Here is a 141,493-nt window from a genome sequence, read left to right as displayed (position 1 = left end):
CAGCTCTGAGACTCTCAGTTCAGAAAGAAACAAATGTAGTCTTTAGTTTGACCAATTCAGAAATGTGTTAATCTCAGTGGGAAAGTAAAGACTCAAGACACTTTGTGTGTGTGAGAAGCTAAAATTCTGTAGTGAGAAGCCAGAGGTGGAAGCAACACTATTTGGTCACTAAGTTTTGAAAATTAGCTCACCTGGAGTGCCGGCCTGGAGGCAGCATGGTGGGGGGTGGAATTCGGACTGAATCCCTGAGACTCTAGCTCCAGGCCTAAGGAGAAATGGGAGGGTGTCTTTGGTGCCCTCTGGCTCTGAAAGCCAAGGCTGAGCACCCCAGCGTCATCAGAGCTGAGGGTGGGAGGTCTGGCTAGAGCTTATGGGAGGGAGCTGCTGGGGCCATTTCATTAATAAAAACCATCCTGTGAAGTTCCTGGGTTTAAATGAGGTGTCACTTGATGGTAGAGGGGTTGGGAAAGACAGGGAAGGGTCAGGGCTGGGCAGGAGTCAAGATAGATGGGGAGTGACAGGGTCGACTGCCCAGGTGGGTCTTCCCCGGGCGGGGAGGAGATGCCACACACCACCAGGCCCAGGCTGGCTGGTTCAAGAGAACCTTCCCTGGGCTCACCAAGTTTGACTCAGTGGATCTGGAGTGGAATGGAGGAAGGAGGGAGAGAAGAGGCTGCCTGGGGGCGCTGGCTGGTTGGGGGAGCCAAAGCCATAAGTAGCAGGGCCAGAGGTGCAGGTGTGGGCACTGGGTGTAATTCCTGGGGGATGTGGGTGTTGGAGGAGGGGCTGCAGTGAGGGGAAGAAAGTGTATGTTGGAGATGGGGACGCGGGGAAGTCACGTGCAAGGGGCACGGGGCTCCCCTTGGACAGACTCCTGGCATCAGCCCAAAGCTCCCTTTCTCTTTAGTTCCAACACACCTTAAAAGGCCATGGCCCACTCACCTCAGTGTACCTTTTCCTCCCCTCAGCTAGGATCCTAGGAGGGGGTGCGGCTGGGTTGGAAGTGCCTGGGGGCTTGGGGGCGAAGGCCTCTGAGAGGTGGACAGCTCACAGCAGTTTCCAGAGATGGATTCAAACCTCAGAGAGCGACACTGCCAACCCCTCACTCGACCCCGAAGCCCCCCGTGCCCTGAACTGTCTCAGAAGAAAGACCACCATTCAGAACCCACGGATCTGGATCCTGTGTGGCCTCGGGCAGGTCAGCTACCCATCCTGAGCCTGGGTCTTCTCTTTGGAAACCTGGGTTTTGTCTTGTGGTCAAGCATGTGGCCTCCGGTGCCCTACTCCCAATCCCAGCGTGGGGACAACACGGGCGCTGGGTGGGGAGGGGCCCTGCCTGTGGGACGTGCCACCGCGCAGCCCCCCTGAGCCCAGGGCTTTAGCCAAAGTCAGTGCACTTGGCTGGAGGGAGGGAACCCGGAGCCTCTGAGAAGCTTCGCCTCTGATGGAATCAAAAGGCCCCCACTCCATCGGAGGAAGGAAAGGTACCAGCATAGAGAAATATACCCCCATCTCTCACGAGGCGTCCATCCCTTGCCTGGCCCTGACTTGGCTCATGTAACAGCGACGTGAGCCTTAATCCATCACTGAGGTCCTGCCTGGCCCAGTGTGAGGACTTCTGTTATTTCCCTGTCCTTCCTCCCCCAGCCCACCCCTCTTGCCTGTCTCCAGAGGGAGCTGCCCTGCTCTGCTCCGCCGCCTCCCTCCACCCGGCTCTGAATCCCACTCTGCCCTCCTGCTCGGGCCATAGCTCCCTCTGTCTTCTCCGTTTTTCCCCAGGTGTCTCCTTAATGCCACCCATCATCTCACACATGCATACTGTCCCTTGACCCCCATCCAGATGCTCTGTTTCTCTGCTCTACTTTACAGCAAAACTTGAAAGCACTCCCAGCCCTTGCCGGCTCTGCTTGCTCACTTCTGGTTCCCTCCAACCTCCCCGGCAGGGCCTTCACCCCCATCCCCGTGACCTCTCAGGAGCTGGACCAGCAACTCCCCTCCTCCCCGAAACCTTCTACCTGGGCTCCTGACATCACACCCCGCATCTTCTTATGCCCCCGGCTCCCTTCCTCCTCCTGTTCTCTGTATGTGGGAGGGTCCAGGACTCCCACACCCGCCCCAACCCTGACTTCCCTCAGAGACCCAGGTTCATATATCCAGCTGTGATAGGCTCCCCCGCCTCTTGGAGGTTAAATAGGCACCTTAAATGTGACCTGAAAATCCAAATTGTGACCTGAAAACCTGAATTCTTGGTCTCCTCCCAACTGGCTCCTAGTCTTCTACGTCTTAGTAACTGGCGCTTAACTGGCATCAAAACCCTGGGGCTCATCCTTGATTCCCCCCTTTCTGTCACTTCCTATATCTGGTTCACCAGCTTGTTTTAACCGTCCTCACCTCTAAATATATCCTCCATTCGGCCATCTTTCACTATCGTGCTTCTGCAGCTTTAGCCCAGGTCCCCATCACCTGTCTCCTAACTGGTCTCTGGCCCCATCAAACCACAACAGGTCTCTTTGCTTCTCTTCCTGTCCCTTCCAGTACATTTCATACACAGAATAATCTCATTAAAAATCAAATCCTCAAAAAATCCCATCAGTTGTGTGCTATTGCAGCAAGAATAAACCTTCTCACCCTGGCCTCCAAAGCCCCAGCAGCCTCAGACAGCACCCCAGTCACACTGGCTTTCCCGTGAACGCATCAAGCTCTTTCCTGTCACAGGGCCTTTGCACAAGCTGCCCCCTCTACCTGGGAAGCTTGTTCGTCTCCCTCCTCTGCCTGTTTCCCCTTATTCAGGTCTCAGGGCAGAGAAGCACTCCCTCACTACTCTCTGTCTCAGGAAATCTTGTTTCTACTCCTTCCTATTTTATTCCTTATCTTTGTAGCTATCACCCTCTGAAATTCTGACTCATTATTTTGGCTTACCTGTTTATTGTTTATCTTCCCTGCTAAAATGAAAGCTCCGCAAGAGCAGGGACTTTTCCCTGTTTCTGCAGGATCCCCGCGGCCCAGACCAGGTCTGGTACATAAACGTTCTGTAGTTATTATAATCACTATTATCACTAACATGTGTTGAGTGCTCAGTATGTACCAGAAATCATTCTGTACTAACATCTCCACAACCCACTCTGTGCCAGGTACTATTATCCCATTTTACAGATGGGATACATACTCTGTCATGGTCACAGGGCGCATAGTGGCAACATCCGAATTTCAAAAACTGTCTGCGCACTCAAGGCTGCAGGTTGCAGCCTGAGTTACCTGCCCCCACTTTGCCTCTCACATGTCTTGGGCTGGTCCCCTAGGGTCTCTGTGGCAGCTCCCCACTCCCTCCTCAAGGGTCTGGGTGTGCAGCCCCTCACCCTTCCCTGCTTAGTCCTGGCTCCTTCTCCACCCACCACCCCAGGGGACTGCCTCTTTGGAGTCGGGGGCATGCAGGAGCTGGAAGCCAGGGCATAGGGGTACCTCAGTGAGAGATCTCCTATTTTATAGTTCCAACTGTGCGCAGACACTCCCACTGGTACCTCCTCCCCAAGAGAGGCTACCCTGGCTCAGATTTGGTTGCCCTCCTCCCTAATTTTCTGTTTCAGCCCCTTATTTCCATTGTGGTTCTTATCACAATTGGTAATCGTTTTATTTACTCATTTATTGTGTCTCCCTCACTAAAATGGAGATCCAGGAGGGCAGAAACAGACTCTGTCTTGTCCTCTACTGCAGCGGTCCCCAACATTTTTGGCACCAGGGACTGTTTTCGTGGAAGACAATTTTTCCAAGGACCGGGGAGGGGGGATGGTTTCAGTATGACTCAAGCGCATTACATTTATTGTGTACTTTATTTCTATTATTATTACATCAGCTCCACCTCAGATCGTCAGGCATTAGATCCCAGGGGGTTGGGGGACACCTGCCCTAGAGAGTGGACCATGGGTTTTTAAAAAAAAATTAATATAACGTGACCCTTTTTCTTCTGCAGCCTAACATTATACTAATTGCACCAAATTTTTAAATAACCAAAAAAGGGAAAAAGCAAAAAAATCACTCATCATCTTACATCCCAGAGATAATTGCTGTTGGAATTTGTTTCACTATTTTTCTCTTGCATTAGATACATACACAGTTTACTAATTTAAAATTGTATTACTCATTAACATACTGTTTTGTAATAATTACTAGCATTTTTTGAGAGCTCACTGTGTACCAGATATTATTTTTCTGTCAACATTTTATTGTGAACATTTCCCCACATCACTAAATATTATTTGAAAACATCATTTTTAAAGGCTGCGTACTATTCCACCTGCTAGATGTACCATAATTTATTTAATCCATCCTCTGTTTGGGCATTTAGATTGTTTTCTTGTCTTTTATTTGGAGGGTGCTAAATATTACCAAACTATGTTGGAGTGAGCATTCTATCGTGTTCCTTCACTAATCAGCATACTTTTACATGTATTTTTGTAAAACAAAAAACACAGCATAGTTAGGAGAAAAGCAGCAGAGTGTGATGGGAGGGGTGCGGTGCGCTCGGGTATCCGCAGCTTGGCTGGGTCGGGGGTTGGGGGGTCCCCGGTGTTGCCTGACGAACCGGACACAACTGGCAGCTTTTCCTCTAGCAGGTCCCACACGCCTCCCCGCACAGCCTGGGTACTTCGGAGAGGGGGTGGGCCTCTGCCCCGCACGCATGCGCGCACTGCCTTCCATGCCTGCCGGCCGCCCTACTTTCCTCGCTGCGGCTTCCTTGAGAGCAGGGAGGTCCCTCCCTACCTGGGTGGGGCTTGCGCCCCGGGGTGCGGGGAGGTGGGGGAGGTAGTGGAGGTGGGCCTCTTCACCTGCTGGGATGCCCCAGGTCCCCCTATGACGGAGACAAATTCCTGTCTGCAAGGGGCACGCAGTCTAGTGGGATCATGTTCAGCCTTGTGCCCATAGCTGGCCATTTTCTAGCATAAACGTTTTTTTGTTTTTTTGCCCACCCCTAGTCCCCCGCATGTGGGATCTTAGTTCCCTGACCAGGGATGGAACCTGCGCCCCCTGCATTGGGAGCGTGGAATGTTAACCACTGGACCGCCAGGGAGGTCCCTCTAGCATTAAACAGTTTGAAGTGCAATTTCAGCTGAAAGGGCTCGCGTGCTATGTCAGTAAACTGGCCCCAGAAAGATCGCGCGCTCCCATCTGCAGTGAGTGAGGGTGCACGAGGGCCGGCCCTCTGAGTTTGTGTGACAGGTGCAGCAGCAGCTGGAGAAAGGGCAGAGGCGTTAGGGGCTCACCTTTCCTGGGGGCGCTTGGGGCTGTCTCCACGCAGTTCTCCGAGGAAGCACTCTTGGATGCCGCCGCGTGTGGTGATGGGGACGGGGACTCGGGTGGTGGCCAGTGACAGGAGCATAGTGTTTAGGGCCCCTAGAGGATCTGGGTTGCAACCCTGGCCCTAGGAAGGTTATTTCATGCTCTGAGCCTCGGCCACTTAGGAAAATAGGGGCAATCACGGGTTATTGTGAAAATTACAGGTGATACTGTTGTGTAAATGCTCAGCACAGGGCTGGGCTGGCCTATACAGGAGCACAGTAAATGCTGTATATACGAGTCGTGTGTGTGTGTGTGTGTGTGTGTGAAGGGGGAGGGTCCAGGAATGGACACAGTTTGGGATGTGCACAGGTTGCCCTGGTCCACAGCCTCCTCCCAGGGAAGACTGAGGCTGTGAATCCTTAGATTGCGGTGCACTTTCCCCCATGTTAGTCCTCAGCGCTTGGGTTTCTAGGTTAACTGAGTCAGAGGAGGGGGCCTTGATGACTCCTGGGTGTGCAGCCCGAGGGGAATCAGCTGTGGTGGGATCTCTCCCTGGCAGTGGAGAGGACGTGTGTGTTGGGGTGCGGGGGTTAGGGGGTGCCGCTCTCCCTGTCCTAGCTGCCATGGAGCAGAGTTCTGATCGTGCTGGGGACCGGGGCAGGAGGTGGGTCCTACTGGCAGGTGCTCACCTGTTTTGAGTGTGGATGAGGTGTCACTAGGTTCCCAGAAGGAGCAGGTCTCCTGATATGGGCCAGCTTTCACCGTCCCCCACCTGAATCAAATTGGTGACTAAAGAGAGGGGGTCGTTGTCCTTGAGGGCCGGGCTTTGAGGTTGCTGTGCCTAGACAGGCCGATGGCCTCACTCCCTGCAGCTCTGGGGAGCCAGGGACCCCTGAACGCGCCTGGAGACAGTCCAGTCAGCCTCCACACACCTAGTTGAGTAAGGCCTATGGAAAGAGGGCTGGACTCGGGGTCCAAGACCATCCCTTATTGGTTCTGACTCTCCAAATAGTGGGCAGTCACTGACCTGAGCTGTGGTTTATTCATCCAAAAAATGGGTTAATGTTCTGCTTTAACCAGGTCCTCAGAGAGTGGCTGTGGAGAGCCCTCGGGAGCGATGGTTATTGAGACCCCCAGTCAACCTGCCCCACCTAAGGGCTGGCTTCCCCTAGAGCGCAAGGCCAGAGACCTGGGACCTATCTCTCTCCATCTCCCTCTCTCCCTCTCTCACAGTACATGTTTTTATCCAATTACTCAAGTCATACTTGTTGTCCACTGAATTAAAAACATTAGAAATTAAAGAAAGGCACAAAGGAGAAAATAAAAATATCATGTGGTAGTTACATGGGTGTATATTTTTGTCAAAACTCATTTAGCTGTACTCTTAAATACAGTGCAGTTTATTGTATGTAAATTATACCTCAATAAAGTTTTTATTTTTAAGACTCCCACCATTATTGACATTTTAGTATATTTACTTCTAGATTTTTATTTATATATAGTATATATTCTATTGTATATACATATGTAAATGTGTGTATATGTATAAACCTATGTACATAAACTCTAAACAACCCTCAAATTCTAAATGTATGTGTGTGTGTGTATATATATATATATATGTATATATATTTGTCTTTTAAATAAAAATGGACCATGACGTGTGTGCCCTTCGTGAAGAAAGGCTTTCCGTGCAGGTGGCCGGCGGCTGGCGTTCTCCACCTTCAGGAGGTCTTGCCCACTCCGTGGAACTGGGCTGTGCACGCTGGGCCCCCATCCAGGCCACGGTGCCGCCTGAAGCAGTTAGCCGGGGTGGGGAGCCCGAGACCAGCACTCCCAGGCCTCTCTCATCCGCATTTCCAGAAGGGCCTCTCAGGCCCTGTGAACCCCGGGCGGACGAGGTACCAGGCCTGTGTATGAGCCTAGGGAAGGAGGCAACACTGACCAGAGGACTTTGAAGTGAGAACGTCCAGGAACTTGGGGATGGCCTGGGCAGGGAGGGAGGCCCACTTGAGAGGGTAAGGGATGGCAGTGGGGTAGGCTAGGTCACAAAAAGAAACAGAATCCTGTCTGACTGACAGAAGGGGGCTTGGCAGAGCTTGGACTAGGTGTGAAGGGTGGAGGGTTGGGAGGCAAAATGCATGGACTGACGTGGGGTTTAGGAGAGAGGCAGGGCCCCAAGAACTGCTATCCAGATTTCTGTATGGCTGGAGCCCACACTGGGAAGGTCTGATAGGTGTTCTGGATCTCCAGGTCTGGCTGTGTGGAACACATCAGCTAGTCCAAAGGGCAGAGAGAGTGGACAGATCAAACAGTGGGGCAGAGCTACAGGGGCTGTCTTTATTTCCAACAGGAAGATGTGGCCGGCTGTCACCATGAGAGAAACTTTCTGATCAGCTCATCCTCCACCCCTTGAACTTCATGTGATGACTCATACTGCCTTCCTCATGGTGACATATTACAGAACCATGTGCTTAACAAAAAGGAAACAGACCCTTTCGGTTAGGAAGGATGCGGGGTTGATTATTCACAGCGTTGAACAGACCTCAAGACCTGCCCCAAGGCTTGGTGCCTCTGCTCTCTCTTTTTGTCTCTCTCTTTTGCTTTCTCTCTCCTAGCTCTCTCGAGCTCTCTCCACTTCTATCATTTGTTTTTGTTTGGCTCTGTCTGGCTTCCCTCTGTAAACAGACTGATTCCAGATGGGGGAAAGATGGCCACTGACAGCCCTAAATTTACATGCTCTTAGCTGACAGTCCCAGTGGTATTCTTCTGATAGCCTTATATCTAGCTCAGGGAAGAATTCTGATTGGTTCTGCTTAATCCTGTACCATCTCATTACTGGGTACAGTCACTGTGTCCAAGGAAGCTGGGTACCTTGATTGGCCAAGTCGGAGTGATATGGCTGAAGGGTAGTGGGGCGGGGGAGGTAGCCCCCCTGCTTCCAGAAGGACATGGAGTTGAAAGGGGCTGATCAACCCAAAACAATAGCAACCAGATGCCATCACACATGGTTTCCAGGATGAAGAAGGCAGAGGGTCTACATCACAGAACACACAGTCTACTCAGGGAGACAGGAAGGCAAGAGAGGTCAGTAAAAGATACTCATGGCTGGTGGCCCTCAGACCACTGGGAGACTGCTCAGCTTCTGGAAAAATTAGAACAGAAACACTGACACCCCTATCCTGCAACTGACTGACTCACATTTCCAAGGCCATAGAAGCTTGAGGAATCAAATCTAGAACTATGGATCTTAAAAATGGTAAGGATTCGGTGCAGCAAAGCAGCAAAGGCAGACAGACCAGAGTCAGAATCCCAGCTCTTTACCAGCTGTGTGACAATCAGCTCAACCTCTTCAAAGACTCCATTTCCTCACCTGTAACATGGGAACAATTGATAGCCTCCTTCCCAGGGCTGTTGTGAGTATTAAGACGTGTACGTCAGGTGTTCAACAGAGCACGTGTATGCGTACTCAGTCAACGAGATCTAACATTATGGTATTAGTCTTTGACCTATGCTGCCACCAGTGAAATTGCTGGAATCCCAGCTCCCTCCCTCTTTTCTGGGGGATCCTTGCTTCCCAGAAGTCACCCCAGATGCCTTCCTCGGGCAGAAGTAAGGCATCCCAGCCCTAGAAGGCAGGTGGGACCTCCTTGGATGGGGGCAGGTGCTCTGAGGACCTGCTCTGGGCTGCTCCGTCCCACCTTCCCTGTGAGCCTGCTGCAGGGCAACCGGTTTGGCTAGCTGCAAGCCCCCTAAGCTACTTAACATCAAGGGGGGCCTGGGATCAGCAGTCAGGCACTTCAGGACACCCAGCTTCAGGAAGCAGAGTAAGGAGGGACACCCAGACAGTGGCCCTCTCCAGCATTCCTTCCCTGGGGCCATGTGCACGCGGCCTGTGGCCCTTCCTTGTCTGTTTCCTTCCCTTGCCTCTGCCGCGGCCCCTCTAAAGGGCTGGTGTCCCAGCCTTCCTAATCTTCCGTCCAGGCACCATGCCTGGTTGACCCAGTCTCTCACTCCACACCAGGTTTCTGGGACAGAATCTGATCGCCCGGCTTGGATGGGGGTCACTGCTAATCCAATAAGCTGGGATGGAGAACGGCTCATGTGGTGCTGAAGCCTTTCTTTGTTTTAGCAAGGGGTGTGGCTGGCTGTCTCAGAGGCCCTGAGAGAGGGCTCAGTGGAGAGGCACGGTCTTTGGGGGAAAGGCCAGACAGCCCTCGTCCCAGGCTGTTACCTGCCTGCTTGTGTCTGTGCCAGATCCCGAGGCTGCCTTGTGTTCTAGCTTGACTAATGATACCTGGAGAAGAAGTATTTGGTGACATGTGAACACTATATGAAATTCAAATTTCAGCTCTCTATGAGTTTCCTAGGCCTGCCATAAGAAAGTACCAGAAACTGCATGGCTTAAAACAACAGAAACTTACTGTCCCACAGTTCTGGAGGCTTAGAAGTCCAAGGTGTTGGCAGTGCCAGTCTCCCTCTGAAGCCTTAGGGAGGATCCTTCCTTGCCTCTTGAGCTTCTGGTAGCCCCAGGTGTTCCTTAGCTTGTGATAGCATCACTCCATCTTTACATGGCCATCTTCTCTCTGTGTCTTCAAATGGTGTTCTCTGTGGGTGTGTCCATATCAAAAACGTCCCTCTTCTTATAAGGACACCAGTCACACTGGATTAGGGCCCACCCTAATGACCTCATCTTAACTTGATGATATCTGCAAAGACCCTATCTCTAAATAAGGTCATACTCACAGGTACTGGGGAGTTAGGACTTCAACCTATCTTTTGGGGGACACAGTTCAACCCATAACGTGTCCATAAATAAATGTGGCTAGTGGTGACAGAGACCACATGCGAAGTGTGGAATACTTACTATCTGATCCTTTACAGAAGATATTTGCTGTCCCCTCCTTAAAGGATCAGGGGTGGGGGGAATCCACAGGAGGAGAAGGCCAGGGCTGTGGGGCGTCCTGGGCTGAGGGGACAGAAAGGCTAACCGCGATGAAAGTCAGGATGTCTGAGGAGCTGTGAGCCTGGAGCTGTCACAGAAAAGGCATTTGAAGGAGCCGGAGTTAAAACACAAAGTATCTCCTTTTTTTTTTTTTAATTTTTATTTATTTATTTTTGGCCGTGTTGGGTCTTCGTTTCTGTGTGAGGGCTTTCTCTAGTTGTGGCAAGCGGGGGCCACTCTTCATCGCGGTGCGCGGGCCTCTCACTATCGCGGCCTCTCTTGTTGCAGAGCACAGGCTCCAGACGCGCAGGCTCAGTAGCTGTGGCTCACGGGCTTAGTTGCTCCGCGGCATGTGGGATCTTCCCAGACCAGGGCTCGAACCCGTGTCCCCTGCATTGGCGGGCAGATTCTCAACCACTGTGCCACCAGGGAAGCCCCAAAGCATCTCCTTTTGAAACACCTTCAGAAACGCGCCTTCGGTTCTTCTCCCCAGTGGATAGGGTGTGGGACCCCTTCAGCACAAAGCAGCACAGGGCACGTCTGGACACCTTAGGGACCCCACTGGGGAGAAAGCCCAAGTCAGGCGACTTTCTCAGGAGCATCGGAGGAGGCCAGCGGGCACTGTTTCATGAGCTCCTTTCCTATCAGGCCCCGTCTTCCTCCAGCTGCCCCACGGGAGTTGCTCTTGAGCCTGACAGTCCAATTCTACAGACAGGGCCTCTTCAGCGGCAAATATTTGGGAAGCCCTTCAGCACGTCGTCTGCCTGCTGGAGAGATGGAGGGTGGCGAGATCTCCCTTTTTGGTAGCAGCTGGGCTGTGAGTGGTAAGAAGCCTGCGGGAGCTACCCTTGCCACCCCGTCCCAGGCTCATCTTCTGGCTGGGCTGGCGAACTGACTGTGCTCAGGGCCTGGATGACATTGCCTGAGTTCAGCAAAAACAACCTCACGGCAGCCCTGTTAGAGAGCGAGGGCCTGGGGAATGTGCCCCACTCGGCTGCTGACAACTGCAGCTCCAGGGATGTTGCTTGATTTGCCCAAGATCACAGAGCTAGGCCAGGCCTGGCCAGGCGGGCATCTCAGCCTCCTGCAGCCCTGGCCCAGGCCCCCCTCTTCTCTCGACCTGCCTTTGCTGTCCACGCCTTCCTCTTCTTTTAATTGATAACATAGCAACATTAATGAGAAACGTTGAAAAGAAAATCTCTCAAATCCCACCACCTTCACACAGTTCCACACATGGACACGTTCTTTAAAAAAAACATTCCAATGTGCTAAAATTGTACAGAATACACACACACACAGACAGGAGTATAATAAAATTGGGGAAATCTGCCTGAGGTCAGTGGATTATATCACTGTCAATATCCTTGTTTTGCAAGATGTTACCAATGGGGGAAACTGTAAAAGTGGGAGCTTTTTGTATTATTTCTTACAACTGCACGTGAATCTACAATTATCCAAATAAAACGTCAATTAAAAACAAAGTACTTCTAAGGAGCTGAGATCCATGAGTATGTAGCATTTCATGTTACACTATTTTACACTAAGATGATATTGTAAACATTTCCTGTGTTTCTACAAACCTGGCAATAATCACCTACTAGCTATGTCATCTTGAGGGTGTAAAATCGTTTTCTTAACCATTCATCTTACTAGATCTTGTTTCCAATTTTTAGGCACTGTCAATAATGCCGTAATGAACATTGCTATGCATATAGCACTTTTATTCTTTTGAACTATTTCATTAGAATAAGTTCCCAGGGAGTGGGAGCACTGAGTATAAGGACGGTTGGAGCTTTGTGGCTGTATTGTGTTTTATTAATTTAATGTTATGATACCTTTATTATTGTCTTTTCCAACCTACAGATTGGCTTTCTCCCAACTAAGTGAAAATTCTCTGCTGTGCCTTTCGGCATTCAGATTCGTAGGAAAAAACCAAGGACACCTCCACCTTTTTCTACCTACTAAACTTCACCTGGGATGTGAGTGGCAGAATGCAGGGGCAGCAAAGTTCAGCGAGAGGAGCTGTCACCGGCGTCGCCTCCCACGGGGCCTTGGCGGGCGTCCTAGGACCTCGCCAACCCGGCTGGCGCCCACCGCCTTCTCCCCAGCGAGACAAAGCAGCAGAGGCGAGGCGGAGCCTGCGACTTTCCGGAAAACGGAGCGGCATTTGCTCCCTCTTCGGGCCTTTCTTTCTGAGCGGCAGAAAGCCATTTCTAGAACACACTGGATTAGGTTAAAAAGCGGTTGAGAAACCGCCGCGTCCTTCGGATGCCGGTTGGGGGGGAGTCCTGAGTGACAGGCCCCCACTTCTCCGGGGCGATCGCCGCCTGGGAGGCGCAGCAGGGCAAGCCCTGGGCAGCGGCTCTTCCAGAGCTTTCTGCGGGCCCTGCGTCACCCTCCGGAGTGAGCTGCCGCCGCGGGGGGGGGGCGCCGCAGGTGAGCGCTTCCAGGGCAGGGCGGGCGGCCCGGGAGACGCCAAGGCCACCGGCTAGACAGCCTGCGGGGCGCCAGGGGCCAACCTTCGCCCGCTGGGGGTGTGTTATTTTATATTACTTTATCTTTATCTTATTTTATTAATTTATTTTATTATTCAAAAATTTGTTATTTTATATTAAAAATTTTTGCATTATATTTTATGTTATTTTAAAAATAATTTTATCACTTCACTTTCTTTTTTATATTGTACTTTATTATTATTTGTTTTGTTTTATTTTATTCTTAATTTAATTTTAGATTTTCTTAATTTAATTTGATTGGGGGGGCAGTTAAGATGGCCAGATAAAATACAGGATGCCCAGTTAAATTTGAATTTCAGATAAGCAACAGATAGTTTTTCAGTGTCAGTATATCCTGTTTAGTATGCCCTGTTTAGTATATGTATGTCCCAAATATTCTGTCTTGTATTTTTATGTAAATCTGGCAACCCTATTTGCAGTAGAACGCCTTTCTTTGGAGGGAATCTGACTGAGAGCCCCAATAACTCACACAGAGAAAGTGACACAGTTCGTGTGAACTTGGGGTGGGCAGGAGGCAGGAGTGTGTGTCACCCAGAGCCTCTGTGGCCGGCCTGAGGAGCCCCACTGGACAGAACTGATGTACCCAAGCTCTCTGTAGGGGCCGGAAAGCAAGAGAGCAGGAATCACAGCAGGAACCCAGTACCAGCCTCTGCGGTCACTGTTTCTGTCCCCTCAGATTTTATTTATTATTTTTAAATTAATTAATTTATTTTTGGCTGTGTTGGGTCTTCGTTGCTGCGCATGGACTTTCTCTAATTGCAGCGAGCAGAGGCTACTCTTCACTGCGGTGCACGGGCTTCTCACTGCGGTGGCTTTTCTCATTGCAGAGCATGGGTTCTAGGCGCGTGGGCTTCAGTAGTGGTGGCTTGCCGGCTCCAGAGCACAGGCTCAGCAGTTGTGGCTCACGGGCCCAGTTGCTCCGCGGCATGTGGGATCCTCCCAGACCAGGGCTCAAACCCGCGTCCCCTGCATTGGCAGGTGGACCCGTAACCACTGCACCACCAGGGAAGTCCCCCCCTCAGATTTTAGAAGGGACTAAGTGGCACTGCAGAGGGAGTACATTGGATTTTCCCAAACACAGCCTCTGAAAATGTCCCTCGGGCTCATGTCCTGTGAGCCTCAAGCTCTGAGGGTGGGGCCCAGGTTGGTGACTGTGGGATCTGGGCAAGAGACAGACACCTCAGTTTCTCCATCTGTGAAATGGGGCTATGGCCGGGATTACACGAGATGAGTGATGGGAAGGTGCCCGGTGAACTGCAAAGCACAGGTACTCTGCTGTTCGCTTATACTTTCTCCTGTCAGCTTTACTGTGGTGTAATTCACAAACAGTAACATTCACCAATTTTAGGCATACAGTCCGCTGAGTTTTGACCTATGTTTATAGTTGTGTGATCACCACAATTGCAAATATCCCTTCGTTTTAGGTCATCAAACATTTGTTGTGCATCTATGCCCTAGGGCGTGCGAGGTACTCTGGACAGAGATGACAGTCCTTTCTGGAGGAACTCAGAGTCTGGTAGAGAAGATGGATCACACATGTACCTGTGTGAGAAGCACCCTCTGAAGGGAGCGCACCAGGGCATGGGGGGGGTCCAACGAGGTATGAGGTTACTATTGTGACTATAACTCCCTAGAGCATTTCACAATCTGGCTGCCTCTAACCCAGCCCATCAAACTCTCAGTCCCACCCTACAAGAAGCCTGCTGGGTCTTGAATACCCCGTGCACACTTTTTTGTCCTTTTTTTTATGCCAGAAGCTCATTCCTCTTTTCTCCTTTTTTATCTGCCAGAAGCTCATTCCTCTTCATGCTTCAAAGCCCAGCTCAGATGTTGCCTCCTCTGAGAAGTCATCCTGATTTTCCTGGTGGTTGTAGGGCAGAGTTTCGACTCTCTGCTCAGTGGATTTGGGGCCTGCAGGTGTTGAAGGTTAGAGGGAGGCCTAGTGGGAAGGGCAGCAGGGTAGGCCAGAGGATCACTTCCTCCAAACAGCAGGTGCCGAGGGCAGGGTGTGTGGGGACCGGGGCTCAGGGATGCGGCGGGGAAGGCTGAGTAGCCTTCCTCCTGGACCAAGTCCACCCAGCCAATAGAGTCATGCTTCCTGCCGGGCAGGAACCAGGGTTCGGGCTGTGGGGAGTGAATGGTGGAGGAGGCAGGTGGTGTACCTGTCAGGAACGTCCCCTGCTTACACACCCTTCTGAATCTAGGGTAGATGGTACCCATGCAAATACTTGTTCAGCAGGTGCCGAAGCTTGTACTTGTGAGGATGTGTAATGGGGGTCGATGGGCAGAGCCGGCTCAGACCCTGCCGTCTTCCCCGAGGTTCCCCAATGGTCTGTGCCTTTCCCTGCACTAGCTCCATGGGGCGTCTCCCACTTGGAGGCTCTGAGTTCCTAGAGCCAGTGCTGGCACACCGGCTTCCTGGGTTCCTCCAGGCTCTGTCCTCCCAGAGCTGATAGTCTAGTGGCTGTCGGGCAGAAAGGCGGGGCAGGAGAGTGGCTGTGGGAGCGCAAAGGGGTTCCTTTCTCACCTTCCTCTGGTTGGCATTGCCTTTTAAGTAAATCTGGAATCCATTTATTTCTTTTCAGCTGCACCGCCGCCATTCCGGCCACCATCATGTCATATCTGGATGGCCAGATGTCTCTCCACAAGCCATGACTTGTGACTTTGGTCAGTTCACTCCATGGCAGCCTGAGTGATCTTAAAACAACAACAGCAACAGCAATGAAACAATTTGGTACTATTACAAAAGCTAATACACACTTATGGTAAAAATTCAAATAGTAAAGGATATATGGTGAAATGTCCAAACCAGAACCCTCTCTCCCTCATCTGCAACCTCCAGGCCTACTTCCCAGAGGCAACCGGTTTCTTCTGTGTACTTCCAATTTTTTCAAGGCATATAAATGCTTTTCTATATGTGTGTGTACATAATTGCATATATATGTATACAGGTGTGTATGTATGCAACCTTAAAAAAAAACAATGCAGACTCCTGCACCTTGCATTTTTCACTTGCAAGTACGTGCCAGAGCTCTTTTCCTACTGCCATATCCAAGGACTGCTGCCCTGTTGTTCCCAGTGATTTGCTCTTATAAATAACGCTGCAGTGCAATCAATTCCTAGAAGTGGAATTGCTGGCTTAATGAGGACGTGCAATTAAAATGTTGATAGCTATTGTCCAGTGCCTCTCAGAATGGCCTTCTGATTTCCATTTCCACAGAGTGCGATTTCTCCTCACCCTCACCAACACTTCCCCATATCTTTGTCACTCGGATAGGTAAAAATTGGCAACTTCTTTTAAATTGTATTTTTAAAATTACGAGTTAGGCTGAGCTTCCAACATATCTGTTATCCACATGAATTTCTTTTTCTGCTGAGTTGCCTTGCCTGTTCTTTCTGCTGGGCTCTTTATCTTTGGCTTTTGAGTTCCAAGCATTCTTTGTAGTTAAGGAAATAGGCACATTGTCTCTCATATTGTTGCAAATATTTCTCCCAATTTTCCAATGGTCTTTTGACTTTATTTTTGCCATGAAAGAGTTTTATGCTTTTTAGAATCAAATTAATTAATCCTTTCCTTCTAGGTTTATGGAATTAGTACCATGATTTTCTACTCTGCTGCTACAGAAGAAATCTATTCATGCTTTCTTCTCATGCTTTCATGGTTCGATTTTTACATTTAAATCTTTGACCCATCTGCAATTTATTTTGATGTGAAGGAGAGAGGTATGGATCCACATTTAATCGTTTTCCAAATGGCTAGCCATTTTCCCAGTACTATTTACTGAGTAATCCATTCCCCCCATGTAGTTCCAGCTTTATCATATTCTAAATTTCCATGTATAGTTGGGTCTATTTCTGGACTCTGTATTGTGTTCTATTGATCTTTCTGCCTATTCTTGTATGTGTGCCAAATTGCTTTATTTACTCCAGCTTTATCATGTATATGTTTTTACCTAGTGAGGTTCTTTTTTAGAAATTTACTGGCCATTTGCGCTTGTTTTTTTCCAGATGAATTTTAGTGTTATTTTATCAGTGTAGTGGGTAGGCAGCCTGAAATATGTAATTACGAAGTAATTTAATCACACTGTGGTATGTGGTATGGAGGGAAGGTACTAGGAGTTGGGGAAGTGTAATATACTGGCCCTATAATTCAGAAGGTTATATTATATGTATGTGGCAAATGTATAGATAAATTTAAGGAAACTTCACATTTTCACAATACTGTCTTTTTGTTCAAGACAAAACGTGTCTTTCTATTTATTCGAGTCTTCTTTTTTGCGCCTCAGTGAAGTTTACAGCTTTTCTTTAGTTACGTATTACCTACTTCTGGGTAAGTGACTTTCTGAATAGTTTGTTCTTTGTGTTACACTTATGAATGGACTCTTCATCCAGTGTATTTTCTGACTGGTTATGTTTGTTACAGGGAATCTTTCTAAAAGGCCAGTCTTGCTCAAATTGCTCAAAAACCCTGCAGTGGATTGCTATTGCCCTGAGGATAAACCCCACACTTCCTAACTGGCCTACAAAGCCCGGAGGGCTCTGGCCAGCCATTCCCCTTCCCTCCTTCCTCCCTCAGATTAAGTCAGATTAAGTTGGGGCACCTGTTTTATACTTTCATGTATGACAATGGAATTAAAATTGTTCTTATGATGATGTGTTTCATGCTGCTTTCCCGCAGGGTCCTGCCTGCCTTTTTCATGGCTGCATCCCCAGCCCCTAGAATAATGCCAGCAGGTGGTACTTAGATAGAAGTCGTGTGCCCTGACTTCGGGTCTGGAGCACTCAGACGTCCAGGACTGAGGACTTGCAGACAGTAAGAAACCCACGCGGGTGGCATGTGGCAGCAGTTCAGCCAGCTGCACCTCACTCTTGCAAAAAAGGAGACTTATCTGTCTCATTCTAATTTCAAGAAGAAGGTGCCCATATACTGGACAAATGGCTGAGGACATTAACTCAGTGGGCTGGCAGAGATTTTTATGAAGCGTGTGTGGCAACATAAGTTATGATAGAAGTGAAGATATCAGGATAAAAAATACAGATTGATTACAGCCAGGATGTAAGCAGCACAAATACATGACTGATTATTTTTACTTGTTTTGTTCACAGCCATTGCCTGGAACAGTGCCTGGGACATGGTGGGCTCTCCGTAGATACTTGATTGAATGAATGAACTAGACATAAAATTGGCATAAGATTGGAAGTTCCAGTAGCATCAAGGGTATTAAGGTGATGTGATTACTTTTTATTCTCTTATTTGATGTCTTCCCCGTTGTCTATAACGGAGTTAGGCAACTTGTCGAATGAAAAATATTTTTCTTAAGTTTTTTGGTCAAAGCTTTTCAGAGATGGCACCGCACTAGGTGGCCACTAGAGGGCAGGGTTGCCCTACTGTCGGGGACTGTATCCACCAAACCAAGTTTCTTCTAAAACGCTTGTCATGTGGAGGTTTAGTTACACACCTGGGGACCTTCCTGGTGACAGGATTCAATCCTATTTCTCCCTCACCCAGATCTCAGCTCCCCAGATTGGAGGCAAAAGCTTTTGTGTGAAGAACACAACCTGTCCCATTGGGCCCTGCACCTTCTCTGAACCAGCTTTTAATTTATTGAGTGCTGAGCCCCTCCTGAGTGCCTTCTCTGGGATCAGCAGTGAAGAAGGCTTGGTTCCTACACTCACAAAGCTTGTCCCAGGCCTGCTAACCTTCAGATTCACACAGGGAAACTCAGGCCTGGAAAGATGCCAAGCTTGGCAAAAAAAAAAAAAAGTCTAGAGCTTAATTTAGCAACCTGTCTTATTTATTTTTGTGTCCATTCAAAAAGAGAGCGGTACTGGTGCGTGTGGCTGGGGCTTGTGGGAGGATTCATTCGTTCTCCCCAAATATGCACCACGTCCCTCTTCTGCACAGACACTGCTCCAGGCACTGGGGAAGCAGCAGACCCTACCCTCGTGAAGCTTACAGTTTGGTGGTGGTGGTGATGGGGGTACAGACAAATAAATACAGAGTGTGAAGGTGGTGATGAGGGCTATGAAGGGAAACAGGCAGGATAAGGGGGTTGAGAGTGATGGGCTGGTGATGCTGTTTGTATAAAGAAGTCAGGGAAATCTCCGATGAGGTTAATTTTGAGCAGAGACCTTAGTAAAGTGAAGGAGCAGAACTAGTGGCCATCTGGGAGAAAGCAGAAGGGACAGGATGTGCAAAGGCCCTGAGGCAGGAATGTGCTCAGGTGGGAATGTGTGTGTGTGTGTGTGTTGGGGGGGCGAGTGCAGGTTCTGGAGAGGTGCAAGATCCCACAGACCGTGTGGGCTGCTGTAGACTTTGCCTTTTGCTCTGAGCTGCTGCATTGAGAATAGTCTGCAGAGGCACAAGGTGGCAGCAGGGAGACTGGTCGTCCGGGTGAGTTGATGGTGGCCTTACACCTGGGACCCTCAGTAAACGCTTGCTGAATCGAACTAAGCTATTCTTGTCAGAGCTTGCTTGAAATCATGACTTCCTGACCTGCTACAGAGAATGGAAAAAGCACCACAGGAACAAAACATCCAAAGGAAAAACTGCCCCGATTTTGGTGGGATAAAAAGGAAGATTTTTTTCCTATTCTCTATCAGGAACCAGAATTCTGAAGGGGAAAGGCTCCTGGCCAGAAATGCCTGGTCAGACCTCGAATTTGGCAGAAGAGCTATCTGAAGCCCAGGGTGGTGAGGTGACTCATCCAAGGTCACACAGCAGCTTAGTGGCCACCTGGGATGCTGGAATGAGGACTCTTGCCCTGCACTGTGTTTCTCTTGCTGCTTCGTTCCTTTTCCCAGGCTCTCACACAGGCCCTTCTCTGTTCCCACAGTATGAATCGCCTCTCGCCTGGGGTTCTGCTGAGGTCCGCTCGTGGCTCTGGCTACTCGCCAGCTCAGCCAGGTTGCACCCAGCAGCCCCAGCCTTGCTGTGTTCTCCCAGGACCCTGAGCCGGCTCTGGTCCTCTTTCCACTTGGCAGGCTCCCTGGTTCTCTCACTCCGAATCCAGAACAGAAATAAATTTGATCTGTGACTGACGCTTTCATGCAATGTTGGTGAGAGGGAGAATTTGCAGTATCTATCAAAATTATAAGTGCCATGTCCTTGGACCTAGAATTCCACCTCCAGGGTTTATCCTATGGAAACACACATAGATTCATGCCCAGGAATCACTGCTGAGGGCAGAGTATTGTGAAATAGCCCCATCCAAAGTAACCCTTGCACCCTGTGACTCTACACTCTCCTGGTGGCCTCCTCTCTGGCCTTTCCCTCTGCCACCCAAGCTCTAGACGTGGCTGTTTCTGCAGGCACTAGGCCTTTGAGGGCTCTCCCACTCTGTGTGCTCTCTGGGTGTGACTCTCTGTTCCCCTGGTTTTAAATGCCGTCTCTACGCTGATTCTCCCTTGGTTAAGACATCTCAGTGGCTCCAGTCTCATTCAGCCAACTGCCTTTTTATTTTTGAGATGTAATTCATGTACCATAAAATGTGCCATTCTGAAGTGTGTATTTCTGTGGTTTTTAGTATATTCACCAGGTTGTGCAGCTATCACCACTGTATAATTCCAGAACATTTTCATCACCCCCGAAAGGAGCCCTGCCTCCACGAGCAGCCACTCCCCGTTACCCTCTCCCGTCAGCCCTAGGCAGCCGCTAATCTATTTTCTGTCTCCATGGATTTGCCTATTCTGTACACTACCTGTAAATGGAACCATGCAATAGATAGCCTTTGTGTCTGACACTCTTTCACGTAGCGTAATGTTTTTGAGGTTCACCCATGTTGTAGCGTGTATCAGTACTTCATTCCTTTTTGTGTCCAAATGAGAGTTCCATTGTATACCATAGATGTAAGCCATATTTTGTTTACCCATTCATCAATGGATAGATATTTGGATCGCTTTCATTTTTTGGCTGTTATGAATAACGTTGCTGTGAACATTTGTGTACAAGTATTTGCGTGCATATGTTTTCAGTTCTGGCCCATCTCTCTAAAGTTGTAACCCTTCTTCCCCATCCCACCCTTCTCTCCTGCTTCCTCACCCCTCCCTACACCACCTCCGTGGCACTTACCACTCTGTATCCTACTTTGGATTTTACTTTTTGATTGATTGTCTCCCTTTCTATCAATAGAATATAAACTCCATTTTTTGGCTGTTTTGTTTATTTCTGTATTCCTAGTGCCTTGAACAAGGCCTGGCACCAAAGTAGCTCAGTAGATATGTGTTGAATGAATAAATGAATGAAGGAAAAACAACTGTTCTGCTTCTCATCTCTCTCCCCTCCTCCAGTTCTGTAACTCAAGGGTAACCACTCACCATTGTTTCCCAGGTAGTTAACTCAGTTTCTCTAAATAACATGCCACTGCTGCTTTTTTTGATTTATCCATTTTAAACATCTATCAACTTCCTCTGACCCTGCTACCTCTTTTCCATTATCCCCAAACTGATGTTTTACATTTAGTTAAATCATTAGGACTATGGAAGTATCGTTCGCCGCAAAGACAAATTTGCACTCTCATTATATTTCCTTCCTTAAACACCTTTTCGCTTTTCCTAGGGCTTCTAATTGCCTATGTCATCCCCTGCAATGTTTATTATTATTATCATCATAACCCTGATCATTTTTTAAAATTTTATTTATTTATTTTATTTTTGGCTGCATTGGGTCTTCGTTGCTGCACACGGGCTTTTTCTAGTTGCGGCGAGCGGGGCCCACTCTTCGTTGTGGTGCATCGGCTTCTCATTGGGGTGGCTTGTGGCGGAGCACGGGCTGTAGGAGCGCGGGCCTCAGCAGTTGTAGCACGCAGGCTCAGTAGTTGTGACACACGGGCTTAGTTGCTCCGCGGCATGTGGGATCTTCCTGGACCAGGGTTCAAACCCGTGACCCCTGCATTGGCAGGCAGATTCTTAACCACTGCACCACCAGGGAAACCCCAACCCTGATCATTTTTGAATGTTGTACCATATTAGAGAGTCTTAGCAGTTTTTTTTCCTCCATGGTGCTTATCACAATTTGTAATTATGCATTTACTTGATGGTTTACTTTCTTAAATGTCTCTCGTTGGAACATAAGCTTCTAGAACAAAGCCTGCTTTGTTTACCAGAGCATTTCCAGCACCCGGCACTAATAGATCCTCAATACATATTTACTGAATAAATGAACAGCAAAAACTGGCAACATATATGGCCATCAGTGGCTGGTTGGTTCAGCAAATTGTAGAATATCTCTATAATGGAATAGTGTTCAGCATTTGGAAACAATGAGCTACGAAGGTTGAATACTCTTCTGTATCATCACTGTTTTGGTTCTTATCACTGTTAAATCCCCCAAATTTTGCAGCTTCAAAGTAATCACTATATTATGCTCAAGGATTCTGTGGGTCAGGACTTGACCTCCACATTTGTTTTTAAAACTTAACATAGGGACTTCCATGGTGGCGCAGTGGTTAAGAACCCGCCTGCCATTGCAGGGGACACGGGTTCGATCCCTGGCCCAAGAAGATCCCACATGCCACAGAGCAACTAAGCCCGTGCACCACAACTACTGAGCCTGCACTCCAGAGCCTGTGAGCCACAACTACTGAAGCCCGCGTGCCTAGAGCCCGTGCTCCACAACAAAAGAAGCCACCGCAATGAGAAGCCCGCGCACCGCAGCGAAGAGTAGCCCCTGCTCGCTGCAACTAGAGAAAGACTGCACGCAGCAACAAAGACCCAATGCGGCCAATATAAATAAATAAAATTTTAAAAATGGTCAAATGGTAACTTAAAAAAAAAATAACTTGTGTTTTGTCTTATAAGATCGAAACATAGTTATTACAGAAAAGTCAGCAAATATAAACAAAAGATCAAATAGAAAAGACTTTGTAACGTAACTGTCTAGCAATTAGCACTGTTAATATCTCCAGCATGTCCTTTCCAGACCCTTTGTGTTTTGTTTTCTTGTAAATCCTTCCAGGCTTAAACAAATGTATATATAAATCCATCGTGCTGGGTTGTGATCTGTATTTTCTACCCACCAACACATTGTGGCGGTCTCTCTATATTAGTGATACCAACCTCAGCCTTTTTCCTCCAAAAGGCTTTATAACATCATATTATGTTTGTTCATTTGTTCTTTCCTTTATTGAACAAATGCCTGCCATGTACCAGACACCGTTCTATGTGTTAGGTGTATAGTGGGGTTTTTTTTTAAGTTGATTTTTTTTTTTAATTTGTGTTTTATTTATTTATTTTTGGCTGCATTGGGTCCTCCTTGCTGTGTGCGGGCCCTCTCTCCTTGCGGCGAGCAGGGGCCATTCCTCGCTGCGGTGCACGGGTCTCTAACCACAGTAGCCCCTCTCATTGCAGAGTACAGGCTCTAGGTGCGCAGGCCCCAGCAGTTGTGGCACACGGGCTCGGCAGCTGTGGCTCGCGGGCTCTAGAGCACAGGCTCAGTAGTTGTGGCGCATGGGCTTAGTTGCTGCGCAGCACGTGGGATCCTCCCAGACCAGGGAGCAACTCAGAGTTTCACTCTCCGGTAGGGCTTCGTGTCACCTGTAGCCTTGAAGGGCTGATGTCATTTGGCACCCTCTCTTCAAGGTCATGGATGAGAGTCTTTCCAAAGACCAGTCCTTGCACAGAGCTCGGAGCCCGACCATTGAGGCCAAGCCCATCTTGCTGTCATGCCAGGGTCCTGTCCGTGACCACACACTGCCCCCCAGATGGCGACACATCTTCACTGAGTCACCTTTGGTGGAGAAGCCACACCTCAAAGTCCCAAAGTATGATGAAATGGGACTCAACTGCACCGACACATTTTCCTCAAGGCCCCGTCCTTTACTCCTTAAGGCAAGACCTTGACCTGAAGGATTGTTATGGGATCTGGGGGTATCAGATACTGCGGCAGGATGTGAAAGAGAGAGCTTTATATTTATTTTTGTGTTATTCATTTAAAATTTATTATTAATAAAAATGCTTTCTTACAAAAGGACTATATGTTTATTTTAGAGAATTTGGAAAATTTAAAGACAAATGAAAAGAAGAAAACAAAAATCCCCAGTAATCCCTGGATAAGCGCTGTTAGCATGTGGTGCACGTTTTCCGGAGGAATTCTCTTCTATATACTCTGTTAAAACAGCAAAAATGGGATCACACCATAGATATTGATTTACCACTTGCTGTTTATCACTTAATAACAGCATGAATGTCTTTCCATGTGATTACACGTTTTTCTACCGTGGGAGAGACTTCTGGTTGCTCAGGTCGGCAGCAACCTTCTCATCCATGCGGGACGCTGGCCCTGCCTTGCCCTCTGGGGGTGGTACAGAGGAGACCCCCGCTCTGGGCCCTCATGCCCCCCAACCCCTCTGGGCCCCATGCTATGGCCAGTCCAGGACAGGGGGACGGCGCGCATCCTTTTCCCTCCCCTCCCAAGTGTAAGCCTTGAGGTTTTAAGTCTGTTGTTTCAGATGGCCAAACAGACCCCCGAGTAGGCAACAAGCGAGGTGGTCTGTGGAGCAGAGACCTCAGGGTCCCCGAGAGCTTCTGAGAGGCACCCGCACCCCAGCCTCCCTCCTCCCTTCCTCCACCCCTGCCCCCACCCGCCTGCTCTTCACATCCCATTACCCTGGTCTGGCCATCATTAGCGTCTAAAACATTTGGGGGGCCGAGAGTCACTGGGCTCTGGGGCCTTTGTCATCCACCCACTTGAGTGGAGTACAGTGGGCTGAAGGCCGCGGGCACAATGGCAAATGGCTCCCCTGCCTGTGCTGATGCAGCCCCTCGGGCTCCCCTGAAAGCCTCTCCCTTCCCCAAGCTCATCTCCCCTCCCCGAGCTCATCTCCCTTCCACCTCCATCTGGGAAATCTACCTCTTCAACTCACTGCCCAGCAAACCACTTCTGCTCTCAGCTCCTGAGCTTTTTAAAAGCAGAAGATGAGACTCGACTACTGTTTTTGTCTCCCCGCTCCCTCCCCCCTCCCCATCTAGGCCTGTGAAATGGAGGCAGCGAGCGACGGCTGCCCAATGAGACGCCACGACTTTGTTAGGGGAAGACAGGGCCTGGCGGACACTCTCTCTCCCAGTGGCTTCAGCTGAAAAGCCAGGGCCCCTTGACGACATTTGTTTCCTCTCAATGATGGTCCCCGGGCCAGTGTTCTCAAGGCCAGGCCACCAGCAGCCCTGGGGCGCAGTCACCACAGACGGGAAGTGGGGGGTACGTGGCTGGATGTGCAGGGAAAGCTGCCCTGTTCTGCCAGGGCTGGTGAAGATTTCAGAGACTCTTTGAGGGCAAACATAGCCACCATTCTCTTCTCTTTTAAACTGGGGTATAATTTACCTAGAGAGAACTGTGCACATGGTGACTATAACTTTTGTTCTCTTTTGATACACCTGTGTGACCCACACCCATCAAAATATAGAGCATTTTCCTGACCCCCTGAAAGTTCTCTCATGTGTCTTCCCAGTCAACCCCCTCACCACCACCCCCAGCCCTCCCCGCCAGGGCCAACCACTCATCCTACTTCTCTCACAGTAGATGAACTTTGCAAGTCCTAGGACTCAGTATAAATGGACCCACACAGACTGTGTAAACTCATCTGACTTCTTTCACTCAGTATCATGTTTCTGAGATTCATCCATGTTGTTGCATTTATCAGTAGTTTGTTCCTTTTTCATTGCTGAGTAGTATTCCATTCTATGAATACACCACAAGTTTTCATCAGTTTCCCTCCCAAATCACCCCCTCCTTTTTTTGTTTTTTTTGATGTGTATTTCTTTTTTTTCTTCTTGGCCATGTCGCATGGCTTGTGGGATCTTAGTCCAGGGATCGAACCCAGGCCCCTTGCATTGGGAACGTGGAGTCTTATCCACTGTGCCACCAGGGAAGTCCCAGTTATCTCTTTATTTAGATATTTAGATATTGTTTCTTGATTTCCTAATGATCCATAGTGACATTAGTTATGAATTACTTCTTCTCTCTCTCTCCTTTGTCAACTAATTTGTTGCTCAGGGTTTTATCTCTGTAATGTGAAATAAGTATCATTTGATTTTTTCAACTTCAAAGGACATTGTTTTATTCTCCCCTAATAACCAGGGGCAGTCAGAGGCCTTATTCTAGTTTGTACTTATCGCCTTTCTGGTTCTCCCATTTTCAGTCAGTTGAATTATTCCTGCAGTGTCAGAGCATCTGACACTTACCTGTAGCTTCGTCTCTTTTTGCTATTTTAGTTTCAGTTCTTCAGTCACATTTAACATCACCCCACCCCACCCCACTAAGACTTACGCTGAAGCTTCAGAACAATTTCACAGTTTCCTTAAATTTGGTCTGTGGTAGGTTCCTGCATGTTCATACCTGGTTGTTTGTGGCCTTTATACTTGAAGAGTAGTTTAACTAAATATTAAATCCTCGGTTCACACTTTTCAGTGAGAATGCTGTTTCCATTGAAATATTACTGCCAAGAAGTCCGAAGCCTGTCTGATTTTCTTTTGCTTTTCTTTGATTCATACTGGATTTGGATTTTTTGCATTATGATCAAAGAATATTTTCCTTAATATTCAAGCCCAATGATTGTACTGAAATTTTGTCAGTGTTGAACATTTTGAGTCAACTTTTCAAGTTATGAAATGCCCTTTTAATATAAGCATTACAATATATGTGTATCTATATTTTAAAATCTTTTATTATAGCAATGTTTCCTTGAATTTTATTTACTTATTTATTTAGTTATTTAGACCATGCTGCGTGGCTTTTGGGATCTCAGTTCCCGGACCAGGGATTGAACCCAGGCCATGGCAGTGAAAGCCCGGAATCCTAACCTCTAGGCCACCAGGGGACTCCCTTGAATTATCATTTTAAATATTAGTTTGTTCTTTGGTATTCTTTTCTGGGGATTCCAATAAAAAGTGTATCAGATCTCCCTTGTCTAGCTTCTTTATGTATCATTTTCTCTAGAACCCTCTTATTTCTCTTTTTTTTATATGACTTTTCTTTTAATTATGTCTTTTAATACTTTATTCCTTTTCTGTGCTTTTAATTATGTTTATTTCCTCTTGTGTTTGTGTTTATTTGTTCGTGTATTTCTTCTAGCTTAATCTTTACCTCTGAAACATCATTTTTTCCTAATACATTTTTAAATTCAATAAGAATTCTTTCACATCTTTCTGTCCTTACTGCTCCACCCCCTTGAAATAACTCTTTAAGGTGTTAGACCATATCCTCATTTTCTTTTGCCTGTTTATTTATTTATTTTTAATTTTTTTGGCCACACCGCTCGGCTTGTGGGATCTTAGTTCCCCAACCAGGGATTGAACCTGGGCCCTCGGCAGTGAGAGAGAAGAATCCTAACCACTGGACCACAAGGGAATTCTCCTTTTGCCCATTTAGATGGGATGGGTTTTCTTAGGCTACTATAGGAGGTTCCCATGGAAGGGTGTGAGATAATAGAAAAAAAAAAAATATATATATATATATACTGGCCTCTGCCCCCAGTACCTGGCCAGAGCTCCTAAAACCCTTGTATTTTCCTTAGTGATAAGAACACTAGGAGCATCTCTTGTTCTACTGAGGCGACTCTGGGTGGGCTCCTGGACGATTCCTGGTTGGGGACTGGTCACCAGAAAGACCAAGCCATGATCAGAAGCTTGGAAATGTCATCCCCCGTCTTCATCCTTGAGAGAAGGGAGAGGGGCTGGAAATGGAGTTTCCTGCCTACGTGAAGAAACCTCCATAAAATCCCAGTAGTGCAGTGTTTTGGAAGCTTCCAGGTGGGTGAACACATCCACACTGGGAGGCGACTGCACTCCAGTTCCATGGGGACAGAAGCTCCTGCGCCTGGAACCCTTCCAGACCTTGCCCTGTGTATCCCTTCATTTGGCTGTTCATCTGTGTACCTTATCATATCTTTTAATAAACTGGTGAATGTAAATGTTTCCCTGAGTTCTGTGAGCGGCTCTAGCAAATTAAACCTGAGGAGGAGGTCACAGGAACCTCCATTTTTTAGCCAAATTTGACAGAAGTTGTGGGAAACCTGGGGACCCACTACTTGCGATTGGCATCTGAAGTGGGGTGGCAGCAGTCTTGTGGGACTGAGCCCTTAACCTGTGGGATCTGACACTATCTCCAGGTAGAGAGTATCAGAATTGAGTGAAATTGTAGGACGCCCGGCTGGTGGTGTAGAGAATTGCTTGATGTGGGGAAAATCCCCCCACATATTCGGTGACCAGAAGTGTCAGAAGTGAAGTGTTCAGTGTGAGTAGTAAAAGGAAACACACAGGAAAGAAAGAGGAGGGGAGAGTGGGTGATTTTCCTTGCACAAAGGGGTAAAATGTCACATCTTTGTATCTGGAGGATTCCCTCCTCTTCTGCTATGTTGAAAGACAATGCATGGCTTTCTCAGAGAAGTAGTCACTTTTCTGTCTCTCAAAAAATCACCCCCTTTTTAAATAACAGTTATATTGAGATATTATTCACTTCCCATACAATTCATCCACTTAAAGTGTACAATAAAATGACATTTATAATATTCAGAGCTGTGCAACCATCACCACAATCAATTTTAGAACATCTTCGTCACTTTAAAAAGAAACCTCATACCCATTAGCAATCACTCCCTATTCTTCCCAACACCCCCAGCCCTTGGCAACCACGAATCTACTTTCTGTCTCTATAGATTTGCCTCTTCTGGGCATTTCATATAAACTGGATCAGACAGTATGTAGGTTTTCATGTCTGGCTTCTTCCAATTAGCATAGTGTTTTTAATATTCATCCATGTTGTAACATCTATCCGTACTTCATTTCTTTTTATTGCTGAATAATATTCCATTGTATGGATATACCACATTTTGCTTATTTATTCATCAGTTGATGGACATTTGGGTTGTTTCCACTTTTGGATACTATGAATAACGCTGCTATGGACATCCATGTATAAGTTTTGAGGTATATACCTAGGGGTGGACTTGCTGGGTCATATGGTAACTCTATGTTGATAATAGATAAACTGAGGCATATTAAAATCTTTAAGAGCTTACCTGAGCAAAAATTGATTTGATCGGGCAGCATCCAATCTAGCAGATAGAGAGGAGCTCTGAGGAGCTGTCCAAAATAAAAGACTTTTATAGGCAGAAGGGATTGGGAACAAGGAGATTACACTAGCAAAAAGCAGGTTGGTTATTGCAAAGTTACTTTCCTTTAGGGGATGGCAGGGGTCTATCAGGCAGATGACCTAACTAATGCGGGTCAGGTGATTCCTGAATTCCTGATTGACTGGTTTGAGATCCCATTTCCGGGAGATTAAGTCTTGGTCTGGTGATGTGGGGCTTAGCATAAGAAACTCCATTTCGGGCCTGTTGTCTTGTTTTATTTATTTATTTATCTATCTATCTATCTGGCTGCACCGGCTCTTAGTTGCAGCGCACGGAATCTAGTTCCCTGACCAGGGATGGAACCTGGGCCCCCTGCATTGGGAGCACGGAGTCTTAACCACTGGACCACCAGGGAAGTCCCTGTTGTCTTGTTTTTAACAATGTTTAACTTTTGGAAGAACTGCAAACTATTTTCCAAAGCAGCTACATTATTTTACATTCCAACCAGCCACAAAATTTCCTTTAAAAGCAAATATTCTGTAAGGTCTTATTTAATATCTTGAAATGAAATTTATGCATAAGATGACCTTCCCACGCCCATCATAAATAGAAAATGTTTCAACATAAAGACCTAACTATAATAAAAAGGAGAAATAAAAGGAACATAATTGATACATTAAAAAAAAATGTGACCCAGGACTCGGAAGACTGGTCTTCTCTGGTGACTTAGAAAGTGGTCCTGGGGGCTTCCCTGGTGGCGCAGTGGTTGAGAATCTGCCTGCCAATGCAGGGGACACGGGTTCGAGCCCTGGTCTGGGAAGATCCCACATGCCACGGAGCAACTAGGCCCGTGAGCCACAATTATTGAGCCTGCGCGTCTGGAGCCTGTGCTCCATAACAAGAGAGGCCGCGATAGCGAGAGGCCCACGCACCGCGATGAAGAGTGGCCCCTGCTTGTCGCAACTAGAGAAAGCCCTCGCACAGAAACGAAGACCCAACACAGCCATAAATAAATAAATAAATAAATAAATAAATAAATAAATAAATAAATAAATAAAAGAAACTGGTCCTGGAGGTGGCTCCCCCAGAGGGTCCACCAATGGCTTGAGCCCCAGGCCCATCTCTGGCATTAAAGACACCTGCCCAGGGGATGTTTTGAAGGAAGTCACTTTCGTCTCACATAAAGGTGTTGGCCATTTTGTTAAAAACCAAACTACCTTCCAGATGCCCTTGCACGGCTCACATCACATGCACACGCGTGTTCGGGTGTAGATGCAGAGTCATGGGCTTTGGAGCTGCTGCAGAACAGGTCACTGTGCACCAGCTCTGCCCGGGCCTGGCGTCACTCTCCCAGGGCAATGGGACATGAGGGCATGGTGTGGGCTCTCTGGGCCTCAGGCCGGCTGCTTGAGTTTGCTGTCCTGGTTGCTTTGAGGAGGGCATGGAAATGGAAGTCAGGCACCCAGCAGGCGGGGCTCAGAGATGGCCCTGAGCTGAGTGCCTGTAAAAAGGCCACTTCAGCCCCCTCCACACAGCCATTGTTGGCTCTGGAGGAAGGAGGACAGTCTGGGGCTGCTGAATGCCTCTCCCTCACTGCACTAATGGATGTACATTATCAGCGTCCCTCCTGGCCACGCGTCACTCTCCCTACCTCCACCCTTGGCTGAAGAATTCTGCATTCTTCTAGAAAAGTAGCTGTCATGCTGGCAGCCCTCACGAAGGCATTTCCCCACAAAAGGACCATTATGACCACCGCAGCATCAGAGGGTGGCTGCTGGTGCCTGGGCTCTGGAGAGTCTGCTGTGTTCTTAATGTCCACAACGTCTTCAGCAAGACCCCACCTCCAAGAATTCTGCCCTGATTGCACAGGAACAAACCCTCCTTTTGAAAAAAGGGATTAGGATAAGGGAGTAGTTCTGAAAGAACACTCTCATGGTTCCATGTGGCGATGCACCCATGTACAGAGCGCAGGGGAGGAGAGCTCGACATTTCTAACACAGGACTGTAAACACAAACTCACAGGCCTCTCTCCTGGGGTGTTGCACTGTGCAGAGAAGCAATCACAGGGGGCTCTTTGCCTGGGGCTGGCCACCTGCAGGCTCCCTGGACCCCCTACGTAGCTGTCTTCAGGGCTCTGCCCAGTAGAAGAGAAGGTTATTGGTCAAGTGATCCCACTGGCTTCCTTTGGAATTTGTAGTGGAGAGAACAGAGAACTGGCTGGCTCGTGTGAGGGGCATGAGGGAGGCCCAAGAGACCGACGGACAGAGAGGACTTAGCTCCTTGGCCCAGCGGGCTCTGCTCTCCCCACTTTAGGCCACATTCTCTAAGACTAGTTATTCTCTACTACAGAGTTTGACTCTAGATTTGAGCTTAAAACTGCTGCAGGAGGGGGACCCCTTCCAGGGGACACATATGATGACAAAGCAAGAGACTTTATTGGGAAGGGGCACCCGGGCGGAGAGAAGCAGGGTAAGGGAACCCAGGAGAACTGCTCTGCCACGTGGCTCGCAGTCTCAGGTTTTATGGTGATGGGATTAGTTTCTGGGTTGTCTCTGGCCAATCACTCTGACTCAGGGTCCTTCTTGGTGGTGCTTGCATCACTCAGCCAAGATGGATTCCAGCGAGAAGGATTCTGGGAAGTTGGCAGGACATATGGACTTGTGTCTCTTCTCTCCTTTCGACCTTTCCCGAATTCTTCCCATTGGTGGTAGCTTGTTAGTTCCTCGTTCCTTACCAGGACCTCCTGTTCTAAGACGACTCATGCAGGTGGCTACTATCTTGCCTGGCCAGGGCAGGTGGTTTTGGTCAGTGGTTCCCCTAACAAAACCATAGAACACCAGACCTGGAAGGGTCTGAGGGGCCATCTCGTCTACATCCCCCCCTCCAGGCCACCGTTCAGATAAGGAGACAGGACCAGAGGGGAGGTGCCATCCGGCAACAGAGCTGGGGCTGGAGCCCGGGTCGTCTGCCCTCCCACTGCCTCTGCCTGCACTCTTGACTGTTTTGGGCCCTAAGGGGGCTGCGGACCAGTTCCTGGGAGGGGCATGGACTCTGGTTCCCTGCCCCTCTGGCCTTGCACCCCCCTGCCCCCCCATCCAGGGCATACAGACGGAGGCCCAGACTTTGCACTGGTGCACACATTAGCAGATAAAAGCAGTCTCAAGGGTCTCTTCATGAGGCCCCTCTGGCTGTAACAAAGCAAATTAAAACCCCATTCAAAGGTCAATTGAAATCTCTTCCATTCCAATTCTCTGCACAAATTGATTCCTCTTTGCCCTTGGGGTCAAACCGAAGGCCATTGAAGTGGCCTGGCCACAGTGCTGAATAGGGTGTGCAGTGAAAGGGGCTGCGAATAGGAGTGTGTGTTGCAGGGGATAAAGGGGGCCAGTGGGACCCTCCCCCATTCCCTGGGCCATCTGGGGCGCCAGAGACCTTCTCCTCTGCGGTGCTCCAGGCTTCAGGGTCCTTTTTTGGAGACTAGGCCTACCTCTGCCCCCCAGACCCCATCAGGCTCCCCTCGGAGGAAGTTGTACTTAGCGTTTCTATTGACAAGAATCTAATGGTAGTTAGGATTTCTGGCACCTGCTCATGAGTCTTAAGCACTGTGAGCTGGGGCTTTGGAGGTGCCCAGAGAAACTCAGAGGTTAAGTAACTTGCTCAAGGTCACAGAGCTCATTGTTTCCACCTCCAAACCTAGCTACCCCCTCAGTCTTCCCCAGATCACTGAATGGCACCACCTCTCATCCAGCTGCTCAAGCCAGAAATCTGGAACCATCTTTAACCTCCTCCCCTTTGCCTCACTTGCACATCTGCTCCAAGTCCTATTGGTTCTGAGTCCCCAAAAGAGGCTGTTGGTTGCTTGCTGTCTGATTCGTTCTCCAGACATTAGCCAGAGCCATCTTTTCAAGAAGTTCTACTGGATCCTGTCATTCTGTTGCTTAAAACCCAGCAATGGTTTCCCTCTGCGCTTGGCATAAAATCTAAGTCGTCATCTGACGACCTTCATAGCCTCCAAGGCCTGGCCCCTCATGTCCCTCCTCCCGAGGATTGCTCCCCTCCCCTGCTGCCACTCCAGCAGTGCTGAGAACCTCTTCTCTGCCCCAGGGCATTTGCATCCTCTTCCTTCTGCTAAGAAGACTTTCCCCTCCCCTCTCCCACTCTGTTTCCTTAATTGTATTTATCGCAGCTTGTAATTATTTGTGGACTACTTTATTATAGGTTTCCCTAGAGCTGAAGTCCTCTTGGGAGCACAGACCAGATCTGTCCCGGTACATGTAGGGGTCAATAAACATTCACCGAGTGAATGAGTGACAGAACAAAACCTGGGCCCTCCAAGCCGGCACTTTTCCCACCTCCCAGTAAGCCCTGTGTGAGCACCCACTGGGGGACTGGCATTGAGCAAAGGGCACATTGAACAGCAGCTGCTTCAAAGTCACTGCGTCTTAGCGATTCCTCACCCGACCCCACACCGCTTTCTAGCCCTGCCGCTCTGCTCCCCCAGCCCCACGCCTAAATACCTAAATCCTGCCTGACTTCCTTCTCTCACCCTCTCTCCCCGGCATACAGTCAGACCCCAAGGCCTGGCCATGGCCCTTTTCTGACGCTCCCTCCCAGGGTCCCTCAGCTTGTCCTTTCCTCTCCAGGCTCTCTCCCTAGCTTGCCCTCCCTTCCCTCCTCCACTGCTGGGGCAGAGAGCCCCTGCCCGAAGCCTGCTCACCTTCCCACCCTGCTGTGTGCTTCCCACGGACCCCCTCTCTGCAGCGCAGGGCGGGCCCGGGTCCTGCTTCCCGCCCTCCTCGCCCACTCCAGGCTCCACATCTGCTTTACTCTCTCACCGGGAAGCCCCTCTCCCTGGCACCCATAACGCACCGGGCAGGAGGCTCCCCCGTAGAAGGACACTCGGTGTCCTCTCTTCTTATCTCTGAAAGGGGAGATGCCTGGAAGGCGAGAAGCCTGCAGTGACTCAGGTCAGGATCGTGGGGGGGCCAGAGCCACCCCAAAGCTGCCCGTAGTCCCTGGGCTGCTGCAACCAGGGAGGGGTGAGCTTTTCCCCGCCATCCCCAGCAGGCACACACATAAAGGGGCAGGTGCTGGGCTATTTCTAATCCAGACACTTTGTGAGGAGGGAGATTGCCTGTCAGTTTTAGGTTCATATATCCTGCAGAGGAGGTTTGGAGAGAGTTTTAGAGGATCATGAGCTTCTGCAAACGGAGGCTTCAGAGGGGCTCCCTTCCTCAGTCACTCCCTCCGACCCTCTCTCTGCAGATCCTCCTGAGCACCAGTTCTTCCCATACACTGACTTGGGAGCTGTCCCCTTGCCGGCCAGGGGCACCAGCTGAGCAGGCCTGAGGCCCGTGCAACCCAGACAATAGCAGGAATGAAGGGCTCCCTCGGGCAGAGGCCCCGGCTGGGCCCAAGGAGCCCTGAGAAGGGACAGTCGTTCTGACCTGAGGCAGGGCTGGCGGCCTCCCTGGCTTGTCCACTGAGACTTGGAGCGTAAGTGAAGAAGGGCGGCCAGGACGGAAGGCTCGGATTCCCTCGCACCCCACCACCGCCCCTCACTCCAACCCTCAAGGCTTGAGTTGGTGTTTGTCCCAGAGTCTGCGGAACACAGGCAAATGGCAGCCTCATCCCTAAGTCTTCTCTTTCCCCAGTGAAATGTCCCCTGTTGCCCGGCCCCAGGGCCTGGAAGCTGAGGGCAAGGCTACCCTCCTCGTGTCCCCTCCCGTGAAAGCTCTCAGCCACCCCGTCCTTGTCCTCTTGCCTTCCGCCCAGCACTTCCTCTCCCCCAGGAGTCTGCCTCCACACCTGTCTTTGTAGTGCATTCACACCCTGGTGACATCGCTTTTCCAATTAAACCCTCAAAGGTGAAAAGCTGGGGTGACGAGAGCAGCCCTGGTCCTGGCCCACAGCCAGGTGTAGATGCCTCACCCCGGCCGCAGGCCCTCAAACGAAGGCATCACCTCCCTGCCAAAGAGTCATGTCTGCTCCTGTCTCCTTCCTCCTTTCCCTCCTTCCCTTCCTCCTCCCTTCCCCCCCCACCACCCTTCCCTCCTTCCTTCCATGCCAGGCGGGCTCTCCCGGGACCAGCACTTCCATGATAAGAAGGACAAGGATGATAATAGCTAAGGCCAGGCCCTGCTCTACCATCTTTACATGTATTACCTCATTCCATCCATACGGCAGCCACATGGGCTGGTGCAATCATTTCCCTCATTTCACAGGTGGGACAACTAATACATAGAAGTTGGGAATTTGCTCAGGATCACACAGCTAGGCAGTGGTTGAGCAGGATTAAGACCAGCTGTCTGGCTCAGAGCTGGGCTCTTAACCACGACATCACACTGTGCCATCCACGCAGCCGCGGTAACCTCAGATGGGGAAGCGTTCATGACTCCTTCCCCCACATTGATGCCACCTCTTTAGTATTTCATGAACCTGCCTCTGTCTCCTCTCTCGCCTCACTGCTCCCACTGCTGGCTAGACTGGCCTCCAGGCCCTGGAGGAGAGCATCGGGCTTTGGGTCATCCCCTGCTGGCTCCAGGCTCCCTCCCCTCTGATCATCCTCCTCACTGCCACAGAAAGCTGGTCCTACGGCTCCTCTGACTCAGTCCCTGAATGGTCCCCACCTCCTTCCCTCTGACCTCTGACTGTTTCCAGTCTTCTCTCTCTCCCTCTACCACCTGTACCAGCATTCCGTGAACATAAGGTTTTTCCTGCCTTGTATCCTTTGCACATGCTGTTCCTTCTGCCTGGAATTACTTTCCTCTCTTCATCCTGGTGACCTATTGTATCAAGACTCAGCCCAACTCAGCATCCCGTTCTCTGGGAAGCCCTTGCTAACTACCCACCCCCTCTACCTGGAAGAGTAGGTCGCCTCCAGATGCATGTTTTGGAGGCCTGTGCCTATGTGTAAGAAGTCTAGCTCCCCTAAGGCTGCATGCTGAAGAGGTCACATGGCCAGGCTGCATGGAGATAGAAGTGTCTGAGGAGCCCCAGCTCTCCTTGCCCCCAGTTGAGTCTTCCCAACCAGGAACCAGTTGTGTGAGTGAGCGGCTTCAGATCATTTATAGATGCCAGCCTTTGAGCTGTCCAAGCTGTTGCCAAGTAGAGCAGGGATGTGTTGGCCCTGCCAAACCTTGGCCATACTGCAGATTCATGAGCAAAATAAATGTTTAAAACCATCAAGTTTTGGGGGTAGTTTGTGATCTAGTATTAGATAACCAGAACAACCATTACTAACACTTTGGTATCTCGTAATCTTTTTCTCTATCTCTTTCTGTATTTACAGCATTCCTCCATATTCACGAGAGATTGGTTCCAGGACCCACCTCGGATACCAAAATCCACAGATGCTCAAGTCCCACAATTGGCCCTCTCTATCCACAGTCCCACATCCATGGTCTAACCATGATCATGTAGGACGGTAGTATGTATTTACTGAAAAATAATATGAGTATAAATGGACCCGTGCAGTTCAAGGGTCAACTGTATATCTATATTTTATCAGTGGTCATTTTTTATATCTAGAAATAAACATCTATTTTATTTTGAATGGCTGCAAAATATTCCAATGCATAGCTTTACCATAATTTTTATGAGTATACTTTACTGTTTTTATAATTACACCCAAGATGTTTAGTTTATTTCATTTTATTGCTACTATAAACTATGTTGTATGAATAGTCTTGAACATTATTTAGGGTAACTGTTAGATATTTCCTCAGGAAATTCTGGATCAAAAGATAAAGGCTTTGGTACAGACAGAAGTCACTCATCTTCCCATGGCTCATCCTGTGTCTATACCCCCTTCTTTCTTGGAAGAGGAAAGCTTTCCACTGTTTGGAGGCCAGGTTCTTCCTCTGGACCCCATCTCACTTCTACTTAAGACTTGGATCATTTGGTTTCAATTTCCTCTTCTCTACTGGATTATTTCCATCAGCATGCAACCATGCTCTAGTAGCTTTCTGCCATCTTTATCCTTGATTCTATATTACCCTCCACCACTGCCCCACATTCACCATTAGATTTCTAGAAGGAGTTGTTTTTATGCCAGGACCAAAGGGAGAAGTAGCTAAATTTATGAAATTAATGGGGAGATTTAAAAAACATACATCTATTAGTAACTAATGGATTAAAATGACAAATAATCAGAAAGGATATGGGTATAGAAAGGATATAGAATATTTGAGCAATCATAGAATACATATTCTTTTTAGTTTACAGGAAGCATTAATCAAAATGGACCATATGTGCATCCATTAAGCAGTCCCGCAAAATTTCAAAGGACTAAAATCAAAGTATGTTCTTTGACCACAGAACAGTTATGCTAAAATTTAGTTTCAAAACAGAACTAGAAAACCCCCAGTGTTTGGAAGTTAAACAGAACACTTCTCAATAACCTACAGGTCAATGAAGACATCTCAACGAAAATAAAGTGTTTTAAACTAAATGGTAATAAAAATATGACATACAAAACTTGTGAGATGCAACTAGAGCCATACTTAGAAAGAAATTTATAGCCATAAATACACATGTCAAAAAGAATAAAGGTTGAATATCAATTGTCTAAGTAAAAGCATTTATTTAATATCCAACTCAAGAGAATAGAAAAAGAATAGCTAATTAGAAATTAGAAGGCAAGAAATAATAATACATGTAGAAATTCTGGAAATAAAAAAATGTACATGCAATAGAGAAAATCAACAACATCAAAATTCATTCTTTAAAAATACTAATAGGATTTCCCTGGTGGCGCAGTGGTTAAGAATCCGCCTGCCAATGCAGGGGACACGGGTTCGAGTCCTGGTCCAGGAAGATTCCACATGCCACGGAGCAACTAAGCCCGCGCACCACAACTGATGAGTCTGCGCTCTAGAGCCCATGAGCCACAACTACTGAGCCTGCGTGCCACAACTACTGAAGCCCGTGCGCCTAGAGCCCGTGCTCCGCAACAAGAGAAGACACTGCAATGAGAAGCCTGCGCACCACAATGAAGAGTAGCCCCAACTCGCTGCAACTAGAGAAAGCCCGCGTGCAGCAATGAAGACCCAATGCAGCCAAAAATAAATAAATAAATAAATAAAATACTAATAAAATTGGTAAACCCCTAAGAAAATCAGTCAAAAAAAAGAGAGAGGACATAAATTACCAATATCAGAGATAAAAGAGGACCATAAGTGCAGATTCCATAGATGCCAAAAAGATAATAAGAAGATATAATAAAAAATTTAAGCCAATAAACTTTAAAAATTTAGGTGAAATGGACAAATACCTAGAAATACACATCTTACTAAAACTGACACAAGAAGAAAGAGACAATTGGAATAGTGCTATTTAAGTAATTGAATCTGTAATTTAAAACCATTCAACAAACAAAAAACCTTAAAAACCTAGATAGCATTGCTAACAAATCATCCCAAACATATAAGGAAGAGATAAACACCATTGTACACAAATTCTTCTACTAAATTAGAAAAAATGGGGGTGGGTGGAGGGATTTCCAACTTGTTTTATGAAGACAGCGTAATTTTGATACCAAAACCTAATAGGAATTCTACAAGAAAGGGAAATTACAGGTTGATCTCATAAACATGGAAGCAAAAATATTAGATAAAATATTAGCAAATTTAACCCAATGCTATATAATGGTAGCACATCATAATCAAACTGAGCTCAATCCAGGAATGCATGGTAGGAAAATCAACAATGTAATTCACCACATTATCAGAATAAAGGGGAAAATCATATCATCATCTCAATCAGGGGCGCCTGCTCCAGGCTTTCAAAGAGCAGCTAGTGATACAATGAAGCAAGGGCAGTGGTCAAGCCTTTCTGGTAATATCAGCCAAAGTGGGAATGACAACCTCCCAACCTGGGTATAGAAGTGACATCTATGTCCAATGCCTGTGGTGTTGACAGTACAACTCGTGGCCTCTTGGTCCCAAGAGTGGTCTGGTTTTCTTTCTCATTGGATCCAATCAGTGACCATGATTCCAGCCACATTTTGTCTCTGCCCATTTTTGGATCCTGGTTGCCCAACCTTCCCAGTGATTCTAAATGTGGTTCAATGGACTTCAATTCACATCGCCCAAAGTCGGTTTTGCTGCATGTAATTAAGAACTCGACTGACAGAGGAGGACAGAAGCTGGGTCAATCTGAACTTTTCCTGGTCTGGCTTTTCTGCTACCATCAGCTGCCTCTTAAAGTTATAAAAATAATACAGAGAAAAATGAGATAAAAATCACAATCTGAGAGGGCTCATAAGCCTGGCAGTGGTAGGGGCAGTAGTGGGTGGAAGAGGGAAGATGGAAGACCGAGTGGCATTTGTTCCAGCTGTGAAAGCTACGTGTACAGGTGAGATGGGAATGGGCTTCTCTGGAAAACAGAGATTGCCATGTTTCATGCCCTGGTGGGACAAGTGACCAAGGAGGGCTTCAGGGAACAGGTGATGATGGATGAGCTAAATCTTAATGCAAGAGTCTAATTTTCCCAGGTGGCTGGAAGGAGAAAGGGTGTTTTAGTTGAGGGAATAGCATGGACAAAGAGATGGGGTTTTGAGAAAGTAGTGTTTATGGGAATGGGAATGTTGTGGATGGTTGAAGTGCCAGGACACAAAATGGAGAGGTTGGAGATGACCCTGGAAAGAGGCCAAGCCCAGGTAGTAAAGTACCTTATTTACTGTTAAGGAGCGTGAATCTCTCCTGTGGCCCAAAAGAAAAGGATTGCTGAATATAAAGCCAATGTCACCAACCAGAAATTCTCAAGGGAGTCCTGGATTCTAAAAGAGCGTCTGATTGGGAATAAAGAAAGTTCCTGCAAATGACAGATTAAACAAGCACCTTGAAGTTCAGTTTAGTCCCAACACCTGCTCACCCCTGCCGCTCCTCACAGTTTGCTTTTGCTTCTTTACTCCAGGTTAAGGTAGAGACTCTTCCATTGCAGGTTTGAGTGCTGTCCTCTCCTCCCTGGCCTGACATGTGAGACTAGCACCAAGCCAGACCTCCAAGACCAGGTTTGGAGAAGACTGAGAATCCCCAGACGACTCTGTCAACTCATTGGCACAGGGAAAGTACTTCAGCCGCTCTCCACAGAGGACTCCCTCCTCCCTCCATTAATAGGCTAAGGTTAACAGCACTTTTTCCTTGGGGTTTAGGGCACGGGAGGGAGCCTGCCAGGGACTAGGCTTTGCGGAGGAGGCCCCAGTGGGACAGGGCAACACACCTTCACACCCCCAAGAAGGCAACCTGTCCTGGGCCTCAGGTGAGCGACTCCTGACCTTCTCTGCCCCTGGTCTCTCCAACCTGTAACACAGGGATTGTTGACTGCTTGCGACATTTTCACATCACAGTTTCCAAACGCTGGGGAAATCTGAGGCATCACAGACGTACTTCCTGGGCGGTGGTATTTACCTCCAAATGCGAAGGAGGCAGATGCCAGCCCAAGCAGGTACACAGGTAACTTCACCCTCTCCTCAACGACCTCAGCGGGCGCTCTAGACCTGCCCCACACCGGGGTGCTAAGCCTCCCGCTCGTCCTAACTGGAGACCCAAAACCATCCTTAATTAAGTTCTTTCCTGACCGCTGCCAGGTGTGCCCTTCAGCAGGACAGTGTTAATTCCAGCCTCCGGGGGCAGGGAGCCAGCCCCCTTTCCGGGCACGTCTGCTCTCGCGCTCAGCCCCTACCTGGAAACCCCCTCCTGCGCCCCACGGCCCCCCTTCCTATGGACGGGGGAGTTGCCTGTTACGCTGCCGCTGCCGGGAAGTTCGCTCACGTCCAGCGCCCACCCAGGCGAGCCCCGCAAGTATATAAGGACCGCGGAGAGCGAGCGGGACAAGGCGGCGCGAAGGAAGAGAAAGAGGGGAAGAAAAGTGTCCGAGAGGCCGCCGAGCATCCTCGCCCCGGCGCAGCGGGAGTCGCCCGAGAGCAGCCTCCCCGCGACAGGTAAGGGCGCAACGGCGCGGAACCTCGCTCTTATTCCCGGACCCCTTGCCCCTGGGGCCTCGGGATGCTCTCGCCCAGCTCCGATCTCAGAGGTATCTTTGGCTTGCCGCGGTCCTGAGTTCTTCGAAAACTTTCTGTACTGGGTGCAGCGTGGGAATCCGCCGGCAGCGGGGCGGCGAAGCCCAGCCTCTGGACGGTGGGAGAGCGGCTGCGACGGCTGAAAGTGGTGCCTTCCACGAGCTGGCAGCCACGTCTCCCCCGAGGAGGGGGGCTGCTAGGGCCCCTGAGACTCCTACCGCGTTCTGGGGAGATCTCGGGAGACCCAGTCTTTCGGGTTTTCTTCTGATTTTCTGGGTAGGTGTCACTTCTTAAAAGATACCATATACTATAGAGTAAATTGATGTTGGAAATGGGGGCAGAAGAGACGAGGCTAAAAGTCACAATAAACTCCCTGCATTCCAGACTTTTTTGGATTCAAATTTCTGAATCCTCGTTTCCCTGTCCGCCTCAGCGCACCCGACGGGGCCGCGCTCTGATACAGACGTGGCCTACCTCTACGAAAAGCAGCTGGTGTTAAAAAGAGGTGGCCCGGGTGGGAACTGTCCACGGTCCTGAACCACCCCGTCTCTTCCCCCAATAGGACCTCAGAATGGACCTTCTATCCCGCAGACCCTAGATTGCAGGGCAGAAGCGGCCGTAGGAGCCGATGGCAGCTCAGGCAAGATGGAGGCTCAGGCAAGGTGGGTTCCCAGTGAGGGAGAGAGAGTCTGCAGGGCATTTGGATTCCCCAAATTCTTCCTGTATAAATGGGGAGGTGGTGGTTCCCACAGAATGGCTGGAAGGAGCCAAGGAAAGAAAAAGTGTGCATTTGTTCTGTCCATTGTTGAGATATGTACAGACTATGGCTTATGTAATGACTTAATGTTCCTTTGACATTCTGTTTTAGGACTTGATACGTGTGTATCACGGTGCAAGGACAAAGCTCTGCGCCTCTGTTCCTCTAATCTTTACAGAGGGCATGGCCAGTGTGCAATTTTATAGTAACAAACAAAATGTTTTGGGTGTTGCGGGAGGGAGGGACTGGGAGTTAGGGGTTAGCAGATGTAAACTATTATATACAGGATGGCTAAACAACAAGGTCCTACTGTAGAGCACAGGGAACGATGTTCAGTATCCTGTGATAAACCATGATGGAAAAGAATACTTTAAAAATAAAATAAAATTTTAAAAAAACAAAAAATGTTTTGTTTAGCTCATAGAGAATTCACCTACACAAATGAATTTCTAATAAGTGTAGTTCTATTATAAAGTTAATGTCAAGATTAGCAAATTCCAAATTTCTACTTATTTTTCCAAGCTTTCAATTATTGGACACTCCCTACTTACAAAAAGCACATTTGACATCTCCCTATTACTTTATTGCTTTAAAAAATAACACAATGTAATATTTGTTTTTTGTTGAAAAATAGAAAATATACAGAAGCAGAAAGAAGACAAGTTGCTTTCAGGGAGCTATCTAACTTTTTAGCAGGAGATTGCAGCTCTGAGAGGGTGGGGAGTGAGAATCTCACCATGTTGTACAACATAGCCAATGGAGCAGGAGAGGAAATGCTCTCTGAGGCTTTTCAGGAAGGTCTGAAGTCATGAGGTAAGTTTTTAGAAAATGAAATCATTCCAGAATGGCCAACTTTGAGAAGAACTGAAATATAGTTGAGGGGACTGTCAGGCCTGTATGATTTTACTTCCTTCTTTACTAATATGTTATTTTACAGTTGCCCATAGTGATATAAAACTGCCATTTTTCTGCTTCTCTTGTAAACCTGGGCATTTTTTTCTGACCGAAATGCGTTGTGTGGTCTCAGAGCTTTAACATAAATTGCCTTGTCTACCAAATTCAGACTTTGTACTTGAACTGGAGCACCAAAAGTCTACAACAGGAGCAGCCTGTCCCTGGTCACAACTGGACACCAAGGTTGACCAATGTTCTCCCAGTTGCCCTGAGATGCTGATAGGCTAGGTCATTGGCTGCCAGCACCACCTAATGGCTGCTCTGAAAACACTCAGGCTGTGCTTGGCAACCATTCAGAAGGGAGCCCTTTTGGCTCAGCTTTTGGGGGAAGGAGTGGGGTGGGACAGAGAGAAGGAAGTGGCTTCCTGAAGTAGACAATGAGAGCCAGGGGGAACTTTCACTTCCAGAGCCTTCCCTATAAAAGAGATTTGGCCCATGCCTCCACAAACAGGAGATTTCTTTAGGCAAATATTTTTAAATTAGGAGAGACAATTAGTCATCCACACCTTAATGTGAATTACTTTTCTTATCTAATTAGGTTTCTTCCTAACAGCTGATTGAAAAGATCTTCTGAAATCTAAAATGATTGTGGAGTTGTTGGTGAGCTGATGACAGAACTCAGGGTCATTTCAGAGGGCTGACCTTCATGACAGGGGACAGGGCAGTGTGAAAGCTAGAAAGCTCGGGAAAGAGTCGGATACATGGGGCAAAAGGCAGCCTTGATTCTTGATCCTGACCCCTTGAACTCAGCATCTGACCAGAGGTACTTCCTGACTTCTCTGAGAAAGAGTCTTTGGTAGGTGTTCACAATGGGAGGTAATTCCCTTCTGCCCTGCGTGACCATCTCCTTCCCTTCCACACCTACAGCATCTTCAAGTCCAGCTATTTCAGACTACATTTGAGAGACTCATAGAACAAGAGGAGGTCTGACGTGTAATGTGTTCAGGAGATGAGCCAGTTTTAAAAGAATGGGGGTCTGATTTAAACATAAATCTCTCCAAAGTTACAGGGTTTTGGGAAGTAGTGATCCCCTGAGTGATTTGTGTACAGGACATCAAATTGGGTTGGCTGAGGTTTTGGCTCAACTGGACAGAGGTTTTATTTGCCTTTATTTAAACCTACTATTCATAGGAAACAGGGTTTCTGAGGAATGATGGGATCCTGGTGGAGAGGAGTAGACCATCTCAAGCAGGAGTTTCAGAGTGCTTTGCCTTTCCCAAGTTACTCCTTGGATCTGGAGTGTTAGAACTATAGTTTCCTGAAGATGGTAAAATAGAAAAGCTCTGTGCTGGATCAGGAGAACTTAGCCTTACCTTGTCATGAACATCTAAGTCATTGTCTCTCTCTGGGCCTTAGCTTCCTCATCTCTCAAATAAGGGGCCAGACCAAATGACCCCTAAAATATCTTCCAGCTCTAACATCCTTTGGGGTCTGATTTTTAATAGGAGATAAAGGAGAAATTGTACATAGTTTACCCAGGTCCCACTGCCCTCCTCTCTATTCCAACTCACAGGACCACCCTGCACACCAACCTGCTCCTTGAGCTTGTCCTCAAAAAGCCTTGAGCTCCACAAATGAGTGTATTGTTAATGTTGGCTCATGGTCCTTTCTGATGAGTGGCCAACATTGTTCTGCTCCTTGCAGGGGTCCCATTAATCTTGTTTGCCTCTGCAGAGCCTCAGCCTGCCTGGAAGATGCCGAGATTGTGCAGCACTTGTTCGGGCGTCCTGCTGCTGGCCTTGCTGCTTCAGGCCTCCATGGAAGTGCGTGGTTGGTGCCTGGAGGGCAGCCAGTGTCAGGACCTCACCACGGAAAGTAACCTGCTGGTATGTGGGCTGTGGCCGCCATCTTGGTTTGGGTATCAGATGGGACTGGGGCTGGGACAGCACAAAGAAAGGGGTATGGGGAAGGGGAAATTCATTCCCAGAGATATGGGTAAGTCATCCAAGGGCAGAGTGAAGTCAGACCTCTAGAGTGAAGTCAGAATTGGGCCAAGGAAGGGAGGAAGCAGCTTCAGGGAGATGGGTCTGGTCCCCAAGTTCTGCTTGATTATCTTTACTTCCTGTCCTGTCTTCTTGTATAGAGACCCACTCCATTTAAGCTATTTAGAGACAGTGCCATTAAAGCAAACAATACTAACAATGATGATAACAATAATTGCTCCCTCAACTGATCCTATACTTTCAATCTTTTAGCCCCCAAATTATTCCTTTTTAAATAACCTCACGTCACTTGCCATTTCCATTCCATTTTTCTTCCCTTTCTATCTACTACCAGTTACAAAGCCACGAAGGTAGTACTATAAACCATCTCTAGAGGGAGAAGGAAAAACCCAGTGCCATTTCCCTCTAACTGGTGCCAAATGTCTCATGCTTCTCATGGAGGACTGACCTTCAGCAGCCTTTCCAGAAGCATATAAAGGCCCTTTTTACCAGGCTGGAACTCCCTCTAAGTCACCACAGTGTGTGTGTGTATGTGTGTGTGTGTGTGTGTGTGTATTTGTATTGGGAGGCATACATGAGAAACAATACCAAGTCAAGGCAAAAGACACACTGCTGGTGTCTGTGACTGAGTTCCATCCTTTTGCCTGTACCTGCCTGGTGAGGGTGCAATGCATATCACTATATTCTGTGTATTTTGTCAGTAGAGAAGCTGAGTTTAGGTGAGGAGAGAGACTTTCTCAAAAACAGAGCAGGTTGCATGTGGAATATAAAATAGAAATAAAGAGCCTAGGGAATCCTGTGAGCTCTAGTTCAGAGAGACCCAAGAGACTCTTGATCGGAGACACCCATTGCACAGCCTCTTCCGTTGAGAGCTCACCAGGGAAGGAGCACTGGCCGTGGTCAGAGCGCATGGGCTCTAGTCCCAGCTCTGTCACCAATGGGCTGTGGAACCTTGCCAAGTTCCCTTCTCCTCTCTGAGAAATTGGGTGTCATTATGTGTCCAGGGGAGAGGAGTATGAGATAATTTTTGTTTTTCACTGTTAAAATTCTGCAGTGTTATAATTCTAAATCCCTGGAGTATGAAATCCCCAACTCAAGAGAGCGGGTGGGATCATTCTGTTCCCTCCTTTGTTGTCCCCAGTAACTGAAAACTCAAGGCTGCAGCCCCAAGGTCATTTTCCTAAGCAAATGTGTGCCACAGTTGTCTAGTTACAGGGAGAGGAGATACAGGCTCCATGACCCCTGCAATGGAAATAATCCTGACTTTCTACCCTTCCCTCCAGTCAGAAGGTGACAGGGAAGTGAGACACCTCCTCCCAAAGCTCACTGATTGAGGAAAGTATAGGATCAGCTCAGAAGACTTGAAAGAAAGTGCCAGATGGGTGTGGGAAAGTTTGGAGGGAGATGGCTGGGGGAGGGTATGAGGTAGGCTTGCAGACCACTGGGGTAAGGTTGAGGTATTATGGAAAATACAGGCCCTAGAAGCCTGGACTTCTTTTCACCCGTTGGGAGATTCTCTCCCAAATTTCAACCTGATGCCCTTCCCAGACCGACCTGAACCGTGTTTATTTATTCAGGATTCATTAAGTGCCAACAACTACCACCCACCTGCCATTTACTGATGAATTCCTATATATCTGGCTTATAAGGTTTAAGACGTTGACCCTGCCCACAAAGCTACGGGACAAGTAAACCACCGAGTGGGACAGGGATTTTGTCGTAGCTGCCAGGCAGGGGTACCAGGGGTCCAGGGGACAAACGAGGCGCTGCCCGAGCTGAGTCTCAGATGTCCGTGGGTGCCCAGAGGCGGGGGTGGGCAGACGTCCTCGGCAAGGAACCCACAGCGCACTGGCGCCGCTGGTGCGGCCCGCACGTGCGGAGGGAGCAGAGGCGCAGGGGCAGCGTGTGGGTGGTGAGGGCGCCGCGGCGGGGGATGGGGGCCGCGGGGCGCGGGGGCCTGACGCGCTCGCCCCTCTCCAGCAGGCGTGCATCCGGGCCTGCAAGCCCGACCTCTCGGCCGAGACGCCCGTGTTCCCCGGCAACGGCGACGAGCAGCCGCTGACCGAGAACCCCCGGAAGTACGTCATGAGCCACTTTCGCTGGGACCGCTTTGGCCGCCGGAACGGCAGCAGCGGCGGCGGCGCGGTCCAGAAGCGCGAGGAGGAGGAGGGGGTGGGGGGCGAAGGCCCGGGGTCCCGCGGCGATGGCGCCGAGCCGGGCCCGCGCGAGGACAAGCGCTCCTACTCCATGGAGCACTTCCGCTGGGGCAAGCCGGTGGGCAAGAAGCGGCGCCCCGTGAAGGTGTACCCCAACGGCGCCGAGGACGAGTCGGCCGAGGCCTTCCCCCTTGAGTTCAAAAGGGAGCTGGCCGGGGAGCGGCCCGAGCCGGCGCGCGGCCCCGAGGGCGCGGCCGCCCGGGCCGAGCTGGAGTATGGCCTGGTGGCGGAGGCCGAGGCGGCCGAGAAGAAGGACGAGGGGCCGTATAAGATGGAGCACTTCCGCTGGGGCAGCCCGCCCAAGGACAAGCGCTACGGCGGCTTCATGACCTCCGAGAAGAGCCAGACGCCCCTGGTCACGCTGTTCAAAAACGCCATCATCAAGAACGCCCACAAGAAGGGCCAGTGAGGGCGCAGCGGGCAGGGCTTCTCTCCCTGGGAAGTCGACCCCAAAGCCCCGGCTCCTGCCCTCCTGCCGCCTCGCGGCCTGGGTGAGGACTCGCCCAGGCGGTGATGGCGCCAGGTATTCCACCTTTTAAAGCTGTCTGTAGTTAGGAAATAAAACCTTTCAAGTTTCACATCCGACTCTGACTTTGAATATTGACTGGGCGAATAAAATAAAAATGCATATCCATCAAATAAAGAGCAGCACATATTGAAGGAGCGATAGGGGTTTCCATGTGACCAAGTGGTAGTATGCTTCATAGGATACAGTGGGACTGAAAAGAAAATGTACTTCCCTCCCCACCCGTGACAAATGGGTCTTCAAGGGGTCAAATAGTTTGGGTGATGGCTCAGTGTGGCTACATTTCCCACTCTCCATTGGATGGGGAAGGACTGCTCAGCTGGCTGATGTGTCAAGAGGCAGGATTCTTCCAAGTGACCCTGCTTCCCATCCAACTCCATGAGCCAGCGGGAAGCTGATGAAGCCCAACCAAAACTGGGAGGACTCTCTGGGCTCAGGTGGCAAGCTGTGGTAATGCCTCCGTGAATCTAGCCCTCTGGGACCTTGGGCAAGTTTCTGAACTTCTCCAAGATTTAGTTCTCTCATCTACCCCTTTCTTCCTTACTACTGTGAGGGCTATTGTGAGGGTTAATGAGAAAATGGATGGGATCATCTTATCACTGAGAGGCTAAATGTGAGAGCTGAGGGTTGGTATCAGTTCAGATTTGACTGCCTTATCAGACTACTCTCAGATATTCTCAAACACAGGGTCTCACCCACATGGACACGCACCCATGGAGACACAGCTGTATAAATACAACACAAAATGCACAGATGCTTCTTCCAGTCGCTAGGGCTCAAGCCTTGAGGTGTGACTATCTTTTCCCCCTTGTCATGCCCAAGCTCTCTCCTCATGTTGTCCAGCTGCAGCCTTCTCTTCATTCTCAGCGCTCGCGGCTCAGGCCTTGACTATCCTAATAGCTTCCTAACCAACTGGTGTCCTTGTCTCCGTTGCCTTCTTCCCCAATCCATCGTACACATTCTTCATATTAATGTATACAAAATCTTGCTTTCTCCATATTCCCTAGCTCAGGACACAAAACAATCGCCCCACCCCCACTCTTCCATCAATTCCAAACTACTGGGCATGGCACACACAAGGGCCCTTGTCCATCAGTTTCACTCTCCTTACCAAACCCCACTTCCCCGGTCTTCTCACTCTTCTCCCATCCTCCTCCACCTTCTGCCTGGAATTCCCCATCTTCCCCCTCCATTTTGAATGTTACCCTTTTTTCAACATGAGCCCAGGCTGAAGTCCACTTCCACTGGGAAAGTTGGGATCTCTTGCAGCTGAGCCTGCTCATTTTCAGGGTTTCTGCAGTCAGCCCCTCTGCACTGGGGGGGCATGCAGACCAGCTCAGATGGCAAGTTTCTTGCTGCACATATGTCTTGTGCTTTTCTCTCAGGGAAACTCTAAGCTCCACGAGGGCAGAGGGCAGGGGTTGTGCTTCTTTTGTATGTCCCCATGATGTTTTCACAATGTTGGGGCCCCTGGTTTGCAATCACACACATTTACAGTTCACAAGAGACTCACAGACACTGATACACAGAGATGCACATCTCCACGTCAATTGCATCAGACATACCAGGGGATGATGCAGATCAAAGCTGGCTGGGGAACATTTCTGTATGGCACTTCCATATTTACTCCCATATTTTGATGAGCTTAGAAGTTCACAAGTAAAGAAAACTGGAATGCACCTGGGAAGTCCTGATGGAATCAGAAAGCCAGACTTTTAAGATAAAAGTCTGAATGAAATGAGGGTTCAATGAGGGATATATGAAATGGGGCTAGATTCTAGTCACTGTAATGAAGAAATGGCCCAGGCCTTCCCATCTGAGGATGCTCCTATGCTGGGAATCCTGGGCCTTGTGTTTACATCTTGGTAGCATCCTTTCCCTTACCCTCCTTCCTTTTGAGGCAAGTAAATAATGATAGGCGGGGGTGGCTAAATGTCAGCGATTAATACTGGTGGCATTTTCAGATCCTGTTTGCATCTCAAAAAACCATTTACTTTAAAGAAATCAAATAGACAACTGTGTGGTGACAACATTAACATTTATTTGAAAAGGGCATCATGAAGGCTCATTGGGAAATCACGACTAATAGTCCTAAAGAATAATCTCGCTAAGAGTCCTTCCTCCTACATTCCAGCCCCGCCCCCCACATCCTCCTTCCCCTTCCTTAAACTAATTTGATTCAATGAGTTCAAAATACAGAAAACCGCCACAGGCACTAATTCTGCACTCACATATAAATACGTCAGCTATTATATACATACACTGTCAACTATGAACTACACTATACACACATGCACGCGCACGGGCACACACACACTCAGCCAGGTCATGAACGTCTAAATGGACACAGACATGTTACAATGTATGTGTAATGCTGCAGCATTTGTGGATTTACAGCTCTGCCCTCCACAGGCCAGAATCAACAGCCATGGAGGAAGAGCTCGAAAGGGGAAAGTGATGGGCTGGGGTCCCAAGGGCCCCTGAAGGAGAAAAGACCTGGTCAACCTCGTTGGTGCTAAAGGAGAGCACGGAAAACAGGCCACAGAGGCCCCCTCCCACAGGCCTGTGTCCCCTCCCCACTTCCCCAGCTGGCAGGCCCCACCAAGACCATCCTTCTGCAGGCTTCAGTCCTAGGCCGGATTTGGGATATGGGGTATTTTAACTAGAAGATTTCTAGGGTTAGTGAGATGAAGAGGTAATACACTGCCCTAAGCCTTCTTGCCAGACATAAGGAAGCTGCCTTGTTTCAGCACAACTGCCTGCCAGGGTCTGTGGGTCTGGAGAAGTGGACGTGGCCTGCTCAGAGATGCCCACTTCCCTGTCTACCATCAAACTTAATATTCACCCTAACAGCTCAGGTCTAGTCTTTTCCCACAGGCCCCAGCTGGCCAGCTGCCATTTCATGGTCATGAAGAGGAACTGGGAGAAATAGCCTCACTTCTCAGTGAGACTCTCTGTACCCAGGTAAGAAGCCCCAGGGACAATGGAATAGCAACTGGAAGGTGTCATGACCCAAGGGCCCCTAGTGAAGCCAGGAGGTCTGGCCTTTGAGGAGTCTAAACAAATGCAAGGCTCTTCTGATTCTTAGGCCAGCTGAAACATATCCTCTGGGACTGAGAACACCCAGGGCAAAGGGCAGTGCATCTGGGACCCCTGCACTCCAAGCACTTCAGATGGTCCCAGCCCCACCTTTTCACTGCTCATCCATCTATTCTTATGCTTGAGGCGGAGGGCTGGACAGAGGAGAATGTCTGAGGACTTTTCTCCTTCTCCTTCTGACCCACTCAGGCTACTTCTCTGGGGAGGAGATATTTAGGAGTCAAGAAATCACTTATTTCTACTTTTCAAAAAGAGGAAAATGGGAACAGGCACAGGCCATGGGGGACCCCTTTGCAAGGAAAACCAGAAGGAGCCTCCAGGGTCACACTGGGGCTCTCCTCTCATCTGCTTCTTATGCATTTATGTGACTCAACCAAGTTCACTGAAATTCCAAATATATCCATGCTACTGGGTTCTGTCAGCAGAGTGCTAACCGACCCTACCCCTTGCCCACGAGGAACAGTCTTCAGCAGTTTTGGGGAGCGACTGCTTTGGGTGGCCATGCTGACTGAAATTCACAACAGAGGAGGGTAGCAAAAAGGGCTGGTCGCTTGACACGGTGCCGCCAGACGCCAGCGGGCTTGGAAGGCAGGAAGAGTGATGCTAGGATGAAGGCTGGGGTACCCACCAAACTCTGCTTGGCTTCTCTCCCAGGGCTCGGGAGGGCAGGGGTGGGGTGAAGGAGGCTGCTTAATTTGCCATGTAATTGTTCCAGTTAATGTTCATCATAAACTTTCTGATTCTGAGGCATCTTTGGCCAGAATCCATATTCTACTCCATGTCAGTAGGCAAGTTAATATTCTACTGAGTGTAAGTTTAAATTGACACCGAGAAGGAGGGCACTCAAAATGTGGCCAGGTCTCCAAAGGAAGCACATCTTTGCTATGTAGCGGTGACACAAAGAAAAAGCTGCTTCAGACAGAGGAAACAGCAGTGAAGTATATGAAGAATGGGAATCCTGCACCTTGTTTCTTCGATCTATTCCAAGGGTGGGGATGAGGGAGAGACAGCTGATGCACATGTAGGTCTCTGGTTCTAGTGCTGGTTCTAGAAAGAGGCTCCAGGGGATGACTCCCAAGTCCCAGAACCAGGGCCCCAGGGCAGTGCTCGGGGTGCAGATGCCATGGGGGTGGACCCTACAGTCAGAGAAGCACTAGAGAGAAACAGGGCTTTGCGTCAAAGCTGAGCAGGGAAGAAAGATGGGAAGATCCAGTGAGGAAAAGACATGTTTGTGGCTCAAGATTTAGATTTTCTCTGAAGCTTCTTCCAAAGGTCATTTGTCTTCAAGTTTGTTTCTAGTTATTTTAAATTTGGTTTCTTAATAAAGAGATATTAAAGTAAAGAGAAATCTTGGTTCATGCCTGTAAAGTTGGGTTGAGCATTAGCCAAAAGCCACAGAGCAGAGCCAAAGGCTGTGGTGGAGGGGCAGGAGCCGGGCCCCTTCGGCCCTGTAGTCATGTAGACCCTCTGGAAGCCGCAGGACCACAGCACAGAGGCAGCAACCAAGGGGCGAAACTACAGGAACGAGGGTGAGGCAGCCCCCATAACCAACAAGGTTATTGCACACGCAACAGGAAAGTTACATTTGTTAAGATTCTCCTAATTTGGACAAATACACCTATCAGCCCTGATAATCAGGCTCTCACAGTACATCTGTGCAGGGCCACGCACAGAGGTGTGACCTGAGGGTGTCCCGAGAAGACTGCCCTCCCCTTAGCAGAATCAGCCCGCTTCCGACGCCACCCCACGCTGCCGAAAATTGTACCCTCAAAAGGGGTTCCTTTGGGTCAAGAAATCTACTCACCCTCCCTCTTTTCAAGAGCAAATTCTCCAGGAAGGAATCATTTGACCATTCTCACCTTCCTGTGAGTCATATCAGCTCAGAAAATTTATGGGAAGTTAGACTGGAAAAGAAGAAGGAAAGGGCTATTCTCGGCCAGAGGGAGCTGCCTTAGGAAGAGGCCCAGGTGAGGTTCTGCCAGAGGCAGCTCACACGGGGAGCCGCAGGAAGAAGAGCATCAAAGAGGGAGAACTCAACTCAGAAATACATCCCTCTGGACAAAGGAGGGGAGCTACTACAGAGGGACGCAGACTTGCCCACTTCTGCCCGCTGCTCCTCTACAGGAGGCCGGCCCGTACTTCTGCTCGCTGGCCCAGCCGGCCAGCCTGGGGACGCGGGCTCCCTCTACCAGCGGCCTGCTTCCCCCCATGGTGTCTCTACCCCAGCTTCTGTTATACAAGCTCAGTATTAATTAACAATAGAAACAATTCATGAAGAGGCAACTGGCAGGGTGAGCAGGGGGGTAGAAAAGACACCAGAGACTTGAAGGCCTTTGGACCCTCAAATGGGGAAGGAGGAGGGGACACTCTGGCGGAGATCAGTGCCCCATCTTCCAGCGCTCACATGCCACTGCTTTACAGGAGGAGCTGGCCTTGCTTCCTCCTGATTGCAGTCTACGGCTTCCTTTGACCAACTGTGTCTCTCTCTAGTTCCCTCCTGGGGGTATGGCAGCTGCGCACCCACCCCCGTGAAAGCCTTTCACTTACTACACTAAGCAGGAGTTTCCTGGGACCTCAGCCTCTCTCTGGAGACCCCCAGTGACTCTTGGCCCCAGGATGACACAGAGGAGGAGACAAAGGGCACAGGTAGGATGCTTATTGGCCCCAGAGGGGCACGTGGCCGGATCTCCCTCAGGGAAGACAGAGAGGAAGCAGGGAGGCCGAGAGGGGGCCAAGGGGGCCCAGGGCTCCACCTTGCTTAGCTGTCCAAGGTGCTTTTTCTCTGAGATTCCAGTTAGATTTCCATGTCGTAGGGGTGGGCGTGAAGGCGAGCCCCTCCCTCAGACCCCACCCCTCCGAGAAGCTTGTGTCTTGGAATTCAGTATACGCACAGATCGGGAAACTTCATCTCATAGACAGGGATGGAGTGGTTCTGAGGCTGGCCATAGGCTGCGGTGATGGTTCCTGATGGGCTTGGGGGGGGCCTGGGACAGAAACACATGGAGGAGAAAGGCATGAGGCGGGGGTTCTGGGGTCCCACCCCGTGCAACAGAGCAGCTGACTGAGGTTTCTCTTTGAATAGGGACCAGAGATTTTGTCACTCCATGGTTCCCAGGTTTCAAGCTGTTCTAGAATCTTCAGCTTGAAGTCAAGCTTTACCGCAGGCTCTACAACGACTCTGTTGCTCTAGAAAGTACCAGCTTGTGACACTAGGACCCCCGGCTCGTTTCCAGGGTTCACTGAGCTGCCTCTTTCTCCCTTCAGTCTCTGTTTCCTTACCTGGGGAGAGTTGGTGGCCGACTCCAGCCCTGGAGACAGAGGCTGGGGGCAGGGAGGGCTGAAGACGGGTGCGAGAGGAGGACTTGGGGGGAGGGGTACCTACACTGGGCCACAGAAGTATGGATCCCCTGCCCAGGGCTGCCACTTACCGGATGGTGATTTCAAAGATCTGATTGAGTTTGCTCTGCAGCAGTGATGCCTAGACACAAACAGAGGGAAAGTGAGCCGGGGGCTGACTCCCAAGCGCCCCTGCCCAGCATGCACTGAAAGTGCTGGGCAGTTGCGGCCTCAGGAAAGAAACCGGTGTGAGCTCGTTTCCAGCACTTATCTGTGGACCCTGGCTGTGGGTTCAAATCAGAAAGAGCCGCCCAGCAAAGGCCTGCTGGGGACAGCACAGAGGTCAGGAACCCCAGGAAGGACTTCAGCAAAAGTTCTGGAAGAGCCCTTAGCTCCTCCAAGTGGGGCAATAGGGCCTGCTGGGCAGAATCAGGAGGCTCAGAGCTGGTTCCAGCTCTTTCCTTAACTCCCAAGGAGCAGTTGTGCAAAGTTGGTGCATTAGGGAAGATGTTCTCTCTGGTCCCTTCCGGCTCCACCTAAGTCCATGTACACAGAGAGTGAGACTGTGCTCAACTCTGAGCTCACGAAATGTGCAGCATCTACCTCTCAGGATGGGACAAGAGGTTAGCATAATATAGGCCCAGAAAAATCTATATTGTACTTACATGTATTTTTATATATAATTTATATATTTTTATATATTACTATATATAATTATTATAATATATGAGAAGTTTATGTATATATGTTTGAAATATATATAATAGAAAATTACATGTGTTTTTATTGAGAGGAAAAAGTACAATAAAATAGAAGTTATTTGTAGACTTTGGATGTTTACAATTATGTTGCATTGTTACGAAGATGGACACTGGGACTAACAAATCCTGGAATATCGTTTTCAAGAAATGTTTGTGCTCTTCCCTTAGCCATCTACTCTTCTTTCTACTCGTCTGGCACCCTCTCATTCAGATTTCTTTTCCAAGGCCAGGCCGTTCCATTCCACCTGCCGGGGTCCCCCAGTTGGAAGCGGGCCCTGTAGCAAACGCTGGCCATCTTTCCTGTGCCATGGCCCCTTCCCCCATCACTCCATAATGTGACAATCCTAATGGCAACCAACTCGCAGAGTTGTCATGAGAAGGAGATAAGCTGATAAATGTAAGATGCTCTGGTGAACAGCAAGTGCTATTTACGTTCTTGCTCTGATGATTATAATTATTATAATCTGTCTATTTGGTACAGGAGATCCTGAGGTCAGGATTTCTCCCTTATATGAAAACTGTGACCTCTGGAGGGGTGTATGACTAATAGCTTTTAGGTTCAGGGGGAAACAATGTAGTGCCAAGGCACTGCTGGGATCTAAACCCTAAGTTCTGGATGACAACAGTACCAGGATCTCCTAGAAACTCAGTCCTGCCCTGGACCCACATCCAGTGTCTGTTTGATCCCGGGAGGGGCACCGTTATGTCTCACTTACCCGGGCCCCGCAATGCGCTGCAATCTCCTCAAAGGGCGCCTTCTGGAACTTCTCCACCACCTGTCGCCGCCGTTCACGCTCCTGCTCCTCGACGGCCACGCTGTCCACTGCGGCACAGAGAGCCGGGTCAGCCCTCAGGTCCTAGCCCAGTGATGCAGTCTGAGATTGCCCCCCAGCTCGCCACTCTGCTGACGAGGGGCAGGGTAGCGTGGAGGGTGCGATGCCATCACTTGGCCCTGGGAGGGCTAGACCCTTTTCTGATTCTGCCCCTTTCCTTGCCTAAGAGTTTGAAAACTAGTTGAGTGGACCCTTAAGTGGGGCTAAAGCCCCATGTAGTTGCATTGACACTAGGACTCTTAGACGAAAGTTCCTGGAACAGGAAGTACTCTGGGGGGAATATGAAAAGGGACATCAACAGTGGAAAAGCCACAAAAGACAGCGAAGAACCCCCATGGCAGAGCAGTCTGAGGCCATTTAGTTTAAGGCTTCTGCATATTCCTCTTGGGAGCCAAAATGAAAAAAAAAAAAAAAGGAAGGGTATGAAATATGTTCATCATGCCCAGTTTAAGAAGGCAGAGCAGTGGGAACGTTTAGAAAGTGTACCATGAACGACAACAAAAATAAAGATTTGTTATCAGTTATCAGAAAAATTCTCTAATTCGGTATACTTCATTGCCCAATAGTCTAGACGAGGTAATACTGCATTTTAAAATCTATTGCCGTTATTAAATAAATATTAATAGGATTTTTTCTTAATGGCTTTCATTGGTCAACTTTTTCTTTTGTATCACACTCCATCAAAAAATTGTCAAGGTATTTATACAAATTAAAATTGCTTTCTACTTGTCTGATTGGCTGTAACCCTCAACTGACCACTTTTAATGGCAGCGGTCAGTAGAAAAAGGGTTCCTGGCATAGGACATGGACCCACCCCGTTAAGAGAGGGGGACTTTTAACTGCAGCTTCAGTAGTTGTGAAGAGTTTAGAGGAAGCCACCAGCCTCTCCCCTCACACCTGTGTGAATCACACTTGGGAGGGCAGCAAACAGCTGCGCACACCCACACGCCTCTCCAGGACCCAGCCCTGCGATCCCCTCCCTGGGGGTCTCCCACTTACCAATGGCCTTCTTCAGCGTCTCATAGGTGATCTCCTCGGCAGGCACGCGCTGAGGGAGAGGGAACAGAAGTGCTCAGAAAGGGGGGTTGGGGGAGGCAGCCTTGGCTTCCTCAGTTACCTGGCAGCCATTTCGCTTCTCAGAAGACTGTCCTGATGGGAGAAACTCCCTCAGGACACCCACATTCTCACTAGGGTCTCTGGAAGCTACCTGAGCAGGCACAGAGCCTCCAACTGAAGGAGAGCAGGGAGAGAGAGAGGTGGGGAGGCTAGTGCCTCATCAGTCACAAGTCTCGCCTGAAAGAACTCACTGGGCCCTCCTCCCCTCGCCCCCCAGCGGGTCCCATTAAGCTCCCTGGGAAGAAAACACTGTAACTCAAACAAATCTTCAGAGAATGTAACAGAAAATATTTGAAACAAGAGAAGGCAGTTAAATATAATCTCATATGAAAATTTCAAGAACTGACTAACATTTTTGAAGACTTCTGATATTAAATTATCCACCAAGGTGATTTGAGTATTCAGTAAAGGTAAGGCATACTGAGGTTGGTCCAAGGACCTGGGTCACAGGATCTGTGTCATGGGAACCCATAAAAGGAGGCGGAAAATAATAAAACCCGAAGAAGGGTGTTCTATGGATGTGTGGCCTTAGGTCAGATGCTGAAAATTGTGAAGGAGTTTGGACTAAATTCCAGGAATTCCCCACTAGACTGTGAGCTCCTTGAGGCAAGACCCATGATTTATTCATATTCTATTACTTAAATGTAATATTACATGAAAGAGGCAGACACAGGAGAGAATGATTTCATTGATATAAAGCTCAAGAAGTGACATAAGTTGGGCTAGTGGCTCCCTCTGGGGAGGGGGTACAGAGGCAGGGCTCCTGGAAGACAACGTTTTAGTCCTTGATCCGGGTGTGAGTGCATCAGTATATTCACTTTATTCACTCAGACAATTCACTGAGCTTGGAATTCCATAAATGCTTGTTCGAGTAGGAATGGACAGAGTTGTAGGTATGGGATAAAGTCATCCAACAGATATTAAGTGAGCACCAATTATGTGTCGGATTCTTGGCTAGTCACTTAGTTGAAATTGCAAAATGTATTACTATAGGAATTACACGCAAGAGAGCGCTATCATTCACTCTGAAGATTCATTCACTGTGAAGGTTCATCCTCTGTAGGTCTGTCCATCCACCCATCCATCCATCCATCCATCCATCCATCCATCCATCCATCCACTGTCAGCACTGACCAACATCAGATATTCACGGGTAAAGTGATAGGAAACCATGTGGTGGTGGGAGAAAAAGGAAGACAGATCACTGGGTAAAGGCAGGCAGAGAGAAGCTGATGGAGGAGATGGACCACAGGCTGGATGTTGATGAATGGGCGATTCATGAACGTAGAGGTGGAGAGGAAGGGTGATTCCGACATGGGATTCCATACTAGCAAAGACCTGGAGGTGAATGAGATAGCATGGGGGAGACTGAGAGCAGACCAGCCAGAGAGGAGGGGAGATGAAATGAAATGGGAGGGCATCCCTGACTACAAATGGCTCTGAATGCCAGGCACTGGGTTTGGAATTTAACCAAACCAGCATTTATTGATCACCTGCTATGAGGCTGGCATTTGAGGCTACAGGGAGTCACCATGAGATTCTGGAGGGGTGGGGGGGCATGGTGGGCTGGAAGTGGAAAGAAGTATAGCACGGCAGAAGGGTAGAGGCTCCCACACCCCTGCTTTAGATACCAAGCCTTCCCCGGGCTAAGCTGACTCTCTGAGGGGGAGGAACCCATGATGGTGACCGGGAGGCCAAGAGGAGCAGGCGCTGTGTACCCAGGTGAGCATTTCTCTTCCTTCTTCTGCTTCACTTTACTTATCAATTCCTGAGGGTCTCTCAACTCTCGGGAAGGAAGAATTACAACTATTGAGGGGATAGCAGCGAACTCACGCTGTGCTCCTAACACGTGAGGTTCCCATCCCTGCAGAGCTGGAAGGGCCTTGGAGGACGCCTGGCTCAACCTCATGTTGCTTCTCCAATGAGCCTGAGTCAGAGCTTCCTTCCTTCCATGGGAAGGTTCCAGACAAGCTTGGAAAAGCCCTGCCCTGGAGGTCTGCCCCAGTAACCGAGGAGCTGTTGGAATGGCTGAGGGCACAGTTAGGGGGAGGCTTGATCTTTACCCCACTGACTTCTCCTTGCTCCAGGCCCATCTGGGGAAAGGCTGGGTGTGCAGGCTGTCCTTCACAGCTGTCCGTGCCCAGGGATCGCGCAAGTCTCCTTGTCCCAGTCCCACCCAGATGTGCATCCTCCCTGCTTCTTGCTAAGGTTCCCCTGCGTCTCTGTCAACTCCCTTAATTGGCAGAGTTACCATTTAAAACAAGTGTACTGCATCCTGAGGCTTCAGTTCCCTCGGGACGCCTTCCTCCCTCCTCCCTGCCCCGCCCCCATTTCTTTTTCATTTTAGGGAGTAAATTTGGTATTTCCACTAAAATTCTTTATTCCCCCTTACTTGTGGGTACACCTTCTTTATTTTCTGAGGTAGAAGCAATACTGGTAGGAGATATATCACATGGTAATTTAAACAGAAATTAGATATTCACAGCCCTCAAGAGATGATGGAAGGAAGAGAGATCTGTAAGCTACATCTTTCTCTTTAAAAAAGCATTTTTCTTGACATATCTGGAAGAAACATTGTAAAAGCTATTCTTGCCCTCATCTTTCCTGTGAGGCCTTCCAATTTCCAACATGGAGCACGTCCGCCTCCATCATGAATAGGGAATGACTAACAGCAAGCCTTTCAAGACTGATTTTTATAACATGCTCATAGGAGTGTACGGCGGGGGGCGGGGATTCGGTAATTTTTTCCAGATGGAAATGTCTAGGATACATATGATGAGAGTCAGTAAGAAAACAGGACTTACTTGAGAAATTTACTTTCTGTGCAACTTTAAATGTGTGGGGTGGCTAAGGGAGCCTAGATCGTGGAGTGTCTGACCACCTAGGAGGTGGGAAGAGTCCCCTCCCGGGAGGACGCTGAGCTTCACCAGGACAGTGGATCAAGAATGAGACATTCACCTCCTCCTTCTCTGGGCTGTTCCTCGATTCTACCTCCACCTGCAGGGAAATGGTTTCTCCAATGCTCTTCCTCTTGGATAAGCGATCCTCATCTGGGAAAGGAGGATAGAGAAGCTAGAGTCCCCAGCCCCTGCAGAGGTTCACGCCAGGATCACGCCTCCAGCACCATCTCCCAACCCCCTTGCCTTTGCCTGGTCCACAGTCCTCGGAGGGCTCAGAGGGAGTTTATACACTGGGGCTACAGCTGGAGTTTATGGAGGGCTGCGGGCCTTCACCGCCTATCTTAGGGCGGTGAGTTTTGCTTTTTAGGGCTAAGATGCTGAAATCACTGATGAGCACAAAGAAGCTGCTTATGACCAGAAAGCGTATCTCAACTTTCACAAGGGTCATCTGCTAATAGCACCAGCAGCTGTCATTTGCGTAGCATTTCCTACTACGGGCATTTGCCTCTACCCTCTAAGGCAGGTGTTGTTAATATCCCTATTTTACAGCCAAGGCAACTGAGACTCAGAGATGCCAAGGGACTCGTCTAAGATTCTTCAGGAAGTAAGCTGCAGAGAACTGGGCCTCAGACTCCACAGCCCATGTGTGCTCTTTCCGGCACAGTGGGGTCTCTCCCACGCACAGGCCAGGCTATCCCGTGGGCCAGTTACTCCCAAGGACCCTGCACTGAGGAGGAGAGGTGGGAAAATCAAGGATCTCACCATGGATTTCCACTGTGTCTTTCAGCTCTTGTGTGACATCTAAGGTGCCATGGAAGGTGACCGAAGGACTCAAGTCCCTTCCTTTCAGGCCCTGGCCAAGAAAAGCCAGAGGCAGGCTCGGAAGTCCGCGAGCAGGGCTCCTACCTGTCAGCTGAGGGATGTAGGGCAGGCAGAGCCTGTCTGCGTTGTAACCACTGCCCCCCAGGACTTCACTGATCTTGCTCTGGCGGAAGAGAAACTCAATCACCACTCCATCAAGGTTTTGAGACAGCCTGGGAGACAAAGGAGGGAAGAGGCAAATGAGAACCATGGGGGACTAGGATGATTTCCTGATGACCTTCCTTATTTTAAAAGTAATGCTCGGGCTTCCCTGGTGGCGCAGTGGTTGAGAATCTGCCTGCCAATGCAGGGGACATGGGTTCGAGCCCTGGTCTGGGAAGATCCCACATGCCGTGGAGCGACTAGGCCCGTGAGCCACAATTGCTGAGCCTGCGCGTCTGGAGCCTGTGCTCCACAACAAGAGAGGCCGCGATAGTGAGAGGCCTGTGCACCGCGATGAAGAGTGGCCCCCACTTGCTGCAACTGGAGAAAGCCCTCACACAGAAACGAAGACCCAACACAGCCATAAATAAAAAAATAAAAAAAAAAAAGTAATGTTCAAGGGAGTTCCCCGGTGGCCTAGTGGTTAGGATTCCCGGCTTTTACTGCCGTGGCCTGGGCTCAATCCCTGGTCGGGGAACTGAGATCCCTCAAGCCACGCAGCAAGGCCGGAAAAAAAAAAAGTAACACTCATTATACAAAAGTGACAGAGGAGCAAAAGGAAAAAAAACACCTACAGTCCCACTTTCCAGAGAGAACCACATTCACATTTTGTGCAGAGTCCCTCAGTCACACACATTTTTGCACACACACAAACATCCCCATGGCCCCCACTGTCCTGTTCTAGGATCTACTTTATTCACCCATTATACACTGAATATTTCACATGAACTGTTCTTTAAAAACATTTTGGATGGGCTACCAGTTGTCTATGGTGTGGATGGGCCATAATTTATAAAGCCATCCTCTATTGTGGGATATTTTGTTTTTTTCAGAATATCTTTCCCTTGAGTCCCTCTGATGCTGAAGTGATGTTGGCCCACACACTGCAGGCTGAGAAGGCCACTTGGATTGGTGGCACTGTCTTGTCAGGAAGGACTCCTCCAGGATTTGTTCCCATGGGCTTGGCCAAAGTTCCCAGAGGCTGCATCCCATATTCTACAGTACAACACACTGAGATGGCTCAAGGCATGAATTATGGTCAGGTGAGGGGATCAAACTTGACCCAGGACTTCTGGGTCATAGGCATAGGGTCCACTTTCTGCCCTTGAGCCCATAGAAGCCCAAGTCCCTGGCCTCAGACCATCCACTTTCTTGCTCAGCTGCTTGGGTTGTCCTTGACCACGTCCTCAGTGTTCTCACCTGGGCCTCTCCACGAACACGTCCTCAGGGAGCATGTATGGAGCCTCTTTCTTCCTGCTCTCTATCACCTGAGGTTTGGGAGGAATCGTGAGAAAAGCTGGGTTCAGCAGGGAGAGGGAAATCCAAACAGGCCAGTGAAAGAGCTCCCGCTCCCCTGAGCACTTCCTCTCTCCCACGAACCCCCTGGAAGAGCACCCACGGCTGGGCTTCTGAGGGAGAAATTCAGACCAACAGGGACCCCAGGGCAGCCTGTGAAGCCCAGGAGGACTGCTCAAGCTATCTCCAGTGACACACATGCATTAAGTGTCCTCCAAAGGCAGGGGACTTTTAGCTCCCAAGAGAGTTCAGTTCCTTGCTCCTGTGTCCTATTCCTGTTTTCTGTTTAAACGCAAAAAAGGGAGCATAGGTCTCACTGTTCCCCAAACCCAGGCGCACTGCAAAACACCCTGATGGAGAGTGACATGGTGAGTTTCCCTCAGCATCCTTTGCAAATTTTTGACAAGAAAGCTGACAGTTATTAAGATGCTGAGAAGTGGGAGGACACTTGGCATGAAAGTATGTGCAGGAGGTGAGGAAGCCACGATGCTACTATTTTTACTGAAGAGGATGTCGGGGCATTGCTTTCCTGCCCTCCTGGATCAGCCCAAGGCTGGGAAGATCCTGCCTCATTCAGGGTGGTCTCTAGCACAGCAATACAGCACCTTCCTCCATGCCTGCAGTCAGCCCAGGCCAGCTGAGACCTGAGCTTTCTTGTTTAGTTTTATTTTGTTTTGCCAGTGTATTTTAAAGTTAATCCTACCTATTGTATCATTCTACCTCTACATAGTTCAGTATGTCTTAAAATGCCTTTTTGCAACAACTGAGAACATTTGCTTATAGACCGGGTATAAGATAATACCAAGGCATAACCGATAATTTAATTAGGCATGTAAATAGCATAGCAATTAGGTAGAAAGGTGCCCATATTTTTTTGGACACATACTGATATATGCAGAGGTGAAACGACATGATAGTCAAGGTTTGTTTGAACATATTTCAGCAAAGGAAAAGAAAAGGAAAAGGAGACAGATGAAGCAAATGTGGAAGAATCTTCATAACTGTTTAATTCGTGTGACAGCTGTGCGGACGTTCACTGCCCTACTCATATTGCTTTTGTGATATTTGAAAATTTTCGTAACAAAAACTTTCCTTAAAGTAGCTTTAGTCCCAGATGACCTGAGAGATGTGGGTGTGTGCGCTTCCGGGAGTGGGGGGAGCACAGAGGGGCCGGAAGTAGAGGGGGGCAGGTAGCAGGTTGGGAAGGGGTACAGGATACTGCCTGTGCCTGACCCTGCCCCGCTATGTCATGCCGTACAGGAGGAGTCACTACCGCTGGGAATGTCTCATCATTAGTTCTCATGCCTAGACTAAGCACAGGGCTCATGCAATTAAGCAAAAGTTGCTCTGGGGAAACCCCAAGTCAAGGGCCTCCTGAGCTCTCAGGGTCATGAGGACACCAACCTCACGGATGTGCTGGCAGAAGGCAGGCACTGTCGTGAGTTGGCTGATGAGGTTCAGGTAGGCGGCACCCAGCGCGTAGAGGGCACAGCGGTTGTAAACAGGCAAGTTCTCTTCATTGACCTGGGCCACGTCCTGTGGCAACACAGAGGGAACAAACTATACTGGTGCCCCACCCTCCAGGCACCCTCTACCAACCTCCTTTAGAGGTGGCCCGCTACTGAAGACAAAGCCTTTTCCAGCATTTTCCCCATAACTTCCTGGGGAACAGAAGTCGCCCTCATTAAAGCTGAAGCAAATGGTCCTTAGAACAATCCACGAGCTGGAGGCTCATAAATACTTGAGTGGAGAGGCGATGACCTCAATGCCCCACTCTGCAGTTCCAGCTGTAGTGAACTTGACTGTCCAAACCCTCATGAATCCCACCTCTAGGATGCTGTTACCTTCACTACAGACCTTGGATGATTCTTGGAGGACTGGATTGGCTTGCTAAGCTGGGTTCATATGTTAAACTGACAAAGTTGTGAGAGTTACTAGGGGATCGGGACACAAAGGAATCTCAGATTCTAGAATGAAGACTATCATAGCATCTGGGTTGGCCTTGCAGGACTTAGCACCATGAAGCAGGTAGCTGAAGAGTCTCCACCACAGAATTCCAGGTTTGCCACCATTCAGGATATGATGCCCACCTAGCTTCAGGGCCCTGCTGACCCTGGCCTTTGAGGTCTGAAGAACCCGCCCCAATTCCCAGCATCTTGAGCAGTACACTTCCACCCAGGCAGACCGTGAAAGTCTAAAGCCCTATCTAGTGCCACACTGGCTGCCTGAGAGTCACGAGGGGGGCTTGTTGAATCTCCAGATCCCCAAGCTTGGGGACAGAACTGGGATTATATATTTTTAATAAGTGCTTAAGGTAATTCTGAAGCACAGCCAGGTTTGGGAACCAGGTAATCTTTAGACAAACGAGTTTGTTTGGAGATTGCTCTGGGCTTATGAGTACCCTCTTGGCAATCCTTGGAGTCTCATTCAGACCTTGCAAGAGACCCAGAATACTAGGGTGAAGGGATATTTTTGAAAGACCCTGTTTCCCGGGGGTCCTTTACTCTGAGGATGGGCCAAAGCCATGAATTCAGCATTCTTTGGTGGTTCCCCAAATAGGACCATGGTCTGTGGTCTTCATGGAGGAATGGCCAACCAAGGGTGCAACATTCCTGGGCTCCAGAACAGTTGTTAAGCAGTAGCTACTTGGCACTCTCATTAGTGCTTGGCCAAAACAGGTCCCCTCCCCCGATCCCAACCCCTATGTCCCGCCCACACGGGGCCCCACCTGGACAGCCAGCACCAGGCGGATGAGGTCTACCACCACCTCCTCGTTGGCCAGCTCAATGCTGATGAGCGCCAGCAGCCCGTAGAGCGCCTCGTAGTGCTGCTGTACGTTCGCTTCCTCCTTACAGCTCAGGTAGATGTGTCTGTAGAGCTGCTGGGAGTGCTGGAGATGGGGACAAGGGTGGAGGCAAGGCCACGGCGGGCAGGGTGGGGGTACAGGAGGGGCAAGGAGAATGGGAAGAGCCGTCTGAAGGGGGCGGCACAGCTGTGTGTACCCCACCTCCGCCCCCAGGGACAGGATGCCTTTAAAGCAGACCCCAGTGGAATCGGGCAGTGCAGGAGTATGTGCTTAGGGAAGGTGGGTCCAGTGAAACCAGCAACAAAAGCTGCTGCCCAAATCCAGGTTTAGAACACAGTCAAGGGATGCTCCTCACTCTGGCTCGGTGATAAGTACGACCTGGGGGCTTGATCCCCTAGAGGGGTCGGCTGGTCATCCTGACTAAGCATAGTCAAAGAGGAGGAAGTGGGTTCTAGGGGCATGGCCAGTGGCGACTTGGGGGCCGGAAGACTGGGGTCCGCAGGGCCTGACCCACCCGGGGCTCACTGTGTCTTGAGGTCACGCTTGCTAACCTTCTTCATGAAGATGGTGTCCTGCCGGGAGCACTTGTCCACTTTCAGCTTCAGGACAGAGATGTCACTGAGGGTACTGGGAGGGGACGTGAGGGGCCACCTCAGTCAGCCCTTCCGTGAGGCCAGCAGAGCTCACGTGGTATCACTGGGCTCTATCCCAGTGTTGTTAGTTGTACCAATGCCTCCCTGTGTCCTCCTGCCCTGGTTCTTAGCCTGATCTCCACTTTCTCCCAAGCTCTCACGCTCCTGTCTCTTTTTTCTTAAATACTGATCCAGATTATCCTCTTCCTCCCTTTCTTTCCTCCCTTTCAGCCCCCCAGTCTCAACTGATAACCCTGCATCCCCTTCTTTCCTCCCCACCTGAGAGCTCCCATGGGTACCTGCTCTTTACCTCCCAAATCTCCCTCCCTTGCTCCACCAGGCACAAATGCCCCTTCAGTCCCTCCTTCCCTTGTAGGACCCCAGGGTCCATGTCCGTGATTAGCTCCCTGGGGGGGTCCCACTGAAGATCTGAATTGTCTTCCCACCTGAGTGTGAGGTTTTCATGGGAGTCTCCTCCCCCATCACACACCAAATAGAGGGGACACCCCAAGTTCACCTGATGGTGCAGAACTTGTGACGGTTGCCATGACGATCAATGAAACTGATGAGAATCTCTAGAACGAAGAGACGGATCTCTGCGTCCTCCATGAGGGCGGTGGAGAGAAGGCGGTCGAGGAAGTTGCTGGGCAGAGCTGACATCATGTTGTTGCACTGGAAGCCGGTGGATACCTGCAAGGGAGCCCAGGATCATGTGCTTAGGAACGCCGGCCCTCCCGGCAGCGGTGAGGAGACTGAGGAGCGGTCGGCAGAATCTGGGTCTGAAGCATCCATCCTCTCTAAACATCTCCCAGCCCAGTTTCCCCGTCCTCCACCTTAGGCAGCTTTTAGGAACCCTCCAACATCTACCTAGGCCACCCGCCCAGCTCAGCTTAGCTAAGTGGATGGGGACGGTATGCAGGGACATTAAGTTACTAAAAGCAAGCAGAGGATGAGCACTAGAAGAGAGCAAAAGCCAGGGAGCCTCTGAACCTAATGTTTCAGCCCATTAGGGCACAAATGGCGAACATTCACCATGAACGCGCTTCATTAGGAGCACGAACAGTCACAGAGAAGGAGAGACAGTGGAAGAACTTACAGCTGGGCTGAGGAATTAGAACCCACGGACATGGCAACAGCCAAGAGCACACGCAGCATTTGCTGACATCTCTTCTAGCATGGCCATAATGAGGGTCTTCTGATTAAAGCCAGTTGCACACAGAGACACCTCACCCATGATGGTGTCAAAGTAGTTAAAAGCAGCAAAACAGATTTACTGTTAAGTCCATATTGCAAAACAATGCCTTTGATGTTTCAGCAGGCCCTTGAGGCTCTGGTAAAGCCTGGTGGCATCAGTAGTAAACATCACTGTTCACTGAAGGGGAATGTATTTGAGTGTGCCCCAAACTGTCACCTTGGTAAGATGCAGGGTACAAGTTAATGACGGTAAACTCAGCAAAGAAATGGCAGGAGTACATAGACAAAGGAGGTACCAGATGTGGGCAGTGTCAGCACAAAAAGCCTTTATAAAAATAGTGTGACATGGAAGGTGTGGGCTGAAGAGAGGGGAGGGAGGGCGTGAGCGGGAGTGAGGGGGCTGTGCAGAGCGGCATGTTTAGAACAGAGACGGGTTGAGGGGTCACATGGGGGGTCTAGGGAGGGAAAGAGGACTGAGGACCTTTCAATTTCAGTCTGAGAAGTTTGAAATCTGGATGCACATCAATTAGAAACTGAGATTTACTCTTTAACAAGGAGCAACACGTGAAGAACAACATTTCTAGAAAATTCTTCTTGGTTGTATTTATGATAGGTGAGGAGGGAGGGAGCAACTATGAGAATAATCTAGTTCTGAGATGTCTAGAGTTTAGGCCAGGGTTGTGCATAAGAATCTTGGGGAGCTTGTTACAAATACAGATTCCAGGACCGCACTCAGACTAATGGCTCAAAATCTCTAGGGAATCTATACGTTAAACAAGTTGGTCATAGGAACAGCATTTGAGAACAATAAATCTAGCCTCCAGTGATGGCTGCAAAGAAGGAAAGAAGACAAATGTAAAAAAATTGATAAAGGGGGGAATTCCCTGGCGGTCCAGTGGTTAGGGCTCAGCGCTTTCACTGCCGGGGCCTGGGTTCGATCCCTGGTCGGGGAACTAAGATCCTGCAAGCCGCGTGACATGGCCAAAAATATTTTTTTTTTAATTAAAAATTAAATTACATAAAATAATTATGGTTATTATTTTTTTTTAATGGATAAAGGGAAAGATAGTGGCTGGGAGACTGAGGTGGGCATAAGTACCAAGGGAGAAACAGGTGGAAGGGACCTGGGGAGATACTTGGAGGGAAAAAGGGCAGGAACCAATAGATTCCATCTCAATACAGAGATAATGCTTGAGTGACAAGGCCATTAGTAGCTGAGAAGGTACCTTTGTGAAAGTTAGAAACAGGCATCCTGCCTGCTCTGGAAGACCCAGCCCTGTGGGTACCCAGCCTGCCTAGTGAGTGGAACACAGGTTGGATTTCAGCCCCCTACTCACCCCTTTGGCTGGGCATGTTTGTGCAGTGTGCAACCTGCACAACTGTATGTAGTAGCCTTCTCTTGGTTCCTTGGAAGGAGTTGCCTCCTACAGAGGCAGAGCAGGAATGGGGACAGGAGAGGCTCACCTGAAGGAGGGATTTCAGCAGCATAATCTGGGTCAGCCGGTTCCTGTTCTCCCTATAGACCAGAGACACAGATGATCACCAAGATGGTGATATAGGCAAAGACCCCACACTTGCCTGCCCAGTTCTCTCTCCTGATTAGATTCTCCATGAGGCTTATCTTGTTGGGTTACCCAGGACAGTGACTTCCAGACCAGGGAACAAATGGCTCCCCCCAAGGTGGGAGGTTGTTATTGGTGGGACAGCCTGAGGAATTGTAGGATCCAAAGGCCCACTAAAGGCTGCTGAGGGATTTGAGAGTAGAATGAGAGAAGACAAGGAAGGACAGAACCAGGAAAGTTGAGGTGGAGAAGGGAGAGAGCCCAAAAACGTGGGAAGGGGAGTCAGGTGGAATTTAGGCTGGGAGAGGAAGGGGGAGGAAGGCATGGTAGACTCACCCGGTCCTCCCCATCTCCATGGGGTGATGCAGGGAAGGCAGTGGAACCTTGCTCATGATGAAGAGGATCACCTCGGAGCGCTGGTAAGTAGGCAACGTGCTGGCAAAGGAGCCTTCAGGAAAAAGACAGAAGAGAGGGTTTGAGGCCGGCAGCTGCTGGGGTCTCCGCTCAAACTTTCAGCTGAACAAACTACTGTGAAGAGTGCGGGCTGCTTCTCTAGGGAGACGATTAAGACCCAGAGGGAGACACCTAGATGACGGCAGAGGACTCTTCCAGGCTCCCGTTCCTTCACCTGTTATTCCGGAGGCTGCGGTTAAGGTCTCCGGGATGGAGAAGCTCGAGTGGCGCTAGGACCAGAAGGCTGTGAAAGTGATGAGCCCTTACATGCACATGGTGGCTTTACGGTTCTCCCCTTCCACATCCACGTGCATATCCATGGCCTTCTCCCTGTCCTCTTTCCTTCCTTTTCTCTTTCTTTCTCCCACCTCCCCTCCAATCGCTCAAACGTGGAAGCATCAGGCGGGCCTAATGGGGACTGGGGTGCGGGAAGAGTTCGCCTGTCTTAGCCTCTGATCTGAACTCCAGGCTGAGAAACCCAGGGAGATTGTGCTGTGATCTAACTCAGGCCTGGCCCAGGCCACTCTGTGAGCTGCGTGCGCCATGGGCTGACTCCACTTCCCCCAGTGTCCGTGAATAACACGATTTAAGTGGATGACAATCCTACACCGCCCTGGACTAACATCCTCGCGGGAGGGGCCCCGCCTTCCCGCCCTCCTGCCTGCCTGCCCCTCCCTCCGCGGTTCCGCCCCGGGCCCTGCCCCTCCCCGGGCCGCCCCCGCACCTCCCCGGGCCCACCTATGGTCTTGATGACCGCCTCCTGGAACATGCGCTCCTCGTGCTCCTTGATGATCTTGGTGCCAAGGCTGATGGCCCCATCGTAGCTCCCGGTCAAAGCGTAGTCGATGCTGAGCCGCAGCTGCCTCAGCAGAGTGTTGAACATCTCCAGCACCGTGGGCCCTGAGCGCAGCGGGGTGGGAGACCTGAAATCCGGGGCTGGCACTCCTCGCTTATTCTCCCCTGCCCTGCATTATCGGGCAAGCCCAGGCCCACTTCCAGCTAGGCGCTTCCTCTGCCCGCTACCTTCCCCAGCTGATTTCTCCTCCTGAGGAAAGCCGGCTGTGACACCTCCCTATCGTGCCTTGCCCTCTTCTGGAAGGGGAGGCAGCCTACGGCTAAGGGCAGTTCCTTGTCCTTGGGGGGGGTCCCCGGGCCCCACTCCACTCGGGATCCGCCTTACCCACAGAGCCTGTGGCGGCGATGACAGCAGCTTCCGACAGGACCTCCACGATGCCCGCCCGCACCGTGGCCGCGCTGCGGCTGTTGGCATCCAGGTGGCTCAGGAGCTGCTGGATAACCAGGTGGGAGTGCTGCGGCTGGGGGGGAGGGAGAGGTGCTGGTCCCCAGATAGCAGCCCCCATATGGCCTCTGAGCCAGGGCAGCCCTTGACGAGGACCCAAAGCTGGGTGGACAAAAGGGAGGTCCCAAGGCTAGCAGGCGCTAGAGGTGGCACCCGGGTACCCCGGTTCCTTTTCCTGAGCCCCTCCCCCTCCTTGGTCCAACAAGGAGCTGAGTCAAATCCCAATGAAGACCTGGATTTCCACATTCTTCCTGGGCCCCTTCACTTCAAATGGGTCAAAAGTCAATTTTAAGATACTGTCTTCCTTTTCAGTTTCCCCAGATCCCAGGTCTTATTAGGGCCACAGGAGGCCAGGTGGTTTAGTCCAGTGGTGCTCAAAGTGTGGCCTGTGGTCTGGTACCAGTTCAAGATCTGCCTGATGCCCATTTACACTGAGCTAAGTATGGAAATTGAGAGTAAGTGTTGAGTAAGCAATTTGACAAAAGCCATGGCAGCCAATTATGGTCTGTGGGCTTGTATTTTGCATGAGGTTGTCGTTTGTTTTTTCTAGTAATTCTTTTTGTGTTTTATAAAGTATGGGTCTGTGACATATTAGAAATTAAACTAGTCCTTCTCCACGACTAGGTTAAGCAGCGCCGGTTTAGACAACTAGGGGCTTAGGAGAAGTCACAGAGGACAGCTGGTTTTCTCCAGGCGTGCACCTTTCCGCTCCCAGAGGCGCCACCGTGGCCAGAGAGACAGGCTGGACCAGGGGAGCCGCCGTACCTGAATTGAGTACATGATGATTTTAAAGCAACGGATGGCGAACACCTTGGGTTCCCAAAGAGAATGGTTATCCAGATGGCTGTGAGGGAGAAAATATGGAGAGTAACTATGAAACGCAAGTGATGTTAGGAAGGAGGAGAAGCTTGGTGGGAGAAAGTCACCTCCCGAGAGACCCAGCCCCTCTCGAAGCTCCCAGGTAAGTAGCAAGGGCTTTCAGGTGTAGGTGAGAGAAGGGAAGCACGAGAAGTCAACGAACAGGGTTCCGTAGCTGTGGGCTCAGGAATGAAGCCGGGCACCTTCCTCCTGCCAACTCGTCTCCCCAAAACTGTGCTCGGTCACCATGTGGTAGCTTTTGATGCCACAGTGCGGGGAACATGGGCACAGAGAAGGGACCCACTTGGCTGAAGCACCACAACTATAACACCTCCTTCCCTCCCTCCTCCCGAGTCAGCAAGGAGGTGCCGGACCTGAAACTGTTCAAAGCTGAAGGCGGGTGGGTGGGGAAGGGGAACACTCACACGAGAACAGGCTTGATGGCGTTTTTGATGTTGCCAAAGGCAGCCCGGCCCAGCAGTTCCCGAAGGCACCTCTCAGCCAGCTCTGCAGGGTTCTCCTTCTCCTTCTCTGGTGCTTGGAGCGGGGAGGGGGACCGGCTGTGGAAACACACAGCCCATGGGTGAGGGATGGAATGCACAGCTGGGCGTCGCTTTGTGCAGGCCTTCTGTGCTTCCCTCATGCAAATGGTCCCAGTAGGACAAGCAGGAATTTGACGTGGGCTGCACTAGGTCACAGGGGAGGTGTTGAGGCTGTCAGAAGTTAAATGGGGGTAAGGAAGCCCAGAGTGGAGGAAGACTGTGGGAGGAGGGATAAAGTTCTGGACATCCTAGGGATAGGCCTGATGTGCCTCTGTGGGAAGGATAGATGCCCTGAGCACCACGGGCCTGGGGAGGCACAGACCACGAGTGTCTCCATGCCCCCAAGGCTTTGGAAGGAACGAGAGATGAGATAAGAAGAGAGGGAGGCCGACAGAGTTGGAGAAAGCAGAAGAAAAGGGGAGAGAGGAAGGAGGGAAAAAAGCGGGAGGGAAAAAGGAAAGGCACGGGGGTTGGCTTAAGTGTGACTCAGTGGTACCCACCCATCTCCACCTGAGACCACCAGGGAGCTTGTCAGTGACATGCTATTCCAGGAACAACCACCAGAGGGCACACTAAATTTCCCAACCGGCTCTAGCAGCTCAGGCTCAACTGACAGAAAGTGGGGAACCCACGATATCTTCAATCGGCGTCATGCCCAGCCAATGTGGACAGCACTGTGAACCTTTCCCTCCATCCCACTTCACAGAGGGGAAGAGTGAGGGGCAGGGACAGGATGAATCCATGTCTGGGGGTTCCCAGATTAAAACCCAGTATCTGTAACTCGTGTCAAGTGGCTGCTGGCTGGTCAAGTGGGCATTTTGAAGGGACTGGAACACCACTAGGAAGTGAGAGAGAAGGAAGGTCCTCCTCAGCAACTGGAACCATGAAAGGCATTTAAAAACCTTGGCCTGCTGCTTCTAGAAAGACCAAGGGAACCCGACTCTTGGTTCTTTGTGTTCAGCACACACTTACCCAGGGAGCCCAGCACCATTACTGTTTTTCCTTCAGGAATGCAGACCTTAAGGGGTACAGCAGGCTGGTAGAAGGCCAGAGCCAAGGCTCCTAGGGAAGCAGCTTTGGACTCACTGCAGAATAAGCCACAAAAGCCAAGAGCCCTGACTTTGGGGCTGGGTTTTACCAACCAGCCCAGCCGTGCGGTTGCCAAGTGCCCTGGGGGGGCTGCAGGGCCGCGTGCAAGCTCCCCCCTCGCCTGCTCACCTCTCTGCCTCCTCCACGTGTTGCAGATTGAAAAGCAGGGATGGGACAATCTTGTCCATGTGCTGTGGGTCCCAGATATTGGCCTGCAGTTCATCATTCACGGTCTTCCTCACCACCCCTTGTAGACCTTTGATACCTGACATTCGGATTCTGTAAGGAAAAGGGAGACATGGGGCCATGAAGTCTCCAAGCCCTGACAAGTCCAGCTGCTGTGACAAGGAGAGGAGCACAGCGAGGGGATTAGGGATGCACTCGTCCCTCAAAAGGCAGAACAGAGCCCACCTTCCACTCTTCATGTGACTTGGCCTCCTGGCTGGCTGCCTTCTTGTGCTGGTGGATGTGAGCACGAAGGCCACGCCTTCTGGCTTGTCTTGGAGATTCCCAGACTGCCCTTGCCCCGTACCACCCGGGCTTCATCCCTAGGGTGCCCAGTTTCTCCAGGCTCTTTAGTACCCAGCTGGGTTTTCTCTAGCTTGAGCCCAAGATATAAGAGTTCAAAGTGCTGCCAAGAACGGAAGAGGCAGAAACCAGGGCTGTGAGCAACTTACAGGGGGAGGGGATCTGGAGGGGGAGGCACAGAGCTGTCAGGCTCTCAGGCACAAAGAGGTCTTGGCTGGGACTAAGCTGGCTGAGAAAGCAGAGGGGAGATGAGTAACAGCACAGAGGGGACCCCTTTTGCACATCCCCAGTTCCCACTCTGCTGACTCAGGGATCAGCACAGCCCTGCAGGAGGGGGCCCTCTTTACTGGCCATTTATTTCAACCTGAAGTTCCTTTTTTTAACCAAACCTTTTTTTTTTTCCTGATTATAACATAATACATGTTAATTATAGAAAAGTGTAAAGATGATTTCCCCTGCCATCGCCGCTCAAAGATAATTATCGTTGGCATTTTGGTGTCTTTCCTTTCTTCTGTGTATAATATATAACAGAATCAAGAACCTGCTGCATATGTAATTTGTATTGGCTTTTTTCACCCATAGCATTCTATCACAAGCATTTTCCTACATCATTAACTCACAAACATGTTGAACGGTTATTTGATACACTGTTAGAAGAACTTTCTGAACTAGTCGCCTGTTGGTCATTTAAATTGTTTCTAAATTTGCTTCTGTAATAATGCTACAATGGACATCGCTGTACAAGTACTTTACTACATTCCAAATCATTGCCATGAGTAGAATTACTGAATCGAAAGGTAAGGAATGAAAGGCTCCCAGTTTTGCCAGATTCCTCTCCCCACGCCCACTGCACAAGCTGCAGGAGAATACCATCCTCACTGTGCCTGCCTCAGCACTAGGGATCTCATTTTAAACATCTGCTCTAATTTTGTGGCTCAGAAAAATCCTCATATATTGTAGCGATTTCAGTTCGTATCCTTTTGATGATTATTGGAGTTGAGCAGTTTTTCTAAATATTTAGTTGCCATTTGTAATTTCAGCTTCAGTTTTAAGTGCTGTTACCACGGCGCTACCCTGAGCTTTACCCGGAGACCATAAATGGGTGGTGAGAGATGCCTAATGTACCAACATCCCCTGGCCCAGGACCATTAGGGCTGCTGGCAATGGACAAGGATTCCCTGGGCAAACACTTAGCTACTCTAATCCTGAGCCAAGTCAGCACCCTGAGCTGAGGCTGTCCAGACTTGAGAATGAAGTAACTGTAATACAATTCTGCTAACTATTCCTGGCTCCAGGTTAAAGGTGCTCCCTAGTGCACTACAGAAATGAATCCCAGACATGCTGGACTCATGTCCCACCCAAGAGAGCCTGGCTGGCAGGAAACCAGGCCCAGGGGATGGAAAATTTTCTACCCAGGGCTTCCTTATGTGTGACTGTATTAATTTTTCTTCACTCTTTCAATCTCCCCAGAATCCCTTCCACATATGTACACATTTCATTCCATGATGCCCAGAGCTGGCTGATCAGGCCTGGGGGAGAAGCAGCCTCTTACTGTTCCTTATAATGGGCTCAGTGGAGGCCTGCCCATGTGCAAGGGACTGGGAAGTCTCTGAACCCAAGGGGACTACACACACACACACACACACACACACACACGCCTATTCATGAGACCCAAGGGTAGTTCTTGGAAAGGAGCTCTGGGCTCTGCAAAGGCTGCGAAGGACCAGGGGGAGAGCTCAGGGAGAAGGGGTGCAGGGAGGTTATGGATGGGAGACAAGACAAAGGGAGAAACTCCTCTCACCCCGGCAGCCTTGCTTCCATGGGTGGCAGGTGCCAGGTTGTGGGTGATGATGGCACCGCCCGGTTGCCGGAAGCAAACCTCAGCACCCTTCTCCTGACCTTCAGTCGCTCCCCACACCATCAGGACACGGTGCGACCGTGTCGGCTTCTGTGCCTTCTCCCCTCCTACTGTGGAGTTTGTGTGTATGGTTGTACGTGTATGAGTGTGTGATTTGTGAGACTGGGTGGATTTGTGTGAGTGTGTCAGTGTATGTGATTGTGTGTGTGTGTGGTTCTGCATGCCACTGTATGTGTGTGCACATGTGGTTGTGTATGCAGTTGTGTATTGTGTGATTGTGTGTGGTGTGTATGTGTGTGTGTGAGTGCGCGCACAGCGGCATGAGGAGGGTCCCCTCCCCTCCTGGAGCTTGGCTCTACCTGCGGTCAGCATCTGTTACAGCCATACCTGGTCACGGTCCCCACCTTCCCCATCACCTGCTTCTGGACACACCCCACCTGCTCCAGCCCCTTCTGCCTCTTCACAGCCATTCTGGAGCGAGGTGGCTGCTGAGGGAACCGGCGCTGGGGAGACAAGGGGCTCCTTCCTCCCATGACCCCCACTGGGCCCCCCTGCAGCAGCACAGCCCCAGGGAGCCCCTGGCTGGTTCAAGACAGGGGAGACTGGGGAGCAGGGACACTGCCATCAGTCACACAGCATAATGGGAGCCGTTTCACAGCTGGGAAGCTTTGGGAACAGGCAGCCAGGGGGATGGAGGGGTTCACGTCCTGTTTCTCCAACCCAGACCAGCAGCCGTGGTGAGGAAGCTGTAGTTAGGGGCACACAGGGCTCCCGGACCGTGCCACTGTGTATCACGTGCACTCAGGCCCCCTGCGGTGCTGACATGGTGCAGGAAGAAGCCAGTGGCTGAGTTCTGGAACAAACCCATGGAGACCCGGTCTCCCGTGGGCATGTTGGCCACCCAGCCTCAGCCCCCAGCCCCTTCCTTCTCCGACTCCTGCAGCTTTGCCTGGTAAGGACAGCTCAGCCCTTTTCCCTCCTTCCTCCTCCTTTTCCTGTGTTTCATTTCGCCTCCCCAGGTTGATAAGCACTCTTTGTAGGCAGTGGTTTACTTCTCATCCTTTATCTATCAGTATCAGCATATATTTGTGTGAATTTCTTTGTGATTTCATTGAGGGGTTTAATTTCTATGTCGATGAATGTATTTCTGTAAGTTAAGTATTTTTGTGAGTGTGAGTATGTGTGTGTAAAAGTGTGTTCTGTAATTCAAGATGTTTATCTGAAAAGCATCCATTCCCTCATTCACTTACTCAACAAGTATGTCTTCAGCGCCTGCTGCTCTCCAGGCACTGTCTTAGCACTTGGGATGCGTCAGAGAACAAAACAATGATTCCTGTCCTCACAGAGCTTACATTCTAGTGGGGAGACAGACAATGAATGAGAAACATATGTAAATTATGAAACATGTTTGAAGGGGATGAGTGCTATGGGGAAATAAAAACAGAGCAGGGTGAGGGAGAAGGGGAGGGTCAGGGGAAGGCGTTGTTGACAAGGGGGCACTTGAGCAAAGCCTTGAAGGAAGTGAAGGAGTGAGCTGTACAGCTCCACAGAGGAAGCATCCCAGGCACATGAACAGACTGTGCAAAGGTCCTGTGGCAGGAATGTCCCTGGTGTGTTTCCAAGGCAGCACGGAGGCCTGTGTGGTCGAAGGGGAATGAGGAGGGGAAGAGTGGAGGAGATAAACTCAGGAGGGCAGCAGGGATCAGCCAATGTGAGGACTTTGGCTTTTTATTTGTGGGTGTATATTTTGATGGAGAGTGGTGAGTGGGAGTGCTTCTAGGGTGTATAAAGGCACGTACTTCTGAACAAAAGAGAGCACAGGTGTGTACATGTGTGTGTCACTGGCTCTCAAATTGGGCTCAGAGGACCGTCACCTTACGTCCCACCAGGTTTTCTGTCCCCAGAGGCTGTTCCTTTAGAAAGCATGTGCTGGGAGCCCAGCTCTGCCCACGCATCCACCTAAGTCCCGCCAGGTGCCCCTTCCCCACCAGCAACATCAGAGCCTCGGTAAACGCCAGTGAAATCAGACACGCAATCCGGGCTGGGAGCTCTGCAGGACCATCAATGCCTCTGCCATTAGAGGCACAGCCTCCTCAACTTCCCTTATACTCACTTAGTCTTGATCTCCAAGTCTTCATGGCCGGAGTGGCACATTTCACTGAAGCGAGACACGAAGAAATCGTAGCTCCGATGGTAGGATGGGGTGTCCTCCTCTATGTTGGCAAACTTCACAAACTGTGTTGGGGGAGAGGGGAAATGCATCGTGAGGTGACCTGCCATGCTCCTCGCCTTTGGGATCTGGGAACTGGCATCCCCCAGGCCCTTTGCCATAGTAAAGCCACAAGAAAACACATCTTAGGAACCATGCATCTCAGGATCTGGCTCTAGTCCACCTCCCAGAGCACACTTGGGAAATCTGAGTTTCTGAGTTCCCCTTTCCTTTCTACACAACAAGAGCGGAACCCCTGGCCCTTCTCAGCCCTCCCCTGCTGGGTGAGCAGAGGATGGAAGAGAAGAGAAAGAGAAGGGGGCTCAGTCACTTAAGCTCCTCCTCCCATTTACATCCAGAGCTGCCCCAAACATACAGGTTGAAAGGCTGTGAGGAATAACACTGGAAACCGAGCAAAAGCCAAGGCCAAAGCATAGAGCACCACCCTAGAATGCATTCTGGGAAACCAGGACAGAGCTGAAATTTGATTAAAAACCGTAATTACATTTTATTGTTAAAATTTTGAGTACATTTTTAACGTTTGCAATTTCAGTTCATTAAGTCTTGCTCAGCATTCTCAGCCGCTAGATTCCTTCTGTCATCACCATGCTGCACATTTGCAGTTCTAAATAGGGACTTGATTTCAAATGAGTCTCTCAGAGAAGCAAGAATCACAGACTGAGTGGAGTTAAATTACTAAAAGTTAAATATAATTTTTATAGGTTATTTTGTTTAATGTTATAAATTTAATACCACAAACAACTCTAAACAGACTAAACTTAGACTACATTCTCCACTATTCTGCCTTGTATTATTATATAATTTTTACAAACCTTCGTTGGTTCAAAGAGGACATACTGCTATTCCTAAAATTATCTCATCGGCACACTCATAATATTCAGTATCAATTGTCAACCTGTTTCCCCATTTAGCTACTTAAAATTTGTTAATAACTTTTTTTTTGGATGAAAATTAGCAACTTCCACAAGCATTCTTATTATTACAGTGTCTTGTTCTTGCAATAATAAATATGCATTTATTTTCTGCTGAATCATAAAACCTCAACATGCAAAGCAGATAAGGAAATCTTCCTTTCTAAGTTACATCTAAAATGCACACATATATGTGGAAGCAAGTATTCTGATATTAGCAATAAACCCAAATGACATTGCTTGCATTATTGATGTGGTTATGCAGAAGAGGCGTAGTGGTAATCCATGTGGTCACAAGATCATTGACTAGACCCAAGTTCAGGAGTTCCAGAAACAACGATAGAGCTGGCCTTTGGCTACGTGATCTTCCTAAGCCCCACGGGCTAGAACACAGACTTAGGCTGGTACCGAGGCTGAAACTAAATTTGGGTGCATTGCTGCTCTTAACCACCAACAGGATGTTCCCAGGCTGCACTCCCCACAGCCAAAGCCTGGCTTGGTCCGTCCACTGAGAGGGGTCATGCAGCTATGTGGGGTGACCTTTGAGTGGGACATTTGACTTCTCTTCTGTCTTGGTTTTCCCATGTGTGAAATAAGCAGCCCAGTCTTCATTCGCTACATTTCTTTATTTTTTTATTGATGCTATATCTACTTCTAATATGATGAGGCAGCTTAAGATAAGACTATGTGTATGCAAGAGTGCATGCATTTCAGAATAACCAAAACAAGACTGAAAAAGAAAAGAGGCCAGTAATAAACGAGAAACAGTCAAACAAAGACTTTGTCCCTAATATATAGTGACTGTGTAAACCCAAATGTATGTCAGGAGAATGAATAACCGAACTTCATGGTCACTGGTGTAGGAGTTTATGGGCTAATAGCAATGATGTTTAGAACATATATGTATCAGGTACTACCCTAAGCATTTGACATTCATCAGCTCTTTTGTTTCTTAAAATGACTCTAAGTTAGCGAGATATTATTATTCTCATTTTACAGACAGAGAGACTGAGACCCACAAATGTTACATAATTGCCCAGGGTCCTGCAGGAGAAACCCAGGTCTCAACCACGAGCCTCTCCAACAGAGCTCTGCCCAGAAAACCTCCAGCTCCGTCCCTGCTCCTGGCTCCCTCTAGCGCCTCAGGCCAAATGACCCAGGAGAGTTGCTCTGGGGAGGCAAGGGTGGTGGATATTGTCAGGGAGAACAAACAGAGGATGAAGAAGCCGCCAGAGGGGACCTTAGTCTAGCCTTTTTAAGAGGGCTGCAGGAGTGAGGCCACTGGTTTCCAAACACTGCGGTACAGCAGTCGAGGGGGGTCCGTGACCATGCAGATTTCTGCCACAAGCCCCAGACGTGCTGAGTCAGCCTTGGAGGAGAGTCACCTGTTAGATGGTCTGAGGCTCACGCTTGAGAAACACAGCAGGATCCCTGACAGGCAACCTGGCGGCCTCCCTTCCCTCCGGCCCCCCTCCCCACGCTGATACTTCACTGAACGATTCCTGATCTCTGTGGACGTGACATCAAGCCTCGTCACTTTTTTTTTTTTTGGCTGCGCCACGTGGCTTGCAGGATCCTACTTCCCTGAGCAGGGATCGAACCCCCGTCCTCGGCAGTGAAAGCACGGAGTCCTAACCACTGGCCCGCCAGGGAATTCCCAAGCCTCTTCACTTTCAACCTTGACTTTCCCCTTCCTCCAGTGCCGTGGAACCTCGAGCAGGACTGGTGGCCCGTCAGGTGGCATGGCCAGAGCCCTGTTCACGCCCAGTCTGCTCTGACTGTTTTCCGCACTGTACTGGCTGCTGAAGATCTCAACTACGACGCCCTGGCTGCGAGGTTAAAATGGAGATTACAATCAATTTTTTAAATTAATTAATTTTATTTATTTATATTGGCTGCATTGGGTCTTCGTTGCTGCATGTGGGCTTTCTCTAGTTGCGGCGAGCGGGGGCTACTCTTAGTTGTGGTGCGTGGGCTTCTCATTGCAGTGGCTCCTCTTGTTGCAGAGCACGGGCTCTAGGTGCGCAGGCTTCAGTAGTTGTGGCATGCGGGCTTTAGTAGTTGCGGCACGTGGGCTTCAGTAGTTGCGGCACACGGGCTCAGTAGTTGTGGCACACGGGCTCAGTAGTTGTGGCTCGCAGGCTCTAGAGCGCAGACTCAGTAGTTGTGGCTCGCAGGCTCTAGAGCGCAGGCTCAGTAGTTGTGGTGCACGGGCTTAGTTGCTCCGCGGCATGTGGGATCTTTCCGGACCAGGGCTTGAACCCATGAACCACTGCACCACCAGGGAAGCCCCAATTTTTAAAAAATGGAACATTCTGTGACAGCCACAGAGGTAACGCAGGGTAGAAGACACACATGGGGATTCCTTTCCTAGAACCACGGAGGCTTTTTTCTAGACTGGCCCAGCAGTCACTCCTGAATCTCCCCCAGCTGGGCCAGCCACAGCTGCTAAGCTCACTGCAAAATTCCCTCACTCCTTTCTCTCGTGACTCTCTGCATCCCCCGATTTTTACTCTTCTATAGTCTTCTTCCCTGGAAACTTAGCTTTGAGTCTCCTTCTCAAATTTCAATTTTAACTGATTGTGCTTCTATTTAAGTGGATACGCCCTCCTGCATCCGCTGGGCCCACAGTCAGACAGCGTCTCCTCACTCGGCTTCTTGTCACCTGTGTGACTGTGGACATCGTTTAACTTCTGAGCCACTGTTTCCTTATCTGAAAAATGGGGGTGATGGGGCCTATGCCACGGGGTGTCACCAGGGTTAAACAAGGGGACGGATGCAGAGCCTGCCCGGAGGAATGCTCAGGACCCTGCGCTGCGGTGAGCAAGGTGACAGGGGCCTTTAATGGTCTGCTCATCAACTCCGGTCCTCGGCTCTGGTGCAGTGTGACCCTTGTCCTTTCCAGCTGGGCCATCACAGAGGAGGAGCCCAGATGGGCAGCATGAGCCATGCCCACGACCGTGCAGGATGCCGGGGGCAGGTGTGAATATGGAAAGAAGGAAATGAGTTAACAGCCACCCCAATGAACTGGTGCACGAGGGTGGGAGTTGAGGACGGTGGCAGAGGGCAGGAGAGTTGGAAGATGAGGGCCAAGCCCCCTGAAGCACCATTCAGGAACCGAAGGTCAGTTAGTGCAATAGGATGGGACAGAGCCCAGCACTGAGAGACAAGGAGGTGGGGCTCAATGGGAGCTCGGGCAGCCGGCACTGCAAGACTGGGAAGATGTGGCCGAGCATTTGTTTTCATCTCTTTAAAATGCACATATCACCTCCTAGGAACGTGAATGAGGTGGAGATAATTAAGAAAAGCTCCCTGAGTTCCTGGGATAACAGGAACTGAGTGAATTCAAGGCTTATTGTAAGTAAGGTTCCTAGTTCTAAGAGGCTTAAACTTTTTACGGGTCCGGCAGGATTCAGCACCGCACAGTCGTGGAACAAGCGTTTGCGGGGCGATGCACAAATACATTCAAGACACTGCTTCACAGACAGCACTCGACTCTCCACACGCCTGCCTCTCCACTTCATCCGAAAAACAATTTCGAATACGGTTATTGTGAAGCATGTTTGCTTTGTTTCGACTCATACTTTGTTCCGTGGGGAGCCTTCAAAATATTCCTTGAAGAAGCTATTTATAGACACGGGAGTTCGTGTCTGGAGGAGCCACGCCAGGCCCCGTGCCCCATCTCTAACGTCACGTGTGGATGGCAGCACTACGCAAAAGAAGGAGTTAACGCCTATATTCTGAGAAATAACAACATTAAATATTTCTACGGCACTTGCAGCTCAGGCATCATGTTAGTTTCCCGGGGCTGCATGCCTCCAGTCTCTGCTTCTGTCTTCACATTGTTTCCTCCTTTGTGGCCAATCTCCCCCTGCTTCTCTCTTATAAGACCCTTGTGATTGCACTTAGGGCCTACCCGGATAATCCAGGATAATCTCTCCATCCCAAGATCCTTGACTTGATCACATCCGCAGAGACCCTGTTTCCGTATCAGGTGACATTCGCAGGTTCCAGGGATTGGCACGTGGACATCTTTTGGGGGACCATTTTCCAGCCTACCGAAACATCCACTACCTGACGTAATTTTTGGCAAACCAGTGAGTTTAATAGGAGCGATATTGCTCCCATTGTGAAGATGAGGAAACTGAGGCTCTAAGGGAGCCGCTGAATTATTTCAGGTCAACCTGCTTGTGACAAGTGGAGCTGGGGCTCAAATTCGGAAATTCTGATACTTTGATGCTCTCTGCCCTCCACCAGTGGTTTTTAAATTTTACTGTGTATCAGAATGACCCGGGGAGCTCGTTGAAAATGCAGACTTTTGAGCCACCCCAGGCCTGTTGAACAAGACTCTCTGTGGGTAGGACCTAAGCATCTGCATTCTGAACAATCCCCCCGCCCCACCAACTCCTACCCTGGAGATTCTGGGGCAGGGCATCTACAGACCCCATGTCCTTTGTTCTTTTGCTGGAAAGCTGGACCAGTAGCTGTGGAAATGATCCAAGGCAGGCTAGGAAGGAGAAAGCTTAAGCAGTACATTTTGGCCTCCTCCTGTCCTTGGTAACGGAGGCCAGTCAAGGCTGGAGAGATGGCCACCTCCTTTGAACTGGGGTGGCTTGGGGTGAACCAAGGGGTCCATCTCTGAGGCCCGGGAGGCTGCAGCCTCCAGGCTCAGGCTGTCGATCAGCCAGGCCATTGCCTCGCTCTCCAGGACTCTTGCTCTGTTACGAGATCTGGTGATGAGGCTGCACTTGATGCCATCCAGAGGGACTGAACCCTGTTTATTACATTACGGGTGGCACCAGGGCTAATAAAAGAGGCAACATTTGGTACCAGGATCTCTGAGCATCCTTGGGAACCCTCGGTTTGATAGCTTGTCAGGAGGAGCTTCCCTTCCCTGAGTCTGAAAGTATGACAGCACAGATGACCTGCCCAGATGACCAGGTCAGGGAACATTGGCCTGCAGTATCCCCATGGGGGCAGCTCTGAGGGAGCCCACCTCAAGCTGCTCCTGAGTCCTCCAGGGCTGACAGGACGAGGCCAAAATGGAAACTTTAGTAATTGTGGTTCAGAGGATCAAATCCGGGGGACCTGGTCATGGGACCACACCCACTGTAGGAGTCCACTTGGGAAACATGCCCAAAGCTGGCTGAGATGGGGTTGAGATTCTAGGGTTTAAAATAGAGGCTTCATCCTTCCTATTAGAGGCAGAACAGTGTTATGATTATGAGAAGGGGTTTGGAGCCAGAATGCATTTCTGAATCCCACCTCCCACTTAGTAGGAGGCTGATAGGAGGCACGTTTCTTAAGCTCCCCATGCTTCGGTCACCCCATCTGTACAATGGGGCCAGCAAGAGCAGCTGCCTCATAGGCTTGGTATGACCAGCCCATCAGAGTTAACAGTTATCACCTCATTTTTCCCCCAGTGGATTTCTGGCTTGCTGTCAACACTCCATACGTTTTCACTGGGCCCATTTACCTGTGTGACTCACTAATGTTTTAAACACTTGATACAGCAGGAACTTCCAGTCTACTTCACCCCTACCATTGCTAGTTCATACCTTACAAATGGCTTTTGTTAAAATGCTACTTGCCTAATGCACAAGATTGTGAAATAATAAAGTTGGGGTTTTTTTGTTTTATTTTTTTAAGATATTGCAATGATGAGGAAGGTCTCCATAGCAACAAACTGGAGACTGTGAAGATGTGACACTTCAAAGGCCAAGGGCACCACTAGGGCCACCCTTTCAAGACCAAAGTTTCAGCTCTTCATATACAACAAAGAGTGCCAAGTTTGCTGGAGGAGATCATCAACCCTCTGGCACAAGCAGGAAGGAGACACGGTTGTGTGAAAACTGAGAGTTACTAAGGGACTGGGTCAATAGAGAGAAAGCAAGCTCCAAATATTGACATTGCAAAACCAGCTCTCCCCGGGTCTGGAGAAGAAGCTGAGCTGGTCAGCCTCACTTCAGCACTAGCCAAGTCTCTCCAAGCAGAAGTCAGCCTTTCCCTCTTCTGTAGATGGGCATTCTGAACCCCACAACTCCCTGCCATCAACAATAGAACCACAGTGTAAAATACTGGGCATAGGGATTCCCTGGTGGTCCAGTGGTTAAGACTCCACGCTTCCACTGCAGGGGCCGCAGGTTCGATACCTGGTTGGGGAACTAAGATCCCACATGCCGCTCAGCACGGCCAAAAAATAAAATAAAATAAAATACTGGGCATAGAGAGAACCCCAACTCTTTCATGGTAGGACTGCAGGCCTTTTCGCTGTGTTAACCTACATAAGGAAAAATGGGAACAGTTGTTCTGCTGCACTAAGATGAACCCTAGCTGGAGAAGACCTTGTAAACCACATGGTTTTGACTTTAACACCCCCTACCCCGTTCTCCCAACTGCTCTTGTTTATAGCAACTCCTGGGAGCAGTTTTCACTAAAGCCAGAGGAACAGTCCTACTGTGTGTGACATGATCGTGCCCTGCAAATCGCCTGCCAACCTGGGCATAGTGATTCCCTAGACCTAGGACATCTTCCCCTGTCTACCCATATTACGTCTTTCCTCCTTCAAGATTCTTTGCAAAACTGACTGTGGTTTTAAAAACTCCTGGGAAAGCCCAGTCTTGCTGCCCGAGAAGGTGATCCCCCTGGTCCCAAGTAGTCCCACGTGCTAGCCAGCCTCCAAGGCCTGCACTTGGGAAGCGCAGACCTAGGGAAGCACTGGCTGCCTCTGCTCTAAGATCCCCATCATTTGCTGGTGCTGACCCCTGTGACCTGAGCTGTTCCACTGGCATCACACTTCTGCCCTGACCTCCCTTCATGGAACCCGCTTCTAGCCTGCTGGTCTCCAGCAGTGCTGATTTCTGCCGTGGTGTGGAAGATGAGAGAATTTCTAGTCTATAGATGACAAGTTGCAACCACAAGAGTTGATAAAATTGTCCAGAGGGAGCATATAGAGTGAGAAGAGGACAGAGCAGCAACCTTGGAGACCACAGACATTTCATGGGGACATGGAGAAAGAGAATCATTGTAGGAAACTGTATTAGTTTCCTATTGCTGCCGTAATAAATCACCACAATTTAGTGGCCTAAAACAACACAAATTTATTACCTTGCAGTTCTGGAGATCAGAAGTCTAAAATGGGTCTGCAGGGTTCCATTCCTTCTGGACGCTTCCAGAGAAGCATCTGTTTCCTTGACCTTTCTAGCTTCCAGAAGCCACCTGCATCCTTTGGCTCCTGGCCCCCTTCCTCCATCTTCATGGCCATCAGAGGAGCATCTTCAAATCTCTTTCTCTCTGTCTCTCATCTTCTGTCTGACTCTGGTCCTCCTGCTTCCCTCTTATAAAGGTCTTTGTGAGTACATGGGGTCCGCCTGGATAATCCAGGATAACCTCCTTATCTCAAGATCCTTAACTTAATCATATCTTCAAAGTCCCTTGTGTCATGTAAGGTAACATGCACAGGTTTCAGGCATTAGGATGTGGACATACTTGGGGGACCATTATTGAGCCCACCATAGAAACACAGAAGGGTGGGCCAGGTGGGAAGAGCTGGGATGACAGGGCCAGGAGGTCAAGGGAGTATGAAGAAGGTGCAATCAACGGGGAGAAATGCCACCAGAGATAGAAACATCAGCTGAAAAATGAGTGAGGAATGGGTTATTTGCGTGGTTTCCACAGATTTCTAACTGCAAAGACAAAAAAGTACTTTTACAATGGAGAGAGCCAGCTGTCACTACCCTAACCTGGGATGGCACTTAGCCTCCATAAAAGTGGGGTACCAGACACTTGTGGTCCTTTTGGGATGCTCAGTGCAGGACCCAGCACTCCCCGTGAAGTGTTATGCCTCAAAGTATTTAACTGCATCCAATCAAACCTTCAAATCTAATTCTAGTCTGCAGGAAGTATAAGGGACAGGAGAGCAAAACGAAGGACACCACAAGGAAATAATCAGACAAACCCAGACTGTGGGGCATTCTGCAAAGTGGTGACCTGGTCAATGTCATGAAAAACAAAGAGGGGCAGGAGAGGGGTTGGGACTGGTTAAGAGACATAAGAGACACAGAAAACAAAGTAAACACATGATCTTTACTGAATCCTGATCGGAAAGACAGCAATACAAGACAATGTGAGGACTCTTAGGGAAATTTTAATTTGGACCAAATATTTTTTAAAAATTAGAGAATGATCGTTAGCTTTGTCAGGTAAGCTAAAGGTACTTTGTGGTCATGTAGAATGTAATTTTGTTGTTTTCTTTTCCTTGGTTGTTTGTTTCTTTCTTTATTTTTACACTGGAAGAGACCTGAACTTATAGTTAGACTAAGGGAAGGAACCAGAAAAAGGGAAAGGGTGGAGACATGGAGAGAGAAATAATGGATTTAAGGAGGTTCCTGAGGAGAAGGGAACCTTTTGGAAGGAAGAAGATGGAAGCAAGTTGAGGGACCCCCAGCTGGCAGCCCCCATTTTCTCAGTGGGCAGAAGAAGGCAAGGCCACCTCTGAGACTGAAGAAGCAGATTCGGGATGGTCCTTGAGGAGAAAACAGATTTGTAGTGACCACTGAGAGGATGAGGGGCAGCGGTCAACGAATGGATAAGGAGCTGCCCTGAAGGCCCAAATCAAAATTTACAGCACGCATCTGTAGAGGCCCCAAGCCTCGCGTCATGCGGTTTTCTGCGGCGGTTCTCTGAGCAGGCGCATTAGGGCGGAGAAGGCAGAGCTTGGCTGCAGCAGGCGGACAAGGAGCGTGGCTCCCACGGCCCGGGAGGGAGGCCGAGAAAGGGAGCCTCAGCGGGAGCTGAACCTGGCAGGGAAGGGAAGGCAGCGGGAGGTGAGGTCTTGATGAGGGATGGGGCCGGGGGATGGTGAGAGAACGTGAGGGGAGGACAGAGCCTCGAGCAAGTCACAGCCCCCCTGCTCTACTGGAGGAAGAGAGCCTCAGGGTCCCGCATCACCCAAACGTGCCGCAGGAAGCTTCCCTCCCCTCCCAAAGGACTTGACTTCAGGTTGTGGTGCAGTGCAAACACAAAGGCCTGCATGCGAGGACCTGAGACGAAAGCGCAATTTTTAAAAATTCAGGTAAAATTCACAAAACATAAAATGAACCCTTTTACAGTGCACAATTCAGTGGCATTCAATACATTCACAATGTTTTGCAACTAAAGCAAAACCCCAAAAGGAAACCCACTTCTTAGTCATTAATCAGTCACTTTCCATTCCTCTCCCTCCCAGACCCTGGCAAACACTAATCTGCTTTCTGTCATTATGGATTCACCTATTCTGGATATCTCATCTAAATGGAAATATAATATGTGACCTTCTGGGTTGTTTCCACCTTTTGGCTATTGTGAACAGTGCTGCTATGAACGTTGGTGTACAAGTATTTATTTGAGTATCCATTTTCCGTTCTTTCTGGTATACACCTAGAGAGAATTGCTGAGTCATATGGTAATTCTATATGTTTAACTTTCGGAGGAACCACTAAACTGTTTTCCGCAGTGTCTACACCATTTTACATCTCCGCTAGCAACGTACAAGGGTTCCAATTTCTACACATCCAACATGTCATTTTATAGGATTTTAAAAAATATAGCCATCCTGGTGGGTGTGAAGAGGTATCTCACTGTGGCTTTTTTTCGACTTGCATTTCCTTAACGATTAGTGACGCTGAGCATCAATTCATGTGCTTTTAGGCCATTTGTGTATCTTCTTGAATGTCTATTCAAGTCCTTTGCCCATTTTAATTGGGTTTTCTTTTTGCTGTTGAGCTGTGAGAGTTTTTCATATATTCTGGTTACTGGACCCTTATCAGATATACAATTTGTAAAAATTTTCTCCCATTCTGTGGTTGTCTTTTCACTTTCCTGACAGTGTTCTTTGATGCACAAAAGTTTTTAATTTTGAAGAAGTCAAATTACCTATATTTTCTTTTGCTCCTTTTGTTTTTATTGTCATATCTAAGAATCCATTGCCAAATTCAAGATCATAAAGATACACCCCTATATTTCTTCTAAGAGCTCTATAGGTTTAGCTCTTAGATTTAGGTCTTTAATCTATTTTGAGTTAATTTTTATATATGTTGTGAGGTAGGGATGAAAGTACAAACTTTAAATCCGTGATCCTTCATAATAATTTTATTATTTACACTAGGCTAATATATTAGATTGTTTATGTAAAGGACCTCGGCATTCTCATATTTAATATTTTCAGTTTATCCTCACAGAGTGACCTCAGAAGGTCAGGGCACATGGTCATTGCACTGTCCCTGAGACACACATTTGGACCTCTCAGGCAATAAGGCAGGTGTGCAGAAGCAAATCCCTAAGCAAATAATTGAGCTTAGTTGGCTCTGGCTCCGCCTCATCCCCTGACTTTCCTGGTCCCTCACTGTCATCCCAAGTTCAGATATTCTCATTAAAGACCTGAAAGCATCACTTAAATTTAAAAAATTATACTTTACTGCATATGATATGCAGGAATGGGATTAGCAAAACCAGACTTTTTGCTAACAAGTTTTACCATAGCTTCAATCCTTGGGGTGGTCAAGTACAAGCTGGATAAAGATCCATTAAGGATGAAGAAAGAAAGAGAGAGAAGGTCCCAGGCTTAGAGAGCTGGAAAGAGCATCTGGCTGAGGGACACCGCTAGCAAAGCCTGCCTCTGAAGCTGAACTCTGAATCTACTGCAATTATCTGACTCAACTTACTTATAATCACCTCTCCTTATATAATCTCCATTGTCTGCAGTACGGTAATCATTAGTCAACTGCTTTCTTGCTAATACTGTGACTCACTGTGATGGGGAATCTAGGAATTTGCAGGATTCTGAATTTTCAAGGCTGTAGCTAACAAAATGCCTACCCTAGGCCAGGATGTGATGTAGGGAACGCTAGAGCTGGCAGCCACATGCTTTTATGTCTCCCCTGCCGACCCCTGGGGAGATACCCTCTGGATGCATTGATGACTGGTTTAGTTTCCATGTACATGTTCTCTTCTAGACTATAGTTATCTTAAACAGGGCAAGTGAAACAGTAACTGAAGCTGTTGCCAGGGCAACATGACAAAAGAATTTACCCTCAGCTACTGTATATGTAATTTATCAAAGGCAGCTGGCTCACAGAGAGAGGAAAGAGGGGAACAGGTTGTTAGTTTTGGTCTTTGAAAGAAGAGTTGAAAGACTATCTTCTGGTTAAATCAACTTAAGTAGAACAGGAAAGCAGCTGTGACCTGTGCAATAAACATTCAGAAAAGTCAGGTTGGGAAGGCTAAGAAGGCAAACCTTAAACTTTTTTTTTTTTTTTTCCTGGTGATATTTGTAAAATAGTTGCATGTCAGGGCTTTTAACACCAAGCTGCTTGAAGACCTGGAGCTGAAAGTATTCCCTGAAGGGGAAGAAATAGAGAGAGAGCAAGAAATGGAAGAGAACAACTGGGATATTCAAGTATGTTACATACATACAAAGCTGGGAGTTCTTGACATATCTGATAGCTCTTCTCTCCCAAAACCATAAGCCCTCATGATAGCAGCCACTTGTACTGAGACCAGTTACATTACAAAGCTTGGACTGAGTTCAATCCACTCTGGGTATCAGTGAGAAGCCAGGCTCATGAAAGATAACCCGCTCGAGGTTACCCAGCTAGGAGAGGGCAGAACTAAGCCAGAAGCCCTGTTTCCTGCTTCCCTGTGATCTTCCCACTTATCTGATCCCTCTGTCCTGTGAACATCAGTTTATTCTGTCTTCGAAAGAAGCACAACCTGGACAGCTTTCAAAGTATGCCCCATGGAGTCAGGGGCCAAGCTTTGAGGGCACTGGGTACCCCCTGCTCTCAAAGAAATACCTCCCTCTCTATTTTTATATCTATTGGGGCCTCACCTAAACTTATTTAAGGGAAAAATCATTTTTAAAAGTCAGAAACCAAATAGGAATGGATTGTAACAATGCTGACCCAGAGGTTCTACACCCCCTCCCCACCATTCCCACTTCCAAAGCCCCTTGGGCCTCCTTACCGAGTTGGTGCCAAGGATCTGCAGGTTGGGCTTCTCAGACTCAAGCAGCTTGGCCACCATCTTGAGGAAACTCTCCACGAAGAGGTTGATGCTCTGGCAGTGGCAGGCCATGAGCAGCTGGTCCAGCGCCTCCATGGCGATGCACACGTACCTGGGGAAAGCAGCACCATTGCCATCACTCAGCCTCACGCCCCCACTGCATGACTGGGGCGATCTAGATGGCAGTGCAGTGACCACCTGGGCAGCATCCAGCTAACGCAGCTCTTCCCCAGGTTGCTGATGACTGGACAGTTGTTCCAACAAGTGCTCACTCCAGCCCAGCCCTGAGAAGCAGAATGAAGCAGAGCTGGAAGGGAGCCTAGAGATGAATTCATCCAGCCCCTTATTTTATGAATAACATGAACATGAGGACAGACGAGGTATACCATTTCATGAGGAAATACAAGCAGAAAGAATTGATGCCCAGAAGAGCAGCTTCTGAACTCAAACCCAGTGAGGTCAGAGAATTACTCAATCAAAGTCAAGACGTGTTTGTTGACACTGTCCTCGTCAGTGCAGGGGTGTAAGGATGAAGAAGTCCTTTAACTTAAGGAGTCTAGAGTGGGAGGGATAAGATAAATACACAGATATCTCCTCTAAAGGGAAAATAAGAAATGTTACCAAAAAAATGACATCCCACGAGGGTTCCAAAGAAGGAAAGAGGCTCTAGTGGGGAGGAAGCAAAGAACTTAATGAAGAAAGTTTATGAAGAATCTGAAATGGGCCTGAGGACCAGCCAACTGCAAATGTTAAGGAACATAAAATTGCAATTTTTGTATTTGAAGACCTCAGGAGTTCTATAATGAAGTACTACTCAAACAATATGGTTGACAGAGTTACCATGTTTGGATGACACTCAGCTTGCCCAGGGAGCATTTTTACCTCATGGAGAATAAAATAGACACAGAATGAAAATTCTTTTCTCCTTATGAAGAAGGTGCTCTGTGTCAATTCTAAGTCTCTAACTACTTAATTATTCTAAAGACTAAAACCCGAGTGAATATTTTCACAAACTAGGAACACACGACATCCAATGGTGAAGAGCTGCCCATCCCATTTTTTGACAACCAAATGAACACCTCTTTATATTTCAAGCAAACCCTAATACCCTCTATCCTTTATTCACAATTCTACTTTTAGAAGCAGCAAAAAAGAGAGCTGAACCTTCTCCTACCTGCCAGCCCTTCAACCACATGAAAACAACAATCTCATTTACCATGTTCTTCTCTTCTCCATGCTAAAAATACCCAACCCTGGGAATTCCCTGGTGATCCAGTGGTTAGGACTCTGCACTTTCACTGCTGATGGCCCGGGATCAATCCCTGGTTGGGGAACTAAGACTCCCACAAGTCTTGCAGCGCGGCCCAAAAAATAAAATAAAATAAAAAATAAAAATGCCCAATCCTTTCCAGACTAGCCTTTGCAGGACAACCCCCAATTACTGTCTTCTTCAATGCCTCTCTTAAATCCCAAGAAAAAGGTCACAAATCAAATTCCTACTGAGAATCAGGAATACACATCTAAGCTCAAACCCAACATTTGTTCCACGATAGTGACATAATGAGCATATGGTCAGGTAAGGCACATCATGAAAGATACATCCCCTACTTACCAAGCATTTGCATTCTAAAGAAAGCAAGGCAGACATTCATAGAGAAAGGTTATCTTTTAACTTCTAATAAGGGAGACTCTGCAAAACTATTCTGGTTAAAATCTTTACAGTTTTCATTAAGGAGTTAGGTGTCTGGGGCAGAATGCTAAATGTCTCCCCTGGAATCTATTTTTGCCCTTTTCACTAGTCATTTAGAAGTTTAGCTGAGCTGTGGCTGCTCACTGGGAACATTTCCCAGCCTCTCCTGCTGCTAGGTGAGGCCACATGACTTACATGTTGCCATTAAAATGAGAGGGAGTGATGCAAGCAATGTCAGCACTGCTTGCTTAAAAGACAGGATTATCCTCCGGGTCCTCTTCCTGCTGGCTGCAGAGTGGCAGCAAATGGATGGCCAGAGGTGAAAGCCCGGGATGACCTCACGGAGCAGAGCCCACCAACCCAGACTGGACTATTGCATGAGAGAGAGAAAAAATATTTCCATATTGCTGGAGCCACTATATTTTCAAGTCTCTTTATACCCTAAATAACACAAGTATCTGATAATCAGGTTTAGGAGTGCTTTAGAAACTTGAGGGCACAAATAAAAGTGAATCCTGAGCAATCCAAAGCAACTCAAGGGACTGCCCTCACAGGAAAGAGAAGTAAGGGCTGAACATGACTCCATCCTGCAAGAGGGGAGATCAGGCAGACTCCATGTACACAGAGTGCGGCTCATGTGCCCATTACAGGGTGGTGATCCCTCTACTCATAGAGCCATGTGGAACACAGGAAGTACTTCCTGATACAAGCAAAATGCAAGCAAGGTAGAGTGAGTGGAGAACTCCAAACCTACCTGGGTGCTAAGGAGTCAGGCTGATGCCTCTAAGTCAAAGCAAGTAGCAAAAGGCCTCCTTTTAAGCAGCTGCCTAGAGGGACTTCCCTGGTGGTCCAGTGGTTAAGAATCCGCCTTCCAATGCAGGGCACACTGGTTCGATCCCTGGTCGGGTAACTAAGATCCCACGCTGGCAACTAAGCCCTCACGCTGCAGCTACTGAGCCCACGCGCCACAAAAGACCCCGCGTGCCACAACGAAGATCCCGTGTGCCACAACTAAGACCCGAAGCAGCCAAAAAAAAAAATACAAATAAAAAAAAAAAAAAAAGAAGCTGCCTAGTGTCAGGTTTATATGCCGTGTATATAATAGGGGATGAATTAAAAGATTTATTCTTTATGTTTTGATCCAAATCATATCTCTTTGAAGGTTAGGCAGATAGTACAAAACTCTTGATTAGCTAGTCTTTGTTTTAAAACAGAGTTTGGTTAAATAAAAAGAATGCACAGGAAGCATGACTATAGGATGATTTCTGAAGATACTACAAAACCACAACACAAAGCTCCACAAAGCTCTCGTGGCAGCCACTCAGTTTCAGACATTGTGCATCTGAACTGCCTCACACATAAGCCAGCTTTGCAAATCCATGTGTATAAAAGTAACAGCAGTCATGACGTTTTCTAAATGTCCTTTTTTAAAGACATCAGTCACCATTTCTTCAGTACCCTTGCCCTAACTTCTTTACCAAACAACCATAAGTAAAACAGCCTCTCTACTCTGAAATTTTCCTTCTCACTTTTGTAAAATGTTAATTTCTTTTATCTATATGAACTGAGTCAGCTATTATTATTGTTTAATATTATTAAATTAAAATATTATTAAATATCATTAAATAGCTGTCTCTGGGCACATTCACAAATGGATCTGGTCATGCTCTTATCTACAGAGCGTCTTTCAAATACAAAGGCAGCATTGGGTGTTTGAGCTCCTTTGGTGAACTGGAGCCACGTCCCTCCTGCTCTGGAGGGCCTGCCGGTCCTCGATAGCCTTGCCCTTCACAGGATGTCACAGCCACAGATCAGGATACCTGTCGTGCCTTGCAGACCCAGGCCTGGCATGTTCCGGGTCCACTGTATAGGCCGTGAAGCAGACTGATTCCTGCAGGGTTGGGGAAGCAGCCTGGGCCGGGGCCCTTCCAAAGGGACAGGTTTTCCCTGCAGAGAAACCTGAACACATTCTGGCAACCAAACATGGCGGATGGGAAATGGGAGCAGGCAGCATGGAATTCTCTTCTTCTATGAATCATCCCAGCATCCTTCTGCATGAAGGGTTTCACCATTATTTTATAGAGTTTAAATGAGGGAAAGGAAGGGGCGGGGTGGGGTTTGGCAAGAGAAGAAACCAGAAGGCCTCCCAAACCCCAGAGCTTAGATTGCTGCTTTTCCCTTTCCTGTAAAAAAATTCCCAGAAAATCCTGATAAGGAAAACCATCCTTTGCTAGCCAGAAAAAAAAAAAAAATTGGCTACTGACCAGGAGTGGAAATTTTGATGGAAAGTGAAAATTATGGTAGAAGTGAAACAGAAAAGTAAAAAAGTTTAAGGCCTAGTTCTCTGAATACACACTCTTTCAATCCCCATCTTTGATCCCAACACTAAGGACGTAAGGATTATAATTGCGAACTTGAACTTTTCAAAGTATCTTAGAAGATTAGAAGTCAATGGGCTTTGGAACCTCCTGCTCGCTGCGTTGGTCCTATCTTATCATAACCTTCCTGGGTACATCTTAATCATTAAGTCTATACTTTCAAAGGGAATAGAGCACGGGCTTCTCAGGGTAATGTCCACTTAACAGGACTGGGGCCAAATAGGTTAGTCTCAGCAGAGATCTGTTCTGGGCTTGGTATCCTGAAAGGAGTCCAGTGTAAATAGGTCTGAGAAACTGGTCTGGGCTTCCCTGGTGGCACAGTGGTTAAGAATCTGCCTGCCAATGCGGGGCACACAGGTTCAAGCCCTGGTCCGGGAAGATCCCACATGCCGCGGAGCAACTAACACCGTGCGCCACAACTACTGAGCCTGCGCTCTAGAGCCCGCGAGCCACAACTACTGAAGCCCGTGCGCCTAGAGCCCGTGCTCCGCAACAAGAGAAGCCACTACAATGAGAAGCCCGCACACCGCAACGAAGAGTAGCCCCCGCTCGTCACAACTGGAGAAAGCCCGCGCGCAGCAACGAAGACCCAATGCAGGCAAAATAAATAAATAAAATAAATAAAATTTTTTAAAAAAGAAAAGAAAAAGAAACTGGCCTGACTGGGTAGTTGGAACAGGATGGGGAAGAAAGGAGCTGGTGAGGACTAGCCCACCACAGGGGCCCAAGGGAGAAGGCAAGAGCAGGGCACGGACCACAGCAGCAGGTGATGACCAAGGATCTTGGATCCACTAGTAGGGCTTCCCAGTAGGTGAAGAAGGCAGAACTCAAGGAATCTGGGATGGATTGGGGTTCACAGGCAGCAACTGAGGTCAGGAGAGGCTACTCAGCAGGTTATAACAACAGGAACTCAGGGTCATGGGCCAACCAAAGCAGAAGGTGAGTTATGACAAGTGAGGAAAATACACAGGGGGCCTGGTGCTTAGCAGTGAGGCAGGAAATACCTTGAATTGAATGCCAGAACAAGCAGCTGCTTCTGCTTGAACACCTTTCACTCAGTCAGGAGTGGGCTTAGGAGCCTCCAGGAAAGGAGGAACTGGCAGTCAAAGTCTGAGAACCAGACTTGGTTGGAGAGGAAAGCAGATCTAGGGTCAGAGATGGGAACCAGCACACAGAGAGAGCGGGCAGCTTTAGCAGGGCCAGTCATTGCCCAAGAATCACTCAAAGAGCCTTGACAAAGAACCTCTTATTCTAGGCAGTCTGAATGTATTTAGTCATGTCCCCACTGCTGGACAGAAACTTCTGGGTTTTAGGAGCCCGAAGTAGGGGTTGACCTCAGCCAAGGGAGGGAAGGATGAACCTCCTCATCTAGTATGAATCTGTGACATCTCTGTCTGAAGGGTCAGCTCCATCCTCCAACCAGGTTCAGGGTCCTTCTGGGGACAGTGTATCTCTTGGGAGCCCCACCAGGTCAGCTCCAGGGTCAGTCTTCTCAGGGAGTAGCCCACCCCTCTTTGGCATGGGCGTCTCCATCCTCCAGGCAGTGGGGAACCTGACAGATTCTAATGTGGCCTTCTGAACGTGGTCATTGCTCCATGCTCATTGTCAGCTGACCCTGAATCTCACCCAGCACCGCCGTTACCTCCCTTGCTCTCCAGTTTCTAGGGGGGTTTTAGCAGTTGGGCTGAACTGGAAGGAGAAAAATATGAAGAATTCTCACTTTTTGCTGCTCTGCACATCACTGCCCATTATGGCCCACACTGAGGAGCAATACCTTGAAATTCATCTTATCCTCTCTCTGCCCGCATTTGGTTATCACCCTTGATGCCAAACACATACGAGCAGAGGAGGGTGGATCTGCCACTGGGTCCAACACCCAAGGTTCACGTCCACATGGTCAAACCATAAACACAGACACCGGGACTTCTCTGGTGGCGCAGTGGTTGAGAATCTGCCTGCCAATGCAGGGGACATGGGTTCGATCCGTGGTCTGGGAAGATCCCACATGCCGCGGAGCAACTAAGCCCGTGTGCCACAACTACTGAGCCTGCGCTCTAGAGCTCGCGAGCCACAACTACTGAGCCCAAGTGCCACAACTACTGAAGCCCGCGTGCCTAGAGCCTGTGCTCCGCAACAAGAGAAGCCACCGCAATGAGAAGCCCGCGCACCGCAGCAAAGTGTAGCCCCCACTCACCGCAACTAGAGAAAGCCTGCACACAGCAACGAAGACCCAACGCAGCCAAAAATAAAAATAAATAAATAATAAAAATTAAAAAAAAAAAAACAACACAGACACCTGCATGATGGTAGGCAGACAGCTCCTCAGACTGTCCGCAGGTAAATATTTCGCTCTTCCAAAGCTGCCATCAGTGATTAGGACAATGATGATGAATGTGGCGTTGGGTAAGGAAAGACGGGGAGGGAGAGGAGAGAGAACAGGAGAACAGATCTAACAGATTTTTCTTCTCCGAATGTTTATGATTAGAGCCCCCAGTGAGGCCGTCAAGGCTTTAAATACTTAAGATGCTGCAATGGCTATTTTTAACAGAACGATACCAATTTTGAGTTGCAGTTCTAAGGGCAGTGGAATGTTTCTAAGTGGCTCTGCTGGCTACAGGACATTTTTACTGAGAGAACCATCGCTGCAGAGAGGGCAGGAAAAATTAGTATTAAATGTTTAATGGTATTGCTTGCATATTAGTTTCAGGTTCAGTCTAGGATAAAGTCATTTTTACTTGCTTGAGCCTGCTTTATAAAATGTCAAGGTGATTTATATAATCAGCATGTTCATTATATTCATGCCCTTTTTCCTGAGCGTGTAACCTAATTTTATTATAGAAAGGGATCATAGAAATGAATTGTTTCCGGTCTTGCTTTTATACCAGGGATAGCTTGATGTAAGCGTGGCTGGTGGGTCCTGTGGAGGTGTGGACCTCTATACGCTGTCAGCACAATGCAGATCTTTACACTCTGGTTCTCACTCCACCTTCCTCACCAGGAGGAAGGGACCTTGGAGGGTGATGGGGCTGATGGATGGTAGTAGGGGGGGAAAGAGGGTCCAGGGGAGAGATCACTGCAAAGGCTCAGAGGCCAGAAAGCCAGGGGGGATCGTCAGCTAGTCCATCTGGAATGGGTTTAGAGCAGCTGTGGCAGGTGTGGCTGGGTTAAAGGTAAGTTGGGGGGACAGGTAGTGGAGGAGCCCACAAATCAAGCTGAGACCTTGGATTATACACTAAAGAAGCCAGGAAAGTATAGCTTGGTCTGTGTTTTGAAGATCATAGTGTTGATCTGGAAGGGCCAGTACAGGAAAGATGGGAAGGAGGGAGACAATTTTCAAGGCCACTGCCATAATCCGGAGCCTGCATCAGGAGAAAGGTAGGAGCAGAGGAAAGTAGAGGATGGACATAAAAGGCTTCATAGAGAACAGAACCAATGGGACTTAGGAACAACTGCCCTAGATCTACCCTTCCCTTTGCTCCAACAGCCGTGCCACCAGGGACATCTTAGAGCTCTCTTTACATCCAGCCCCACTCCAGATTGTGACATGACGGTAGCGTAACAAACATGGTATGTCCTGCCATTGACTTTTTTCATTGAAGAAGTAATACATGCTCAATAGAGAATATTTAGGAAACACAAAAATGTAGATAGAAACCAAAAACCCCAGCCACATTGTTCACAAAATATTGAGTACTCAATATTTTGGCATATTTATTTTTACTGTATTTTCCAGGCATTGAGATTTGTTATTGTTTTTAACTTGATTTAAATACTGTGTATATAAGTATGTATTCTATTTTTCATTTACTTATGGCATTTTCCATATTATGTGGAAAGTATGTTTATAAACATCATTTTTATTGACTAGGTAACATTTCCTGAAGTGATAAACACCATAATTTACTATTCTCCTCTAGTTGGGCATTTAAGTTACTTCCATCTTTTCAATATTATAAAAATTACCATAATGAACATCTCTGTATGTAAAGTTAGATTATAGATAAGATTGATAAGGTGGGATAGATGAATAGAAATGGAATTACTGGATCAAAGGGCATAAGTGTTTTTGAAGCTCTTGACATATATTTCAAAATTACTTTCTAGAAAGCTTCAACCAATTTGTACTCATTCTAGAAAAGTATGAAAATGCCTCTCATTTTGCCATCCCTGGGTTAACACTGGAAATTATATATACTTTTTTTAAAAAAATCAATTTGATAAGTGAAGGTGGTATCTTAGTATTTCAATCTACATATTTGGCTGTTAAATCTATTGATCAGGGACTTCCCTGGTGGCACAGTGGTTGAGAATCCGCCTGCCAATGCAGGCGACACGGGTTCAAGCCCTGGTCTGGGAAGGTCCCACATGCCGCGGAGCAACTAAGCCCGTGCGCCACAACTACTGAGCCTGCGCTCTAGAGCTTGTGAGCCACAACTACTGAGCCCACATGCCACAACTACTGAAGCCTGTGCGCCTAGAGCCTGTGCTCCACAACAGAAGAAGCCACCGCAATGAGAAGCCCGCACACTGCAACAAAGAGTAGCCCCCGCTTGCCACAACTAGAGAAAGCCCGCACGCAGCAACGAAGACCCCATACAGCCAAAAATAAATAAAATAAATTAATTAACTTTAAAAAATCTATTGATCAGTCATTTTCTTTAAGATTCCTCTCTCTTCTAAATGCAGCAAGTCCTTCCCTCCTAGAAGATAGATAAATACTTCACTTAAGTGTATTTTTTTTAAAATCAAGTTACATAACTTTTTTTTTTAATATTTATTTATTTATTTGGCTGCGTTGGGTCTTTGCTGCGGCACTCGGGATCTTCGTTGTGCCATGTGGGATTTTTCGTTGCGGCCCGTGGGTTTCTCTCTAGTTGTGGCACGCGGGTTCCAGACTGCGTGGGCTATGTAGTTTGTGGCACGCCGGCTCTCTAGTTGAGGCGCATGAGCTCAGTAGTTGTGGAATATGGGCTTAGTTGCGCTGTGCCATGTGGGATCTTAGTTTCCCCACCAGGGATCGAACCCACGTCTCCTGCATTGGAAGGCAGATTCTTTACCACTGGACCACCAGGGAAGTCCCTAAGTGTTTTTTTAAGGGACAAATTACCCCTAACCTTGCTTTCCCACTAGAATGTAGACGGTTCCTCCTTGCTTTTTTAAAAAAAATTTATTTATTTTTGGCCACACCACATGGCATGTGGGATCTTAGTTGCCCCGCCAGGGATGGAATCCGTGCCCCCTGCAGTGGTAGGGCAGCGTCTTAACCACTGGACCACCAGGGAAGTCCCTCCTTGCTTTTTAAGAGAGTAAGCTGAATGAGGCAGGGTGGGTTTGATGAGAATAACGGCACATTCTGTGTTCAATGGTGTATGATGGCTTCTGGATAGAGACATGGGGGTAAATGGAGGTTAACAGAGGTGCTCCTAGGAAGCCAACACCCCCTTCTTCCCAAATCTTGGCAACAGTATCACATTTTACCCTTTGGAGAAGCACAGGGAACCCACTCCTCACTCCCAGTCCCCATTTTCTCAGGCTGTTCAACAATCCAGTCTATTATCATTTCTTAAAAGGACGCTGGGACTTCCCTGGTGGCGCAGTGGTTGAGAATCCGCCTGCCAATGCAGGAGACACAGGTTCCATCCCTGGTCCGGGAAGATCCCACATGCCGCAGAGCAACTAAGCCCGTGCGCCACAACTACTGAGCCTGCGCTCTAGAGCCCGCGAGCCACAACTCCTGAGCCCGCGTGCCACGACTACTGAAGCCCGTGCACCTAGAGCCCGCGTTCTGAAACAAGAGAAGCCATCACAATGAGAAGCTCGTGCACCGCAACGAAGAGTAGCCCCTGCTCACAGCAACTAGAGAAAGCCCGTGCACATCAACGAAGACCCAATGCAACCAAAAATAAATAAATAAAAGGACCCTATGTTTTGCCCTGAAAATATATAGTTTCTGCAAATCTCTCTCCACCCTCCCATACTACTTACCCATATCGATGACGACCCACGTCACGGATGAGCCTCTCAGAGAGGTAGGCACCAATGCGATCGAGCTTTTCTGGAGCTGACAGGGCGTAGAAGGTCAGCTTCTCCATGTTGGTCTTCACCAGGCCATCCTGTAAAAGACAGATCATCCTCACTGTGGCCATGCGATGGCTAGAAGAGTTCAAGTCTAAAGGTAAATGGTCATTCAACTTAATCAACATTTACCAGAGTGCCAATCATGTATGCGACACATACATGTGGGTTTTGGGGATCTAGAGATGATTAAAACATAGACCCTGCTCTCCAGGAACTCACAACTTCACCCAAAGTGTGCTAGCTATAAGCAAAAATAGTCAGTGATATAAATGTACATATGTGTGTGCATGTGTACACTATATGTATTTACATATGTATATGTGTATGTACATGAAGGTATATATGTGTGTGTGTATATGTGTGTATATGAATGGATGACAAGTCTTCAATGAAAGCAATGCAGAATTAAAACGTATTGGATATCCAACATCGAGAAGTGAACAGGAAGAAGGCAGCTCTGCAGCTTTCAGGGAATTGTCCAGAGGATGCTGGAAATGTGACCCTCCACTGCCTATCAAGAAGAGGTCATTGATTTCCAGAAAAGAAGTCAAGTACATCAGACCCTTTCCGAAACCACATAACCCATAATGCAGCCTGACCGTAGAGTGGCAGCTTGGAAACCAAGAAGCCAGGTGTCCCCTGTGCCCACTTGACACCTGGCAGATACCAGAGGGAGCGTGGAGAAGACACGAGCTCCAGAGCCAAAACCCAAGAAGGGAAATGCTCACACCTGACAACAGGGAAATAGTACCATTCAGAGTTAGCGGCTCAAGGAACTATCACCCAGAGAGACATGAGTGAAGAAAATGCTCAGCAGTGGCCAGAAGCACCGAGCACACCGAGACACACTTCCAGAGCCCTCTACAGATCCTGCCTTCAGAGGGGTCCAAAGCTCCTCAGCCTTCAGGCTCCCAGCTGCCTCTGGTCACCAATGGGGCCGTGGCCGTGGTTTCGGTGTGTCTGAGTGAGCCCCGGGGCCTGCCTTCCCTCGGAGCAGCCCCCAGGGCCCTGGATGGGGTGAGGTGGTGAGAGGCGTGCTGGCGGCAGGAGACGTGACCCACCTCGGGATCCTCAGGGAAGATGTTGTCCACCAGCCTTTTGTACCTGGGGCGCAGGGCACCGCAGCAGCCGCACACACCTGCAACGGCAATGAGAAACACCGGGGAGCTAAGCCTCCTGGTTAGGCTGAGGGGACCAGGTTGGGCGGTTTGTGAGAAACCAGACCCAGGCTGGAACAGAAGGGTCCCTCCCTTAGAGTGCCAGGGCCTCGGTCCTTCCCACTGCTTCCCCAGCCCCAGCCCCACTCCAAGACGTCTGCCTTTTCCGCTGTGTGTCTTTGCTTGGAAATCAGACATAGGTGCCAGCTGACCAGCACCTGTTCAGGAAGCCAAGCCATAGAACACACACGTGTGCACACATGTGTACACACACACACACGCACACGCACGAACACACACTCTCACACACTCCCACACACCCACACACTCACTCACACACACACTCACACCGCCACACACAACCACACTCACACACCCACACACACTCTCACACACACACACGCATGCACACACACACCCCACCCACACTCACAGACCCACTCACACCCACACACACTCCCACACACCTCACACACACACACATTCACTATCACACACACACTCACACTCACCCACACCCACCCCACCCCCCCACACCCACACATACTCTCACACACACACGCACACACACACTCTCACACACACACCCCACCCCCACACATAACCACACCCACACTCACACTCACACACACACACACTCACCACTCCCCCCACCCCACACACACACCCCCACACTCCCACACACAATCACACACCCACACACACCCACTCTCTCACACACACACCCACACACACTCTCTCTCACACACACCCACACACACTCTCTCTCTCACACACACACACACACACACACACACACACACACTCTCTCTCTCTCTGGGACAAGACTATAAAACTGTCTCCTGCAGCCCAAGACTCTTCCCCAGTGTCCTGGAAGATGGACACAGCTTGGAAGAGCGGTTGCTGCACCTACCCTGCCCCCTCGCTTGATCCCCACTTCTGTTCTACTCTGGTCCTCAATCTCCTTTACCATCCTCGCTCTTGGGGCCATTTCCATTATAGAATGTTATGTGAAACTATGATAAATTAACACTGACATTAATTATTAACATTTGAAAATGCATCTTTAATGCAGCGTGACTGCAGTGTTTGAAAGCCTTGGTGTTTGACAGTTGGAGGGCTTCGGGGGGCCACCAGTCGGTGGTTCTCACCACTAGCCCTCCCCCACCCCAGGAGGTTCTCACTAGTCTGGGGCAAAATGAAAAAAACTAAGAATAATGTACTACGTTTTCAGAAAGCTGAAGACTGACATGAGCTCCCTCTTTGTATTTTGGTGCTGTGAAATGACAGTGTTAGGAAATCAGTGATAATAAAACAAACCTTGGGAAAATAAAAAGTTGATGAGTCTAGGTCCCACCGTAAAAAAATTTCAGTTGGAAGCACTGATCTCCTCCCTTCCTCCTGACACAGACGCCTCCCCTGGCACATCCCAGCCACACCCTCCCTGCATTGGGGAGGGGAGAGGATGGCAGGGAAGGGCCTGGGAAAGTACCCCCCCAGCAAAAAATAATTGCCTCCTCATTCTACCAATTAACGCTTAAATCTGTTTGTACAAATGCTTTACTTGAAATGCAAATGTGCCCTGGAAGGATCAAGCCTATGGGTCATTCAGAAAAGAATGAATTACTTTAGTGGGAATTACTTAAATCACACAAAGAGCCACAAAGAGCTTCACAGCGGCGAGCACGGCGGCTCTCCGGGACCAGGATGGGGAGGGCGTGAGGGCGGCACCACCAGGAGGAGAAAGGAACCGCGATCTGGGCTCCAGGGGAGACTCGGTTGTTAGGGGATGGGCGTGTCCTTGGAGAAGCCAAGGGGCACCCTGAGGACAGGATATCAGATTTGCGATATCCAGGCACTACTGGGATCCCTGTGTGCCCCCAGCCTCCCACCCCCCCCCCCGGGCACAGGGAGGATTGTGGACCTAATCCTCGGCTGCAAACCGGACTCTGGGTTCGGTCTCTCTGGGCTGGGCTGGCACTGGCGTCTCCCCATCTCCTCCCTGCCTCCGCCTGGGAGAAGGTGTCTGGGCTCCAGCTGGCTGGCATCCAGGGCTATTTCTCGTGACAGGACAGCTCCCTGGGGCCCCTGGCCTCAAGGCCCAGGATTTAAACCTGCCCTCCTGCCCTCTCTCTGCCCACTGCGGCTGTCAGCACGCTCCTTCCCCGGATGCCCAGTGGCATGTGCCCTACATGCTCCCTAAAACAGGAACACTGGCCCTTTGCATTTTAAGGGAGTGAGAACTAGAGACAATGAGAAATTAGGGCCCCTAAACCCCAATGTCAGTCCCTTCTTCAAACCTTTCTGAAGGGCCCGCGAGCTGGGACCTGCCCTGGACAGAGGACGAGCTCATGGTCGTTAGAAACCCCAACTTGTCGAGAAAGCACAAGCCCATTTTGGGTACTCAGGGTAGAAACCTCTGTGCAGGGGCTCCCCATCCCAGCACAGAGGCCACGACGCAGGGCCTCCGTGGGAACCCATTGCATTCGACGCCCAGGTGTTCTCCTGCCTGTGGGGAGAGGTGAGAAGGCCAGAGAACAAGAGATGGGAGCAGGTGCCCCTATCAGCAGAGCTGCACTGCTTTCGGGTGCTTCCTGACCTACACCCTGGCAGTTCCTTCTAGTCTGTTCTTTCTTTCCAACCTCCTCAGATCCTTGGAGGGCAGGGGTTGGGGAGGCAGAGTGGGCAGCAGCATGGGTTTCAAACCAAATCCTGGCACTGCTGCTTCCTAGATGTGTGGTGTTGGGCAGGTAATGACATTCTGTGTGTTCGGTGTCCTGGGCTTAGCACACGGGGCTGCAGTGAGGCCACAGCGAGTTTATGCAGCAAAGCACTCGAAGCAGGGCCGGCCTGCTAGCACCCAGTGCAGGTCCCGGCCAGCTGCTCTCCCCTCTGCATTCCCCAGCCTAGGGCAGCTGAGCCCTTCCCGAACTGCTAGCTGGTCGGTCCTGGCTGGTACATCTTAGTGTGGCTTCCCCACTGACCACTTACTCAGCTATGGTGAGCAAGGTCAAGGGGCAGCTGAAGGCCTAAGAAGGAAGAATCCCAGAACGTTCCCAGAAGATCAAACTTCACTAGCCTGTGGGTCTGAAATGATAATCTGACCTCAACCTCCAGTCACTGCCTGGCCACCTTCTCAAAGCCAGCATCCCTGAACTTTCCTGCCTCAGCATCAGCTCCACAAACCTCAATGCAAATGTGACATGTTACCAGCGCACACAACAGACTGGAGTCAAACGCTGTCGAGAGATAAAGCAAGAGGCTCACTGGAGAGAACCCAAAGGACTGGACATTGGAGGGTTGCCAGGAGAGTAGTTACAGTGGGTAACTAACAAGCATTCGTCAGAAAAAGGGTCTGTGGACAAATAAATCTATGAAACCTGGCACACCAAATTCTCCATTTCAGATTTGCAGGCAAATAAGCTTATTAAAGCCTCTGAAGAGTCATAAGGTAAAGAAATCTATTTAAATTTGTTCAAATCAACATCTCCCCATTTTTCACTATTATAAATAGCAGCATGATGAATACTTTTAATATTCTTTTTTCAAGGCGTATGTATTGGCTACTGTGTGGGAACAGAAAGGTATATACTACTATAAATGGAGTACATTGGAAACTGCTAATTTTAGAGTTTAAAAAGTCCTGGGTTCAAGTCCTGGTTCTGCCATTTGATCTTTGAGACTCAGTTTCCTCATCAATATAATAAGAGGAGATTTTCCCTAAGGTACAATTCTACGATTGAAGTCCCAGACCATTTGCAATAGAATCTGGAAAGGGAGAAATCACCTTGAGCTCTGCTGGTTGGGGGAAGGCTTCCCAGGAGACGAGGGGCAAGAAGAAGTGGGGCAGGATTCACAGAGGTGAAAAGGACAGTGGGTACTTTATTCTTTACGTGCCAGACACAGTGCTAAAATACTTTACAAGCATCAACTCATTTAACCCTTACAACAACTCCATGGGGTAGGTATTGTTTTTATCCCCATTTTACAGATGTGGAAGCTGAGGCACCAAAAGGTTAAGTTACCTGCCTAGGGCCACACAGCTAATAAGTGGCAGGATTTGAACCTCCAAAATCTACCTCTAGGGGCTACGATGTTCTTAAGTACTATACCAGGGAAGGGATGCATTAGCTAGGGAACTAGGGAAGGCTTATACAGAAAGGGAAAGACCACTAGGGCAGTGCATCTTGAGGGAAACCACAATATGTCAACCCAAAATATGCCCCTTTGACATAAAAATTGCCTTGAGCTGAAGGCAATTAAGTGGCAGCAAAAGGCTCCCCCTTTTCTGCCTAAAGAGGAGAAATAAATGCTCCTTTTACTGGAGACAGACTTTTAAGAAGTCACCAGAGGAATCTGCAAACAAACCTTGTTAAACTAACCCTTATCTTCCTAGTTATTTCCTCACCATTCACTACCCATAGCCCAAACCCCTTTGTCTGGTCAGTTCTTCACAAATGTATTGTTTCTTTGTCTAAAAGGTATACAATCTTCCTGCTCTGGCTACTTCTTTGGGTCTTCATTCTCTTGTGAAGGCTCCCAGGCACACGTAAAAATTCAATCAAATTTATATGCTTTTCTCCTGTTAATCTGTCTTTGTCAGTTTAATTTTCAGACCCAGCCAGGGACCCTCAGAGGGTCAAAGAAAACTTTTTCCTCCTCTATAATTTCAAACTGTAAAGTGCACACTCGTCATTTGGGGATCTTATTAAAATGCAGATTCTGCTTCAGCAGAGCAGGGGTGGGGCCTGAGACTCTGCATTCCCACCAGACTCCAGGTGATGCTGATGGCCGTGGCCCAGGGACCACACTTTGAGTCTGCAAGCCACCAGAGCACAGTGGCTAAGAATTTGGGCTCTGGGGTCAGACAGGCTTAGGACGACATCCCAGCTCTTCCAATTTCTTATTGTTTGATCTTGAATAAGTTACTTAACCTAAACCCAAGTTTCCTCGTATGAAAAATGAAGATGATAATGGTTCCTTCTCAGAGGGCTGTGGTGAGGATTAAATGATAACATCTCCCTGGCTCCTTTTTCCTTTCTAACTCCCTTGAAAGAAAGATACAGAAGACCAGGCTGGGGCCAGACTGAGGACAGCCTTGAACAACAGGCTGAAGAGTTTAGGTTTTGCCTAAATTAACCGAGAGCTCTGGGAGCCTCGTGAGCAGTGGGTGACATCAAAGATCAGTCCAGAGGTGGCATGCAAGATGGGATTGGACATAGAGATTTAAGGCAGAGATGTGTGAGTGAATCGCCCCAGGTCAGGGGCAAATACCTGAACTGAGTGATGTTATCAGGATGGGAGAGCAAGGGGCAGAATCAGCAAGACTTGAGGAGCTCTATGAGGAGGAACAGGAGGAAGGTACAAAAGATGACTGTGGGCTTTCCGGTCCAGCGACCAGAGACCACAACCCCTTTGACTGAAATGGAGAAGAGAGAGGTAGCTGGGGCTGGAGGGAGTGGGGACATCTAGGTGGGATCATCCAGGTAGTTGTGAGGAGGGCTCAGACTCATGGGAGAGACCAGGGCTGGAGCTCTGAGGGTCACTGGCCCTCACTGACCACTGGTGTGTGAGACAGGACCCGATTGCTCAGGGGAAAAGGGCAGGAGGAGCAGAGCCCCGGAGGATGGCTGCCCTGTCCACTCCCTCTGCCACTTTCTTCCTGTTTTCCCCACCCACTACTTTTCTGTAAAGCCTTTCACCTTTCTTTGCCTCATTTCTCTGCCCATTCCCTAAGGCCCTCCAAGCTAAGGCATTTGGGGACTTCACGCTGCTCACACCGAACCTGAAACAGGAGGGAAGGGGGCAGGGCACAACCCTTGAAAGAATGACACAGCCCGAGGACATGACATAAACTGATTAGAACCAAAGGAGTCCAAGTCAACTTCCACTAGACCTTGAGCCTCAGTATACGCTCACTGTAACACATCAGCTAGCTAAATGACACATCCACAGGCGCTATGGCAGTTCCAAGACCGACCAAAAGGATCAAAAAGTGGGCGGTGGCCCAATTCCTGGAAATCCCGCCCCTTCCTAAAATAGCTGGAATTCTCCTCCCACTCATTAGCCTATGAAATTACCCATGCCTATAAAAACTGACAACCCCATACCCTGGTGCCGCTCTCACCTTCTGAGATGGCCCACGCTCTGTCTGTGGAATGTGTTTCTCTCCAAATAAATCCACTTCTTACCCATCACTTTGTCTCTGAATTCTTTCTGCGATGAGACCTCAAGAAACTGAGCTTCATTAAGTCCTGAAACCAGGTGTGTGACCTCAGTTGGAAGACTGTGGGTTTTGGCTGGGTTCGAGTCCCTGCCACCTGGGTTCAAGTCCCAATCAGGGTTTTGGCCGGGTTTGAGTCCCAGCACGTAGGTTCAAGTCCCAATCTGAGGTGCACGGTTTCAATCCCAGAGACATGCCCTTATTGGCACCGCCCCCCTCCCCGACCCCCTGCTAAAATTCAAAGTCCCCTGTCTGATTATCTAACTGATGAGATGCTAGTAGCTGATCAATAGTCTTCCAGAGGGTATATGCATTAAGGCTTAAAGGCTTAAAAAAATAATCTCTAATAGTTGAACCTTGGAGACATTTGGGTGGGGAGGGTGCTTTATATGAGGAAACCAGTATACAAGCGTCTACAAACTGTTCTGATATGTTGAGCTCTGGAGTTTGTTTGCTTGTGTTTTAACCCTTTCACACCCAGTTTTAAGGAAAATAAGGTAAGGAAGCAAAGTTAATAGCCTTGTTGCGGGGGGGTGGGGGGGGTGTGGGGGGGTGGGGGGGGGGGTGGGGGGGGCGGGCGGGGGGAGTATAGAAAAAGTTAATAGTTTTTTGTTTGCTTTTAAGCAAGCACAGTAACTTTCAAAAGAGAATGGGGTAGATAACTATGAAGCCATATAGCTGACCATGTCCTGATTAAAGGAAAGAAACACAAGGATCATTGGGGAAAATAACCTAAAGCTATTTACCATCTTATCTGCTCTACTTTAAAAAGGGACCGATCATATGACTAAAGAGATTTTTTGGAATCTCAGCCAGAAGTCAGAAAAGCTCCACACTTCCTGGGTAGGTAATCAAAGCAGCAAATAAAGGTCTCCTCTCTGATAAGGCAAAGAGCCAGAGGGCTTGGTCAGGAGCCCCCAGCCTCTGGGTGCCAAAGCAGTTCAGGAGGTGACAGAAACCCACAGGCACCCCTAGAAAGCTTCCAACCAGAAAAAGGTGAATTCAAAGTAGCCACAACCAGGCCAGGGGGAAAAAAAACCAAAGAATAGAAGACATTTAAAAAGAAATCGAAAACAGTTCCTTGTTACGAGAGATTAAGTAATATATTTTCATGTATTTCTTTAGTCTTGCTTCTAATTGTATTTATTCTTAATGTTTGTACATAGAAGTATATGGAGTTCAATTCGCCATTTGCCTGTAAGAGAACCTTTTAAATTATGAGTCATTCTATTTCTAAGAGAGAAACACTCTCTACCAGGGCCCTCTCTCACTCTCTGGGGATCATGTCTGGCATATCCAGCCACGGATGCCAAAAGTAAATTTAATAAGGATCCTCTTCTGTCACTAGGACTTGTCTTACCTAATATTTTTATACTTATTTTAAGAAAGAGAGGGAAACGTGATATGGCCAATTTCACTAGTATGTATGCAGCTGCTCTGGTTACTAAAAAATCATATCAGCGGGATTAACAGAGTGTCCAATGACACTCAGTGGCTTCATTTCAGTGGCTTCCTCCAACTTCAAACCTCTAAGAATGGTTAGACCTGCCCCAGTGGCCCGTCCTGTCATCTCAGGGGCCTCCTTGTACCATCCTGCCACAGGGCCCTTGCACTTAATATTCCCCATCTGGAATGTTCCTCTCTATATCCTCCAGGCTCCCATGCTCATTTCCCTAAAACGTCTGCCCAAATGTCACCTAACTGTGGAGAACTTCCCTGACCATCATTCTCCTTTAATTTTCTATCCCTGATCTATTCCTCTTCGTAGCACTTTTCACCAACTGACATACTTCGTTATGTGTCCACACTCTGTCTCCCCCACTCAAAGGTAAGTTCCTGGAGAGCAGGAGCCATGCCTGTTTGTCCCTGCCTATCCCGGAGCCTGAACAGGGTCTAACCTGTGGCGAGGAGGAGGGAGAAACAGTCATACACATCTGTTGAATGAAGAAAGAGTGTGTGATTGGGAGGAAAGCGATCACGAATTTCAAAGTCAGTAAGAGGATGACAGGCATTTAGCAAAAGGTCTCTGGGTGCTTGCAGGACATTCTCCTAGGACTCAGGGAACGTTTCTATTGGAGAACCGTTGGCTCCAGTTCCTGAATCATGCCCAGGATTCTGGGGTTGCTGCCACCTGTGGCTAGGAGCCAGGCTCACTGGGGCCAATCCCCCTCCAGGTGTGTGGGGGGGAGGGGGACTTTGGGCAGTGGGTAGCCTGGAATCAGAGTTCCTTCTGCCCCGCCCCTGCCTCCCTCTGGCCCCCTGCCTGCTGGCCCCCAACCCCCTAAGCCCCGTTTGCTGTCTCCTGGCTTGGCCTGTGGCTAGTCCTGCGTCTCCGAGGAGGGGCCAGAGGTGATCCTCTGTGATTCTGGTGCACGGCCAGGATAAGAAGCACTGGCCCAGCTCTTTGCCTGGCAGCATGTGATGGCAGATCTCACAGCTGCTGGCAGCCTCCGTGGACTCTGGACCGCTCACTTGGCAGCAACTGTGTCTTCACACCTCCTGCACGCTGCGGCCCTGTTTCTCCTTTGCTCTGCTTGCCTGATCCTATTTTCTCGACTGATCTGTCCGCTTGATCAGAGCTACCCACTACCTGGGGTGACTGGAGGTCTGAAACAAGCAAAAACTCTCAAACACTAAACACATCATGCTTTTCAACATCTAGGCCACTTCCCCCAAGTTCCCCATTTCTAACCCAGCATCACCTGCCAGGCCCCCTGAGATATAATATTAGTTCCTTTAGATTCCTTCCTCTCTTTATCACTGATCCAGCCTCTGTCATGCTGATCTTTAATAACTAAAAAATCCACGGTTTACCACCTCCTCTGTGCAAAGCATTAGGCCAAGCAACTTTATAAATATTTTGTATGTATAATACTCAAAACAAAACACTAAGGTTTGTACTATTATTCTTATTTTATAAAGAAGCAGGATCAGAGAGGTCAGATGCCCTGCCCAAAGTCACACAGCATGTGCCTTTCTGCACTGAGGCTCCCCTAGTTCTCCCATCACTTTCCCCAAAATACAGCCTCAACAATTTCTCAGGTTCATCTTGTGCTCTCTTTTGCCACAGCTACCATACTAGGACCCCTCCCTTACACCTGATATCCAGTCCTTGTAAATGCCACTCGGCCAGTCTCCTTGCTTCAATTCATTCTCTAGGTAGTTTTGAAGCAAATCTTTGCTTGATTTAGTTTGCTTCACAGCTAAGCCGTTTGTGTGGCTCATCATTACACTACACGTCAACCCTTCCACTTGGCATTCAACAAAGGATGCCCTGTAAAAGTGGGGGTCGTTCCGTCTTCATGTCCTTCCTCCTGGCACAGCTCTTGTCCAGCAGCCAGAAGCCACATCAGAGTCCAGCTGTGAGAAGGGCTGGGTGGTCTGAGGAGCAGACTGGGGGAGCCATCCAGCCACGGAGAGCCCCACAGCTGCGGAGGAAAGGATGTTCAGGTGACAGGGACCGGGCAAAAACTGGAGATGGTAAAGGAGCAGGAAAGTCAGAGTCACGGTCCTGGGGGTCTTGAAGTCATCACACTGCGGGGGGCGGGGGGCGCTGGCAGACCCCAGCATGCACTGAGTCCTCCTTAGCAGACCTTCATTAATAACATCCAACTCTAGGCATTACTTCCCCTCTGCCAGCTAACTTCTGTATACCCCTTGTACCATATTATCTTACACAATCTTCTACCACTGCTTGCTCAGGCTGTTATTTCAGTGAATGGTATTTTCTCCCCCCCAGATAAACTGTAAATTCCTCGGGTCTCATTTTCTTCTAACCTCAGTACAGTATTTGGAGCCCAGCAGGACTCGAGGAAAACTGGCATGACACGTGATGCCTTTGATCAGCGTGAGGTCCAGGGAAGTCACCTCCTCTCCTAGACCTTGGTTTCCTTTTTATAAACATCAATGCCATTATTCCCATTCACCAAGAAAAATGCCTTTTTGCTTAAAATAGTTCATATTTATTTTCTTGGCTTTACAATCCCCTTGTAAAGGCAAGGGCTGGACTTGCTTGTCCCTACCAAAGCAAACTGAATTCTTTTTAAACAATTTACAATAAAATTTAACCCAAGGCTAATGGCACTGACACTCCTTTCAAATGAATTGGAGGAAACAGAACAAAGTTCAGAGAGAAAGGGGCGTTAGATTCAAGTACCTCCCGTGAGGACCAGGTCTTGTGTCCAGCTGATGTGAATTGAACTTCAGCACTTTGTGCAGTACTCGCTGGGTCGGGTGGGGAAGAGGAAAAAGTTTAAATATATAGATTCTGCCATCAAAGAACTTACTCTCTAGTTGGGGACATGAGACCCACCCACATTTAAAGTTGATGATGTGTCGCAATGAGACTAAGAAGTCCATAAAACTGAAGAAATCTCTGGGAGTTTGATGAGTCCAGGAAGGCTTCCTGGAAGAGGCAAGACCTGAGCTGGATCTCTATGGGTGGAAAGAGCTGGTAAGAACTGGTGAACCCATGAAAGGAAAAGTCAACAGGACTTCAAAGGGAAAAACTTTAAGAAAACCATAAAGTTTCCCTTTTCTCTTTTTCCCTTTTTCCTTATTTCTGATTTTAAAAGGAATACATGCTCATGTGTATACGAGTGTAAAATTGGAAAAAATAAAAATGAATGTAAGCATCACTTATAATCACACGATTTGTGATTATTAACCTTATAATGTATTTCTTCTGGTTTTTGTTTCTGTGTTTATACATATTTTGAAAATATGCACATAAAATTGGGATCATACAGTATAGCATTAAAACCTATGTTCTTCTTATATTGTGAGCATCTACTGTCTCACTAAATATTTTTCAGAACCTCATTTTAATGGCTACTTACTATTCCATCTTTTGACAAGACCCCGATTTATTTAATCATTTCCCATTGCTGCTTCCAATTTTTCATTATTCTGAATGATGCAGTGATTTGCCCTTGATAATTAAAGCCAGGAATCGTACAGGCAGAGCCTGGTCTGGTTTTATCGGTGATAAGGAAATCAAATGGCGCCATGTGGCTGTGGGGACAGTAGTGCGGTGGAGGGGACATCTGTAGGGCCAGGACCCATCTCTCGTTGTCCAGGGAAGATTCGGGATCGAAAGACCAAGAGGAGGTGCTGACACAAATGTGTTTGGGGAACGAGGCAGAGTCCGAGTTTCCAGACAGATTTTATTGGAAGTGGAATTAAACAGTAGCTGAATTCTCCGTGGGGAGACAGTTTGGACCAGACTGTGTCTGAATTCACAGACAACCAGTAGCTGTCAGTAGCCTGACCTTTTGGAACTCCCTCACTTCCAATACGCTCACTGCTTTCCGGCCAATCTTGGCTAATCTGATTGCCACCTTAATTGAGGGTGGGGATTGAAAAACAGAGAAATGTGTCCAATTGATTTAATGTCAGGGCTTCTATTCTTTACTAACTGTAAGCTGCCCTGGGCTTGGGTATCACACTTCCAGCGAGTAATAGGTAAAAATAAACAGAATGTTTTTCCATTCCTTGTCTCTTGGAAACACTAACAGCAGGAAAAATGTATCCCAACTATTTTCAGGAACCAGACAGCCTGACTTCCAACCTCAGTTCCAGCTCTCACAGCTGTGCAAACTTAGGCAAGGTTTCAAGGTCTCTGTGACTCGGGCTATTCATCTGCAAAATGGAAACCACAGAACCTACTTCATAGGGTTGTGGTGAAGACTTGATAAGTTAACACAAGTGAGTTCTTAGAACTGTTCCTGGCATATAATAAGCACTCAAAAAATATTAGCTGTTATCATCATCGATATTACTATGATAACTGTTATTAAAATCTCTTCCCTAACTTAGGAGAAATAAGGCAAGATAGAATAAAATGGAATTTCAGAGCAAGAATGGCCCTTAAAGCCTTTTGGTTTCATTTTATACTTGGAGTGTGAAGCATAAACAGCTGTTAAGAAATCTAAATCCAAATCCAGGTAGACACACATCCCCTCTCGAATGCCCAAGGACAAATCTCCAAGTAGAAACACAATCGAGCAGGGGTCATCCTGACCAGCGGCAGCAGCTACCGCGTTTTCAGTTGGTCTGTGCCAGGCACCACCTTAAGTGATTCACCTGCATTCATTCATTTACTCTTTACAAAAGTCTATGAGGTTGATACAAGTATTCTTGTTTTACAGATGGCACCAAACAAAGGCTCTTATCCAGCTTGTTGACTTGTAAATTAAACCACTGAGATCTCAGTCCTCAAATACCATATATTGTTGATAGGTAAAAATAGAAATGAAAATGTATTCAACAGGAATGTGGACCATGTAATCAGCATCATTCTAATTAAATGTTACACATACACAGAGCAGGATTGCTGAGAGATGGAATTGGAACATTTCAGAGGAGGCTAATTTTGAACATTATTTACAAGAGAAGGATTCCATTCAATTGTGAGAAAAAGAGGGCTTTCCATGTAGCAAGAGGGTAGAAAGAAAACACTGACATTTCCTGAGTGCCTATTATATCATGTGCCTAACTTAAGCACTTTACAGTTTTTAAAAAAATCCCATGAGATATTATCACTTTACAGGGGAGAAAACCAGAGCTCAGAGAGGTTAGTCAATTTGCCCAAGAGCACTCAGGGCGCAGGGAACAGGGCCAGGAACAGAACAAGGAAGGCCCTCTGACTTCAGAGCAATAGTGTGTATGACGATTTGAAGCAAGAGTAATTATGGTAGGCAGGGATATGAAGAAAATGTGTTCAAGTAGAAAAAGATAATTTCTAAGATGGATTATTTTTTAAAAGTTATGTATAACTGATGATGAAATCTGGACCAGCTCTGTGGATTGTACCAATGTCAGTTTCCTGGTATTGATACCGAACTATTGTTGTACAAGATGGTAACATTGGGGCTTCCCTCATGGTGCAGTGGTTAAGAATCCGCCTGCCAATGCAGGGGACACGGGTTCGATCCCTGGTCCAGGAAGATCCCACATGCCGCGGAGCAACTAAGCCCATGTGCCACAACTGCTAGCCTGTGCTCTAGAGCCTGTGAGCCACAACTACTGAAGCCAGAGAGCCACAACTACTGAAGCCCGCATGCCTAGAGCCCGTGCTCCGCAACAAGAGAAGCCACCACAATGAGAAGCCTGCGTGCAGCAACGAGGACCCAATGCGGCCAAAAATAAATAAATTAATTAATTAATAAAAAAAAAAAGATGTTAACATTAGAGGAGGCTGGGTGGAGCATACAGGGGCCCCACCCTGCACATTTCTTTGCAATTACCTATGAATCTATATTTCAAAATAAGACGTTTTTTAAAAGGTGGCGTATAACAAAGGCAAAGTTCACCTCCTTTTGAGCAGAGGTGGTAACTGGCAGGGGAACTTGACAGAGAACTCTGATCTACTCATGCGGGGCACAAGAACCAGTGTCATGCCAGAGCCTCTCCCACAGCCTCAACTGTGGGAGAAATAAGGTTTGCCAACACACATATTGAATACCTATTATGGGCCTCAGTTGTACCCAGGGCTTCCTGGGGATATGAAGCATTAACAAGACATAGGTCTGGCTTTCAGGGCTCTTACAGTCTAGCTGCAGAGAAAAGGCACAATCGCTTAATAAAATATAAGCCGGCCTGGGTGTACTGATGTTTCTTAAGGAAAGTTTCATGTGTTATAGCGACTCAAAGGAGAGTGCATGCTCCTTAGGCTGGGTTGGTTAAGGAAGACTTCTTGGGGGCGGTAGAATTTAGGCAGAGCCTTAAAGGATGTGTAGGGGAGGAGGAGGGGCAGTCCAGGCAAGAGAAACTGTTAAGTAAAAGATTATGTGTAGACATGACTTTGGAACCTAAGCTTGCCTGGAAGCTAGCTCCTTGCCATCTAGCTGTCAGTGTAGAATGGGCATTCAATAAAATTGTTGAATAGCTTAAATAATATTCACAGAAAACAATTTTAAAAGATTCATCCTCAGTATTGTTACTCCAAATAGGAATTGTATCACATAGATACAGCTTTGTGTTTTATAGCATAGAAAGCACATGCTTTGGAATTAAGCAAACCTGGGACTATGAGCTGTGTGACCTCAGGTCATCCGAGCCCTCTGCTGGTTTCCTCCTCTGTGGGAGATGAGTAAGGCACCTAGCATCAGCTGGTACACAGTAGGTGCTCCATAAATGTGAACTCTCTAGTCCCTTCATCCTATTTCATAAGCATTTTTCCTGTTGCTGAATTGTCGTCATAATTACCATTGTTAATGTGGCTTAAAATTCTAGGGAGAAGATCTATAATCATTTACTGAACTGTTTCCATATTATTTGACATTTATCTTGTTTATACTTTGATACTTTAAAAATAACGTTGGGACTTCCCTGGTGGTCCAGCAGATAAGACTCCGTGCTCCCAGTGCAGGGGGCCCCGGGTTCAACCCGTGGTCGGGGAACTAGATCCCGCATACATGTCACAACTAAGCCTGCATGCTGCAACTAAAAGATCCCACATGTAACTAAAGATCCCGCATGCCTCAACTAAGACCCAGCACAGCCAAAATAAATAAATAGATAAATATTGAAAAAAAATAATGTTGAAATGAGTGTGTATACATTACAGCTTTTTTCACTTTCTGGATTATTTCCTTAGGATAGATTTCCAGAAATTGAGTCAAGAGGTATGAACATTTTTAAGACTCAAGAATGTGAACTGCCTCTTCAGGGACAGGAAATGGCCAAGGGTAGATGGAGAGGAGGTTCCACACAGAAGGCTCTCAAGTCCTTAGGACACAAGAAGCTCTGACTGCCCAGGTAAGGACTCCAGACTTTATCTTGTAGGTGAGGGGGAGTTATTTAAGGGTTTGTTGAAAAGGAGGTGTAAGAGGATGAAACTAGTGTATTCTAGGAAGACCAATCAAGAGTAATCTGGCCGTTGGAATTTGAGTTTAGAGACAGCAGAAGAAGGAAGGCCATCAAGAAAAGGAGCTGGAACCAAGACATAGGGAAATACGGGTGGTGGGAAAAGAAAGAGAAAGGAAGAGCCAGACGGGCCAAACCTGAATGAGAACAGAGCACAGCTGTGACTGACAGCACAGGGAGGGGACGGGAGTCCAGAACTTGGAATTAATGAGAGAAATGGGGATGCCTCACCCCCAGTGGTGGCTCCCTGCCCACACTGGTCCTGGAAATGGGATCAGAAACTCTTCCTGGCACTGTGGAATGACAGTATCAGTAATATCACGTCACCACAGTGACTCGCGAGGTTTGGGACCAGCCATGAGAAAGAAGGTAGATTGGGGCCAGAGTCTGAACACCGCCCAGTAAAATCAATGCACCAAAAGCCGATTACAAATCTGGAGGGCAAACAACAGAGAGAAGCCTTCCAGCATCAGCATCCTATTTTTCAGATGTCTACTAACCATAAGCACAGCATACACTGCCACCATGACGTCTGTCAACAAAGGAACCCAGTGAAACTTAGCCAGCTGGCTGAAATGTATTTGAATAAATAATTTAAGCGCAAACCTCACTGGCATACTTTTGAAGACTAGGTGACAGCATGGAAAATTTCCTAGGATGGAGTGTTTAATGAGAAAGGTATATATGTGCTAAACTATATCCACAGTATGGCCCAAGTTATGAAAATTATGATTAAATTAGGACAAGAGATGTGGAGAAAAGAAAACAGCTTGACCTTTGGTGTATCAAACCACAGTGAATTCTCTCCTTTGTTTTCATTTCCATGAATGCTGTATGGATATTTGCAATTCCCCCCGCCCTGATCTTGCTTGTCTGTAAACCTGGTGAGCAGCGCCTGTTCCCTCTGAGCCTCTGTTCCCCTCTCCCGTGCTCACTTGCACTCCTCTCTGTCCCCAGCTTTGTTGGACAGGGGCCCATTCCCACTCCTGGCTGTGGTGGGACATTTCTAACTGAAAGGATGTTACGGGCCGTTTACCGCTTTCCTCCTCCGTTCTTCATCCCAGCTCAGCCATCACTAACTCCTCCAGGGTTGAATTTTAAATCACCACTGGGAAAAAAACTTGGTGTGGAATCTTTAATAATTTTTATTTCAGCATGCTTTGAAATTGGGGTGGGTGGGGGGAGTATTGCATGAGATACACTGTGACCACCAGAAGCAGGCAACCGCTTCTCTTCTCACTTTAATTTACACTGACTCCCAGCCATTCCCAAGGCCTGGACCTCCTTTCCCTCATTTCGAAAGTGACTCTGGTGCAGATCGTACAATGAATCTTTGTTTTACTCATTGCTCAACATCCAGTATCCAATGCAAGCAAACACATGGACCTTTAAACCCATTTATCTTATATTTGTGTCCCAAGATGGGTCTAATGATCACAGTTTGGGAACTCTAACTAAATATGAGGCACTCGACATTCCAGATTGTCCTCAAGTCTGCAGTGAACTCAGCTCGCAGATGAATGCTGTCTGTGTCTGTCACCTTCAAATTGTTATTAATGTCTCAGTATTTTCAGAGCTCATCACAGCCTGTTTGATAAAATCTAGGTTTCAGCTTCTCAGCATGGGGAGTGAGAACAAAGATCAGAGTAGAACACGGCTGCCAGCTTCCTACAAAAAAGTAATAATAATAACGGCTCCCCTGCACTGTCTCAGACACAGGGGCTTGTAGGACATGTCGGCCCTGACCCTGCATGTTCAGTCCAGGAGAACCAGGGCTGGGAGGACCACAGATGGAATATTGATACTTTTCCTCCCCTTGGTTCAGAAATCCCATTCTCAGTACCTGCACCTGCTCAGATGCACAAGAAAGCAGGTAAGAATGGATTGGTGGCTTTGTTTGGAAACAACCCAAATGTTCATCAATAGGAGACTGGCTAAATAAGCCAGGGAGCATCCATGCAAAGGACACTGTGCAGCAGCTGAAATGAATAAAGCAGAGCTGAGAGCACCACTATGACAGCTCTTCAAACACACTGCTAATTTAAAAGGAGACTGCAGAACTCATATGGCATGATGACATTGGTGTGAAACACTTACTGGCCCAACAAACTTGGCACATACGCAAATATGTGTGTGAAATATGCTGTAAATGCACACAGAGAGACCCATAAGGACACACAGTGCAGGGTCATCAGTGGTTACCTCCAGCGTGGGATGAGGAGATGAGGTAGCCACCAGTCACTCGTGGTTATTTAAACTAATAAAATTTAAAATTCAGTTCCTCGGACACACTAGCCACACTGTATGTGTCCAATAGCCACAACTGGCTAGTGGTTACCTTACTGGACAGCGCAGATAAAGAACATTTGCATCCGACTTAGAGCCTTAGTTTTTAGTTGAATTTCCTCCCCCAACAAAAATGTTTTATGTACTCCTCACTTAATTTAAAATAGATATAATTTAAAATTTTTTCCCATTTTCTCTTCAGGGTGAAATGCCTCACAAAGTCTGATGCGAATAATTTTCTGTTCAAAGATTTGGAATCCAAGAGTTTAAAACACACACACACACACACACACACACACACACACACACACACACACAGAGGGACTGTTTTCTGTACTTGCTCAGCTTGGTACTTGCCGGAGCTGATTAAAGACCTGGCAGTCATCTCATTTATTCATGCACACACCAGGCATGCAACACAAATGCATCGAGTCCATTAGACGTAGATGAAGAAAAAAATAAAATAAAACCAGGATGCTTGAGTCCCCGTCCTCTTGGGCATGGGCTCAAGCAGCCATAACAAAAGGACAAGTGTCACTTGAGTCAGAGAGCCAGCGTGCTGGGACGTCAGAGGGTGGAGCTGTCATTTCAGTTTAGGTGCTTCCCAATGGAAATGAGGTACAGATAATGTGTTGACAAAGAGGAGAAAGGAAGGCTTTCCAGGCAGTGGGAACAGCATCTGCAAAAGCTCGGAGGAGCCAAGTCCAAGGGAGCCTTCTGAGAGGAGTCAGTGGGCCAGTCTGTCCAGGGCAGTGTGAGGGGAGCTGGGGTGTCAGGGAGGGGCCAAGTGGTGAGATGCCCTAGGATGCCAGGCCAAGAGGGGAGAACTGTCATTATACTAACAGCCACGTCACCTTTGATTGTGCCTTATAATGTGTAAGGAATCTACTTCCGGTGGATAGATGGATGGGGCGTTGCTGGGCGACCACAAAGAATGTGACAGCCCTGGCAGAGGAGCAAGACAAGGCCTTGAACTAGGAATGTCCAGCTGGAGGTGTGAGAAACGTGGGGAAGTCACACAGGGTGAGTATGCGACCCGGGTCAGGGGGGCATATTCAGTCTCCAGCCCGTGGCGAAGCAGAAATAAATGGAAAGGGAAATCAGGAAGAAGCAGAGGCTTCTGATGGGTGTCTCACTGGCCCCAGAGCCAAGGGATGATATTTGGGATCAAGACCAGAGATGGGGTGGGCGGAACGCAGGCTAACCTCGGCCTCTCTCCCTCCCTTTACACGTGAGGACCACCAAACAGAGTTAACAGCTGAGGGGCAAGTGGAGGGCCTTTCTAGGGGCGACGATAGAGACAGGAATGGCCGGGCCTCACAGCATCTGCACAGCGCCCGCAATCGCAGAGGGAGGCGAGGACCCGGAGGGCACCGTGTCATGGCAGTTTGAGCGGGGAGGTGAGTTTCAAAAAGTGAAAATGGTCAGGAGAGGAAAAAACCAGCAAGAACTGAGAAGGCGAAGGCAAAGGGCTCGGCAATCAGGCCTCCACTGGTGACCTTCTGACAGGTTTTCAGTAGAGATGACCTTGGAATCTCAAATAGAGTGAGTCAAGTGGGGAATGATTACCAAGGGAAGAGGAGAGGCGTAATCTCAGCTTCCGTGATTGCTGGTTTAGAAGCGTCAGAAAATATTATATGAAACACTGATTTAAAGATGACACCACCACTGGCAGTGCTTGGTTTGCCTCTGCATGGGTCACGGGGACACGTGGCTTTGACAGGCTCAGCCTTCACCAGATGTGAATAATTGACAAACTCCAGGCTGCTTCTACTATCAGAAGCAGCGCAGGCCCCCAGGCCACGCAGGTGAACTTCCGAAGTGACCCTGAGACCTCCTGCTTCCAGTGTAGCCTTAGGACCCTGGAGGTATTCTGTAACTTTGATGATAGAATTACCGCTAACAGAGCATTGTTGGCATTTTATAATTTAATTGGTTCTCACTTTATAAACTTTGTTTATCAGTATAGGCAGTGTATTGTTTACATATATGGAAGGAAGTACTTTGTGGGCCTTCAAAACCCAGGGAATCCTAATAAATGAGATCAAGGGTCGGGTGGGGTGCGATGGGAGGTTAATGCCTATGTGCATAGCTGTCTGTAAGATGTTCTGAGCTCATTGTGGGAATTCATTCATCTGAAATTTATCCATCTGAATACCTACCACTTGGCATATTGAGGCATTCAATTTTTTTTTTTTTTTTAAGAACATATGAACCAGGGGAATTCCCTGGTGGTCCAGTGGTTAGTACTTGTTGCTTTCACTGCTGGGGACCGGGTTCAATCCCTGGTTGGGGAACTAAGATCCCGAAAGCTGCATGGTGTGGCCAAAAAAATAATAAAATTTTAATAAATAAATAAATAGAGTAGGATTAAAAAAAAAAAATAACACATGAACCGTGGGGGTAAGGGTTATTCCAGTGGATTACTCCTGCCCTCAAAGAGTTTGCAGCATAGGGAGTAGAATCCATCACATGAAAACAATAGAGTGCTTGAAATTTCACTGCTGATTTGGTTTAAGTTTGGAGCTAAGAACTGGAAACCAGGACTCAGGATTTATACCATGAATGCTTTCCCCATTCCCATAATATGTCCAGTTTCCTACTGTGGTCACCAGGCAGCCTATAAAAAGCAAGGTTACTCACCTCTAGCTTTCCAAATGAACACACAGTATCAAATATAGAAACCAGAGGAAGCTTCATTGTTATGGAGCCAAAATGATTGAGATCAAGTGTGAGCGCTTTAAATATACAGATGAACTAACAGATTTAAGACACAGACTCTTAAAGGCTAAGATTCCAAGATCAATCATTCAAAAGGCCAAATATATAATCAGAGAATCTGTCACAGCGTGAGCAGTGGTGATGGAACACAAAACAGGCACCGTGCCCAGAGCTGCTAAAAGATAAAGTCAGGACCAGCGTGACCGTGGTGCCAGAGGGGACTTTCAGAAGCAACACTTTTGAAATGCAAAACAGAATTAGGAGCAAGCACCAGAATTCAGCAAAAAAAAAAAAAGCAAAACAAGTGCTAGGTTGGGCCACACTAAAAATGCCAGGTAAACATCAGGCCAAGCACAGCCAAGACCCATTTTTAATGAGGCAGTTCTAGTGCGCATGGGCATACTGAGTATATACCTGCACAAGGAAGAAAGTCCCTCCAGCAGGTTCTGCCCGCATTGCAAGAAGCAAAAAGCAGATAGTCTGAGAAAGCAGCTAAGCAGAGTGGGTCCTGAAAGCAGAAACCCAGCTGGCCAGGGACAGCTTCTTAAAAAGCTCTGAATGATGAGTGGAGACTGCGAGCTCCAAATCAGATCTTCAGCCTCTGGAGAGGTGGCTCTGTTACTGCTATGTTGTCATTAAAAAGGATCTGTTGATAGTAAAATACGTATTACAACCCCTCCTATTAACATCAACATCAGCTAACATTAAGCTCTCACTATGCATCAGGGACTGTTAAGAGGTTTGAATGCATTGTTTTATTCAATCCTCCCAACAACACTGAGGTGGGATCTATGTCCCCATTTTAGAGACGAGGAAAATGAGGCTTAGTACACACAGTTGAGAAACTTATCCAAAGTCACACAACTGTTACTTGGGGTAGTGGGATTCAAACCTAGGCCTATCTGACTATAGGGTCTTCACACTTAACCCCGGGGCTGCAAAGGAGACACTGAGATTTATTCACTTCCATGTGCCATTGGAAAAAAAATCCATTTTTAGCTAGGGAGATGTAGGTCTTTGTGCAGATATCACAAACCAGCACATTATTAAGAAACAGGTGAATAATAAGGCCATTAAAGGCTATGCATTCTTAGGAGAACGACATCACTGCGAGGTCACAGAAGCCCCAAGGAGGAAATGGAAAAATCAATCCTGCACACACACCCAGCCCTGCTCAGCCATCCTCCGTGCTGGTGCTGAGACGGGGCTGCAGGCCTGGTCAAGCCAGGCTTTGTTCTGTCATTTAAGGTCCAACAAGAGTCAGCAATGCCCATGGCAGTGCTCCAAAGGCCTTGCACCAGATGGCCCTCCTTACGGGCCCTCTGCCCCCCGCCCTGCCAGCACCATCAACCTCCCAGCTGCCAACGCCGGCCTGGACTTCCTGGGTCAGCTTCTCCCGCTCTCTGCTCAGCACAAGTTTTCTAGCAGCATGCGCCCCGACCAGCAGCTCTCAATGAGCACTTTTACTGGGGTGCTGGGGACCTTGCTGGGCTTCGGGTGAGAGCCCGGTGGGGCTGGCACAGGTCCCTGGCTGTCTTCTGGCACACCAGCTGCCAGCAACGCAAAACAGACCTGCGATTGTTTGCATGAATGTTTTCTTCTTTTCCTGGGTTTCCTGCTGTCTTATTGCAATATAATTAACATGCAGTAGATGCACAGATCTTACCAGTTCAGTGCCTTGAGTTTCGACAACTGCTTATACACTTGTGTAACCACCACCCAAACAAGAGAGAGAACATTTGGGATGTCCCCAGAGAGTTCCCCTTTCCAGTCAAGCCCCTCACCCAACCACTATCTGATTTCTAACTTCTATCATCATTGATTTGTTTTCACATGTATTCTTGCCTAATCATACCTAAAACATAATTAGAAGATGTTAGATAACCATCCACAGGGCTTTGATGGTGAAAAACACTTTGGATTATATTTATGTTCTGCCATTAAAACACATGCTCACTACACAACATGTAAAAAATACCAAAGAGTTTTTTTGTTTGTTTGTTTTTTGTGTTTAAAAAAAATTTTTTTTTAATTTTTATTGGAGTATAGTTGACTTACAATGTTTTTTAAATTAATTAATTAATTAATTTATTTATTTTTGGCTGCGTTGGGTCTTCGTTACCGCGCCCGGGTTTTCTCTAGTTGTGGCGAACAGGGTCTACTCTTCGTTGTGGTGCGCAGGCTTCCTACTGCGGTGGCGGAGCAGGGGCCCTAGGTGTGCGCGGACTTCAGTAGTTGGGGCACACGGGCTCAGTAGTTGTGGTGCACGGGCTTAGTTGCTCTGCGGCATGTGGGATCTTCCCTGACCAGGGCTCGAACCCCTGTCCCCTGCATTAGCAGGCGGATTCTTAACCACTGCAGCACCAGGGAAGTCCCTGACTTACTATGTTGTGTTAGTTTCAGGTGTACAGCAAAGTGAATCGGTTATACATATACATATATCCACTCTTTTTTAAGATTCTTTTCCCATATAGGCCATCACAGAGTATTGAGTAGTTTCCTGTGCTATACAGTAGGTTCTTATTAGCTATCTGTTTTATATATAGTAGTGTGTATATGCCAATCCCAATCTCCCAATTTATGCCTCCCCCCCATCCCCTGGTAACCATAAGTTTGTTTTCTACATCTGTAACTCTACTTCTGTCCAAATAGTTTTCATTTTTTGTTATTTTTTAAATAAATTTATTTATTTTATTTATTTTCGGCTGTGTTGGGTCTTCGTTGCTGTGTGCGGGCTTTCTCTAGTTGCGGAGAGCGGGGGCTACTCTTTGTTGCGGTGCGCGGGCTTCCCATTGTGGTGGCTTCTCTTGTTGCAGAGCATGGACTCTAGGCACACGGGCTTCAGTAGTTGTGGCTCGCGGGCTCTAGAGCACAGTCTCAGTAGTTGTGGCGCACGGGCTGAGTTGCTCCGCGGCATGTGGGATCTTCCTGGACCAGGGCTTGAACCCGTGTTCCCTGCATTGGCAGGCGGATTCTTAACCACTGTGCCACCAGGGAAGCCCCCAAATAGTTTTTAAAAGAAAGTTTAAAAATCATCTGGGATCCTATCACCCAGAAATAACCACTGTTAGTATTCTAGAGGGTTTCTTTCAGGGCTAGTGTACATGCATTGATGACAGGCTGGCTTTCTAGCGTGGCATTAGCTTTTTTTATAAATAAATAAAAGCTTGTTGCTGCTGACCTCAGAGCAGGCCACTTAGAGTTGCCTGTTGTGAGAGGCAGCTTCACCAGAAATCAACCTGCAATTTCAAGCGCCAACTCTTGTGGTTCAATTGGGGCCGACATCTGAATTCACTGCTTGTTTTCTTCAGAGGAATGTGTCTGGCACTCTTTTTTCCACTGGCAGTCACATGACCTCTCCTGGTACCTCAGTTTCACTGCTCAGAAGGACAGCGGCTAGCTCCTTGAGACGCACCTTCCCCCACAAGATGAATAATGCATTTGCCATTAAATCAGACCATTTGTAACAGAACTTCCAAATTTGATAATCATTCCTCCAGCCACTTTCACAAAAAAGCAGTCACAGACATGCCCTTCATATTATTCAAATTTTCTTTCTTTGAAAGATGGCACTTTAATAATATTCTTAATTTAAGTTGGAGGAGTTTTCTAAAGATCCCAAGATTATGATGGTGTCAGTTTCTGGGTCTCCTTTTATATACACCCCAAGCAACAAGGTGACTAATGCTAGGTCATCAGCCTAGCCTTATTTATGCTCCAGAACTCTTTTTATCTTGCAAAACTCTGTATCCATTAAACAACTCTCCATACCCATCCCCTCAGCCCCTGTTGACCTCTATTCTATGAAGTTGACTACTCTAGGTACCTCATATAAGTGAAATCACACAGGGTCTGTTGTTTTGTGACTAGCTTATTTCACTTAGCATAACGTCCTCAGGGTTTATCCATTTTGTGGCATGTGTCAGGATTTCCTTCCCTTTTAAGGCTGCATAATATTCTACTGCATGTATATACCACGTTTTGTTTATCCATTCATCTGTCAAGATATAATTAGGTGGCTTCCACTTTTGGCTATTTTGCATAATGCTGCTATGAGCATGGGTGTACAAATATCTTTTTGAGGCCCTGTTTTCACTTCTTTTGGTATATATCTAGAGACAGAATTATTGGATCATACGGTAGTTCCGTTTTTTTTTTTTTTAAAGATTTATTGATTGATTGATTGCTATGTTGGGTCTTCGTTTCTGTGCTAGGGCTTTCTCTAGTTGCGGCAAGCAGGGGCCACTCTTCATCGCGGTGCGCGGGCCTCTCACTATCGTGGCCTCTCTTGTTGCGGAGCGCAGGCTCCAGACGCACAGGCTCAGTAGTTGTGGCTCACGGGTCTAGTTGCTCCGCGGCATGTGGGATCTTCCCAGACCAGGGCGCGAACCCGTGTCCCCTGCATTAGCAGGCAGATTCTCAACCACTGCGCCACCAGGGAAGCCCCGGTAGTTCTGTTTTTAATTTTTTGAAAAACTGCCATAACATTTTCCATTCCCACCGGCAGTGCACAAGGATTCCAATTTCTCCACACCCTTGCCAACATTTGTTATTTCCTGTTTTTTTGATAATAGCCATCCTAATCAGTGTGAAGTAGTATCTCATTGTGGTTTTGATTTGCATTTCCCTAATAATTAGTGATATTGAGCATCTTTTCATGTATTTGTTGGCCATTTATATATTGTCTATGAAGAAATGTCTATTCAGGTCCTTTTCCCATTTTTAACCAAGTTGTTATTCTGTTGTTGAGTTGTAGGCATTCTTTATATATTCTGGATAGAAATCCCTTATCAGATATATGATTTGCAAATATTCTCTAGGTTGCCATCCTGTGGGTTGCCTTTTCACTCTGTTGATAGTGTCCTTTGGTGCACCAAAGTTTTAAATTTTGATGTGGTCCAATTAATAATGGCATTTTAAATGAGTCCATTTGGATTAGAAGAGAAAATAGTGTTGGGAAAAAAACCAGACCTCGTTCTTTTCTTAGTTATGCCACTCAGTGAGCTGGATGACCTTGGACAAGGCATTTAATTTCTCTGAACTTTATTATCTTCATATGAAAATTGGAGAGGGGAAAAGAACACTTACCACACAGGATTTTTGTGAAATGTGAATGTACATAGGGCAAGAATCATAGCATCCAGCACTTGGAAGGCACACACCTCTTATCCACGCCTACCCCAGCAAACTCGTCAGGAGCATCATTTCATTCAACAGGACCCCAGGACAGACACTGTTTGAATTAACAAAGGGATCATTATCCTGGTCTTATCAGTGAGGAAATGGATGCCAGGTTACATAAAGAACCCAAGACCCCAGTGCCTACATTACCACTTGGATCTCCTGCTGTGGATGCACCCACAGTCCCTGCTGTCTCACCCACAGGACAGACCAGTCACCCCAACCCAGGTGCAGACGTAAGAACTGGGAAACCCTTAAAGACCATCCAGTCCGGCTCTCCCAACTTACAGATGGTGAACCTAAATCTGAGGGAGGTTGAGAATCTTGCCCAGATCCACACAGCAACAGAGCCTGAATCACCCTGACGGCCAACGTTCCCTCCCAGTGCAGAAATGAATGTCCTTGAGAAAACAGAAGGGAGGCCTTGTATGATGTCCAGCACCGCCCACTCCTCTCCAGAACATTCAGCCCTGTTCTGCTCCGACAGTGTTGTCTGGGGGAGAAGAGGACATTCCCAGCAGTGCTGGGGAATAGCTTTGGGGTGAAATTTCTCAAGATAGTCAGACAATCAGACATGTTTACTCTATTTAGCAGCCCCTGGGCCCAGGCCTGCTACAAGGACCATGCCCCTATCAGGGGTTTGAGGGAAACAATGGGACGACCCTGGTATTTTTTCCCTTTTCTACTCTACCTGTATAGGAACCTCAGCCAAAGTCAGCACACCTGCTATTCCAGGTGCCCCCGAACTCTAGCCCTGAGACCAAAGGTGCACAAGGGTGCAGAGTGCTTTATCCAGGAACATTCTGGCCAAGTGCTTCGAGAAACAGACATTTCATTGCCTTTGCCTCAAAAGGCCTTTTCATCTTTCTTGTTTTGTGAAAGAATACTGCACAAACAATATGAATGGAAATCAAAATAAAGATTTACCCATAATTATGCCACTAAGTAACCTTCCTTTTTGAAGAAAATGATTGTAACATTTATTCCGAGCTCTACAAACCAAGAAAGAAATATGTAAGAATGACTCTCTAACTGCCCTAACCATCTCATCGGTAGGCCAAGTGGCTATTTCTCATGATTAACACCATTAAATTCTGGAGGAAAAGCCAAAAATGGTTATATTCTGGCATATTCTTTATGCTATACAAAATTATGATCGATGCGGGAAGGCACAGTAAGATGGTAAAATATTATTGTCACTACAGGATTCTCTCTGTCCTTAGAGAGATTCCCCAGCCCACCATCACTGGTACCTTGGAAACTTGGGCTGCTAGGTATGTACCTATGGTTGGATGAACGACACATACAATTATTTTACAGTTCAATGCAAATATCTGAGGTCTTACTACATACCAACGATCTCCCCTAGATGCTAATCTTTGTTTTCAAAGATTAAGGTAGAGGTTGTGTCCTCAAGAGGTTCACAGATCTAAGTGTGTAAAGAAATAAATGACATTCAGTTTGACAAATACATGAAAAAAATAACAGCCAAGTATAAGATACAGTGGAGACACAAAGAAGGCTTGGTGGAGGCTGCACAGCTCTGGGTTTTTTCAGCATCCATCCTGTATGATTCAGCTCTAGGAACATACCTCCTGCACAAGTAGTAAGAAGCTAGGAGGTGCTGGGAATGCATCGCTTTATTACAAGCAGTGCTCTTCTAAGAGATCTTCACCCAAGGTCTTTAGAAATGTTCTTGTAACTTAGGACTTATGATTTATAAATGTTATTTCCCATATTACTCACCTGAAAAGAAAGTTGGGACATGGAGAGAAATTGTTCTGAATAGTTATGATGAAGCTTGGAGCCCTGCCAGGCTAAGAATCTAAGACTCCTGGTTCCCAGATGCTTGAATTTATCTGGGTCCTTCTGTAGGGTAATGAGAAAGTTAGCATTTGAGTCCAGGAATCCTAATTCTCAGATTTATAGGTAAACTACAGCATGTGCATTAGGGCACTGAGCTTCAAAGTCCTCATCAGGCACCCATGTTCCTAGACGTAAAGCCACAACTAAACTATGTAAAATCTACTAAAATATTCAGTTTGGAATTCTCTTGTGGTGAAATTTGCTGCTTGGCATAGAGCACATGTAATTGCCATCAGGTAAAAAAGCAGTGTTTTAATCTCACATGCAGTTCTGTGAACACTTGCTTAGGAGACAATGGAGAATGAACTTCAACCAGCTGCATGACCTTGGGCAAATTATTGGTCTTCTGAATCTCTGTGTCCCCAGCTCAACCACAGGTGTAATGACGTCCACCACCAAAGGGTTGTTCTGAGTGGAGGTAATGAACAGAATGACACAGAATAAACATCGCTACATTTTAGTAATGCATAAGAATTTAGCGTAGTCTAAGGACTTAGATGAAGATGTCACATCTGTCCTCTTTGTGGTCTAAGAGATTTTCTCATCTTTCTGGTACAGGGATGAGAGGGACACAGTCACGGACCACCAATCTGCGCATGGTCCTCGAGGAGACAAGAAAAATGCTCGACAGAATCAGCGTTATGGTTGTCCCCTTTCAGGGCCCCCATCTGGCAGGTAGGCTTCCCAGAGGCAGGGGCCCAGCTTGCCAATCCTGTAGCAGCTCTCTGGTTTGACATTCTTATTACCAGACCCTTCTGTCTAAGGATTTTAACAAATACAGTCTAAATATGGTATACTCATCCTTGTAAGCAGGGATTGTCACTGTTTCTGGAGAGGGCATGGCCTTGCCCCAGAAGCATCCACAAGAATTGCTCAGATGATGATAATATCCCCTTTCATAGGTATGATGTTCTATAGCATAAATACACGTATGGAAACATTTTCTCATTACAAAGCAAACTATCCCCATTTTATAGGGGAGGGAATGGGCTCAGAGAGAGAGGAACTAACTATCCAGGGTCCTATGGCTAGAAGGTGGCCGCTGGGGACTTGGACCACTGTCCCTCTCTAACACACACAGCCCAGTCCTAACCCCACCTCTCAGAGGCAGCAATCACTGCTTCTAGGCTGGCTGGACCTGAAGATGCAGGGAAGGAGTTTTAATTCACAGACAAACTATCAGAAAAACAGACGCTCCTCCTGTGAATGAAGGTCTCAGCCTCTGGGGTCCTTCTGGGTCCTCCAGGCCAAGCACTGACCACGGACCACGTTGTTAAGAACACTGCCAACGAGGCATGTGTGTGACTCAGTGCTGGTTGAGTGACAGCCCCACCCGCCTGCCTGCCAGTCTCTCTCCCTCTGAGATGCATGCCCAAGCTCCCTTGTTTTTCATGCCATCACTGGCGCTTGCGTTGTCTTCCGCCCTCACCAACCTACTCTCTGAATCCTCTCTTACTTACCTTTTCTCATCTAGGTCCCCCAGACTCTTCCTGGGCCCTTTCTCTCTCTGACAAAGCAAAACAATGATAAAGGAGGCGGGGAGGCTGCCAAGAGGCAGAGGCTCCAGCCTGAAGTGAGCTCCCTGCTTCCCTGCTGACGGGCCTGGGACCAGCAAGAAGGCACGTCCCCCTCAGCAGTTCATCCCTGACGTGCACGCTCTCCTCTCTCCCCAAATTAACATGTGCCAGTCTCTGTGGTGCAGTGAACTCTGCAAAGGGAAGACCCATATTCTCTGAAATATTCAGAATATTCTAGAGACAGCATTGTAGGAGGTGGGTGAGTCCGCACTGTGGAGCTGGAATGCCGAGGTTCCAATCCCAGCCCAATCACATAACTGTGTAGCCACGGGCGGGTCACTAAAACCCTTAGCTCCTCAGTTTTCTCATCTCTAAAGTGAGAATAATAATTACCAACCCCTAGAATTTGGGGAGGATTAAATCAGTAAATACCTAAAAAGTGCTTAGAACGCTGCTTGGCACATAGTGGTGCCCAATGAATGGAAACGAAAGTAAGCGTAATTGCACTGTTATTCAAAACACAGTTAAGGCTGAAATACAGAGACGGTCAGAAGTTATGAAGAGGTAAATTTCAGAAAAGACATCTAGCTCAGGATTCACCCATTCAACAAGGATGAATGAGTAGGTTTTCAAGCACCTACTCCATACCAGGCAGTGCTCTGCGCCTTAAAGATGCAGTGGGGGGGCTTCCCTGGTGGTGCAGTGGTTGAGAATCTGCCTGCCAATGCAGGGGACACAGGTTCGAGCCCTGGTCTGGGAAGATCCCACATGCCGCGGAGCAGCTAAGCCCGTGAGCCACAATTACTGAGCCTGCGCGTCTGGAGCCTGTGCTTGGCAACAAGAGAGGCCGCGATAGTGAGAGTCCCGCGCACCGTGATGAAGAGTGGCCCCCGCTTGCCACAACTAGAGAAAGCCCTCACACAGAAACGAAGACCCAACACAGCCATAAATAAAATTAATTAATTAATTAATTAATTTTTAAAAAAACCAAAACATATTAAAAAAAAAAAGATGCAGTGGGGAACACAGAGAAGAGGAATATTAGATTGTGGTCAATGGCTGTGCAGTGAATTAAAATAAGGCATGTGAACGAGAGGGACAGACAGGCCTCCCTGGATTGTGGAGACAGGAACAGCTTCTCCAGGGAGCACACTCAAAAGACTCACATTCATCCGTGGAAGGAGAAAATAACATCCACAGCCGCGAAGCGGGGCAAGAGCCTCGGCAGGTCCTGGCTCATCCAAACCAGGAAGGAAGCCGAGGGCAGAGCCCGTGGCCGTTTCAGGGAGGAATCAGAATCCACAAACTTGTATTTGGACCAGTCTTCATACTCTACAAACTGGGATAGAGCTGATTAAGGGAACTATATTTTCAAAAGAAAAATCTAATTTAGGCCAATATTTTTGAAATATCTCCTTTTTAAGGAGGAACTCAGGGAGGAATTTCTTTCAGATCTTAGCATCTCAAAAAACTGTATTTGTCCCAGGCAATTGCAGTTTTTAAAAGTTTTAAAGATGCTATGAGTTTTGCAAATGACTTTTCTCCTCCCTTTTTTGGCCTACAGGAAGCTCAAAACTGAATTTGCAACAGGGCTGGTTGGTAGGTGTTTTTTCCCTGATACAACTTTATTTTTGACTTTTTTTTTTTTTCTGTTTTACTCTTAGATTTTCTTTGCATTGATCTCTTTATTTATTGTAGCACAGGTGTGTGTGTGTGTGTGTGTGTAAAATATATGCTCCAAATCCTCTTTAGAATTAGTTAGATTATAATAAATTTACTGCTCTAGGTAATTTAGCACCTATTTCACAATAAACTATTTTTTATATCTGCTTATATAACCCACATTTTATGTACCATGGGAATTTTTTTTAAAGTTTCAGTTCACCTTATCCCCCCACCCAGTCCCAGTGCTTTTTTTTAAGGGGCAAACATCTTCCACTGCATATGCACAATTGTAACTGGTCCAAAGCTTTCTCACTCCTTAGGCTACTGCCTGCGGCTTCAGCATCTATCTCCTCCTCTTTCCTTCATTTTCGCATCATCCCCCCACCCATTCTGCACAGTGCCCCCAGCTTCATTTCTTTAAAACATTAATTGAGCAAATCAGCCGTTTGACAGTTTTCAACTCTTCACCGGCTCCTACTGCTCATAGGGGTAAATGAAAACTCCTTATCCTGACAAAATCTCCTTCTCCATCACATAATTCACCATCTAAACTGCCCAATCCCAGGTACTTTCCCTAACTATCCCTGGACATGTCTTTTCTTTCCCCACCTCTGTGCACTTACACTGGTGTATCTCCCGGCGTGCTCCCCCGCCCCCCATCCCCCAGCCCTCAGAACATCACACAAATGCCTGGTGCCCTGCAAAGCCCTCCTAATGGCTCCACCTCCCAGTGGGCTCTTCCACATCCAAATATTGCTGGCTGACCATCTGAAGAGTAGCTCCATTCCACCTTGCGAAACTGTGTAATTTTACTGAACCTGTCTCTGTATCGTTTAATTTTTTGCAGGTTTTACAACTCGTTTGCGCACTGAAACTGGAAACTTCTTGATGGAAGGAACTTTTATACATTTTTTATCCCTCATGATGCCCTGTGTAGTATCATATATAGTTGACACTCCACAAATACTTGACAGTTTATGTCTATTTCCCTTCAAAATACAAAGCATAAAGCACACGACAGGCCAATGGTTAAGTCCTCAATAAATAAACTAATCATACTCATATGACAATTCACTAAAATGCAAAAGATTAGAAAATATAGGAAGTGTTTAACTTCACTAGTAATAAAGAATACAAGTTAAAATTATATAATGTTTCTTATCAAATTAGTAAGATTAGGAAAAATCTCAACCTTTAATGCTTTTGAGAGTGCAAGGAGATAGGTACTCTCATAACTGCTGGTGTAATCGATACAAATTGAAAACAATTTGACAATATGTAACAAATCTTTAAAATGTTTATGTACCTTGATCAACCCATTTGGAGGGCTAGGGAAATACTCCAAAGTTCAGAGAAAGCTCTGTGCACCCGGTACTCTTCCCAGGGTTATAACACTGAATCTTTATGAACAACTTCAATGTACAATAAGGAAATTATATGTCCATTCAGTGGACTGTTACATAGCATTAAAATGGAATTAAAAATGGCAGCCAGTGACTTTGTGTTAACTTGGGGGTGGGGGAATGCTTATATTCTAATGTTAAATAGAAAAAAATAGAATACCAAATTATGGGAAATGAATAATTCTAACCACATAAACAAATGCATGGAAGGAAAGATATCAAAACAGTAAAAGAAGTTATACTTGTTTATTGTTTATGGTGTTTTCCAGATTTTCTAGAAGGATTGGATGACTACCAGGGGGAAAAAAAAAAGATGCTTTTTTTTTTTGGCCACACACCTTGGCTTGTGGGATCTTAGTTCCCCAAGCAGGGATCAAACCCGGGCCCCCCTGCAGTAGAAGCGCAGAGTCCAAACCACTGGACCACCAGGGAATTCCCAAAAGGTGCTTTTCAAAGTAGATTTTTCTTTTGTTTATACCAGGAACAGTATCACAAGCACTGTTATTAAGCTTATCAGACATAAGCTTAAATTTTTTTTTTTTGCCCCCTTTTAAAAATAAGAAATGGAGAGAAGAGAGAAAGTTAAAGAAAGGGAAGGAGAAAGTGGGGCAGCTCTCTTATCCTGATTAATCCCTGTCATGAGGTGGGCATTGTCATCCTGTAGAGCCAGGAAACAGGCTCAGAAAGTCAGGTCCAAGGTTACCTGAGGGGCAGAGCCACCATCACAACCAGGGTAACACGCCAGGAGCAGGCAGGAAAGAGAAAAGAAAGGGCAAAAGCAGGTGAGCACAAAATCTTAGGGGTAATTCATATAACAATATGAAAGGTTGGTTCTAGTGGGTAGAATTGTGGATGGTTTTTTTTCCCTCCTCCCTTTTCCAGATTTTCCATAAGGTGATATTAACTTTTTGTTTTTATTTATGTGCGATAAGGAAACTGCAACCGTTTGAAATCACTGAACTGTGGGCAGCAAGAGAGAAAACAGGCTCTACTCACTCCACCCCCCCAACCCCCCCTAAGGGGAATAAAGGAGTCAGGAGGAGAAGGGAGGGGGCGGGGGGACAGCTCCCACCTGAACAAGCCCCACGCTGCACCATAGGACTGCCTCAGGATTTGGGGGATGAGGTGGGAGTGTGTGTGTCTCCTGCGATGAGGAGGAGCAGGACCTGTGGAGCTGTCTGCCAAGGTGAGCCTTTGTGCCGCACGTGGGGTTGGCTCCACCCTGCACTTCTCCCCGCCACCCACAAGTCACACACACATGTGCCCTGTAACGCACATGTACAGAAATTTGTGTGCTCCTGCTCCTTTCCCTACAGTCGGCTTTTCTGAATCACAAAGCATGAAGAAAGGCCTATGCTGGGCGTGAGGCAGAACCTAGAGGTGAGGAGGGATTCGTTAGTGCAGCTTTTGTTTAAGGGAGATTGGGCTACACAGACGGTGGTTCTGGGGAAATGCTTCCCAATCGTCTTCATGGCCTGCTGCCCTGATTCCGGAGGGTAGTGTTTCTTGGAGAGCTCGGCCCAGCCTTGGTGCGTAAGTGGGACGCTCCTAGGTGGGACCACCGTGGCTCCATCCCAGGGGAGAAGGAGAGGGAAACTTTTAATTATGTAATTCTAACACACACAAAAAAACCCTAATGGGAATCCATTTTTTGCAGAGAATTTGCTCACAATCTTCCTACCCCAGTACAAAGGGCTTTTATAGTTTCCCAGATCCCTTGTCAGTCTGTGTTCATAGGTAGAAAGAGAGTGTGGGGAGTCACCTGTGTCCTTTCGGAGAGCCATTTCCAGAAAGTGACTGGGGCTTAGGAATGAGTGAGCAGTGAGGAGCAGCTGGGGTGAGTTTGGTGAAGGGAAGGAGAAGTAGTTCAGTGGCTTGAGTGGCTAGCTAGGTCAAGGTGACTTGTGTGTTAAGCTGGGGTGGGAGGTTATGCAAACAGGCATCTTTAGGAGCCAGCAGAGAAGAAAAGAGAAGGGCAAAGGCCCAGGAGGACCTGAAGGGCACAGGCTCTTGAGCAATTTGTCTTGTGAGTGCAGAACCTCTTATAATGCACTGTCACATCCAGGGTCCAGCTCTGAGGCTCACACAGACCTGGGAGGTGGATGGGCCTCTCGCTGTTTTATACAGAGATACCATTCTGAGAGACAAACCCACTTGTCTAAGATGAAACAAACATGAACTGACTCTGGGTTGAGATGGGCTGGCCCCATGTCTAGGATTTTTTCTGTCCCAGATGGCACCGTGTCCTCTAGCAAAGACAAGGGGCCCTTATTCTCCCATAGATGGAAGGAAGAAGATGGGGGAAACTGAGGACACAGGGAGACTGAGTTGTCGGGGGCAGAGGTAAGGTGAGGAGGAGACGAGAGGGGAGATGAAGGTCTGTCCAGCATCACCACGCAGCTGAGAGGCAGCAACGGGAGTGAGATTATGCACACTGATAATGGATCCAGTAACCAGGGTGGATGGTCAAGGGACACCTTTACCTAAAGCTCTTAGGTGACTGTTGGCTCTACACAGGGGCCTCACTGCCCATCAGTTAATAAAATCCCTGGTGGCATTTTCCCAGTGAGCATTTACCCAGGGCATCAGGGGAGGGGGAGGGGCACTGAGCTAGGAAGCCCCTGTTTTCATTTTGCCTTTTTCCATCTAACTGTGCCACCTTGGATAAATCACTCAGAAAATAAGAACCAAATATAAGAAGTCTATGATTCTATGCCTTCCCAACCTCCCTATTCACATCTTTTTTCATCACTTGATTGCCGCTGAGGAGAGAATGATTATAAGTATGACATGGACCCTTTCTTTTCATGAAAGTCAAGAAAATACTGAAATCCAGGCCAACGAGCCCTCCCCTTGGAGAGTGGGCACCTCTCACACCTCCTAAGACAAGGCTTTGCACTAAGCGAGACTCAGTAATCATCTCCCAACCAGCACTGGCATGACTTTGCTGCAGGCAAGTATGCAGAGGATTCCTTCATTACAATCTTTCTATGCATGATTCAGGGGTAAGTACCGTCTCTGTTTGCATCTGGAGGAATAAGAACATATTATAAAAGAGAACTGAAAATCTGTGGTGTATCCAAAAATAGCATGCAGATATGCCAGCCTCCCGGTTCACCTTTCTGTACCATCCAACTCTTCCTTGACTTGCTTCACACAACAGAGGCAGACTGGGACCCCCAACGCTCAGGTATCCGGGGATCAGTTATCAAACTGTCTCAGACTAAATGCCTCGAGGTGACCCAGCAGAACTAGGGTTCCTAATTCTTACCCATTCTGATGGGCCTTGTCCTAACTCCTTCCCCACTGCATGTGCCCCTGCAGTCACATGCTTTTATCAAGTGATCTGCAGCTTTAGGCTGCTCACTCTGCAGAAAAGAATGGGGGAAAAACAGAGAGTAAGAAAATATAGCTCTCTCCTGGGAACCTCACAACCTCCTAGCTTATAAAACACAACCGCCTTGCTACCTTCCTGCAGACTCCCCATTGGCCAGCAGCACACGCTCTGAAGTCAATCCCCTCCCACCCCACTCCCCAGCCTTGGCCCATCCAAGAGATGATACTTGCTGAAGGGACCTGCTGATGTTCCAACCTGGTTCAGAAATGCACATGTGTGACCAATGGGGCAGGAAAGGAGGCTGATTAAAAGGCTGAGTGTCTCTCTAAATAATGAGGCCCACTGACTGCTGAGCCTTCGTACTACACTCTCAGCTTCCTGTGCCTCAAACTTTGTGACTCATAGCGCTTGCTTGCAGAGTGAGGCAGCTGAGCGGCCTTGGCGATGGTTTAAATCGGGAATGTGCTTTTCTTCCGACACTCACCCCTCAGGTGCCACCTGAGCCCCTACCTGGCCATGGGGGTGGGAGCTGAGCATAGCTTCAGATCTTTTGCTGGCCCTAAATAGCTGCCAGAGCCTGATTTCCGATGGACTTAGGTCCATGGGGATCCTCTCTCTCTTTCTCTCTGTCTCTGTCTGTCTGTCTGTCTCTCTCTCTCTCACACACACACACACACACACACCAGTTCAGAGTATCTGGAGGCTCTGTAATGCCGCTGATTTCTAAACTGGTCTGGGTCTCCAGTCCTCCATTCCTCAGAGCTGCAATCTGAGACCCAGAGTGCTCTTTTCTTCACCCACACTGCCTCCAAAACCAGAGGAATTCCTGGAAATTTTTAAAGCAGAACAGGGTATCAAGAGGGTCTGGCTAACTGTTGCACATCAGTTGAGGGGATGGCCGTGGAAGGGGGCAAGAGAGGTCAGGGGACAGCCAGAGGTGGCCACTCAGAGCTGCCCGGCACCCTCAGCAGCGTCTCTCCCGTTCATCCCTGCGGAGGGCATATCTGGAAGTTCGGGAGCTTGGGACCCACGGGCGGCAGGGGCAAGCAAAGGGCAGGTCCATCCAGGGGCGGCGAGACCAGGCTCCCAGAACTGGCTCTCTGGCCAGCACTCTGCACCGCGGGCGCCGCCTCCCACATGCTCGGAGCCGGCACAAGGCTGGCAGCGAGCGTCTCCCCGCAATCCCGGACCGGCTTCCCGCATAAAACTCCCCAGCACAACCTGCTTTTGTTAATTCTGCAAATGCTGTCACAACACCCCCTGTCTGCTCGGCTCCAAGGGAGACTCGCTTTCCCCAGAACCCAGCCTCTTCGGATCCCCCGAGCCCCCTGCACCCCGACGGACCACCGCCCACCCGCCCCAGCGCCCTCAAACGAGCGAGGTCCGAAGGACCTCGAGGACCCTACGGTCCCCGGTCCTGAGCATCTTTGTCCTCCCAGTACAGACGCGCACACAGAGCGACAGAAAGAGCCCAGCCGGGCACCGAGTCCGCGCCCCTGGCCTCGCCGGGGCCCCGCAGGGGGACAAAGGTCCGCGTTCTGCAAGTTTGCGAGCCCGGAGGCAGAGCCCTCCTTACCGTACATCTTGGCGGGGCGAGTGCCTCCTGGGAGGCCGCGTCGCCTGCAGCCAGCCCCCGGCGGCGCCGGCCTTTCATTCACAGCCGGGGTGGCCGATGGCGGCGGCCGGCGGAGGCCCGGGCGGGGCGGGAGCAGGAGCTGGAGCAGGAGCGAGAGCGGGGGCCGGACGCGAGAGGGCAGGGGCCGGGAGCCGCACGCCCATTCAGCAGCCCCAGCTGAGCGCGGCCGGCCTCGGCTCGGGTTTCTGGGCAGGGCTGCGCCGAGAGGGGCGGAGGCTATGCTAATGACCGTCCCTTCCCGCGGGCTTGGCCACTGCAGGGCCGCCCCGCCCAAGCTCCGCTCCGCCCCGCCCCGCCTCGCCCCCCGGCAATTCCCACCCCCCGAGAAACCCAAATCCCTAGAAGCACCTTTCCCAGGCTGTCGCCCCCAGGTGCTGGGTGGCGCATTTTCCAGAGGCAGCGTCCCGCAGGGGAAGTGACCCACCCTGCTCCTGTCGGAATGCTCAGGCCTACAGCTGAGATCTCCCATAACCCGCGGGCACCGAGGGTCAGCAGGGGTGCTGGAAGCTGCAGATGTAGCCCCTCCCCCAAATTTATCCAGAATGCGTTGGCTGATCCAGGGGGCGCCAGGAAGAGGTATTGGGGCATAACCTTCCGCCCTGCCCTCCCTTGGCCCCCTTAATAAACCCCATTCCCTAATTAAGCCCTCAGCTATGGCCCTCCCAGCCACTCTCTTGCCAAGTGCTCCCTACCAAAGCGCGTCTTTCCTGGGCCAGGTACGCAGGAAACGCACACCGTCCCACCGCTCAAGTGCTGCAGGAAGTCAGCTTGCTTTTCCTCTCCCAGATTCACAAGTGTAATTCACATGCTTTGTGACCAGGATCCTCTCTACCTGTGCCCCAGGGCCGACTTCACCCTCTGAAACCAAGTGAGAAACAGACACAGAGAGGCAGAAGGCTCACGCCCACAGCCTGAAGACAAATTCTAGCCCAGCTCAGGGCTTCCCTAAGGCTTCTCACGAAGCCCCCTCTACATTTCACATTTACCCCATGGTTGAGGGGTTTTGTTCTCAAAATATTCTACTAGTAGAAGTTAGAGAGGAGAGAACCTTAAAGATGCTGTCATGTCCCTCATTTTAATGAAGAGGAAACTGAGGCTGTGAGAAATTAAATTGTGTCCTTTTTCCTAGATACACTGAGCTGTGTGTCCATAGGCCAGTCATCTCCCTCTCTGAACCTCAGCTTCCTGCAGGACTGTTGGGAAATTTATATAAAACCTACATGCAAGTACACAGTGGGCACTCGTGTATTCATTTTCTTTCCTTCCTCACCTAAGGCAGGGACAGAGCCAGAGAGAGAATCTAGGTCACTGGACTCTTGGAACAGTGCTCTCTGTTGTGCCCCAAACCCATGTTTCCCATTTCTCTCTGGCCTCACCACCCGCTCCCACTCCCTTGATGTTTCCAAGTTTCGTTCCTGTTCCTTTACCTCTTTACCTCTCTTAGCAGCACGTGCAAGTCTTGCGGCCCCATGGGAAACTCTGGGAAGGTTCCTGGAGCTCACATTTAACCTAGGCCCTCAGATGGCTCACAAAGCAGCTCTGTTTTCTATGTCCAGTTCTAGGACCAGGTCAGGTGACTCTGAGATTCGCTGAGAGTCACTTTTGCCCTTGAACCAAGGCAGAAGGGAGAATTTGGAGTCTAGTTTGGTCTGGATACCCAGAGATACCCCTACCCCTGCAATCTGTGCAACACAAAAGATATTCATTAAACACTGGTGTCTGCAGCACAGTGGGAAATGCAGTGTCTGTCTTCACAGAGTGAAATCTCTAGCAGGGAGTATAAGACTGATAAATACTGATAAAAACATTACATGACAAGGAAGAATATGGTAAATTGTGCATGAGAAGCACAGACCTCTACTTAGACATTCAGAGGGCTGAGAGCCTAATTCATTCTTTTTATCAAATATTTACTGATCACTCCGTATTATGTGCTAGACACTGTGGAAGGTGCTCAGGAGAAGGGAGACATGCAAAAATGATAATAAAATGTAATAATTACTATGGTGGAGACCCATAGAAGAAGCAGAGTAGAGCTTCAGGAAGGAAAAAAACATTCAAGATGGGCTTTGAAGAATGGCCAGGATTTCTAGATGTGGAGATAATGTGAATAATTCCAGCCAGAGGGACTACAGTTTGCAAAGATCAGGCTGGTAGAGGGGAGAGAGTATGCGAGCCATAGCATGGAGTCTCATCTGGCTGGAACAGAGTCGAGGACAGGGAGCGGAAGTAGGAAGGGAAGGGAACTCCCTGGCGGTCCAGTGGTTAGGACTCCGCTCTCTCACTGCCGAGGGCGCAGGTTCAGTCCCTGGCTGGGGAACTAAAATCCCACAAGCTGCATGGCGAAGTAGGAAGGGAGGCTGGAAAGGTAGTCTGGCGCCATGTTGGGAGGACCTTGAGCACCCAATCCAAAGGCTTTCCTATTAGATCTAGGGCTGCCAGATTTAGCAAATGAAAATACAGAATGACCAATTAAATTTGAATTTTGAATAAATAAGGAGTAATTTTTAGTGTATGTCCCATGAAATACTGGGGACTTGTTATACTAAAAAAATTTTTTTGTTTACCTGAAATTCAGATTCGACCTATGTTTTGTTTTATTTTTTATAAATTTATTTATTTTTACTTATTTATTATTTTTGGCTGTGTTCGGTCTTTGTTGCTGTGCGCGGGCTTTCTCTAGTTGCAGCCAGCGGGGGCTACTCTTCATTGTGGTGCACGTGCTTCTCATTGCGGTGGCTTCTCTTGTTGCAGAGCACAGGCTCTAGAACGCGCAGGCTTCAGTAGATGTGGTGCGTGGGCTCAGTAGTTGTGGCTCGTGGGCTCTAGAGCGCAGGCTCAGTAGTTGTGGCTCACGGGCTTAGTTGCTCCGCGGCATGTGGGATCTTCCTGGACCAGGGCTTGAACCCGTGTTCCCTGCATTGGCAGGCGGATTCTTAACCACTGCGCCACCAGGGAAGCCCTCGACCTATGTTTTATCTGGCACCTTTAGTTAGCACCATCCTTTGGGAGGGTGCTCCTGGATCCTCATGACTGAACCAGGCCTGGAGTGGTCCTCACCCTCCCCCCAACCTGTATTCCCAGTTAGATCCCATTGGTATGTGGCCCCTAAGGGCACAGGGATGGGGTCACTCTGGCCAACCTGCACCCTTTGCCATGGGTGCTTTGGCCCGAGCACTCAGGCCCCTCTGGGTCTATATGTTCAGTGGTGAAGGAATCCGGCCCATACTCAGCTTCTCTGAGGCGCAGTCAAGATGTTTAGATAAAATATGTGCAGGAAATGGAGCTGTGGAAATCTAGGGTAGTGGTGTTACATACAAGGAAGCTGGAACACAATATTCCAGCTCACGGTTTAAAACAAAAGAGCAGAACCCAAGGGCCTCAATATCCAGAATAGTTTGCCCATGAAAAGATGCCAAACAGATATCAACTATTTGGGTGAACTAAGGAAAGGAGGGAAAGTCAGAATTGGGATTCCTACCCTAACTAGGTTCTTACTTTATCTGTGGAAATCCAAAACATGGGATGAATATGACAGTAAGGAAAGTGGAGAAGAAATAACATTTATTGCGTGACCACTGAGCCACAGGTTCTGTGCCAGGCACTTTACACAGGTTATCTGATGTAATGCTCTGAGCGACCTTGCAAGGTCTATACTATTATTCCCGTTTTACAGCTGGGAAACTGAGACCCTGTCCTAATTTAATCATAATTTTTACAGCTTGGGCCATACTGTGGATGCAGTTTAGTTTTTTTCTTCATGAAGCTCTACTCTGATTCTTCTATGGCCCTCCACCATAGTAATTGGAATTCTAGTAAATGAGCAGGAACTCAAGCCCAGGAAACTCTTGCCCAAGACACATTTTCTTTCCACCACACCACGATGCCTTACAGTCCACACTGA

At 48.3% G+C, this 141,493-nt stretch overlaps 2 protein-coding genes across 6 annotated transcripts; one reads left to right on the top strand and one right to left on the bottom strand.

Moving 5' to 3' along the window:
* Window positions 1-40,649: 40,649 nt before the first annotated feature.
* Window positions 40,650-47,236, top strand: POMC (proopiomelanocortin). Of its 3 annotated transcripts, none has more exons than XM_061211189.1 (3): window positions 40,650-40,743; window positions 44,207-44,358; window positions 46,456-47,236. In XM_061211189.1, the coding sequence occupies exons 2-3, from the start codon at window positions 44,227-44,229 to the stop codon at window positions 47,098-47,100; spliced, it is 777 nt and encodes a 258-aa protein (XP_061067172.1). In that variant the 5' UTR covers window positions 40,650-40,743; window positions 44,207-44,226; the 3' UTR covers window positions 47,101-47,236. The 3 variants fall into 3 exon arrangements, with proteins under 3 accessions (XP_061067172.1, XP_061067171.1, XP_061067170.1); XM_061211188.1 differs by lacking the exon at window positions 40,650-40,743 and adding an exon at window positions 41,427-41,483 and having other exon boundaries at window positions 46,459-47,236; XM_061211187.1 differs by lacking the exon at window positions 40,650-40,743 and adding an exon at window positions 41,427-41,483.
* A 2,011-nt stretch (window positions 47,237-49,247) lies between these two features.
* Window positions 49,248-137,702, bottom strand: EFR3B (EFR3 homolog B). 3 transcript variants are annotated; one of them, XM_061210875.1, is made up of 23 exons: window positions 137,530-137,702; window positions 100,791-100,867; window positions 99,637-99,764; window positions 89,545-89,695; window positions 76,517-76,638; window positions 72,147-72,296; window positions 70,812-70,946; window positions 70,294-70,372; window positions 69,409-69,544; window positions 68,967-69,128; window positions 68,112-68,223; window positions 67,678-67,729; window positions 65,537-65,709; window positions 64,939-65,014; window positions 64,310-64,471; window positions 62,986-63,117; window positions 61,486-61,553; window positions 60,169-60,296; window positions 59,321-59,412; window positions 56,246-56,294; window positions 55,130-55,236; window positions 53,745-53,794; window positions 49,248-53,300 (listed from the first exon to the last, which is right to left on the bottom strand). In XM_061210875.1, the coding sequence occupies exons 1-23, from the start codon at window positions 137,534-137,536 to the stop codon at window positions 53,195-53,197; spliced, it is 2,454 nt and encodes an 817-aa protein (XP_061066858.1). In that variant the 5' UTR covers window positions 137,537-137,702; the 3' UTR covers window positions 49,248-53,194. The 3 variants fall into 3 exon arrangements, with proteins under 3 accessions (XP_061066858.1, XP_061066856.1, XP_061066857.1); XM_061210873.1 differs by having other exon boundaries at window positions 69,409-69,517; window positions 137,530-137,609; XM_061210874.1 differs by having other exon boundaries at window positions 69,409-69,514; window positions 137,530-137,609.
* Between the last annotated feature and the right edge of the window lie 3,791 nt (window positions 137,703-141,493).

Source organism: Eubalaena glacialis, chromosome 14, assembly GCF_028564815.1.
Source record: "Eubalaena glacialis isolate mEubGla1 chromosome 14, mEubGla1.1.hap2.+ XY, whole genome shotgun sequence".
NCBI classification, from domain to species: domain Eukaryota; kingdom Metazoa; phylum Chordata; class Mammalia; order Artiodactyla; family Balaenidae; genus Eubalaena; species Eubalaena glacialis.
This window is presented reverse-complemented; position numbering and strand designations above follow the sequence as displayed.

Excerpts from the sequence above, each read along its gene's own strand:
- POMC (XM_061211187.1), top strand. The coding sequence starts at position 41,450 with ATGGCAGCTCAGGCAAGATGGAGGCTCAGGCAAG. Across the intron at positions 41,484-44,206 it reads AAGATGGAGGCTCAGGCAAG|AGCCTCAGCCTGCCTGGAAG; the intron begins GTGGGTTCCCAG and ends TTGCCTCTGCAG. Across the intron at positions 44,359-46,455 it reads CCACGGAAAGTAACCTGCTG|CAGGCGTGCATCCGGGCCTG; the intron begins GTATGTGGGCTG and ends GCCCCTCTCCAG.
- EFR3B (XM_061210875.1), bottom strand. Across the intron at positions 67,730-68,111 it reads ATGGAGATGGGGAGGACCGG|GGAGAACAGGAACCGGCTGA; the intron begins GTGAGTCTACCA and ends TCTGGTCTATAG. Across the intron at positions 55,237-56,245 it reads GACGCTGAAGAAGGCCATTG|TGGACAGCGTGGCCGTCGAG; the intron begins GTAAGTGGGAGA and ends TCTGTGCCGCAG.